Source organism: Dromiciops gliroides, chromosome 2, assembly GCF_019393635.1.
Source record: "Dromiciops gliroides isolate mDroGli1 chromosome 2, mDroGli1.pri, whole genome shotgun sequence".
Lineage (NCBI taxonomy): Eukaryota > Metazoa > Chordata > Mammalia > Microbiotheria > Microbiotheriidae > Dromiciops > Dromiciops gliroides.
Genome location: NC_057862.1, coordinates 658,999,555 through 659,143,733, shown reverse-complemented (window position 1 = coordinate 659,143,733; position 144,179 = coordinate 658,999,555). Strand labels below are relative to the sequence as shown.

The window sequence follows — 144,179 nt, the reverse complement described above, 5'->3', positions numbered from 1 at the left end:
ATGCATAATAATCTATTATATATAAAATAAATTATATTTTATACAATATATTATCTGAAATATATGTATAGCATAAAATTTATTGAATATAAATTATATGTGTATATAATATCTAAAGTATATCAATACATTTAATATTTATATGATGCATAATTTATAACATAATATATTATACATACTATATTACATTTATATAGTTATATAATATAATTTATATCACATATATAAAATCAGAAAAAAAATATGCCTTCTTCTCCCTTCTCATTTCCCCCAATTAAGAATGAAAGAAAAACATACCTCTGTTACAAACATGTATAGTCAAGCAAAACAAATATCATATATAACATACATAGTTTATTATGTACCATATGTATACATTATGCACACATATTTTAAATTTTTTAAAAGATGGTATAGCAAGGCTTTGTTGTTGCTCAATCATTTCAGACTCTTGATGACCCCATCTGGGGTTTTCTTGGCAAAGATACTGGAGTGGTTTGCCATTTCCTTTTCATTTTACAAATGAGGAAACTGAGGCAACCAGGTTGAAGTGACTTGCCCAAGGTCACACAGCTAGTAAGTTTCTGAGGCCAGATTTGAACTCAGTGAGTTGAATTTTCCTGACTCTAGGTCCAGCATTCAAGCCACTGTGCACCTAGTTGTCTCAATTGCCTTCAGCAAGGTACTAGTTGAGCCTTTAAGAGAACCATGTTTTCCAACTCCCAGGCTAATGTTCTTGCCACAACACCACACAGAGGAAGCACAAAACAGCAATAGCTGAAAGAGAAGTAAAATGAAGAGAGTAAAAGAGTACAGTATAACAAACCCTGATAACAAAATGTGAATGACAAAGTGAGCAGCTGTCCTGTTTCTTCTTCCAAAAAATATTTCCATCCCTTTCTCCCACCTCCCCCTGCCTCCTTGTGTTTCTGCCAGTATGACCACATGCAAATCTGCATCCCACTCCCACATGGGCAATATAGGAAATGTAGAGCAACAAGTGAGTCCATATCAAAAAAACGCATAGCAATGTAGGAACCTACAGGTAAATTTTCCTGCGGCTTCAATTACTTTAAAGGGCTAAGCACACTGAATATTAAACAAATCCTAGAATCCTGATGCTGACACTGAGAGAATAAGTCACTTTGCTTGTAGTCGCCATGATTTTTTTTAAGCCATGTATCTTTTTAAATTTAATTTTTAATTAAATGTAAAAAAAAGTTTTAACATTAAAAAGTTTGTCACAAATTCTCTCCTTGCCTCCTTCTGCTCCTCTGCCTCTTAAGAAGGGAAACAATTTGCTATAGTTGTGAAGTCAGGCAAAACATTTCCATGTTAGCCATGTTGCAAAAGAAAATACAGACAACAAGAAAGTTTGAAAAAAATATAAGCTTCAGTCTGCATTCAGACTCTATCAGTTCTTTTTCTAGAGGTGGATAGCATTTTTCATCATAAGTCCTTTCGAATTATCTTGGATCATTGTATTACTAAGAATAACTAAGTCATTCACAGTTGATTATTGTACCACGTTGCTGTTACTATGTTCTCCTGGTTCTGCTTACTTCGCTTTGTGTCAGTTCATGGAAGTCTTTCCAGGTTTTTCTGAAAACATTCTGCTCATCATTTCTTATAGCACAATTTTATTCCATCACAATCATATATCACAACTTGTTCAGCCATTTCTCAGTTGATGGGCATCCCCTCAATTTCCAATTCTTTGCTACTACAAAAAGAGCTGCTATAAGTTTTTTTTAACATATTTTCTTTGATCTCTTTGGGATAGAAACCTAATAGGGGTATTGCTGGGTCAAAAGGTATGCAGAGTTTTATAGTTAAGGTCATACATCTTTTATTGAGTATATGTTAAAGCTACCCCGGGGAGAGAACAGTGCTCAGGAAATATAAGTCCCTATTGGTATATGTAAGCAATCAGCAGGAAAGGGAAAATATTGTCTTTATACCTTATTACCATTGAGGAAATCTTTAAATTGATCTTTCTTCCCAATCTCTATAAGAAAAATGTGTTCTGATGACTTGGAAACTTCAGCCTCCATTTTTCCAATTTGCAAGTCTTCCCTCAAGGCCACTAACTTAAAAAAGGATTGTACCCTAGGTATATTAATCACATCAGAGTTTTGCTTCATCATCTCTTTCCACTCTGCTCACTACTGATTTTTTTTATAGGTGCCATAAATCTCACCATGCTGGAGCATGTAAAATGTATGGCATCTGTGTTTGTGAAAACAAAACTCGTAACAACATGAGTGTGCTATAAAGGGAAATTACTTTTGAGTCAATTTCTCAAATGGTAGGCTGGTAGGCTGATAGAGACACCTAAATCGCAGAGTGTAGTGTAAGAAAAATGTTTCTTTATCACTAGAATAAAACAATTTCCTGTATTCAACACTCACTTTGGCGCAGGTTCCCACAAAATAAGTTTTCTTGAACCAATGCCTGGATAGAATTGTTTGTAATTGGATGGCAAAAAAGTCTTATAAATTGTTCACAAAAATAGGAACAAAATATAAGTTGTTCCTATTTTTGTGTATCCCTTTAAAAAAAAAAAAGGAACAATCTTTCCTCTTAATCATATCACCAGATCTGTGGATTGATTTCAGGGGGTCAGAAAAGTTGGATGGGAAAAAAAATTACATCTTTCTATTCACTAACCTTTGGTTTCCTTTGCAATTCTGTGTATTTAATTTTGTGCATTTAAAAACAATATCCAAGGGCAGCTAGGTGGCACAGTGGATAGAGCACCGGCCCTGGAGTCAAGAGTACCTGAGTTCAAATCCGGTCTCAGACACTTAACACTTACTAGCTGTGTGACCCTGGGCAAGTCACTTAACCCCAATTGCCTCACTAAAACAAACAAACAAACAAAAAAACCAAACCCAATATCCCGGGTATCCAGGGGCAGCTAGGTGGCACAGTAGATAAAACACCAGCCTTGGATTCAAGAGGACCTGATTTCAAATCTGGCCTCAGACACTTGACACTTAGTAGTTGTGTGACCCTGGGCAAGTCACTTAACCCCAATTGCCTCACTAAAACAAACAAACAAAAAAAACCAAACCCAATATCCTGGGTATCCAGGGGAAGCTAGGTGGCACAGTAGATAAAGCACCAGCCTTGGATTCAAGAGGACCTGATTTCAAATCTGGCCTCAGACACTTGACACTTAGTAGTTGTGTGACCCTGGGCAAGTCACTTAACCCTCATTGCCCCACCCCCAAAAAACAATATCCTAAGAAGGGGCGTTGCCACCCTGAGAAAAGGGACCATTACACCCTGCCCCCCTTAACTCTAACAGCTAATCCTTCTTTTCAAAAGCATTATGTTAATCTTAAAATCAAATCATCTGGCCAAAATTAAAAAAAAAAAATAAAATAAAATTGTTCCACAGACAGACCCACCAGATTAGAATAATGCTCAAGGAAGTACCTCAGTATGCCCAATTCCAAAAAGCCTGCCATCTTCATGTTAAGCAAATTTCATTAAAATTTGAACCTGAGGAAGAACCAAACCACCCCTGTTGGAGGTTATTCTCATGCTGAACCCTGGTCCTTAGAATCATAGTTTTCATGTTAAACAGGACCTTAGAGGTCATTGAGTCCAATCCCCTCATAGATGAGGAAACTGAGGCTTAGGGAGTTTAAGTGACTTATCCTGGGTCACACAGCTAGTAAGGGTTAGAGGTGAGATTTGAACCCTGGATTCTAAAAGTAGCTTAAAGCCTGCAGCCACTATCTACTAAGGCACACTCTCTCTCCCTGGGTCAAGGTTGTACACTCTTCTAAGATTCCCACAAGCACAGAATTGGAGAGTTAAATGAGGTGGCAGTTTTGTAGTCCAATTCACACATCAAAAGCATCCCCTTGGGGGCGGCTAGGTGGCGCAGTGGATAAAGCACTGGCCCTGGATTCAGGAGTACCTGAGTTCAAATCCGGCCTCAGACACTTGACACTTACTAGCTGTGTGACCCTGGGCAAGTCACTTAACCCCCATTGCCCCGCAAAAAAAAAAAAAAAAGCATCCCCTTAATGACATACCTGCCAAATCATTGCCCAGCCTCTGCTCCAAGACCTCCAAGGAGGGGGGCCCCACCACTCCTCAAGGCAGCCCATTGTGCACCACTCTGATTGTTAGGAAGTCTTTCCTGGCATCCAGGCTATAGTGACCTCTTCATATTTTCCGTCCCTTACTTCTGGTTCTGTGCTCTGAGACCAAACTAAACAAGTGCCCACCCTCCTCCACATATGCGAAGATGCTCTCGTGCCCCCCCCTCCCCCAGCCTTCTAATGTTACACTGAAGGGAATTCTGAAATTCCTCAGTTTGGCAACAAAGTGTCACGGGATTCAAATGGGCATCCATCTCCCTTTCCCTCTCTGCTGGGAAAGTAAAGCCTGGGAACTGTGTCACATACCACTGACCTTCATTGCCCGTATCATTGGCATCCCCCTCCCCCTCCTCCTTCCCTTTACCTGTATTCGAGACAGTTCCAATGGTGTGACTGAGCTCCTCCTTTCACGATGATATCCATGCCCTTTCTGAGTGTAGAGGTGAAAGCCCCTGGCTTCCTCAGGGGCGCAGCTTCCTCCCCAGACCTTCTCATAATAAGCAGTCACTTTCTCCTGGGTGGTTTCCCTGGCATCAGCAGCCTCTCTGTTTCTTCCTCTGGCCAAGGCCAAACCATTCACGGTGAGGGTCACCAGGGAACCCACTGCATACATGGCAAGCCCAGCCCCGTGACTTATTCAGATAAGGTCTGGAGACCCAGAAAGTCATGTGGTCTCCCTTGCTTTAGGGTCATCTGTGCAGCCTTGGAGCCTGCAAAGGCAGCAGGACTCTTGCCTTTTGCACCAAATAGTGACTTACCACTGCAGTAGCTTCTGAAGTCTCACAAGTATGGGAAGCTCACCTCAAGCACCGAATGGGGGCTCAGGTTCTCCTCTTGGGGGAGACTGTGTTCAACTAGTGAACTCGATGTAACACTAGGGAACCTCCTGGGGTCCTGCCAATACTCTGAGTGTCACAGGATTCCCTTTTTTTTGGCGGGGTAATGAGGGTTAAGTGACTTGCCCAGGGTCACACAGCTAGTAGGTGTCAAGTGGCCGAGGTCAGATTTGAACTCAGGTCCTCCTGAATCCAGGGCCGGTGCTTTATCCACTGCTCCACCTAGCTGCCCCTAGGATTCCCTTTTGATGGATCTCTTTGCAAGGGAATCCAGCTACTCAGAGACTGGGAATCCAGAGCTTGAAACCATATGATAAAGGAACACTCAGCTACAAGTGAGTAGCTTCAATTGCTGCTTAACACCTTCTGTTAGGTCCTCCCACCTCATAGTCCATTCAGTTTCCACCAAGGTTTTCTCCTTAAATGAGAATGTCTTATCAGGTAGGTCACCAACAGCAATGCAATGTCCCAGTGCCCACTGAGTAATTATCTTCCCTTGCTTGGTGAACTCCAAGGTACATCTGATCTGCCACCACAACCACTGAGAATCAGGCTTCTATTCAATACTTTACTCCGTTCCCAAAGCCAGAGAAGCCCAGTCCAATGGTAGCTCTTCTGCAAGCTCTTCAAGGAATACTCCAATGATGTATCATGGCAGGATCTAGAACCCACACAGCATCCAAGCCCAAGTCCAGAGTGGCCAAGAGATGCAGCATGCCCATGGAGAGCTGAGTGGCACATACATTATAAGTTCCTACTGGAGAAGAAAATCAGCCCCCAGGTATGGCATTATTATCAAGCCAGAAACATTCCTAAACAATGACGGCTTCTCCCATTCCTACCTCGAATATGCAGTGGTGCTGATCTGTTGATTGGAGCAGTGAGTGGGCTACCCTCTCTCCCCTCTTCTCCTCCTTCTCCAAATGCCTGTGTCATCAAATAAAGAAAAGTAGATTGAAAATGTTTCAGACTAAACTGCATAACTACAGCCACTCGAGCAACATTCCAACAGGTACAGTTTCCTCCCTGTGCAAACAAACAAGTATTGGGTTTTGGGAAATTGTACTTAATGAATATAGTCCTTTTGATTTAGGTAAGGTATTTTTCTTTTGTCATTAGAACAAGAAAATGAGCCCAAAAGGGGGAGGGCATTTTCAGTTCCTTTTGTGATTGCAAATCCAATCTCTTACAATCCACTTATTCCATTCAAGACCTGTTTCAATATTTCACCTTGGAGCAAAGGTGTTCCTGAAGACCATGCCAATGGATAACCCTTAGCACAGGGTCTGGCACATAGTAGGTACTTATTAAATGTTTATTGACTGAATGAATGGCTGCTCCTTAAAGCTTCAAGTAGAACCGAAGATCGCCTATCTGTCTCTATGGCATTCAAGGACCAGACTAAGTTCAGCTCATCCCCAGAAGTCTGGCCACCTGGTGAAGATTTTTGTTGGTCATTTCCTCTGATGACCCATTCATGGAGAGGTTATGACTTAAATGAGAAGAAATTGCCTATCTCCAGAAGTGCTGAAGTCCAATCCATTGGGCCACCACACTGACTGAGAGGATGCCCAAATAATTTTATGTAGATGAAAAAAAAAACCAATTGAGTTGGCAATCATAATAGCAACACATAGATCTAGTGCTTACAGTTTACAAAAATGCTTTCCTCAAAACATCCCTGTAAGGTTAAGTAACATTAGGACAATCAACTCCCTGTTACAGATGAAGAAACTGAAATTGAAAGAGATAATTAAATATGACTTCCCCAAGGTCAGTCATTTCCCTTCCTGTACTTTACAATCCATTGGCTTTCTTATTGTTCCTTATACACACAACATGGCGTCTCCTAACTCCAGGTCTTTTCACTAGCTGTCTCTCATGTCCAGAATGTGCCCCCTCCTCCCCATCATCTCCTAGTTTCCTTGGGTTTCTTCCAGAATCAGCTCAGATCCCACCTTCTGAAAGAGGCCTTTCCTCATGTCTTCCAGCTGCTTCTGTCTTTCTTTTCAGATTACCTATTTACTATCAGTCAATCTATCATCTATCTATCTATCTACTGACACATATGTGCATGTGTATATGTGTGTATGTCTATATTGGGGAGAGAGAGAGAGAGATACAATTATCCAAAGTACAAAATATTTAGTACACATTTGAAGTTTGTACTTGTGCAAAAGTACACTTTTCCAAACCATGTAATACAAACATATGTAATATACATTATGACCCAGCTTCTTGTATGTTGTCTCTCCCATTATGAGCCAACATTATCCCATTATCCCATTATGAGTTACTTGAGGTCAGGGACTATGGTTTTGCTTTATTTGTAAACAGCTAGCTAGCACTTATGTATCTCTGTGAGGTTTACAAAGCAGTGTGTATAGGGGCAGCTATATGGTGCAGTGGATAAAGCACCAGCTCTGGATTCAGGAGGACCTGAGTTCAAATCCGGCCCCAGACCCTTGACACTAGCTGTGTGGCCCTGGGCAAGTCACTTAACCCCAATTGCCCCACCCCAAAACAAAACAAAACAAAAACAAAATGAAAACAAAGCAGTGTGTGTGTGTGTGTGTGTGTGTGTGTGTGTGTGCACGAGCGCACATAATTTCATTTTCTCCTCATAACAACCCTGGGAGGTAGGTGCTGCTATGGGTATTCCCATTTTACAGATGAACAAGTTAAGGTTAAGTGACTTGTCCAGGGTCACCCAGCTAGTATCTGAGGCTAAATTTGAACTCAAGTCATCCTGACTAAGCCAAGCATTCTGTCCATTTTTGTCATTTAAAAATGTTTTTATCTAAACCCCTAGCCACTGCACCACCCCCACTTAGCACAGTGCCTGGCACAAAGCAAGCAGTTAATAAGTGCTTGTTGACTGTCTTCCTAATTGAAAAGTCAGGTTGTGGATTTGAACCTTAGTCTGCTGGCTCCTGGCCCAGGGCTCTGTCCACCCTGCCGCACTATCTCTGGACAACTGAGAACAGGGATAGGCTTTTGCCTTTCTTTTCCACGAGTAGACAAAATTAATTCTTCAAATGGATATAATAATATTAGTCACTGACATTTTTATAGTGTGGTTAAGATTTGTTCAGGCCTTTATCTCATCTGATTCTCACAATAACCAAGGGAAGTCAGAAGCCTAAGTATTATTGTCCTCGTTTTACAGATGAGGACACTGAGGCTCAAAGAGATCCCAGGATTTGTCCAGGGCCATAAAGCTAGTAAGAGACAGACTTAGGGGGCAGATAGGTGGTGCAGTGGATAAAGCACCAACCCTGGATTCAGGAGGACCTGAATTCAAATCTGACTTTCAACACTTGACACTTACTAGCTGTGTGACCCTGGGCAAGTCACTTAACCCTCATTGCCCTGCCCCCCTCCCCCCAAAAAAGAGACAGACTTGGAACTCAAACTCAAGTCCTACAGGTCTCATTAGGCTCTAAGTTCACTACCCTTTCTCAAATACCATTGGGAGCTCTTCCTTTCAGATTGAAACCCAGGTCTCCAAAGACACTCTGTAAGCACATTCAATGGGGCTGAAGTCTTGGTGCTTTTGTTGAGGTTAAATAAAAACATTTCTCATGAAGAAACCAAATGCATGCTAGTCACTCGTATATTCTTTTATTGTCAATTATTTTATCACACCCTAAAATCTCTGTAGATTTTTGGAAAAGTTCCTGGAGATTTTTTATTTTATGCTGGTAAGGATTTCTTTGTTCATTTTCATAACACCCTCAGGACATAAGACTTGTAATGTTATTGTTATTATTTGCTTTTCTTAGCATAAAGCTAGGTAAAAGGAGAGCATGATTTTTCCATGACTAACTCTGCCCACCCACACAGAGTGACTCCATTTCAGAACCAGAATTAAGATACTTAAGAATCCATTTCTCATTGCTATGTGCAGACTCCTAAGCTGTCTCTATTGTTCCAACAGCCACGTTAAGAATGAATGTATTGCTTTTAATTAAAAGATTCACATCATGCCAAGAAGGTCCCTTCAGTCGGGGAGACAATGGAACTATAAAAGGTTTTCCTATTTTTATCAAGGTTGCCCAACATCTCTGAGTAAAAAAGTGAAGATTCTAATTTGCCTGAAAGTATTTACCTTAACATTCTGTTTTATTGGGGAAAGGAGAAAATATCCTCCTTACATGATTAAAAATGTGGGGCTGAGAATCTCTAGGGTAATTATAGATTCTACCAAGAGAATCAGAATTCTAGAATCTTTGAAACATTTGTTCCTTTAGCCTGGAGAAAAACAGTAACTTTTTTGGGGGGAGGGAGAGTTTCCAGCCTTCAGAGTGACCTGGGTTAATTAGGTGCTGCAGATCATTTATAATGGGGATAGTAATAAACTATGGAGATTTATACCTGCGGGCCCACTAATTAGCCTAATTCTGGGGCCAGTGAGTAAAAGCCTGTTATCCACTGACAGCTGTCTATTCCAAGAAATTGTCAAAACAATAACAACTAGCTTGTCCCTTCTGGATAATGGCAGGAGAAGGCACCAGTTTGGAACAACTATAGAGATGCGCTCTTCAATTTATTCCCTAGTGAAGCTGACGACTTTGAGCAGCTCTGCCTCACCTAAATCCAATTCACAGGCAAGTCAAGACATCACTCTGGTGATGACATTGGTCCTCTTCAAGAAGGAAGGATAAACAAATAACAATAGAAACGCGCACACCAGTTTAATGGAGCTAGACTAATTTATCTGTCTAAAAAAATCTGCTTTCCCATTATCTATTATATTATTATTTTAAACTGCTTGGAAGTATTATATTATTATTTTAAACTGCTTTTTAAGGGCTCATAGAGGAGACCGTTGCCACATATTTATAATTCATGACCTTTGCAAACTCTAGGTTCTATGGCTTTTGTGACCATGAATCCCAATTCTCAAATTTGAAAGGTTTCTAAGGTTTTCTGTAATAAGAAGGAAAACACAAAATAACTGGCTTTGGGAGAGGAAATACAGACACCCAAAATGCATAGAATGGTGTTACAATGTTAGATTTTTTTTATGATATGATTATAAGATTTAAAGGAGTTTTCTATTGTTTGTGGCAAGAAAAAAAATTTAAAGGGAAACTGATGGAATTTTTTTTTAAATTTCTGAGTTATGTTCCCTTCCCCCCCCACTCCCAACTCCCTACCTCTTCTGTACTCAATAAAGTACACATTGCAATTGCCAGACAGCACCTGAGGTTTCAAAGGATCTGAATGAATTAATAAAATTCTTCCTCCCACTCCCTCTTATGTTTTGAAGGACTGAAGCCTTTCAGTGATAGGATGCCAGACAACACTACCAAGGGATTCATCCACAGCTGTAGAATTCATGCACTGACAAATCTTGTATGTGCTTCTTATCTTATGTGGTTTTTCTGATCTTTGCAGTCTGTTCTGTAGGAAAACAGATGAAGAGAATTCATGAGAGTTGGCGTTTTCCTGGGCTAAAAAAGAGTGGTTTGCTAGCCCAGCAAAAAAAGAAACATGAATCCAAAAAAAAGACAGAGAATTAATGCATAATCATTCCTGTTTGTATAATTCCCTGAATTTGGAGTCAAGTATCTCAGTTATGATACTGATTTAACTATGGGACCACAGGCAAGTCTTCTATCTATGCCTCAGTTTCCTCATCAGCAAAATGGCCATGATAATATTTGCACCCCCTAACTCATAGAGTTGTTATTAGGAAAGCACTCTGTAAATAATAGAACATGTCGGTTCATAAGATTGTTGATTTTATAGCTAGAAGGGATCTTTGAAATCATCCAGTCCAAGGGATAGAGAGTGGGATAGGAACTGCACCTGTGCTTTCATTAATGTAGGAATCTCCCTCTACCAATACAGATCTGCAATTTATAATCTCAGCTGATTGGAATACTTGAGAGGGTAAATGACTTGCCCAGGGTCACACAATCAGTAGGCAGCAGAGGCAAAACTCAAACCCAGGTCTTCCTAGTTTCAAGGACAGTTCTTTATCAACTACCCACAGTGGTTCCCATTTAGTGATTCATGAGCCCTTTGGGGGGGGTTACCCACAATAGTCCAAGAGGTTTATGGCTAAAATTCTTTAACAGTTCCTTCAGTAGTAATAGTTACAGGGGCAGCTAGGTAGTATAGTGGCTAAAGCACTGGTCCTGGAGTCAGCAGAACCTTAGTTCAAATCTGGCCTCAGTCACTTATTAGCTGTGTGACCCTGGATAAGTCACTTACCCCTGTTTGCTTCCCCAACCCCCCGCCCCCTAATGGTTATAAAGATTATTACAACTAGTACATTAAATAATCTGGGAGTTCACAATAGATTTTTGTTTTTGAAAAGTCTGAGGAACAAAAAATATTGGGAAGCACTACACTACCCCACGCTGCCAATTCTCTCATTTTACATATGTGGAAGCTAAGAAGTTAAATGACTTGTTCAAGGTCACAAGATCATTCTATTTGTTTATTCTTTCTTTTATTATTAACATACCTCAAAGGACCATAAAAATGACACTATTTTAAGGAACTTTCCCCACAACTCTGTGAGACAGAGAGTGACCAATATTATCATTTCAAACAATATCAAATATCCCTTCATGCAAATGAAGGCTGAAGTTCAGAAATGTAAAGGAAATTGCCCGAGGTCACACAGCTTTTCAGAATCAGAGCCATGTCTCAGACCCAAGTCTCCCAACCCTAGATCCTCTTGTCTTTCCCTAGCACCACAGAGCCTCGCAGGGACTTTGGACCATCTAGTTTGGCTTCTAGACATTTAGTTCAAGACTTCTTTCTAAAATATGTGGGGAACTAAAATGAGCCCAATAGACAGACTTATTGAGATTAAAAATATGAGTCCAGGGGGCAGCTAGGTGGCACAGTGGTGTAACGATTGGAATAACGCCACCTGCTGGATACTTACTGTAGAGGAGTTCTGCCCATGAAGGGAAGGTCTTTGAGGGCAAGACCAGGAGTCAGGAAGTGACGCGGGCTAGTGGGAGGAGGAAGGAAGAGACTGGCGCTCAGTCTCGCTCTCTTTCCTGAGGACGCTGGCGGAGAAGGGAGCTAGAAATGTGCTCTCCCTTTAATAGATAGGAATCTAGGCCTTTTTCTTCTGAACTCTCTTTGCTCTTTAACAGTTGCTATCTTTAGGGTTTTTACCTCTTTAGCGTCTACCTCAGGTCTATCTGAAATCTCTTCACCTATGAATGGTGCAGGCTTTATATGAGAGCAATGAATCCATGAGTCTTTTTCACCAATTTTAATGGCAGTAGGAGTTGTCAATAATACCTGAAAAGGTCCTTCCCAGGCAGGTTGAGTTCCACTGGTTTTCTGAAAATTCTTTACATATATTTTATCTCCTGGGTTGAAGTTATGCAATGAAAAGTCTAATGGTCCTGCCTGGACCACAGCTCCTGCCTCATGGAGTTCACGTAGCCTGGTCTGTAATTCCTGTATATAGGAAGCAACAGAAGTATCACCTCCCACCAGTGATGTATAAACTGGGGAAAAAGTTTTAGCTTGGATAGGAGGGTGACCAAAAAGCATTTCATAAGGAGATATATGAAGTTCTCCTCTTGGTCTACTTCGTAGATAGAATAATGCCAATGGTAGAACATCAGGCCATTTCAAATGGGTTTCAGTACATAATTTGCCAATCATACTCTTAAGCTCTTTATTCATACGTTCGATTTGGCCTTGACACCTGTTACCAATTATATTAGATTTTTAAATTTCTCATAATGGCATGAGGATAATTAGGCAGATGATGCAAAAAATGATGAAACAAAGATAAAAATTATTTTAAAAAATTAATATCACAGCAATTGTCTTCTCAATTACCCTCCATAAGGGGGGACTATAGTAATATTATAATTTTAAAGAATGTTTCAATTTTTGTTTTATTATATGTTTCATGTGTAACAACTAAGATTCTGAATTCCCTTAGACATGTTTTTGAGAACTTTCATTGTTTGATTTGATTATTGACAAAGCTATTTTAAAGTTGTGTTAAGCTCAATTTTGTAGGAAATTTTCCTGGCTGATTACCAGCATCCACACATCAACCCCTGAAAAGACTTCCATTCCATGACTACACCTAGAGGACATCTGAGAAAAGACTTTCAGAGACTTTAAATGAACAGTTTTGATTTGTTGTTTTTGTTGTTTTTTTCTCTTTCTGTTATAATATACACCATCTGTAATATGTATTCTCTGCAGAGGCCCTCCCTTTGCAAGACCAATGTCAAAGCGTCGGTTCATGAGGACAAAAAAAATCGCCCCTCTGGACAAAACTTTCCTCTCTTCCTTTTCTATATTGTTGTTCACATATTATTAGTTAGCAATAGTTATCATATTGTTTTTACTGTTCCGTCAAGGAAACATTTTGTTTCTTGAGGAACAACAGGGGGGACTGTAACGATTGGAATAACGCCACCTGCTGGATACTTACTGTAGAGGAGTTCTGCCCATGAAGGGAAGGTCTTTGAGGGCAAGACCAGGAGTCAGGAAGTGACGCGGGCTAGTGGGAGGAGGAAGGAAGAGACTGGCGCTCAGTCTCGCTCTCTTTCCTGAGGACGCTGGCAGAGAAGGGAGCTAGAAATGTGCTCTCCCTTTAATAGATAGGAATCTAGGCCTTTTTCTCTCTCTTTACCAAATTCTTATTCTCCTTAATAAATGCTTAAAAGTCTAACTCTTGCTAAAGCTTATAATTTATTGGCGACCACTCATTAGATATTTTAGACAGTTTAGCTAGAATTTTAGCCCTTAACAGTGGATAAAGCACCAGCCCTGGATTCAATAGTACATGAGTTAAAATTCAGCCTCAGACACTTGACACTTAACTGTGTGACCCTGGGCAAGTCACTTAACCCTGGGGGGGGGGAGGATATCTGTCCCAATAAGGATATCGATTTCTCTAGGAAGGAAATTTCAATATATCAATACAACCAACATCAAGAAACCATGGCATCCACCTCTCTCCTTTGTTTCTTTTTTGCCCAACATTTGCCTCATATTCAATAAAGATCCGATCCTTGATGCCTCTTTTTTCTCAGATGATGGATTTGCCCAAATTTCAAAGAAAAGAAGAATCAACACAAACCCGTAAGATAACAGATAATAAGATAATAATGTAAAAATGTAATGTAAGGGAGGCTTCTAGGTGATGAAGTGGATAAAGCACTGGCCCTGGATTCAGGAGGACCTGAGTTCAAATCCGGCCTCAGACACTTGACACTTACTAGCTGTGTGACCTTGGGCAAGTCACTTAACCCTCATAGCCCAGCCCTGCCCCCCCAATGTAATGTAAGAATGGCCACCTCGGTCAACCTTTCCTTTAATGTAGCATAGGATAACAAAGAGGACATCTTGACAATTACTGCACTCCGTTCTCAAGTATTAAGTCACTTCGCTTCGTTCCCAGGTTTATAATTAAATACCATTTAGCTGGATTTTCTGCATACCGTGCAATTATTTTCTATCCCTGGGGATCTATTCCAGACACTTGTTCTTGCTAGCCTCCCCTCCTTTAAGTGTAATTTAAATAAAACACTCTAGTGGAAACCTCTAACTAATTTCAATGGTACATGTATCAAAGCAGTAAAGTGTTTACCCCCAACCGAGACACTATAAACTTATATTGGGTTTTTATGAAAATACAAACTGACAATACTCCTTTCCAAACATAGAACAAATTTGGTTTTCAGACCAAGGATATTAAGTAGGAAGGAAGAAAATGATTTTTAAAGCACTTGAAATGTGCTGTGCTAAGCACTTCACAAACAAGTCATTTAATCCTCACAATGGCCTTGGAAGTTAAGTGCTCTTATCATCCCCATTTTATAGTGGGGGAAACCGAGGCAGGAAGAGGTTAAATGGCATGTGCCCAGTATCACGAAGCTAGTGTCTGGATCAAATTTGAACTCAGGTCTTCCTAAGTCTAGGCCCAGAGCTCTATCCCCTTTGCTACCTAAACAAATATATTTTTATGTAAACACTTTATGGTCTTAGAATGGTCTTGAGAACAATGTTGATAGAATCTTAGAATAGCAGAGTTCATATGCTGAGAGGGCTATAAAACTATGCATTTCCTTTGTTTTTGTTTTTTATTTTTATTTTTGGTTGGGCAATGAGGGTTAAGTGACTTGCCCAAGGTCACACAGTTAGTAAGTGCCAAGTGTCTGAGGCCAAATTTGAACTCAGGTCCTCCTGAATCCAGGGCCAGTGCTCTATCCACTGCACCACCTCGCTGCCCCCTGTGCATTCCCTTCGACTCAGCAATACCACTACCACATCTGTATCCCAAAGAGATCAAAGAAAAGGGAAAAAGGACCTAAATGTACAAAAACATTTTTAGCAGCTCTTCTTTGTGGTGGCAAAGAATTGGAAATTGGGGGGATTCCCATCAGCTCGGGAATGGCTGAACAAGTTCTGTTATATGATTGTAACAGTATTATTGTGCTGTAAGAAATGATGAGGGGCAGCTAGGTGGCGCAGTGGATAGAGCACATGCCCTGGAGTCAGGAGTTCCTGAGTTCAAATCTGGCCTCAGACACTTGACACTTACTAGCTGTGTGACCCTGGGCAAGTCACTTAACCCCAACTGCCTCGAAGAAGAAGAAGAAGAAGAAGAAGAAGAAGAAGAAGAAGAAGAAGAAGAAGAAGAAGAAGAAGAAGAAGAAGAAGAAGAAGAAGAAGAAGAAGAAGAAGAAGAAGAAGAAAGAAATGATGAGCAGGTGAATTTCAGAAAAACCTGGAAAGACTTACGCAAACTGATGCAAAGTGAAGAGAGGAAGAGAACATGGAACATAGTAACAGCAATATTGTAAGATGGTCAACTATGAATGACTTAGTTATTCTCAGAAATACAGATTCAAGACAATACCAAAGGTCTCGTGATGAAAAATGCTGCCCACCTCCAGAGAAAGAACTGATGCCATCTGAATACAAATCAAAGCATACTATTTTTCACTTTCTGTATTTTTGTGTGTGGTTTTCCTCCTCTTTTGAGTCTGTGTCTTTTTTCACAACATGACCAATATGGTAATATGTTTTGCATGGTCGAACATGTATAGCCTAACAAATTGTTTACCATCTCAGAGAGGGGGGTGGTGAGGGAGGGTGAGAGAAAATTTGGAGCTCAAGTTTTTTTTTTTTAAATGAATGTTAAAAATGCCTTTAAATGTAACTGCAGAAAAATAAATTTAAAAAAAAAAAAGAATAGCAGAGCTCAAAAGGACCTCAGAAGTTCCCTTGTCCAACTGGAAAAAAAAAAAAGCATCTCAGTATGTGAACCCAAGCTAAAATAGCTCCAGGAAGATGTAACTCACCACCTCCTGCAGTTACCCATTCCAATTCACTTGCTACAAAGTTTTCTTTATATAAAACTAGAAGCATATTCTCTGAAATGTCCACCTCTTTGGTACAAGCTTTGTTCTCTGGGGCTAAAGTAAACAAAACGAATGCCTCTTTTCACTTTGAAATACCCCCCCCCCCAAAAAAAAATCTTGAACAGCCCTCAATGCCCACTAAGTCCTCTCTTCTTGAGGCTAAATATCTCTAGTTCTTGCAACTAATCATTGGCACGGACCATCCCAGTGTGAGGCTGATGACTTTGAGCAGCTCTGCCTCACTTAAATCTAATTCACTCACAAGTCAAGACATCCCCTGTGATATCATTGGTCCTCTTTGAAAATGAAGGATGATAAAAAAGATTTTTTAAAAAGTTGAATTTGAAATCGGGGTGATACCCATCGATTGGAGAAAGGCTGAACAAATTGTGGGATGAGATTAGGACAGAACACTATTGTGCTATAAGAAATGATGAGCAGGATGCTATCAGAAGGACTTACGAAAAATGCAATCCATCTACAGAGAAAAAACTGATGGTATGTGAATACAAGTTTAAGTATAATTTTTTTGTTCCTCTTTCTAAAGTTTTTTTTGTCTGTTTTCTTTCACAGCCTCACTAATGTGGAAATGTTTTGCATGACTGCACATGTATAATTTATATTGAATTGCTTGAGTTCTTAAGGCGGGGTGGGGAGGGAGGGAGGAAGAAAATTTGGAACACAGAGTTTTTAAAATCGATGTGAAAATTTCTTTATACAAGTAACTTGGGGAAAATTCTAAATAAACAAACGAATGAATGAATGAATGAATAAATAAATAAAAGAAAATGAAGGACAAACAACAACATCCCTCTTCTGTACACCTTCCATCTTGTCAACATCCTTTATAAAATGAGGTGCATTTATAAAAATTTATAAAATGAACTTAACCCAACTATCCACTCGATGTCAATCCAGAACATGATAAGGAATGGCTCTAGCCTCCCTCTTCTGGAAATGATGAGGGGAGTAGAAGACTTGAGGTTTTATTGCTATAAAGAACTCTCACATGAGAGAATTCCCTCTACTAAGAAAAGATTACACCTTCCCTGCAATTTATAGGCTTAGAATTATCTAGAATAGAGGTGTCAGACTCATGGACCATAAAACTCCCTAATAAGACCTGACCAGATGAAAATGTTTAACAAAATAAATCTAAAATACAACAAAACACAGATAATGTTAATTTGTGGTTTTCTAAGCCTAGACACAGCACACAGGGATCCTTATGTAAGGGTTAGTGCCCCTTTTTCTACATAAATTTGATTCCCCTGTTTTGGAGAGGAGAAGTTAAATGATCTGCCCAGGATCACACAGCCAGCACATGTCAAGAGTCAAAACTTGAACCCAGATCTTCCAGGTTCCAAGGGTGACTCTCTATATGAAGCTATTTATTATCATAATCTCTTTTTTCTTTTTTTTGCTGACGTGACAGACTGACTCATACTGAGTTTCCAGGCAACTAAAACCCCCGGGGGCCTTTTCTACACAGTTATCCAGCTGTGCCTTCCCCTAGTCTTTCCTTGTGTAGGATCCTTTGAAATCTGAGTGTCTGACTTCACATTTATCCCTATTAAACATTATCTTATTATATTCGACCCATCCTTCTAGCCTGTCAAGGCTGTTTGGGATTCTGCTTTTATCATCCCGCAAGTTAGATGAATTAGCTTTCTACCCCTCCCAGCTCTGAGTCACCCACAGATGTGAGGGGTGCATTTATTACATCTTTGCCCTATGACTTAAGGAAAGACTGAAATTGTTTTACATCAGAGAGCCCAATGACAAAGTTAGAATGCACTACCAATTTGAGGTTTTCTTACCTTTAATCAGTGGCAGAAAAGAGGGATCATAGTGGCAGTGAGGCAATAAAATGGACAGAGTTTTGGCATTGGAATCAGGAATAATAACAATTATTATTATTAATAATATGAGATAATATTGTGCTTGACACATAGTAGGTGCTATACAAATACTAAATACTGTTAGGTTTTCAAAGAGCTTTATCAATATTATCTCATTTGATCCTAACAACAACCCTGGGAGGTATTATTATTATTATTATTATTGTTGTTGTTGTTGTTATTATTATCATTGAGGCAATGAGGGTGAAGTGACTTGCCCAGGATCACACAGCTAATAAGTGTCTGAGTCTAGATTTGAACTCAGGTCCACCTGAATCCAGGGTCGGTGATTTATCCACTGCACCACCTAGCTGCCCTGGTAGGTATTTTTATTGTCCCCATTTTATATATGAGGAAACTGAGACAGAGAGAAGTTAAGTGACTTATCCAGGGTTAATAAGTATCTGAGGCTGAATTTGAACTCAGACTTTTCTGACTCTAAGTCCAGCACTCTGTGTACTAGAGAGCCATCTAGCTGTTCAAATCCTACCTCAGACTTTTGTGTGACCCTGGGCAAGTCATTTAACCTCCTCTAGCCTCAGCGTCCTCATCTGTAAAATGCAGATAAACAGTAGCATCTCATAAGGTTGTTGTAAGGATCAAATGAGCTAACACACGTAAATTGCTTTGTAAACCTTAGACGGGTGACTGTCAGCTATGGTGCAATGGAAAAGAGCATGGGGTCTAAAACCAAAAGACCTGGATTCAAATCCTGCTTTGCCATTTACTAACTTTGTGCCTTTGGACAAGGCCCTTAAACCTCTCTGTACATTCGTTTTCTCATCTGCAAAATAACAGGGTTTAGATGAACTCTAAGGTCCCTTTTAGCCAGCTGTAAATCTATGATCATGGGAGACCTATTATAAACGACACCAACAAAGCTTTTCCTGAAGAATCTCTGTTGAAGATATTTGTTTCATTAAAATTAGTAACATTTATTCACAATTTTTCCAACTTTAAATATTCCTTCCTTGTCTCCAATCCCAAAGGTGAGGAAATTATTCCTCTCCCTCCTCTTCACCTCGTTCCCAAAAGGCTATTTTGATAATGATCAATATGAATCTCCTGCAGCCGTGTAGGAAGCCCGAATGATAGCTTTCTGAGACTCACATAAAGCAAGCTTACAGAGCTATTAATGGAAGTTAACTATTTCAGAAGCTGGGGGATGTGGGAGATTATCCCCCTCACCCCAGATGGTAGTTGCTACAAACCCCAGGCTTACCTGGTCAGCAAGGACAGTATTTTGCTATTGGCCCACATGGTTCCAAAACAGGGACAATGATGCAGATTATATGGTAATCAATCAATCCACTAGTATTTATTAAGCACCTACTATGTGCTAGGCACCAAGTTAGGCGCTGGGCATACAAGTACAAAGAATGTAACAATCACTCAAGAAGCTCACATTCTAATGGGTGAGAAAAGAAATACATATAAGACATATAAACATAGCACAAATATGAAATTAATAAAAACAAAATAGTTAAATAACCATAGTTTGGGAGGGAAGACTAGCAGTTGGGGGCATCAGGAAAGACCATGGAGAATTTGGTGTTTGTGCTACATCTTTTGGGGGGGGTGTCTTTTTTTTGAGGGGGGGGGGGACAATGAGGGTTAAATGACTTGCCCAGAGTCATGTAGCTAGTGTCAAGTGTCTGAGGCCGAATTTGAACTCAGGTCCTCCTGAATCTAGGGCCAGGTGCTTTATCCACTGTACCACCTAGCTGCCCCCTTGAGCTACATCTTAAAGGAAGAGAAGAGGAGTCTATTTCAGGAATGAGAGAGAGCAAACACAAAGGCAAGGAGAGGGGCAATGGAGGGTCCGGTGTGTGAGGAATACGATGTTTGGTTTGGCTGGATAATGGAAGGGAAACAACGTCCAAAAAGATTGTACCAACGATATCCTTTAAAACCAATATCCAAAGTCCCTCCATTCATTGTTGGGAAATAGCTATAAAGCAGACCAAAGTTTGGAAAATTCGTCATCTAAATGGCATGTACATGGTAAATATAGCACTCTTCACCATTATTCTACTCCATTTTCACATCTTTCCTTCTGAATCTATTGTTTTTTGTTTTTTTTTGGTGAGGCTATTGGGGTTAAGTGACTTGCCCAGGGTCACACAGCTAGTAAGTGTCAAGTGTCTGAGGTCGGATTTGAACTCAGGTACTCCTGAATCCAGGGCCGGTGCTTTATCCACTGCGCCATCTAGCTGCCCCTGAATCTATTGTTATCCAACTCCAGACCACCATTTGTCAAGTACCATAAATGAGATGATATCGACCTGGGCAGATGATTAGATTGGGAAACTTCAAGGAAATGCTGAATGTCGTAGAAGAGAGATCAGCTATCATAGCTGCTGGTGCTTCTTCCACTGGTCTAGACTGAATTAATACTTGACACTTCACCAATGGGATCCTGTGTTGCTGGAGAAGTTTTTTCCTAAAAGTAAAATACTATAAAATTCAGGTGAGTCATAACAGAATTTTGAGGTTACTTGAAGAAATGTGAAACTTGAAACTGACCAAAAAAGATATTAGGGGATAATTATTCTCATTATGAACAAATTCTCCACTTTTGGAGAGGGTTCCTTCCAAGGTAGCTCTTAAAGGTACAGGACCACTTGAGTCCTCAAGGCAGAAACTGGGTGTTTACACCCATCCTGAGTGGGATTCAGGGATTCATGATATTGCCCACATTCCCCTCCTGCTGTCCTCTCAGTGACCTCAACATTGCTGCAACATGGCTTCTAGAGTGGGCATTGAGCCCCCATGTCTGCTCCTGCCACCTAGGAAACTTCCTGGCATGGAGTTAAGAACTGTATAATTAAGAGTATGGCAATGGGGTCAACAGCAGAATCTGGGAAGTGGTGCTAAGTCTTGGGTGGTTTCCTCAGCTTTCATCTAAAGTGGACATTGTGCTTAATAGAGAGTCAGAAAGATCCTTACTTAATTTCTGCTATCAGTCACGTAATCCTGGGCAAGTCACCTAGTCTCAGCCTGCTTCAGCTTTCCCATCTGTTAAATGAGAAGAACAATAGCACTTACCTCGAAGGGTTGTTGTGAGGATCAAATGAGATAGTATATGTAAAGTTCTTTGCAAACCTCAAAGTGCTAAATAAATCCTAGCTATTATTAAGAGTTCTAGAGCCAGGGTGGGGAAGATTCCATTGCTTACACACCTACTTATAAGATCATTCTCCAACTAGGGAAAGAGTGTTTAAAATTTAAAGGGTTGATATTATGAGATAATATACATTAAGTGCTTTGCCAATCTCAAGGTACTATATAAATAATAGAGGGCATTTATTTAGTGCATGGAGGTTGGCAAAGCGCTTTATAAACATTGTACATCTATGACATACACTAGCTCTTATGTCAAGGGCAAAAATGCAAGAGGAACAGAAGGAATGGGGCATCAAAGAGAGGAGGAGGAAGGCTACAGTCAAAACAGGATTCAAAAAAATTAAGTGGCTACCAGCACACCAATGGAAGCCAACAATGGCAGCTATGAGAAACTGACGCACCTCACTCAAGGCAGCCTGAAATCTCCTTTAAATTCATGGGATCTCTTTATAAAATAGTGTTGCACACCACAATTTAGGGATTCCCTAAGTTTGGAATGTGACATAGTAGAAAATACACTAGGCTGGAGAGTCATGGTCAATGGGCATGATTTCAGGCTCCTCCATGTACCCCTACTCAAGTCATTTCATTGCTACAGGCCTTGGTTTCATCTAAAAAAAAAACGAACATCAAATGAGATCGTGTGCATAAAGTGCTTTGCAAAACTTAAAGAGCTATATAATTAAATTTGAGCTATTATAAAATGAAGGGCCTGGACTAGATAATTGCCAAGGCTTTAAAATTCTAAGAATCTATGCCAACTTGACTCTAATTATGTGTTGGATAAAGTCATTGGTCTTTATACCCTTGGGTTGATTGGTGGCGCCATCTAGTGAAGAACAAGTATAATAGCAGGGAGAAAAAGATGGTGGAAACACAAGCTTAATTATGTTCTGCAAAACAGGTCTGATTTTGGTTGACTCTTAGCCTTTTATCCTCTTGATGAAATAACTAATCAACTGCAGTGCATGTAATGAATTAGCCAATTAAGAAGCTTGGGAGCACGCAAGTAACAAATAACCCACATGTACCATAGGCCTCTTGTTCTTGAATCAATTTACTTCTTGTTAATTTAATTAAATATTTTTCTTTGCGGTGAATCTGTTTCTAAAGAAGCTTTGACTGGTGACTCAATGAAACCATTGATTAAGCTAGTCATCAATGGTGGCTCTGTAACAAACCTCTCCTTCGCAAATTGATTCTTTGACTTGTGTCAGAATCTAATAAGAAAATTGTAAAATATTATGCTATGGGGGCAGCTAGGTGGCGCAGTGGATAGAGCACATGCCCTGGAGTCAGGAGGACCTGAGTTCAAATCCGGCCTCGGACACTTAACACTTATTGGCTGTGTGACCCTGGGCAAGTCCCTTAACCCCAATTGCCTCACCAAAATATATATAAAGCTACAATTGAAGGGAAGTGTCTGTGATTGGCAAAATCACAGGATTGCAGATTTGGTACCTGGCAGGGAACTCAGAGGAGGTCTCCTCTAATCCCCTCATTCTACAGGTAAGAAAACTGAGGTGTAGAGAATGACTTGCCCCGAGCCCACACAGACAGTAAATGTCAGAAGTGGAATTTGGGTCCTTAACTCACTTCTTTTTTTTTTTTTTTCCCAGGGCAATGGGGGTTAAGTGACTTGCCCAGGGTCACACAGCTAGTTAGTGTCAAGTGTCTGAGGCCGGATTTGAACTCAGGTACTCCTGAATCCAGGGCTGGTGCTTTAACCACTGCGCCACCTAGCCGCCCCCCTTAACTCACTTCTAAGGTGGGTTTTCTAAAGATCCTCATTGGTTAGTTTCATTAAAAATGACTAATTCTGCTAGAATTTGTACGAATTCTAGCATTCTAGCCTCCTGGAAAAATTAATGAAACAGAACGCAGGAACTCCGGAGCCTATTAATCTATCCTGTTGTTCTGAGTCCTTGGTATGGGACCACCTTAGAGGTGACAGATTATGAAAAAATACTTTTCAGTAAATCAGTCTTTTGTGTAGGGTCTGAAACTAATCTATGCCAAAGCCTGCTCTATAATGAGATTGCATGTAGTCTATAATTCTGCTTGATAATAATAACAACAACAACAACAATAATAATATATCCCATTTGTGTAATGCTTTCCAATTTTCTTTTTTTTTTTTACTGTGATTTTCTTTTCTTTTCAGTTCCAGAATGTCTCCCTCCCCCACCTACTGAGAAGGAAAGAATTACTGCTTTCCATTTTTCAAAGAGCTTTTATACATTCTCATTTCAGCCCCATAATGGAAGTGGAGGTGACTCTGGAGGCACTGAACAACTGAAGACGTGATTAAAACCACATACTACATCGCCACAATGCAATGTAATAATTATTGTATGGCCAAAAGCATATAAGCACAAAAATGAATCTATATCACATAACTTCCAATGGATTTATTTCATGCAAAATTTATAATCCAAATTATATGAAGGGAGATGAACTCAGAACAAAGAGCTGGCCAGAGTCACTACAACCCAAATCAATCTGAAATACAGCAGTTGGGTTTTAGGAATAGCTTCGAAAGAATGGTCTGAGGTTCAGTGTAAAGTTGGTTCAGAAATAAACAATGAAAAAGAATGTAAAGGACTATGGGTGATTGACTTTGGGCATCCATATTAAAACAGATGTCTCAACCCATATATTTTACCCATTGTGGTCCTGTAGGCTTAAGTGATGTAATTTTCTGCTTTGTATAAGCCATGTATGTTTTTTACAATGAATAAAAACACAAATATAGTTAAAACAATCACTTGAAATGATAAAAAGTTGCCAAGCCTATGAAAAAATACCCTAAAGTGCTTTGTCAGTCCTGCGGCTAAAACTACAAAGGGTAACCTGCACAATAGCTTTCACTGTATATAATTTTTTAAAAAGAAAATTATGATAGCGGAAGAAATGATTTTCCTGATTTGCACATTTAAATGACAATGTATTCATTGTTTTCCCCAGTTCTCTACTGTATTGGAAACTTTGATTTGGAAATTCTATTCACAGATCCCACTTACCATCACCTTTTTTTTTTTTAAGAGGGCTCTTGGAGGTTTCTGTAATGACTATTTTTTCCTTCAATGAGTATCCAGCTCTTCCAGCCTCTCTTTTTCAGTGTGCTATAGTCTAGTATCCCTTGATTAATAGGCCTGCCAATTCAATGAACTGATATGATCACAACAGTGGCTCAGCCCGAAGACAAGCAGTTTTTTATCCTTGTACCATTTCTTCTGTCTTATGTATTTCAGGTACCTCCTAGCTATGCCTAATAATCCCTTTTGCTTTTTGCCAATACAAAAAAAAATTCATTTTCATTTAGGCAATATTTTTGCTCAGAGAGCATAGTTTCATATAATAGAAATTTTAGAATTCTCTTCCTCTGACAGCTGGGGTGTTTTACAGCAGTCTAAGTAAACATATAGATCAATAAAAATATCATTAAATGTTTCTTGTTCTTGAATCTCAATCCCTGAATAGAGAAGATTGTTCAGGACTCAGAAGCACCTGCATTTAGGAAAATATTTGGGGTGGGGGGGAGAAGCCCAAGTAAGTATGTGACTATTACGGCACAATGTTATAATGATCAACCTTGCATATTTCCTTAATATGATTGGTTAATACAACTGATAGATTCCATTTCCATGGATGTATCAGTACTATCAGATTACAGATTAACAGAGCTCACGACTTTTTGCAAAGACAATATTTAAAATTTTTTTAATATTTTATTTTTCCCAATTACATATAAAACAATTTCGACCTTTGTTTTTTTTATAATTATGAGTTCCAAATTCTCTCCCTCCCCTCTATCTTTCCCTTCCCTTTCATTGAGAAGGCAAGCAATTTGATAAAGTTTATACATATGCAGTCACACAAAACACAATTCCATATTAACCATGTTGTGAAAGAAAACAGACAACCTTCCCCCAAGAAAAATAAAGTAAAAAATAATACCCAGTGGGGGTGGCTAGGTGGCGCAGTGGATAAAGCACTGGCCCTGGATTTAGGAGTACCTGAGTTCAAATGTGGCCTCAGACACTTGACACTTACTAGCTGTGTGACCCTGGGCAAGTCACTTAACCCCCATTGCCCCGCAAAAAAAAAAAATAATTAAATAAAAAAAAATAATACCCGGTATGCTTCAATCTGTATTCTTATTCCATCAGTCCTTTCTCCAGAGGTGAATAGCATTTTTTATTATAGTTCCTTTAGAATTGTCTTGGATCATTAGATTGCTGAGAAGAGCTAAGTCTATCACAGCTGACCATCATGTAATGTTGCTGTTCCTGTGTACAATGTTCTCCTGGTTCTGCTCACTTCACTCAGTTCACTTAAGTCTTTCTAGGTTTTTCTGAAATCATCCTGCTTGTCATTTCTTATGACACAATCTATTACAATCATATTACTACAACTTATTCAGGCATTCCTCAATTGATGAGAATCTCTTCAATGTCCAATTCTTTGCCACCACAAAAAGAGCTGCTATAAATATTTTTGTACATATAGGTGTTTTTTCTTTTCTTTTCTTAAAAATCTCTTTGGGATACAGACCCAATAGTAGTATTTATGGGTCAAAGGGTATACACAATTTAATAGCCCTTTGGGCATAGTTCCAAATTGCTTTCCAGAATGGTTAGATCAGTTCACACTCCACCAACAGTGCATTAGTGTCCCGGGTTTTGCACATCCCCTCCAACATTTGTCATTTCCCTTTTCTGTGAAGTGAAGTGGTACCTCAGAGTTGTTTTAATTTACATTTCTCTTATCAATAGTGATTTAGAGCATTTTTTTCATATAGCTATACATTGTTTTGATTTCTTTATCTGAAAACTACCTGTTCATATCTTTTTTTGTTTCTTTGTTTTTTGTTTTTTTTTGTGGGGCAGTGGGGGTTAAGTGACTTGCCCAGGGTCACACAGCTAGCAAGTGCCAAGTTTCTGAGGCCGTATTTGAATTCAGGTCCTCCTGAATCCAGGGCTGGTGCTTTATCCACTGCACCCCCCAGCTGCCCCCTTGTTCACATCTTTTTAAACCATTTATCAATTAGAGAATAACTCATATTATAGTAAATTCGACTCAGTTCTCAATATATTTGAGAGATGAGGGCTTTATCTGAGAAACTTGCTATAATTTTTTCCACCAATTTTCTGCTTTTCTTCTAATCTTGGCTGCATTGGCTTTATTTGTGCAAAACCTTTTTAATTTAATGTAATCAAAATTATCTATTCTATATCCTGTAATACCCCTTATGTATTATTTGGCAATAAATTCTTACCTTCTTTATAAATCTGACAGGCAAATTACTCCATGCTTCTCTAATTTGCCTAGGGTATCAACCTTTGCATCTAGCTTATGTACCCATTTTGATATTATCTTGGTATATGGTATATGGTGTAAGGTGTTGGTCTATATTTAGTTTCTGCCAAATTGCTTTCTAGTTTTCCCAGTGGTTTTTGTCAAATAGTGAGTTCTTGTCCCAAATGTCTAGATCTTTACCTTTATCAAACACAAGATTACTATAGTCATTTCCTACTGGGTATTGTGTACCTAATCTATTCCACTGATCCACTACTCTGTTTCTTAGTTAGTACCAGATGTTTTGATGATTTAATACAGCTTGAGATCTGATATGGCTAGGCCACCTTCCTTTACATTTTTTACCCTTAACTCTATATTCTTTGTTTGTTTGTTTTTGCACAGGGCAATGAGGGTTAAGTGACTTGTCCAGGGTCACGCAGCTAGTAAGCGTCAAGTGTCTAAGGCCGGATTTGAACTCAGGTCCTCCTGAATCCAAGGTCGGTGCTTTATCCACTGTGCCACCTAGCTGCCCCCTCTCTATATTCTTGAAAAGATTATATATATATGTATGTATATTTAATAAAAGTATTTTATTATTCTCCAGTTACATGTAGAGATAGCTTTCAGCATTTGTTTACATAAGATTTCCAATTTCAGATTTTTCTCCCTCCCTCCTCCCCTCCCCCAGACAGCAGGCAATCCGATATAGGTTATATATATATATATATATATATATATATATATATATATATATATATATATATATACACACACACATATATATATATACACATATATATACATATATACATATACATATATATGATAATATATATTTTTTAAAACAATAGAGCCTTTTGGAGAGGATAAACTTCCATGGAACTATGAAGATCAGTGATCCTGAAGATATGTTAGCATGGACCATGAAGAAAAATTTGCTTCCATGATGTGAATATTCCTTTGTACCCAATACAATTCTAGGGCCTCAATAAAAGGAATAAACACCACTCCTTTCCATGCCTGCAGGTAATACTCAACACAGGACTCAGAAGAAACCAAGAAGAGGTGTGGGTAAAGGCATACACAACTTCCATGAGTATAACACCTACAGAGGGTTTTATAAAGTAATCTCTTAAGTAATTATAAAATTTTAAGTAAGACATTTTATTATGAAGTAATAAGAAAGGGAACATACGATCAAAGCAAAGATAGCAAAACAAAGTATCCTATAAGGTGACATGAGCTCTTTCCATCCAAGGCAGAAGTTGGATCAGCCAAGTAATACCTAAGGATTTTTTTAGTTACAAATAAAGCAAAGACATATCTGTCACATACATAGCAAACTTGAATATCACCAAAGATAAAAGCCAAAACCCAAATGAGGAACTCATATATGGGGAATTACAAATATCAGTCATTCATTACTTGAGTCCTCTCTCCTTCTCCATCACCCATTCCCATTACTAGTGCCTTTCCTCTGAGATTGCCTTAAATTTAGAGTATATATCTAGTAGCTGCCTAGTTATTTGCATGTTATCTCCCCATTAGAATATAATCCCTTTGAGGGCTGGGACTGCATTTACCTTTCTTTCTATCCCCAGCACAATTAGCAAGGTGCTTGGCACATAGTAAGTGCTTAATAAATACATGCTGACTGTGACTTTCTGATGGCCACAAATGCAGCAGTTTTGTGATGACTACATACAGGACACTGTACTCAACTTCATTCAGTAGGACACGATAAAAGAAAGCTCATTGCAGATACTATACAAACTCATTTTACTGCTGCAAGAAATATGGAGTCATCTATCTAACTGCAGGAAAGTAGGAAGGGTAGGGAATGAGGAGGGAGGGGTGAAAGAAAGGAGGGCAAATTGGGGGAGAGGACAGTCAGAAGCAAAACACTTTTTAGGAGGGATAGGGTGAAAGAAGAAAGAAAATAGAGTAAATATCATGGGGAGGGAATAGGATGGAGGGAAACAGTTAACAATAGCAACTGTGAAAAAAATTTTAATCAGGAAAAAGTAATGTAAGATGATGATGGTGACTGATTGATGGATGGATGAATGGATTGATAATGATTGGATGAAGATGAGAATTGATTGAGGAGTAGGACTGATTGATGATGAGGAGGATTAATTAATGAAGATAGGGATTGATTGATGATGATTGATGATAATGATCATAAAACATATGGTACTTTGCTGGGCTATTGTGAAGAAAATTCTTTGTCAGGTATAAGGTACTATATAATTGTTATCTATTACTGTTGTTGCAAAACAACCTCATGGGTTTATTGTAAGGAAATCTCTCTTTAAAGTACTATATAAATGTAGTTTACTATGAAAAGAATGATGAGCAGGATGCTATCAGAAAAACCCAGAAAGACCTACATGAGTTGATGCAACATGAAATGTACTGTGTACAAAATAATGACAAAGCTGTAAGATGATCTTCTGTGAATTATTTTCAGCAATGCAATGATCCAAGACAACTCTGAAGGTCTTATGAAAAATGCAGTTCATCTATAGAGAGAGAACTGATGGTGTCTGAATACAAAATTAAGAATAATTTTTTTGTTAGTTCCTTTATCTGAAGTTTTGTTTTTGTCTGTGTTCTTTCACAACCTGGCTAATGTGGAAATGTTTTGCATGACTACTCATGTATAGCTTATATTGAATTGCTTGAGTTCTTGTGGGGGGGGGGGAAGAAGGGAATTTGGAACACAAAGTCTTTGATGTCAAAATTTGTATTTGCATGTAATTTGGGAAAAAAAATTCTAAAATGAAAAGCCAAAAAAAAAAAGAAAGAAAAAGAAAAGAAATATAAAAGGCTTAAAACAAGTCCCCAGGCAGAAACTAAACTTTATGGAGAAGCAAAAAAATAAGGAAGCAGAGAAGCCTGCTTTCTTGATCTGTCACACTGATGAAGAAGCTCACTTGTTTCCAGATAGCTCCACAGTTGAGTCTTCTGGTCTGTTCTCCATAGAAACCCACAAGAGATCAGCTGGTAGGTAAATTATGAATATGATTTCCACCATTCTGAAGTGTTTCTTCTGCTCTATTAGAAATGCTGTACAGCTATCTTTTAGGATTTTTATCACTAAGCCCATGTCCATCATTATTCTGTTGAAGAATCTGAAACATCCGGTGATTCAGCAGGGGCCAACCTTTGGTTGAATACAGAAGGTCTGTTATTGTCTTCAGCGGGAATAGCCTATGTACATTAGGCCAGGTGGGGCACTTACTTGAGAACAGGAGTTCTTAACCATTTCTGTGTATTGTGGAACCACTTGGACAGTCTGGCAAAGTTTACAATTATGTTTTTAAATCCATAAAATAAAATACATGGGATTGCAAGGGAAATCAATTGTGGTAAAATAAAGATATTTTCCCATCTGATCTCACGGACCCCCGAAATCCACCCATTGACTCCCAAGTTGAGAACCTCTACAAGAAGAATGGGAATCACACAAAGCTTCTGGTCCGCTCTTCCAGCCTTTGAAAATTCTTTTACCCCATGGCCAGAATGTGCTGCCCCAGAATCCTGGTTCTGAGAAAGAGTTCTAATAAATTTGTTCTGTTTTCTAAGAAAAGGCAGACAATGACAATAGATGCAAGACAATTATGGGAAGAAGCACTGTCTGGTCTGCAAGGCCATTTCTGTGGTCCTTGCTCCCTCCCAACAGCTACTTTCCCTAGAGGATGCTGTTCATCACCAATTTGCCATATATTGTCCAACCCTCCATCTTCCATCAGATTTCATTTAATATTCAAACCCTTTTATTTAATTTAAGCTTACGTGTAGACCTTTCCCAGTCAGTATTATCCAAAATATTCTGTATTTGCAATGTTTATTTTTGGTATAGTCACATTAACTCTTCCTATCCAAGGAAATTTCAAGGTCTTATCCTTTCTTGGAGGGGCAAAATATTGAGGGAAGAAGGTTGGGGGATTTTGAAACATGAAAGGTAAGCTATACAATCATTTTCATAGAGACTAGTAATCCTTAAGGGGGAGCTAGGTGGTGCAATGTATAAAATGCTAGGCCTGGGGCCAGGAAGATTCATCTTCCTGAGTTCAAATCCAGCCTCAGACACTTACGAGCTATGTGACCCTGGGTAAGTCCCTTCACCCTTTTTGTCTCACTTTCATCTGTCAAATGAGCTAGAGGAGGAAATGATAAACTACTCCAGTATCTCTGCCAAGAAAACCTGAGTTCAAATACTGCCTCAGATACTTTTTTTTTTTAAGTGAGGCAATTGGGGTTAAGTGACTTGCCCAGGGTCACACAGCTAGTAAGTGTTAAATGTCTGAGGCTGGATTTGAACTCAGGTACTCCTGATTCCAGGGTCGGTGTTCTATCCACTGTGCCACCTAGCTGCCCCTCAGATACTTATTAATGGTATAACCCTGGTCAAGTCATTTATCTAAGTCTCTGTTTCATCTGTAAAGTGAAAAGGGGGGAGGACTTAAGGGCCTCTAAGAAGCTCTCTTCTAACTCTAAATCTATGATCCCCTGGCTCTGGTCTAAACCCAAAGACTGCTGGACACCATATGAATACTTATATGGAAGGCTTTGGCCTTGGAACATAGTTAGAGAATGTGTCTTCCAATCCCAGGTCTGATTCCCCTGTGATGAGCCATGGGCACCTTTTCTCCATTTATAAAATGAGAGGGTAAAGCTAGTAAAGTCCCTTCCAGCTCTAGAATCCTATATTCCTCCTCACGAAGATGATGATTAAAAGGGAAAATCATCAAAACGCCATCCCAGCTCTTTTCCTCCTCTCCTTTCCCCCTTCTCCTCCCTCCCCTCCCCTTCTTCCCCTCTTCTCCCCCTCCCCTCTTCTCCCTTCCCCTCTCTGTCCCCTCCCCTCCCCTCCCCTCCTTCCCCTCTTCTCCCCCTCCCCTCTTCTCCCTTCCCCTCTCTGTCCCCTCCCCTCCCCTCCCCTCCTTCCCCTCTTCTCCCTTCCCCTCTCTGTTCCCTTCCCTCCCCTCTTCCATCCCCATCCCTCCCTTCCCAGCCTAGACGATACAGAGGTGGAGACTGCCCGAGGAGGCCACGGAGCTGAGGCGGACATCACGGGGTGGTGCCAGGACATGTTCTCCAAAATGCCCACATACCTCACAGGCGAGCTGACTGCTACCAGTGAAGACTATAAACTTCTGGAAAATATTGTCATGGGGTGCAGAGCACCCCAGAAATTCTCTGGGGCACATCAAGGAACCTTCTCCTGGAGAAACTAAACCAGAGGACAGATAACGCCTAGAAGAGATAAGCTGAACCAAATCGGACTGAGCTAGTTTGGGATTCCTACCCTTCATTCTGGTCTCCCTTACCCTGGGGAGATAAATTTGGGTGTGGCTTCGGCCTTTGTGTTCTGAAGAGGGATCCGTAGCCACTCCTCACCCTATTCCTCTAGTCACTACCAGTGGGGGATGGTCCTCCACTCCTCACCCAATTCCCCCAGCTACCACCAGTGGGGGATGGTCCTCTCTCACTAAAGGAACTTTCCACAGGCAGATGGTCCACCCCCATCAGTCCTCTATAAAAGTACCTTCCAGTCTCCTGTTGGAGGAGATTTGGTACCTCTGAGCCATGTGCTTTATGCCAATCTCCCCATGAAAAGTCCAAGGATTTCTTTCATGGTTTCCCTCCCCCCACCCTTTCCTTCCCTTGCTCCTAAATAAACTACCACCTTATTCTAACTACTTTTGTGTGCAAGAGGGTGTAATTCTTTAAAGAGAAATTCCCAAGAACCCCAACCCCTACCCCAACTCGTATCCTATTTCCCCCATATCAATATGAAGAAACTGACTAGCTTGAAGTACCTAGAAATGAAAGATATTGCGGTAAACATAAGTAGAAACCTAAAGGACTTAATCCAGAAATATGCAGCACTTCAGCTTTATCTGGATCAGATCACTTGAGGAGCAAGTAGCAGCTCTTGAGCACGCAGCCTATAAATTGGATGCATATTCAAAGAAACTAGAAGCAAAGTACAAGAAGTTAGGCAATGAAGGCTTCCCCAGCACAAAGACGGACTCCCGGAATGACTGAGGGGATATCGCGCTGGGATGCTTCGACTCCATAAAGGGAAGCTATCTGAACGATCCCCGGAGGGTCCCAGCCCCTCTTTGCTTGGAGGAGTGACTGGCTGCCCCCTGACGTTCCCCTAAAACTCTGCCCCGACCTTCGTCTGCCGTGTGCTTCGTTGTGTGCCCTGGACCAAGGCTCAGACATCAGGATCAACCCCGGCTGGAGCCGACTCCCGGCTCCCGGCTCCTCCCCGCCCCCCATAGGGCTCCTCTTTGACTGTTCTGAATGTGCCCCTCCCCATCCCCCCTTCGTGTTCTTGAACTTGGATAATAAATGCCGATTTCTTTAAAAAAAAAAAAAAAGCCATCCCATCTGGTGCTTAAGTGATTTGGTGATGATCCTGGAGGCAGGTGCGATTTGGCAGAAAGAGTCCTTGACCAGGAGTTAGGAAACCTGGGTTCTGGCCCCCAGCTCCGCCACTAATTAACTACTTAACCTTCGGCAAGTCCCCTAATCCAGTTCAAGAAGCTTGCTTTGGCTTCATTCTCCTTATTTGGAAAATGAGAGAGTTGGACTAAGAAGATCCCAGTATACAAGGGATCTTCTGATGGTGATAGGTCCTTAGCCCACAGTGAAAATAAATGTATAGACTTGTAAAGAGTCACCTCCTTTGTACATTTTCAGATTCCAGAAAATCCATTTTGAGAGAGAGAGAGAGAGAGAGAGAGAGAGAGAGAGAGAGAGAGAGAGAGAGAGAGAGAGAGAGAGAGAGAGAGAGAGATTTAAGTGTTTTCAGATATAAAGCTTAATATGACTGGATCCAAAATATGCAGAGTAATTCAAGTAGTGCTGACAGGAAAGGCTTGCATTTAGGCTCAAATTAAATAAAAGGCTTTTGAATCAAATCATCTCTTGGACCAGGAAAGCTGGTGGCATATTGGGGACTTTGGTGCCAACAGCTTCCTTTCTTCGGCAAAGACATTGCCACACACCTAGAAGCCAGTCTTGTATTTCTCCCATTATTCTGTGTCATTGTTGAGGGTAGGGAATGTCTTTGCCCTTCTCTGTATCACCACCACTTAGTACAGCCCCTGGGACATAGTGGGTGCTTAATAAATGCTTATTGACTAACTGATTTATTGATAATCTTGATCAAAAAGCCCATCATGGGGGCAGCTAGGTGGTGTAGTGGATAAAGCACCATCCCTGGATTCAGGAGGACCTGAGTTGAAATCCGCCTCAGACACCTGACACTTACTAGCTATGTGACCATGGGCAAGTCACTTAACCCTCATTGCCCCAGAAAAAAAGAAAGAAAGAAAGAAAGAAAAAAGCCCATCACCCATGTACCAGCTCTAAGGATTAGCTTGTCCAGTTTTTATTTTAAACACCCCCAAGATGCATGTACTGATTCAAAAATTGTTCCTCAAAACCTTCCAAGAATTCCAGTAAAGTCGGCAGATTGGGATCAGTAGTAGGTGCTCACAGGTGTTCTCTGAGCCTTCTTCAAAGGGGGAAGGCTTAATCTTTTTGAGTCCTGGAGCCCTTGGGCAGTCTTGTCAAGCCTCTGGACCCTACCAGCTCTAGAATACTACAATCTTCCTCAGGAGGCTGTACAACATTATACTGTATAATGTTTTTAAATGCATTGACATAAAATTTATAGAATTACAAAGGAAATCATTTATATCTTTAAAAATGCTATTTTCAAAAAAAATGGCTATTTCCCCATCCAAGTTCATAAATATACCTGAAATCTGTCTATATATCCCTTCAGGGAGGTGGTCTATGGACCCCAAAGTAAGACCCTTTGCTTTAAGGTCAGAACAAGGCTGGTCATCTAGTCATACCACCTAAATCCAAAGGAAACATGAATATTTACTAAGAGGTTTGGGGTTATTCATGTGGGTTTTTTTAAAATTTTGTTTAATTTTAATGAAAGAAAGGGATTTTTTTTGGGGGGGGGTGTTGTTGTTTGTTTTGTTTTTGCTTAATTCAATTGCTAATACTCTAAGCTGCCAAGAAGGAGCAGATCTGCTTTGACAGAGAGAATTTCTTCTTCTGTGAGCACCCTCCCCAGATGAGAGAAATCCCAGGTCCAGTCCCTGCCTCTCTATCCTTGACAAAAGAATGGGATGTTGACTCCAAAGTAGGGACTACTCTCCACCTGTTTTGTCTTCCCCACTCCCTGGCACCGTGCCTTCCTCGAACACATGATAGGTGTTTTCATGAACACTTGTCAGAATGAACAAAGTTCAAATTCAATACACTAGGGAAAGCTGCATGATTTGCCAAAGAAAAGGAAGCCTGTTTCAAATTTCAGCCAATGTTTATTGAGCACTTTCCATATATACTTTTTCCAGGATCAAAAGCAAAATAGATGACAGATTCCTTAAGGACATTATGGTCCACCTGTCACCAGGGAGCTAAGAATAAACATATGAATACAGTTTTCAAGGGAACATGTGAATGATCACCTGAGAAAGGACAGTGATTGAGCAATGGTGGGGAAGCTGTCTAAGTGGAAGTCAGTTTCAAATAGGTTTGAAAGAAGGGAAGGGAAGAGGTTAATGCAGAGAAAGGGCATAAAATTGATCATATTTTTGTTGTGATCTAGGATAGTAAACCCAGACAATACAGGTAAGAAAGAATGAAAAATGAGGTTTGTGATTTTGGAGGGACAATTTGGAGGGCAAGCTTGGATAGAAGGTTTAGGGGTTTGGATTTATTAAGAGACAATATGAAGTGCATTTTTTTTTTTTTGGTGAGGCAATTGGGGTTAAGTGACTTGCCTAGGGTCACAAAGCTAGTAAATGTAAAGTGTCTGAGGCCGGATTTGAACTCAGGTCCTCCTGAATCCAGGGCCAGTGTTCTATCCACTGCACCACCTAGCTGCCCCATCAACAAGCATTTATTAAGCACCTACTTATTGTGCTATGTATAAAGCATTCTCAATCTGATGGGGGAGACAGCATGCAAGCAACTATGTCTAAGCTATAGGCAGGATAAATTAGAGAGAATCAACAGAGTAAAAACATTAGAATTAAGGAGGCTTGGAAAAGGCTTCTTACAGAAGGGGCACTTCAGCTGAGACTTGAAGGAAGCCAGAGAAGACTGGAGGTAGAGATGCAGTGGAAGCGAGTTTCAGGCATGGGGAACAGTCATTGAAAATTACCCAAGTTGGAAGATGGAGAGTCTTGTAGGAGGAACCACAAGGAAATCAGTGTCACTAGATCAAAGAGTAAGTGGAGGCAGGGTGGGGGGTTGGGGGGGTAGGAGGACAAGAAAGGTGGGAAAAGGACAGGTTATGGAGGGTTTTGAAAACCAGAGGATTTTCTATTTGACCCTGCAGTTTATTGAGGAGGTGGGATAGGAGTAGGGAAGGGAGGAGCGAGAGGAGTGGAGAGAGACTTAAGGCAGGGAGTTCTTATGTATGGGAATAAAGAAAAGAGATGTTTGGAAAACTCCGAAGATGGTAGAGAGGAATCAGCAAGCTGCCTGAGCTCTCCTTCTGTTCCCTCAAAAAGAATATTAAATCAAGCCTCCGGACAGATTCTGGAACTACAGAACCTGAAAAGAGACAGAGAGACACAGTCTTCCAACCAGAGATAATTTAGAAGACTTCAGGAAAGGTCGGTCTGACTCAGGCAAAAGGGAGGCCCAGCACAGGGCAGCAGCCCAGCACCAAGGGGGTTGGGGCAAGTCAGCAGGAAGCTGCGGGCCACAGCTGAACAACTGAGGCCCCTGGATCCTGGCTCAAAAATCTGATGGCCCAGCAGGACAGTGGAAAAACCTACCTGCACCAGCTGAGAGGGCAAGTTGCCTGCCACGAACAGGATAGGCACGACTAGGCCCACTGATCCTAGCTCGCTCAGACAGGAAGTGTAGGGCGGACGAACTGCACACACCATAAAGGCCTCAGTGTAAAAAGCTGGTAACACAGCACCTATACCCCTGCACAAGAAGCCCCAAACAGGGACCCTGGTGCCCCCAGAGCAGCCCTCAACTTAAAAAATAAATAAATAAGCTGCAATAATGAGCAAGAAGCAAAAAAGAGCCCTCTCCATTGAGAGCTTCTGTATCAACAGGGAAGAGGCCAACACTAACTCAGATGAGGACAATACCCTCAAATTGCCTACATGTGAAGCCTCAAGAGGGAAGGTGAATTGGACTCAAGAACAAAAAGCCTTCCTGGAAGAGCTCAAAAAGGATTTTTAAAATCAATTGAGAGAGGTAGAAGAAAAAATGGGGAGAGAAATGAAAGCAAAACAAGAAAACTATGAAAAAAGAATCAGCAGCTTGGAAAAGGAAGCACAAAGATTGACTGGCCAAATGGAAAAAATGGTGCATAATCTCACTGAAGAAAACAATGCCTTAAAAATTAGAATTGGACAGTTGGAAGATAAGGAATCCATGAGACACCAGGAATCAGTCAAGCAGAATAAAAAGAATGAAATAATAGAAGAAAATGTGAAATACCTCATTGGAAAGACAACTGATCTGGAACAGATCCAGGAGAGACAATTTGAGAATCATTGGACTGCCTGAAAGTCATGATCGGAAAAAGAATATAGACACCATATTCCAGGAAATTATTAAGGAAAACTGCCCTGATATTATAGAATCAGTGGAAAACTCCAAGAGAAGTATATAGTAATACCAAACCAGCTTACAGAGACCAGCTATGATGGTCTCTAAGTATATGCTAACTATGACCACTAGGTGGCGCCATAGTGCATAGAGTGCTGGATCTGGAGTTGGGAAGCCATCCTCTGAGTTCAAACCCAGTCTCATTCACTTACTAAGCTGTGTGACCCTGGGTAAGTCACTTCATCCTGTTTGTCTCAGTTTCCTCATCAGTAAAACAAGCTAGAGAAGGAAATGGCAAGCCACTCCAGTACCTTTGCCAAGAAAACTACGAATAGGGTCATGAAGAGTCAGACACAACTGAAAAATGACTGAACAGAATATGCCAAGTAGATCACAGGGCTGGGATCTAAAAGGATAAGCACAAGCAGCAGTGCATCCCTGCGGTCCTTGCTGTTGTGAGGGGAAAGAAAAGAAAAGAGAAAGGAAAGAAAGGAGAAAGAAAGGGAGTTTAGGAGGGGAAAGGAAGAAAAAAGATAAAGAAAAAGGGAAAGAGGTAGAGGAAGAAAGAGGGAAGGAGAAAGAAAGAAAAAGGAAAGGAAGGAAGGAAAAAAGAAAGGAAGGAAGGAAGAAAAGAAAGAAGGCAGGAGAAAGAAAGAAAGAAAAAAAGGAAGGAAAAAGGAAGGAAAGACAAAGGAAGGAAGGTTGAATATATATTTTTTTAATAGGTCACAGTGAAAATATACTTAAAACTTGGTTTCCCATCATACAAAAAAACCAGCCATGAAAATTTCCCAAACATCTTTAATATGTTTCATACATCTACTATACATAATTTCTGAAATGAATCCACAAGCCAAGAATTGTTCTAAATACTTTGTTTAAAATGTATTTAGCTTTGGAAGCCATTGTAATCAGAGATCTTCACAGTCATTCATACCCATTAGTGAACCACCAAAATAGAAATTGTCAAGCCCATTTTCAGATTTAAACTTTGAACAGTTTTGTGGTTTTGTTTATTTTAAATATTTATATAGTAAAAAAGATAAGCTACTGCATACTTCTACCAAAATGCAGAAAATGCTTTTTAAAAACAGTTAATTGCAGCAGTCAGTAAAGACCCTGTTTTAGGCATGTGGTGTATAAAGCACAGTGATAACCTCACATTTATTTCTCTTACATCATATCTGCAGCACTTTAAATGGGTCAGGTATGGAAGGATACTTGAATAAAACAAGGATGCTGCTGATCTCATTTCAAAATGTATTCCCCCCCACCCCCCAGATAACTTTCTTGGGAGCTATAAGGGAGCCATCCTTTATATAAGAAGCCGCCCCAGGCTATTCACAGAGCCAGAATCTTAAAGGATAAGTGAAAGTTTCCATATAAAACAGCTCACAGTGAAGATGGATTTAAAACTTGGCTTGCCATCATAGAAGAGAATAATATATGTCTGTTAAAAGTACATTGTAAATACTTGCTAAATAATTGGGCCTTAACTAGGTTTGTCAGCCTCTGAATGTATTTTGTTCTGATTGTGAAGATATTTGGACGCAAGTAAAAGGTGGTGGTAAGAAAAATCTGTATATAGCCCAGATTTTCAGTATTTTAGAATAGTGTTTATCATCATTACATTTAAAATGATGAATACTTGCAGTGAAATGGAAAATGCCAAAAGGCATTTTATCCCTCTACCTTTGCATTTAAAGATGTTGATGCCAGTTTGAGATTATCTCTCCTGTTAATTGTATAAGGTAGATGGAGAGAATAAGGACATTAATATGTTGCCTTTGTCTGGATGAACAAACATTTCCATACCCAACTGGAAAAAAAAGCAAAAACCAAGATAAAGCCATCGGAAATTGCTTCCAAGATAGATCCCTACACTCCAACCTTGCATCTTGCTTGGCAGTCTTTTTGTCTTTTGTCAGCTCCCTACTACCTTCCTAAAGAAGCCGTTTCAACCCTTTTCCGTCTTCCTCACCTGTCCTAGCCCATCTGGCTCCCTTATTTACATAGCTGATCCTGCCTCCTACTTGATGAGAAGATTTAGCTTTGAAGCCTTCCTCTCCCTCATTTTCGACCCTCCTCTACCCCAGCTCTTTGGTCTCACCCCTTCTCTGAGCCCCCTCTGATCCTCACATCTTTCACTATTGCAAAGTATCTTTTACTTTCATCCTCTTTGCCCTATTATTATTATCACAGATAACTCTTTAGTCCAAGTCCCCATCACCTCCCCCTTGCATAAGAAGAGCCCCTCTCTCAGCTTCTAGTGCCTTCCCCACTCATCCTCAAGTCATTTGCATACACTGCCGCCAGGTTAATCTTCCATAGCACCTTGTGCAGTGCTTCTACCCACAGCAGAGGCTCCATGAATGTCTATTTTATCTTATTACATTGAACTCTGATTGTGTCACACACATCCTTTACTAAGAAACCTTCCATTGCTCCCCATTACCTACCAATTAACCTCTTTAATCTGATACCTGGTGCCTTCTATAATTTGGACCCAACCTACTTTGCTAACCTTATTCTGATTGGTTCTACTGCAGCCAAACTAGACTGCTTTCTCTTCTCTGAACGTGTGCTCTGCTTTCCCACCTCCGTGCACTGGCACAGACTGTTCCTTCCATCTGGCATGCCCTTCCCCATGGATCTACCTGTTTAATTCCTACCCTTTGCTTTAAGACCTAACTTAAATGAAATTTTCCTCAATTACCCCACAGGTGAATGTAATCTCTGTCTTCTCAGGACTGTTTATACTTCACTACATGCTCAAATTATGTTTTCTTTACTTACATGTATACATGTGTATGTACACGTGTGCACATGCCCATATTCTCTGAAAGGATGTCTTATTCTTTGCATCCCCCTCAGCACTCAACAGTGCCTTGCACTTAGTAGGTATTTTTAAACAAGTAAAAGCATGTTTTCAAATCACTTGCCTCCACTCCCCTAACTTCAATCTTTTCACAATGCTGTGTGATGAAGTATAGTATTTTTTTAAAAATTCTAAAATGGGATAGGAGGCACTTTGTTTTAATCAAATTAGTGGAAAACAAATAGTCCAATTCAGGGCTAGCTCCTCCCCTCTGAGAGCCTGACTTTCTCACATGAAACTCAAGGTGGATTATGGCATAATTCAAATGGAATGTTTGAGGGTAGATGCTGAATTGGGCACAGGAATTATGTTGAACCACAGGGCTTAGATAAATGAGACTAAGGCATATATGAAAAACCAGATATGATTACCATTTACTGCATGCAGTTCAAAACTACTGCTGGTAGCAGTAATTTCGCTCTCTCTCTCTCTCTCTCTCTCTCTCTCTCTCTCTCTCTCTCTCTCTCTCTCTCTCTCTCATCTCTGTCTCTGTCCCTTCTCTCTGTCTCTGTTTCTCTTTCTGCCCCCGTCTCCATCCTCTCTCTCTCTCTCTCTCCTCTTTCTTCCTTCCTTAAATTGAGAATGCATTATAAGCCCTATATTTGGGGGAATTCATGCAGACAGGAACTCTCTAATACAGACCATTTTTAGTAAACTCTTTATGCCGATTACAGCCAGTAGCTATCACCCTCTTCAGTTTTTTGCCTCATACTTGTGACACGACCTTCTCAAAAGAAATTTCAGTTTGATTTAAGTGGGTTATTTTCTCCCAAGCTGTAAGTCACAAGTGAGACTTTTCCAATCACACCTTACGAACGCTAGTGAGGCTGCATGATCCCGTGGAGGCAAAAAAAAAAACCCACTTGGAGTCGGATGATCTAAGTTTAAAGCTCAGTTCTACCGCTTGCCAGTCATGTGTTCCTAAACCAAGTGTTTAGCTTTGCACTATAAAAAGTGAGTAATAATCATAATACTTTTCTACCTCGCTCACAGACTGTTGTGAGGTAAGTGCTCTGTGGACATCAAAGCACTTTCTAAATGTGAGCTTTTAATATTTGAAGCAGTTCTTATCCCTAGAGCCAGGGGATCTACTGGAGCAAGCAACAGACCCAGCTGACAAGAAGCTTCAATCCTGCCCTTACTGTTTTCCCATAGTAGAGTCCTAAATGTTAGAACCTTTAACCCATCACTGTCACTGGCTCGATTTCAAATGATGTGAGTTAATGAGAGTAGACTCATTATATAATTAGGTGAGAAGACAAGTGTTAACCATACTTATGGAATTATTAAAGCAAAAGAAAGAAAAATATATTTTCTATTTCTAAAAATAATTTTCTAAAAAAGGTTCTCAACAGCACTGTGAGTCCACAGTTACTGAACAGGACCACATGTATCATCCTCCCATGAAACTCGGAGGAAATTACCTGAGGGTGAAATTGACACACTCATTTATTCTTAGCTTCCCTGTGTATATGGTTCTTCATTCTATTCCTATGGTTAGTTGGACCCTCTGTGTGTGTGTGTGTGTCTTTATACGTGAAAACACATGTGTGTTTCATTATTTAAAACATACCTAGAACTAATGTGTTAATATGGGTGTGGGATGCTCAAGACAGCATGCTTGGGATTGTTATTCACTCATTTCCAATCATGTCCTACTCTTTGTGACCCCATTTGGGGTTTTCCTGGCAAAGATACTGAGTGGCTTGCCATTCCCTTCTCCAGCTCATTTTACAGATAAGAAAACTGAGGCAAATGGGGTTAAGTGACTTGGCCAGGGTCAGATACTAATAGGCCAGATTTGAACTCACAAAGATGTCGTCCTGACTTCAGGCACAGTGCTCTCTGCTCACTGTGCTACCTAGCTGCCCTGTTATTGGGGATGGTTTCATTAAAATAGTCGCTGATGTATCACTGATGCTAGAAGATCAATGAGCATGATTCTGTGGTTCCCTTGATAAAAAACAAATGTTGGGGCAAGAGTGTTGACCAAGTATTTAATGGGAAAGGAAATAGCAGAGGAGATCAGTAGAATCCTTTCTGAGGTCCAAGAAGCTTTACAGGGTTGCATCTCTCTTAAAGAGGTTATGGTCTTCATTTCTAAGATACTAGCCCTGCAAGCCAAGGACAAAGAGAAGGCAAACCAAGTCCTATCAAGGATAGCTTTGTTAGTGAAGTTTGTGGCCACTAACTGGAAATTAGAAGCTGTTGAAATTTGTAAAAACATTTCTCTAGCTTAGATAGGTAAGTTCAGGTAGCCAGCTGGAACATCAGAGGACCAGACGTTGGGTGGTGGCCTTCTAGGAACTAGAGTGGGCGGAATTTCACTTGTCATCATCCTTCTTTTCTGGAATTTCTACAGAGAGAATCTGTTCATCACTCTCCGGGGCAGGGCTCATGCGAATCCGGACAGAGTGATCCGTAGATTCAGACACAACTTCCCCATCATCTCCTCCCTCTGACTTTTTGGGGGAGGATGAAGATGGAGGCTGGGCATCTGGTGGGTCTGGAGCAACTGTCTCTGGTCCAGCTGCTGGTTCTGGAGCTGCCGGCTCTACTTGATCTGGAGCCGCTGATTCTGGTTGATCTGGGGCTGCTGGAGCAGCAGAAGTCTTGGCCTGGAAATAACCAAATGAATGATGAAATATGTGTATTTTAGAGCTAGAGAAAAAAATCAAAGCCAATCATAAGAGATCTTAACTGAATAGGATATTCTTGTGAGTCAAGTTCTAATTCAGGATTATGCCCAAATTCCCTTGATTTCAGTAAATGTGAAAAGTCATCTTAAAGGTAATATTTTACCCTGGCAAATACTGCCAGGCTATGCTCTTGTTAAAGCAAAGCATTGATTTCTTCTCATCTTTTCACACCCGTCTTTTATCACCCTTTCATCTAATTTATCATTATTAATATCATCATTTATGATTATGATTAACCTGTCAAGCAGGTTGTTAAATACCCTGGCAATTTATTTTTAGGAGGTGGTCAAAGGACTTAGATTAAGATGCTTCCCTTCATGCCATAAAATACCCTAAAATGAAGGGGAAATAGGTTTCTATGATGCAGAAAAACACTCAATTACTGTACTCTTTAATTCCAATCAAATCTCAAAACTGACATGTTATTCCTGAGGCACAACAGACTCTACCTTCAAGGAAAGAATCTTGAAACTGTATCACATTCTGTTCAAAACACCCTTAAGTAGTGTTTGACCCTAAATCCGGGGCCATCACTAGCACAGTAACGCTAATTAGCATTCTGTCTTTTGGCCTCTTTTTGTATGCTCAGCTCTTAGCACTGTGCCTGACATATAGAAGGTACTTAATGTTGATTGACTGATTGATCTTGGTGTCAGTCACCAAAAGAAGGCCCAAGATTAGAAAGGAACACTTCTCAAACATGCTTCAGGTTGAGGGTGATGTGCAGGAGGGGTGCGACAGGAAGGGGAGCAGCGATCGATCAGTCTTATTGTTTCTGCAAACAGAGGCTTTATGTTCCGGAGATCTTACTTTTCATAAAAACTATATTAAAGATCAGACATGAAATCAGAATAGCCTTTTCTGTATCATAAGAGGGTTGCGTTAAACTAACAATTCTTTATAATTTAGTGGAAAGTATCGATACAAATGGCTAGATTCCTATGGACAGCTCCTAGACACCCCCCTCCCCAGTCAAGGTCATAGTCAAGGTCGCCCAGTGAGGTGCTCACCTCCTCCAGTTCTTGCTGCTGCTTCGCAGCTGCTTCTAAGGCAGCCAATTCTTTCAGCCTTGCTCGCAAATGGGCAAGTTTGCCGCCTCTCGCCGCTCCCTTCCCTCCCATCTTTCCAGCCACAGCTAAAGCAGCTGAGAAGAGTTTGGGAGTCCCAGCTCTTGGGGGAAGGATGAGCACGCTTTTCTGTTCTTTGGGCTTGTTGTTATTTCTTAGCATCCTCCTACAAAAGATAATAGCAATTCAGAGCATCACACTCACTTGGAGAAATATGAAGGTCAAATGATGTTACACATCCCAATGATCAGCAGGGAATCTGCAGATTACAACTATGGAGTAAATGTTTTGGCTGAAGACAAAATGAAACATGGGCTTTTATCATAAATACTATCTCATGGATGTTGACATTCCCACCACTGGTCTGGACCCTGAGTGAACCTTTGCCTTCTCATCTTATACAAGCCCTTCCACCCATGTCTCTCTGTTAATACTCCAGAGAGAACCCACCCAACACAATATTGAATATTGTGTGGTTGCCAAGGGAACACTCAGACTGCACATCTGTTATCCCTTACGCTCACTATAAGACCAGACTACAATGGAAAGTAACATTGAGAGTATTGGTAGCAACCTTTTACCAACAAAGACTTCCCTGAGTTGTATTGTAAAAGGCGTCATCCTGGACATGAGTCAGGGGAAATTTAGGCTGGCAATTAATAAGCAAGCACTCCCAATGAGCAAATTTGGTAACTAGGGTCCTATCAATATCTACTGTCAGCTAAACTGAAGGTCCTTCCTTTGTTATAGTCCCCAGTGCCTCTTAACAAGAGAAATTGTGCTTTGGTGACATAAGTTAGATGAGCCCTGGGTTCTTTTTCAGCTCTGACATTCTGTGGTCCAAAGGTCCCTTCCAACTCCAAGGCATCAATAGGAAACACACACAGATAATTTTTCTAAGAAGGATTTCCCCATCTGTCCCACAACCCTTCCTCCCGTTCAATATTTCACAATTCTCAGGAAGGCTCAAGGTCTTACTTAAGCTAATGAATTATTACTTTTCACAAAAGGACTATGTGCCTAGGACTCTGTTGCATCAAGGATCAAATGTAAACTCTTCTGTTTGGCATTTAAATCTATTCACAACCTGGTCCCTTCCTACCTTTCTAGATTCATTATACTTTAGCGGCCCCCTCCTTAAGTTCTGAATTCCAGCCATGCTCTATTTAATGTTTCATACTTACAAAATGCTACCTCCCATTCTTGTGCCTTTGCACAGGGTGTCCTCCATGCCTGGAATCTACTCCCTCTTCCTCCTAGAATCCCTGGTCTCCATCAGGATTCAGCTCAGGCACCAGCTTCTTTATGAGGTCTTTCTTGATCACTTTCCCCCAACCTCTTAGAGCACTCCTCCCAAAATCGCCTTGTATTCTGTATATGTCTATATGTATACACGTGGTCATGTGTACATTATATGCATCCATATGTGTCTGTCTCCCTGGAGTGCAATCTCCTTGAGAGCAGGGGCTCACTTTTGTATTTGTCTCCATGCTTAGGACAGTGCTTCATGCACATGGTGTTTTAATAAATGTTGGATTGATTGATTAATTGATAATGATTGATTGCCCCTTGTCATTCAGTCATCGAGTTGTGTCTGACTCTTGGTGACTCTGTGAACCATACTGTCCTTGGGATTTTCTTGGCAAAGATACTCTATTGTCTTCTCTATTGATATTTAGCATTATTTATCCACCCCAAAGTAAAGCTTCTAGGCTTCCTTTGATCCCCATTTTCTCCCAACAAAGCCAAAAATACCACCCAACCTTTTGTGGTTGTCCTTGGCTCCCCTTGTCAGCTTCAGCTCATTCTCACCATGAACATCCCTGACATTTGTCTATTACCTGCCCTGGTTTCCATTTTCTGTATGTTTAGTTAAAAAAACTAAGTTGGTTGGTGAGTACCCTGTGCATCCACATCAATCCTAGTGTAGATGATACACATTCTACTTTACTTCTTTATAATTGCCTCCTGTGACGCTGGGCAAGTCACTTAACCCCAATTGCCTCACCCCCCCAAAAAAAGCTATAATTGATTGCCTCCTGTAGTGTCTTCATAATTTAAATTTTGAGCATCTCCCTTCCCTCCTTAGCCAACTTCCTCTGGAGCCCCTCCTCTGGAGCATTTAACATATCATACTCTATTTGTCTTTTCTGTGAACTCTTCAAAATCTGCTTTCCCAAAATCTAGGGAACTAGGCCCAGGTTTCCAATCCTTTGCTATCAAAACTCTAGGATGGAATGATCACTTTCCTCACAAGATTCCCATCATTTCCACCATGGAAACCAGTTCCTCCATGTTAATGAGAATCAGATGCAGATTTGAGCTTGGTTCATCCATCTTTTGATAATTGAAATTATCTCAAAGGCAGGTCAAGAGGTCAAAAAGCTATTCTGCTTTTGCTGGGAGAGACTTCCCTCGGATGTCTGAATAATTGAAATTGTCTGGGACAGTTAAGTAGTGCAGTGAATATCTATGCCATGTCTGGAGTCAGGAGGACCTGAGTTCAAATCCAGCCTCAGACACTTACAAGCTGTGTCACCCTGGGCAAGTCATTTTACCCTCTTTGCCTTAGTTTCCTCAGGTATAAAATAAGCCAGAGAAGGAAATAGCAAATCATTCCAGAATCGTTGCCAAGAAAACCCCAAATGGGAATGACTGAAAATGACTAAACAACACAATTATCTTGTCTGCAGTTGCAGTAAAATACTGCCCAGATTCTCTGGGGGCTTCTTTGCTACCAATTCCAAAATAAGGGTACTTGTCCTCTCAACCCAAGCCTCTGGCACCTACATTTTTCTACATCAGACACCTGCCCATCCTGCACTTTCTCTGTGATATGTTGTTGGCATGATTCAAAAGACATCATCACCAGGTAGCCAGATAGAACTACTATCGATAATAGCTAGCAGCTATATACCATCTTAGGGTTTGCAAAGTGTTGTACACTTGTTGTCTTATTTGACACTATCCACTGAGAATAACCATAATTGTCTGAGGAAGCTCCCTCAGGCTCTATTGCTTGATGGCCCATCCCACTGGCTGGATCCATGCTTCTGTTGATTTCAGGTTGCCTGTCAGAGATCTATTCTCCAACAGGACTCTCACCCTTCCCCGTTACAAATCAATAATTCTGGACCAGCCCTCAAAATGTAATCTGTGTATCATTTTGACCCTAGAACCTGACATATTGAGCAAGATAAGAGTTTTCAGAGGTCTTTCACAAAACCTTCCTAGCTTATGTGCAGGATCAAGGAAACCCTGGGAACATCCACATAGGGCTTGTTTTGCTCTCCCCAAAGAGCCCCGAAAACCAGGGCAAATAAGAACTTGAATATAGGAAAAGTTTCATTTAATTTGACAAGAAATGTAGGCTGGGTTTATACTTGAAGCCCTTAAATAATAATAGCTAGCAGGGCAGCTAGGTGGTGCAGTGGATAGAGCACCAGCCCTGGAGTCAGGAGGACCTTCATTCAAATCTGGCCTCAGATGCTTAACACTTACTAGCTGTGTGACCCTGGGCAAGTCACTTAATTCCGATTGCCTCACACACAAAAAAACAAAAAAATAATAATAGCTAGCATTTATATAGTGCTTTAAGGTTTGCAAAGCACTTTACAAATATTTTCCCATTTGATCCTTATAACGTTCATGGGAGGTAGGTGCTATTATTATCCCCATTTTGAGAATTGAGTCATTTTTCAGTCATGTCCAACTCTTCATGACCCCATTTAGGGTTTTCTTGACAAACATACTGGTGTGGTTTGCCTTTTCCTTCTCCAGCTCATTGTACAGATGAGGAAACTGAGGCAAATAGGATTAAATGATTTGCCCAGGGTCACACAGCTAGTAAGTGCCTGAGGTCCAACACTTTATTCACTGTGCCACCTTGCTGCCTTCACCCCTTTTTTAAAGATAAGGAAACTGAGGCAAATGGGGGTTAATTGACTTGCTCAGGGTCATACAGCTAATAAATTTCTGAGGCTGTATTTGAGTTCAGATCTTCCTGACTGCAGGATCAATTCTATGCATTGTACCACCTTGCTGCTTCTGTCAGATGTCAGAAAACCTCTCCTCTACTTTCTGGTGAGCCATCAAGCAACCTTCCCTCCTGCCGGGTTCCACCTTCTCTCACAGTCTGTATATTCCATCTAACTTAGAGTGAGTAGGCAGGTCAGTGTGGCTCCCTGGAGCACCCAGTTCCTGTTGCACCAATCTCTACAGGACCAGCAAGAATAAGATCCATGGGTTTTGTTCCCTCCACTTGTGATCTCATTACTTCTCAGTGTATGTCCTTCCATGATGCACCAATCCCTCCAATAACAGCAAGAACAAGATTTCTTCCTTCCTTCTGTGGTTACCACCAATTCAGTGTCTCCATCTAGCAGCAAGTCCTCAGTCTCCCTGAAGGGACTGTAACTATCTCTAAGTTCCACATGAAGCTTACCATCCCCAGCTGTTCTACCAGTTCATGCATCATATTCCCAAACAGCCCCATACTTGCCCGTGTACTTCTGGCATCCTCAGTGCACAAAGGGAAAGGGACATACTTGCATACCTGCTACATTTTATGATTATAAATTGGACAAGTAGATGACCTAAGCACCTCACTAATACGGAGACGTATTGTTCCTATGATACAGAAAGAAGTTGTACAAGTATCAGTGAAATGATACAAAGCTGCTGTCACTTGTCTAATCAGAATCATTTTCCCCTAGATCAGCAGATAATATCAATTGTGCTTCATTATTTAGCAATTTTAAGATAACACCACCCTTCACCCTATTCTACATTTTGGTGATCTTTTGTCCTGACGTTTGTGGAAATGGCACAGAATTTAAATCTGCATTTTGGAGCTGAAAGATTAAGGTTAGTTTGAAATATTTTAGCTTTCCAACTTGACTCTTCTTCAGAAATGCCAAATTCTACATTAAACATTGTGTTTCTATCAGTCAGGTTTGCTTAACAGTATTCTTTAAAGTAACTGGACCACACAATTCCAATTATGCCTAGCATAGTAATGTCCTTAAGTCTTATGCTCCTTGAGGGAGAAAAGGATGAAGAATCATAGATCTGTAGAATGTTGAGGCTAAAAAGGACCTGAAGGAGGATAATTGAATCCAACTTCTTTATTCTGAGAATAAAGGGGATAGGAGCAACCTGTTCCAGGGTACTCCAAGTAGTAATGCCGGTAAGAAAAAGAATGACATGGAGCTAATTTTTATAGTCTCTCACCTTCCCTGAGGATTTAGGGAAAGAGAGCAGCTCTCTCTAGCTGGCTTATCTCTGTCCATTACACTGCCAGGAGCCATGCAGACTGGGTGTGGTGTGTTGGAATTAGCATTTGTGGGGCGTGTCCCATTAGAATAAGTGACATTAACAAGAAATTTATTGAAGATTGTAAAAGAAGGGCACAATAGACTTCCCTGATCTGCAACCAACAAAAATACCTTTAAATTTCCATTCCCTTCTCACAATCCCAAAGTTCTTTACAAAACATTCTTTATAGATGTAGACAGACCTGTGATTTCACCAGGGAGTCCTAGGAGAGGAAACTCCCTCCACTAATGTAGAATCATACTTTCTCTTCAACTTATGGCCTTCCAATAAGTGTCCAAATTACCGACCATTATTTTTCTAAGGAATTGCGTACCTGGCTTTCTTCCGAAGCAACTTCTGAGACTCTGGGTAGTGAACCAAAATTTCATTCAAGTCCTTCTTATCCAGAATGAAAAGGTTAGTAAACCCATGAGCCACTACGTTTGCTGTGCGACGATTTCCTCCACCAACAGCCAACAAGCTAATTAGTGGAGAGAATAAAGAGAGCAGGCAAAACTAATGAGGGTCTCGAAATCTTTAGTCTTACTTTGCTATCTCAACTGTCCAATGAGACAATATCTGTAAAGCGCTTAGCCTCGTGCTTGGCACAAGGTAAGTGCTTAATCAATGCTCTATCACCATAAAGCCACCAAAGCAGCTGAAAGAGTATGCACCCCAATCTGGGAATGCAGGGAAAGGGAAGTAAATTGTTAGCAATTGGCAGCTGTTTTCAGAACCCCATTGAAAGGAGGTTCAATGATACCTAGGAATGTTTCGACCCTGGTCTCACTGACCCTTGTTTCATTGATTATTCTCTCACTCTTTTATCTTGCCCCCCCCCCACCAAAAGTCTGACCTTCTTTCCCTCAATTTTCCACACACACCCCCGGTTTCTTTCTGACCTTATTTCTCCAAATACAGATCCTGCTTTCAGAGTCACGAGAACAGCTTTGCCATCTGGTCCACCTAAAACCTGGACCTGTCCAGCTTGGATAATGTACATTTCTCTTCCAATTTCTCCCTGAAACAAAGAGAAGAAAAGTGACTAATGTTCAAACACTGTACAGGAATATTTTAAATCACAAAAGCCACTGTTGAATCAGACCTATTCATGAGAGAGCTTTGGTTTCCATAAAGAGCCTTGGTGCCCAAACAGTTTTAAAGTCAATTTGCAATTATCTACATGGAGAACGCAAAACAATGAAAATGTATCTGGCTTTGGAACATAGCTAGAGAGCTGTAAGCACAGAGCTACACACACACACACACACACACACACACACACACACACACACACACACACACACACACACACACACCCCTCTTCATACCTGGCTCACTTTTCCTAATGCCTCAGTCCTACTTCTAGCTGTCTGACCCTGGGTGAAAAGAAGACTGTGGATAATCAATCCACTTATAAGTGACTGAGAGTTGCCTGGGTCATTCATTCATTCGTTCATTCATTCATTCATTCAACAAACACTTATTAGTCACTAAATGCAAAATTGTTTTTAAAGACTCCTCAATGTAAAGAAGCAAATTTTATTTTCTTATTCCTCTCTGACTTTTAAGTGGGATTTTTTGCCTTTGATCTTTATCTTTTTCATGAATGATAGCTGTTTCCTGAGAATATTTTCTCACTGCATACACATGGTTCAGTAGAGGATTTATTTATACACCAAAATCCAACAATTGTTTTAAATTCCAAATGTTAAATTCCTCTGGACAAAGCAATGGATTGTTTCTTTCTTAGTCTTTTTTTTTTGGGGGGGGGGAGCGGGGCAGGGCAATGAGTGTTAAGTGACTTGCCCAGGGTCAAGTGTCTGAGACTAAATTTGAACTCAGGTCCTCCTGACTCCAGGGCTGGTGCTCTATCCGCTGCGCCACCAAGCTGCCCCCTTCTTTCTTATTCTTAAGCAAATTCTCTATAACCCAAATAGTGGGGCCCAGAATTTTTCTTTACCTCATAGGGATCATTTTTAATTCCTTGCCTTTAACTGGTCCCAGAAATATCATTTTCATGCACCCTTCACCAAAGTAAAAGATTTTATGTTTGGGGGGAGGCTCTAAAATCCTCCAAGGGATATTCAGGATCTACTCATCTACTGACATCATTTGAGCACTGTCCTAATTTTATTACTTGATTTTAGTTATTTATTCATTTTAAGACTTGGACTCTCCCTAGCTTGCATAGATGGGTGCAGGGGGGCCATTCACAAGGCCTGATCCTATTCTCACTGGCACAGGTGTTTTGTCCTGCTCTGTTTCTGGCCCCTTCTTAGAGAACCTAATCCCCCCCTTCTCTGCACTCCCCCACCCCCATTCCTAGAAGCTCATCATATTCATGTAGAACTTAGTGCTTAATGCAAGCCCACAGCTTAATCCACTGCCGCTCAGACTTCCTGAGCTCAAGAGACCCACCGGCCTCAGCTTCCCAGGTAGCTCACTGCTCTTACAAGCATATGAGATGAGGCATGACTTTAGGTCACACCTCTTCTGACCAGACGGTTATTGATGCTTTCTAAGTCTCCATTTCTGCATCTATAAAATGGATAAAATAATAATGCTAAATGTGAGGGCCAAATGAGAACACATGTAAAGCATTTTGCAAACCTTCAAGCACTATATAAATGCTAACTGGGGGCAGCTAGGTGACGCAGTGGATAGAGCACTGGCCCTGGAGTCAGGAAGACCTGAGTTCATATCTAGCCTCAGACACTTGACACTTACTAGCTGTGTGACCCTGGGCAAGTCACTTAACCCCAACTGCCTCACCAAAAAACAAACAAATAAATAAATGTTAACTGTTGTAATTATTATTGTTGTTGTTGTTACTATACCTGCTCTGCTTAACCCACATGCTTGATCAAACAAGATGATAGATACCAGCATTTTTTGAAAAGTATAAAGACCTACATTAATATGAGATTAGTAGTAGTAATCAGCAGCAACAGCATTATTATTCATTTGCAAGTAGACAATTTATACATTCCAATAATTACTTTTCAAATCATTCTCCCTTTCACATAGTCACTATGATTTTTTCTGACTTCTTTGTCAATCACATAGATAGACAGACAGACAAATATGTAGATGGAGGAAAAAGGAAGGAAGGAAGGAAGGAAGGAAGGAAGGAAGGAAGGAAGGAAGGAAGGAAGGAAGGAAGGAAGGAAGGAAGGAAGAAAGAAAGAAAGAAAGAAAGAAAGAAAGAGAGAGAGAGAGAAAGAGAGAAAGAAAGAAAGAAATGGATAAAGTGGTCCATACCTTCTTGCATACATAGTCATTGGGCAGGTAAACCACAGACCTTAGCCTCTTCAGCATGTCAAAAATCATTTGTCTGTCACAGCCCTATTCCAAGAGAGGGAGAGAGGAAAGGACCCAGAATTTAAAGGCAAACGTATTGGAGTCCACATAAAGAATACAGTTTAACTTTGACTCAAATGGCAAATGTACCTGAAAAAGAGCCACCTTGCTGACAATGTCATAGTTGACATCAATAGCGAGATCCAGTCGCATCTTGTCCGGAAGCTGCACCATCAGCTCAGATTCATCTGATAAATGGGAAGAAGAAACACATCACTTACTCCTTATGGAAGTTCATTTATGCTGCATGACACACAAGTACATTGTCATGTCTGTAGCTGGATAAATGTGTGTGGGGTGGGGTACATCTAAGCTTTTCAATAAAACATATACTAGGGGCGGCTAGGTGGCACAGTGGATAAAGAACTGGCCCTGGATTCAGGAGTACTTGAGTTCAAATCCAGCCTCAGACACTTGACACTTACTAGCTATGTGACCCTGGGCAAGTCACTTAACCCCCATTGCCCCGCAAAAAAAACCAAAAAACAAAAAACAAAACCCATATACTAATTGTGGGGGAGCTTGAGAGTCTGTATGTGGGGGAGGGTATCTGTAATTTCCAAAGGATGGTATGGGGCAGGGTCAGAGACCATAACAGAACAGCATACTATTATACTACTGGAAGGAGGAGGGGACTGGAGAATAATGATAGTTTTCCTCTATATCCCAGAAGCAAAAAAGAAAAAAGTCTTCAGATTTGGAAGGATTCTGGGGAACTCACAAAATCTAACAGCATTAGTTTATTCAATTCCAGGAATTATAATCCTGGAGTTCATGGACTATTGTGAGAGATATGGCACAGGGCAGCTAGGTGGCTCAGTGGATAAAGCACTGGCCCTGGAATCAGGAGGACCTGAGTTCAAATCCAGCCTTACTAGCTGTGTGACCCTGGGCAAGTCACTGAGCCCTCATTGCCCCGCAAGAGAGAGAGAGAGAGAGAGAGAGAGAGAGAGAGAGAGAGAGAGAGAGAGGTGGTACTAAAGAAACTAAACTAAATGGGAATCCTGGTCCAACTTCTGATGGACTGAAGGCAGATTATTGGCCTTATAGATCATCTGTAACAAATTTGTTATCTCAGATCTACTATAACCCTGATGCCTGAAACACTGAGACATTTTTTTTCTAATTTCCCAAATGAACTTAAGTAGGATAGAATTATTCAGAGGGCAGAACAAGGCTCAAAAGCTGGGAAGGTCCAGGGAAGCCAACTTTGGCTTGATACTTGTATCAATGAGAGCTGTTTGAACATAGAATGGGATGCCCCATGAGGTTATGAGCTCACCAGCACTAAAAGTGCTTGAGTAGATGCTGGATGATCACTTGCCAGGAGTGCTTCAGAGAACATTCTTACAGGAGGTAGGGAGTCAGACTAGATAATCACCAAGGTCCCCATCAACACTAAGGTACTATGAGACTGAACTTTAAGTTATGCCAAACAAAACTAGGAAAGTAAGCCAAATAGTACAATCAGTACCTTGGCTAGCAATTCTGGTGCCTAGGGCCAATAGCATCCTCCTGTATAGCTGAAGTGAAAACAATAGGGATAGAGATTAGACCTGTGATTTCATTGGTATGAGGAACTGCCTCTGCAATTTATAGTCTCAGTTAAGTAGCCTAGAGCACTCAGAAATTAAGTGACTTGGGGCAGCTAGGTGTCAAAGTGGATAGAGCCCATGGACATTCAGCAAAGAGGTGTTAAAGGCAGGATTTATGATCTTCCTGGCTTTGAGGCCAATTCTTTCTATTAGACCACGCTACCTCCTTTGTGAGATTAGTACAAGAGGCAATTAAGCCAAATGCAGTTGAGTTGGTGGTAAGATCCTAGGACACAAAGCCCTGTGGGGATACACTTCCGAACAATGAAAGACCACTGATGAAGTGGATATCAACTGAGTTGTGAAGAAGCTTGGTCAGTTGTACTGCCTGAAAAGAGGAGAGGGGGAAAGAAATGTAGGTGCAGAGACAGGGAGAAATTGTTGTTATCTGATAGCCTCAGATTTCAACTAATTGTTTTTGAGATGTGCTAAATTCAGTTGTTTCTGTGCTGCTAAAGGAGTATAAGAACTAGCAAGATATAAATGTAACAAAGTTTTAAATCATACGATCTTTTAAAAATCATTTTAAATTTTGGCACTTACTAAATTTTGCTGCTGCGAGGCAAAAGTCTGATCACTCATACCTAGTTATAGCTCTACTTAAAATGCACTCTAAAGTCAGAATAAAATAATTTCTGTATTATCTGCTATTCGACAATTATCTCTGCTTCTGCTCCCTCATCTTATACATAAATTAGAGTTGACTATAAGTTTTTTGTAAGGCAATAGAAAACAAAATGAGAAAGTTAAATATGTAAATTATTAAATCAGAAAAAGCCATTTTCATTATTAAAGGCTGAAAGTATTTAAGCAGAAATATGTTTCTCATGGATGCACTCAAAAATCCAACTGAGGACATTTTAAAAGGATGAATAAATAAATAAAAAGGAAGGAAAACAGAGTTAGATCTTTGAGGCTAAGAAATGATTGTTATGCAAAGTAACTATAATTCATTTCCAGCACTTAGAAATGGCTTCTTTGGATTTCGTTGTTAATAATTCATTGTAATTATCTCTGGAGAAGGAAGCATAGATAAGAGACCACATGGTTCAGTGGGAAAGCCCTAAACTATATATAAGTCAGGAGCCAATCTTCTCATCCTTGCTCTATTTCTATCTGTGTGGCCTTGGCAAGTCAATCATAACTTTTATGAACCTTAATTTTCTCATATAAAATAATACTCCTTCATGGGTCTTGTTGGGATCAAAAGAGGTAATAGATGTGAGAATTTGAATAGTATAAAGTGTTATATTTTTCTTTTTTTTTAATTGTCAAGCATCTATTTTCTCTCCTTCCCATCTCTTCACTCACATTGAAAAGAAAAGAAAACTTATAACAAGCAAAACAAATTCCCATGATGGCCATGTCCAAAAACGTGTCTGTCTGCATCTTGAATCCATCAACTACATGCACCATCATTGGTTCTCCTGGAATTATGGGTGATCATGGCATTGATTAGCACTTAAATCTTTCCAACTTGTTTGTATTAACAATGTTGTTAAAATTGTAAAAAATTGTTCAACTGGCTTTTCTCACTAAAATAAAATGTTATGTAAACCAATACATGGGATGTATCTCTCTCATTCAACCTTACCACATTTGGGAAAGCAAAATACACTAAACAAATAAAGCTAACCTAAAGGAGACCTTGTGGAAGTAGAAACTTCAAATGGAACACAGCTCTTACCCAGCATGCCTTGAGAATGCCATGTATATTCGTACCAGGTCTTAACACGATTCTGAACCGATCTGGGGATTTTGTAGAAATTCATGTACTTGACAGTACTGTCCATGCAGCTCCTGTAATACGTTTGTCCTGCAGTTGCTGCTCCAACAACATCTCTCATCTGGAGAGGGCAGAATAGGAGTCCAAATAAATTCAGAGAAACTGCTTATTAACAATTTTCAATTAGATGTGTCAGATGCTTAAAGAGGATGGTTTACTTCCTATCTGTAATGGCTCTCATATTTCTTGCCTTCTCAATGGGCGGCGGGAGGTGGAGAGAGGGAGAGAATTTGGAAGTGAAAATAAAATTTAAATTAAAGTCTACAAAAATTCAAGAGAATGCCTTAAATTCTCAGCTAGACATTTTTATACTTTGTAGGAATTTGTTTTCTGAGGCTTCCCTTAGTCAAGCTCAATGCAGAAAATACTTTTACAAACCACAGAATCTCAGAGTTGGAAAGAAGCTCGGAGCTCACCTAGCCTAATTCAGAACTGAGATAGAATCCTTGTTGAATTAACCTTGATAGGGGCAGCTAGGTGGTTCAATAGATAAAGCACCAGCCCTGGATTTAGGAGGTCCTCAGTTCAAATCCGACCTCAGATACTTGACATTTAATAGCTGTGTGACCCTGGGCAAGTCACTTAACCCTCATTGCCCTGCAAAAAATAAAGAAAGAAAGAGAGAAAGAAAGAAAGAACCTTGCTAAGTCATCAGCCAGCATCTTCCTTAAGACCTCCAGTGGAGGCTAGGGCTGCCTCCTACCTCCTGAGGCAGCCCATTCCATTTTGGACATCTCCAATTGTTAGGATGTTTTCCAGAGACATTTGTCTTCAATTTCCACTCATGGTCCTCCCTCTGGGCTTAAACAAAATAAATCTACTTCCTCTCCCACATGAGAGCCCTTCACATACTTGAAGATGTCTTTCATCTTGTATCTGGATCTTTTCTCCATACTAAACATCCCAATTCCTGAAACTAATTTTCACACGACATTGCCTCCAGAACCTTCAGTATCCTGGTATTCTTGCTGTGGACACCTCGTGGCTTATCAATGTTCTTCTTAAAATCTGGTACCCAGGGGCAGCTAAGTGGCGCAGCGGATAGAGCACCAACCCTGGAGTCAGGAGGACCTGAGTTCAAATCTGGCCTCAGACTCTTAACACTTACTAGCTGTGTGACCCTAGGCAAGTCACTTAATTCCAATTGCCTTGCTCCCCGCCCCCCCCAACAAAAATCTGGTACCCAGAACTGAATACTATAATTTTTAAAAAAAATTTGTCTTCATAGTACTTTTTTCCAATTGCATCCAAAGACAATTTTTAATTTTCTTATTTTTTATAAAATTTTGAGTTCTTATTTTTGTCAATAGTATTTTGTTCTTTTCCAATTATATATAAAGACAATTTGAATATTCCTTTTAAATAAAATTTTGAGTTCCAAATTCCCCCCTCCCTACCTCCTCCCCGCCAAGATGGCAAGGAATTTGGTACTGGTTATATATGTGAGCACTATAATTTAGAGAGAGAGACAGGAGAACAGGACTATCACTGCTCACAATCTGAGTACCATGATTCTCTAAACCCAGCTTAGATCTCACAAGCTTTGGGGACTGCCATATCATACTCGACTCATGGGGACCTTCCAATATGGGAACACCTCCCCCCCAAAAAATGTTTTTTCAGACTTCTCTCTAGCCAAGCCTCCTGCATTGTACTTGTGATGTTTATCTTTTGAACCTAAGTCCAAGTCTTTACATTTATCATCACTAAAATTCACTCTATTCAATTTGGCCCAACATCTAAGCCTGTGGAAATCCTAATTCTATTGTCCAGTATATTTGCTGTTCTTCTTCTCTAAAGTGCCTTGTCTGGAAGTGAATATGATACTTTCAATGCAGTCTGACCAGGGCAGAGGACAATGAGACTGTATCTCCTTCCTTGCTCTAAACACTATTTCTATATAACTATAGCCTAAGTTCGCCATGGCTACCGGAGGCCTAATTCTGCTATTGCAACTTGTCTTCATAGTTCAATACTCTTTGGGTGGAAGGTCAGATTGGATGCCTTCTAAGGTCCTGTCTGACTCACAAACTCACAGGCTCATAAAATATAAAGCTGAAAAGGACCTGAGAGCTCATTTTGATGTTATTCTTCAATGCTGATCTGCTTCTCATTCAACAAACAGCCCTGAATTCCCAAAGTGAGTTGGGCCAAAATATGGAGGAGGTCAACTTGGTCCATTCACCCAATGCCGAGCTCAAAGGCCGCCACAAAATGCAGAAACATAATAGGGTCATAGATTCATAGTTGGAAGGGATCTTAGAAGTCATCAAATGTAAACCACTCATCTTACAAATAAGGAATGTATGTGACTTACCTAGGTTCACACAGCTAATTAGTGTCTAAGGGAAGATATGCACTCAGGTCTTCCTGACTCCAAACCCAACATTCTACCCATTTGTATCACCTATAAGTGGGGTGGGGGGTGTGGGACATTAATTCTGCTCCCATAATTCTGAAGAGATTTCTCCAGGGTCCCCTTTATGTCTTTTCCTGCCATTCTCTTATTTATTTATTTCCCCTTATTTTGCTCTCTCACCCACTCTGAAATCCTTGTTGTTGTTCAATCATTTCAGTCTGTCTGACTCTTCATGACCCCTTTGGGGGTTTTCTTGACAAAGATACTAGAGTATTTGCCATTTCCTTCTCCAGCTCACTTTACAGATGAGGAAATTGAGGCAGAGAGGGTTAAGTGACTTGTCCAGGGTTACACAGCTAAGTGTCTGAGGCCAGATTTGAACTCAGGAAGACCAGTCTTCTTGACTCCAGGCCCAATAAACTGAAACCCTTAAACCAATGCTAAACCTGAAGGGGAAAGAATTCATAGGATTTGTCCTTGGGTGAAGCATAGCATGAAGTTTTTCTTTGGTACCCTCAAAATCATGCTCATCTTCCATCACTTCTTCCCCTTAGTGGCACCTGCATCCCACCAGATCCTCCTTGTCCTCCACCTGCCCTGGTCCCTCCTGTCAAATGCACCTAAAAAATCCATTCCTCCTTGGGAATTGGGGATTGAGGAGACACCTTCTCAGCCGGAGTATTCTACATTTTTACAGAGGTCTGGAGAATGAGGGACTAGGGTTTGACCCACAGAACAAATGACTGAGAGTGAATTTAGGTTACTGAAGAAGATGAGAGTGTGAGAGGGATGTTTGATGTTTCCCAGGGTCCTTAAAATCCAGCCAGCAGAGAGCACTGTTGATCCCACCTTTACTCACCTGTCCAATCATCACAGAGAAAGCAAAGACCCCCGTGAAGTAGTTCAGAAGCTGGAAAATGATTTCAAAGAGAGTCTGAGGGTCGGGCAGTCCCCCGATGGTAATCAGGGTCTTCACAGCAAAGTAATAGCATCGAATGTAACTAGAAAAAGAAAGAGAGGGCTGTGACTCAAGCCAGGATTATTTGTTCATGAAAAACAAGGAAGAGAAGGAGACTTTTTTCTTCTTTCTTTTTTGCACGTCTTAGTTTGCTTAAGAGGCACGCACTCCCATGTGGAGGAATACTGTAGCTATATAAAAAACAACAACAGCTAATAATACTAGCTAACATTTGTTAGCACCTACTATGTGCCAGGCATTGTGCTAGGTGCTTTACAATTATTATCTCATTTGATCCTCACAACAACCCTGGAAGGTTCAGGTGCTGTTATGATTTCCATTTTACCAATGAGGAAACTGAGGCAAACAGGTTAAGTGACTTATCCAGGGTCATTCAGATGGTAAGGCCATATTTTAAGTCAGGTCTTCCTGACTCAAGAAATCAATTTTTGAAAAAAGAGATACCCATATGTTCATAGGGCAGCTAGGTGGTGCAGTGGATAGAGTGCCAACCCTAGAGTCAGGAAGACTCAGCTTCCTAAGTTCAAATCCAACCTCAGACACTTCCTAGCTGTGTGACCTTACACAAGTCACTTAACCCTATTTGCCTCAGTTTACTCATCTGTAAAATGAACTGGAAAAAGGAGATGGCAAACCACTCCAGTATCTTTGCCAAGAAACTCTGAGTGGGGTTACAAAAAGTTGGACACAACTGAAAAGACTGAACAACAACATATGTTCATAAGTGTACTTCTGGTATTAAAAACAGAAGATTCTCAAGAACAAAGGGCTCTTATAATTTTTGTGTCTTTGGCCCCTTTGACAGTCTGGTGATATCTATGGACCCCTTCTCAGAATCATGATTTTAAGTGCATAAAATTAACTACATGAGATTACAAAGAAAACTAATTGGGGCAGCTAGGTGGCACAGTCAATAAAGCACCAGCCCTGGATTCAGGAGGACCCTAGTTCAAATCCTGCCTCAGACACTTGACACTAACAAGCTGTGTGACCCTGGGCAAGTCACTTAATCCTCATTGCACTGCAAAAACCAAACAAAACCTCAACCTAATTGTATTCGAAATACAGTGGGGTTTTTTTAAGTTCTTGGATCCTAGGTTAATAATAATAATTAGCATTTATATAGTGATTTAAAGTTTTCAAAGTACTTTATAAATAAGCCTGGGAGCAAGGTGCTATTTTCATCCCCACTTTATAGTTAAGGAAACTGAGGCAAATGGGGTTAAGTGGCTTGCCCAGGGTCCCACAACTCACATGTGTCTGAGGCTGCATTTGAAGTCAGATCCTCCTAACTCCAGATTCCATGTTCCACTGTGCTAAGAACCCCTCCAGAATGTCTTCAGCATGCCTGGAAACAGGTCCTCCAAATTCTGTGAAACCATTTTAGGAAATAGACCATTTTCAACTATTAATTGCTCATGAGAAACAAGGAGCCAGAAGGACTTTTTCCTTGTTTATTTTTGTACATCTTGGCTCCCCCCAGAGCTCACTCTCTGTGATACTATCCCATACCTTGACTGTGTAAGGATCTTGGATTTAAAGTCAAGAAGAGATCATTTTGGCCATTCAGTCAAAAAGCATTTATTAGGCACCTACTGCGTGCCAGCTGCTAGGCACTATCTGGCTCCATTTTATAGATGACCCCCAAAGAAATGAAGCGGCTTTCCCAAGGTCATACAGATAGCAAGTGGCAGAACAAGGATTAGAACCCAAGCCCCGTGAGCGATCTTTCCATTACACTACAATGTCTCATTGGATTCCAGATCAGGGGTTCTTAACCTTGTTTTGTTTTGTTTTTTTCTGGATCCCTTTGGCAATCTGGTGGTCTGTGAACCCCTTCTCACAAGAATGTTCTTAAATAGTCAAAGGAAATCACAAATTTTAATTCCAGCTTAATGACAATAGGGATGTGCTTTATTTTCCCCTAGCCAAGTTCCTAGACAATTTATTCATGGAGCCCTTCCTGGGATTTGGGGGTTAAGAACCCCAATTCTAGCAGCTTCTTCCCGATAAGCGGCCATGTTGTATTCCATATGTGAATCTCCAGCCCTTAATATGGGGCCTGGAACACGGATGTGGTGTTCAAATTTTTTGTTTAATTAAATGAAATGGACTTGTAATGGTAAGAACCCAAAAGTTCACTGCTTATTTCATTGGTAGAATAATCGCTAACCACCAGAGGGAGCTGGTTCAACAGGAATACAGGAATCAGAAGACTATACTCAGCCTTTGGTGATCCCCCTCCTCATCTCTGCCTTGGGGCATCTTTGGCCCCCTCTGATACTCAGCTCAAGTCCCATCATCCAGAGAGGCACTTCCCAGCCCTTCCCCCCACCAGTGCCTTATCTCTGAGATGACCCTCCCTTTGCACTGTATATCTTATTTGTCCATAGCCCTTTGCACATTATCTCTCCTCCATTAGACTGTGAGCTACTTGAGGGCAGGGATGGATTTGTTGCTTGTCTTTGTATCTGCAGTACCTAATGAAGTATCTGGCATGTAGTAAGTGCCTGATTGCCTGCAACTTCAGAGTATGTCAGTAGATTTTATTGCTCATTTGTTCATTTTCTGGCATGTCTAACTCTATGACCTTATTTGGAAAATTACTTGATATTGGAGTGGTTTGCCATTTCCTCCTCCAGTTCATTTTGCAGATGAGGAAACTGGGACAAACAGGGTGAAGTGACTTGCCCAGGGTCGCACTGCTAATGTCTAAGGCCAGATTTGAACTCAGGTCTTCCTGATGCCAGCCTGAGCACTCTATCCACTGTACCACCTAACCACTGCTTGAAACACCTTTGCCATGATTATCTGGGGCAATAGTGCAAGAATTATGCTATAACTTAATGACATAAATTAATGAAGAATGTCCCCTCCCTCCACCCTTAAAAAACAATAAGTCCCACAAAGGCCCAAGGACCATGGCAGAAGGGAGTGGAGAATGTTTGTCATCCCCCCTTCTTGGCTCACCTTCCATTCCATCTTCTCTGAATTTGTGAAGTTCTAGAGGTCAGTATCCTATGGCCCTGATACTCAAGGGGTCAGGAAAGAGGATTTTTAGGGGCATGATGAGTCACAGCCATGGAGAAGGGGAAACATGGTGGAGGGAGAGGAGAATCCACTTCATAGCCTCCTCCCTGCTCCCAACTGGTCCTTCCAGGGGGAAGTCCCTCCAGGTCCCATCAAAGCTGGTGGCTCCAGGTGTGTCACCCTTTCGGTGATTTCTTGGAAGGCATGTGTATATGACCTCCCCCCTCCTCACTCACCAGAGAATGAAAGAATAATGATTTGGTATGCCCACTTGGGAAAGGCCTGTGGAACCAAACAATGTCAGGACTGGGGACCCAAAATGGGAAGGTACACATGGAATTAATGAGGGGAGTAAGCAAGAGAAGTATGGTGTAACAGACTAGATTTAGAGTCATAGAAGGGGGGGGTCAAATCCCATCTCTGCTATGTACTACCCATGTGACCTTGGATTTCACCACTCTGTGCCTCAGTTTCCCCAACTGTAAGATGAGAGGACTGGACTAGATGACTTCTGAGGTCCCTTCAAAGTCTACATTGATGACCCAATGATTCCATGTCTTGGGCTAAGTTGAGGCAAGGGTTAGGGAGTGGGTCCACTTCAGTACCAAGGGAGGTATTAGCTCTGGGGAATATATAACACATTTCATTGCATGGGAGATGCCAGGAATTCCAAACGTACACTGGCTACAGATGTAGGATGTGTGAAAGATACTGGCTCCGAAGGACATCAGCATTGCTATATAAAAGATTTACTAATACCAATTTCATAAGTTAATTTAAAAAACATACAAAACCACCAATTCCTTTCAGAACCACCCTTGAATAATTGGGATAATTTATGATTTTTGCATTGAAAATGTGGTCATTTTGAAAGAATATTTGTTCCCCAAAGAGTCACATGATGAGCTTTGTGGAAGTTCATACTGGAGGGAAAAAAATGGGATCCCTCTCAAATTTTGATGTCATTTACAAGAAAATGTCAGTCCATTGGTAAGGAAACTGTCAACAGTGGTTACACCAGTCTTCTTGTGCCTTTCTACCTCCCTAATGAGCAGAGACAGAAACCATCTAAGTCTGGGAGGGGCTGGTATTCTGGTAGGTCTCCTACTTCAGTAATCAACAAGTAATTGACTCCCTCCACCAGCCCAAGCATAGAATCACAGAGTTCAGAGCTGGGAGGGCCCCCAGGAGATCATTTTTTTAAACCATTTGTGTTTTGTCGGCTAAAGGGGTCATTAGAGCTTAAAAAGCCGATGAGCTGGCATAGAAGGTGGTTTACTGGAATGGAAGTCAGAGAACCCAGCTTCATTATTAGTTCTTCCACTTACTAGCTGGGTAACCTCCAGCAAAGAGTCTCATGAAGTTTTCTATCTGTAAAAAGAAGGGGGCTGGACTAGATGACTACAAAAGTCCCATCCCGAATCTTGGGAACAAAATGAAAGCAGATACATAGGTAAATTTATGTAATCATAGTAATTATTCACATCTCTATTACACGTTAACATTCATTTTCTCCATGACAATGCTGTAAAGGGAGGCAGGAAACGAGCATCCATTAAGTGCCTACTGTGTGCCAAGCACTTTACAATTGTCTCATAACAATCCTGTGAAATAGATGAAATGATTAACCCCATTTTGCAGCTGAGGAAACTGAGGAAGGTGAACATTAAATGACTTGTCCAGGGTCACATCACAGTAAGTGTCTGAGGCTGGATTTGAACTCAGGCCTCCCTGACTCTGGTTAAACACTCTATCCCCCAACTGCTTCTGAGGTAGGTAGGTGACAGATATTCTTAACTCTATTTTACAGATAAGGAAACTGAGTCTCAGAAAATCCAAGTCACTTGCCCATGATCACATGGCTAGTAAGTCTCAGAACAGAGATTTGAACTCAGGTCTCCTGATTTCGAGTCCCATGTGCCTTCTATTATATTATGTTGCTTCAAATCAGAATTTATCTGTCTCACTTGTATATTGCATGCTATGAAGAAAAGGAACTTTGATCCAAGGCAGAAGAGAGAAGATGAATAATGGCTTACCTGTTTCCCACTCCATCATATACCCAGTGAGTAGAGCCAAGTCCTTGGTAGGCTGATGCCCAATAATACAGACATGAATTCAAATGTAAACTATAAAGCAAATAGGCTGTGGTTCTTATAACTCTGTAAAAGGAAGGCAAGAACAGCTTTTTAAGAACAGGGAGGAAGAGGAAGATGACCCTTCTCCCTATGATAAGGGACTCAACAATGAGAAGAAGCTCAAATTGCATCTAAAATGAAGGTATGCAGCAATTTCCCTAAGGCCAGTGGGTCTGCTCCCTCTATGAGCGGAACATGCATTGTCACAATAAGAAAGCCAATTGGAAATTCTCAGCTCGGGGTACTGTGCACCAAACATCTCAGAAAATAACCTAGCAGGGCTAAAGAAATGACAGCTTTCCTTCCTAGGGGGATCTAGACCTGCCAGGTGTGTTTGCAAAGAGAAATTATTTGGACGCTAAAAGCCTTCAAACCCATTCCCTCTGCAAAATCCTCCCCCCTTGCGTATGACCCTTACCAGCCATTGCATCTCACCTGTAAACATATGCCTTGCTGAGGATAGCTTCAAGCCGGTTATTAAACTCAAAGAAAGCCATGTACTGTGAATGAGAAGGAGAGGGTGCAATGAATGCATATGATAAACTTAGCTTCCTCTCATGAGGCTCAGCTCAAGTACCACTTCCAAAGGCAAAAGGCCATTCCTCATTCCCCCAAGAGGTTGGTGCCCCCTCCCCATACCTCCTTTGCATTTCTTTTGTCTGTGTAAGAGGAGGAGTGTGCCCACAGCCCTCCACCCCAATCAATGTAATTAGCAAGATCAGGCAGAGAGAATGCCTCTTTGATTCCACTGTTAAATTAAGCACTAAACTAAAGATATAAACTTGGTGTGAACAAGTCCCTCTCAAATCAGATGATCCCTAGAAAGAACATGTATTAGGACTGATTGAAAGAATTAGACACATTTCTGCATCTATGTATATCAGAGGGGAGATCTGAGCAAAAAGATGGTCAACCTCTGGAAGTGACTTGAGAAGGCAGATTCCTTGTACTTTTACCAGAGGGCAGCAAGGTGGGAGGAAGGGGAGGAAAAGGAGCCCAGAAGCAATGTCACTCTCTTCTGGTATTGACCAGAGGATGATCTTTTGAACTTCCAAAGGTCAAAAGATCAGAAGATTTGTGCTTCCCACCAGGGCTGGAAGCTGTGGCTTAAGAACAAATTAGACTCTATATTGAGAAAATTCACCATCAGGGAGCGTGACTTTTTTGGGACAGAGTTAAAGTGCAGCTATGTACTTCACAAAGTCACCAGCCCTTAGAACTCAGCACAGAGCCATATACCTAAGGTGAACTTCAAGAGAATTTCACAGAAGGAGAAAAGGACTTCTATCCAACAAGGACCTGTGATTTACCCCCCTTAGCTCTCTACTAACCTAGGAAAGTACTTTGGGAGAATTTGTTTATAACTCTTAGGGTGATTTTGTACCAACTCTTCTTGTTTTACCCTTTTAGTAAATATCTCTTGCTAAAAGGTAATTAACTCTGATTAATAAACAGTAGAGAGCACACCAGATGGGGGCTCATGAGCAATAGTAATAGAAATATCCACCCTCTAACAGTTTCCACCAGAACCCTAAAAAGAAGAATAACTAGGCACCTCTAAGTCATCCTGATAATGTTAATGGGAGTTGGGATATCCCTAGAGGAGGTACATACATTTTTGCTATTTACTTGTCTGTGGATATATCATTTCCTTCAGTAAAATATAGCTTCCTTGAGAATAGGGAATGTTTTATTTTTGTCTGTGTATCCCTGGAACCTAGCACAGTTCCTGGCACATAACAGGATCTCAATAAATTTCTGATTAAATTGAATTAAAATGAATTTAGACATAGCTTCTCATCACTAAAGTGTCCTCTAAGTAGCCTAGGAGAAGTGGACATCCGAACATTATCTTTTATACTTGGTCAAAATTGTTGTTCAGTTGTGTCCAACTCTTCATGACCCTGTGGACCACAGCATATCAATACTGTCCATCGGGTTTTCTTATCAAAGAGACTGGAGGGGTTTTGCCATTTCCTTCTCCAGCTCATTTGTCAGATGAGGAAACTGAGGAAAACAAAGATTAAGTGTCATTTCCAGGGTCATACAGCTAGTAAGTATTTGAGGCTGCATTTGAACTCAGGTCTTCCTGACTCCAGGTCCAGCACTCTATCCATTGAGCCACCTAGTTGTCTCCACTGGTCAAAATAGGCAGCCAAAAAAACTTACATTGTGACTGACTCAACCAGATTAGCTGTCTACATTTGACCACTTTAAACTGATAAATGTCAACCCTCCATTTCACATCCTGCCATGAAGACACAGCTTCTACCATACATTCCTTTTCCCTTTCATTGGTTGTTTTATAAAATGGGCTGCAGAAAGAAGGTAGTTTCCCACAGGAGATATTGATGGAGGGGCCTATGCCAATAAACTTACCTTTAAGCAGCGGGGCAATCGTAAGAGGGAATTCACACCAACTTTCAAATAGAGCAGGTCCAGGGGCAGGAGACAAAGCATATCCATCTAAAATGCAAATTTTAAAAACAAAAATAAGAGGAAAGTCACAAACTGGAGACACCCATGAGCCATTGGGTCCCTGATGTACATGGAAAGATGGCACTAGAATCGTACCAGGGCAAAGAATTAGAAACAAAGCAGATGCCCATCAACTGGGGAATGGCAAAACCAAATTGTGGTACATGGATGTAAGGGAATATGACTGTGCTTTAAGAAATTATGTAAGTGATGAATACAGAGAAGCATGAAAAGATCTAAAAGATTAGATGCAGGGTGAAGTAAGAAAAGCCAAGAAAATAATATACACAGTAATAACTACAGTGATGTAAATGGAAAGAACAATAATACACCAATTTTTAAAAATGACTAACAAAAGGGGCAGCTAGGTGGCGCAGTGGATAGAGCACTGGCCCTGGAGTCAGGAGTACCTGAGTTCAAATCCGACCTCAGACACTTAACACTTACTAGCTGTGTGACCATGGGCAAGTCACTTGACCCCAATTGCCTCACTAAAAAAAAAAATGACTAACAAAAATAACAAGATAAAGAATAACTTGAATGAAGAGATAAAAGAGGACACCTCCCCCCCCCCCAACCAACCCTTTGTGGAAGTGAGAGCACTACAGGAATACATGTGTTTTCTGACTTTTTCCAATGTATTGATCAGTTGTGTTTATTTTTTCTTCTTTTTCTATCTTTTTTTTTTGGGGGGGTTACAAAATACTATTTGTTATATTGAATGACTCTCTGGGAGGGGGAAGAGGAAGGATACTTGGGGTAACTATGATGATATAAAAAACAGAAGGCATCGATAAAAACTTACTTTAAAAAAATAATATGGCAGGGCACTCACTTCAGCAGCATATACTAAAATTAGAAATGTATCACGAACTAAAGAGTATGTCCCATCAATAGTCATTTTTCTAGACCACATTCTTAAAAGTCTAACTCTTGCTAAAGCTTATAATTTATTGGCGACCACTCATTAGATATTTTAGACAGACTAGCTAGAATTTTAGCTCCTTACACCAGATCACAAAGTACACCTTGGTGTTTATACCCATCTGCTTCTGAATGGTATGGTTTTGAGTTGTTCAGACACATGAATTCAATGGCCCCAGAGTCCAATAAAGGCTTCATTTAACCAGGTCCTAGTTAACATAGACATCTAGCATCTAGCAAACTGTGTTCCATGTTGGGAATATGGATTAGATTGATTTCGTTAGTATAAGGAACTCCCAGAAGAGGAAATTCTCGCTACTGATACAAATGGCATCTTCTCTGCAATTTACAAAAATGCCTAGAGTAAGTATTCAGAGGGTAAAAGTGACTTGCCCCAGGGTCACACAGCCAGCAGGCTGGCCCAGAACCTAGGTCCTCTGGGGTCCAAGGCCAGATGCCTATGCATTAGGAGACAATGCTTTTCATGTTGCACACAGTGGGTACTTAATAAATGTTTCATGGAATGAATTAATGAATGAAGACAGGAATATATTTACATGAGTTCCCCAATTCCCACAGTATAATCTGACATATTTGAAATGATGTTCATGTTATAGACAGGAAACCTTATGGTCAGGTTCTGGGTCTGGAGCCAGGAAGACCTGAGTTCAAATCTAGCCTCAGATACTTATTAGTGTGACTCTGGGCAAGTCACTTAACCTGTCTGCCTCAGTTTCCTCAGCAGTAATATGGGGATCATAAAAGCATCCCCCTGTTGTTGTGAGGACCAAATGAGATAGTTGTAAAATGTTTAGAAGAGTGCCTGGCACACAGTAGGCACTTAATACATTCTTATTCCTTTCCCTCTTCTCCTGCATATCCCTGTGGTGCCTTGCACAGGACATTGAATGCAGCAAATGGTCCATCTATGTTTGTAGAGCAAATGAATGAATGACCCACTTAAGCCCATTCAGGATGTGCTTTAAATGGGGGTGCCCATAGAAATCAGCCTCTAGGAAACCCTGCATTTTACAGCTTATGTATAAAAGATGTACCTTAAAACGGTGAGACTTCAGGTAGTTGTTCCGCATCTCCTTTTTGTCTGTCTAAAAGAGAGTGGACAAATGATCATCACATCAGCATAGTAAGTGCTTAATAAATGTTTGTTGACCTTAGGGTATATTTCTCTCAATATGCTGGAAAATGCAGGTGAGAGGATGATGGGAGATGCTACTGTTACCTGAATTTTGTTTCTCAAATGGGAAAAAAAAGGTATCAGATTTAACTGCTGTGGCTCAGAGAGATAATCCCCTATCAGAATATGAACATGGTGGGGGTAGTGAGTGCTCACGATATCACTAATTTAAGAGCAACCTAAGCACTGAGGCAGGGAAGAGCCAGTCCTCTGCCAAGCATCCTGGGCCAGGTGAGTGCTCCTCTTTTCCTGTCCTAGGCAAAACCTCATCTCCAGATACCAGGATCATAGGCACTGTCTCTATATGGTCCAGTAGACGAAGCACCATAGCAAGTCCATACACCTCCTAGCTCCATCACTAAACTGTTTATGTGAACTTGATCATATCCCTTCCTTTCCCTGGCCCTCAGTTTCTTCATCTGTAGAACAGAGGGAAGGGAGAGCAAACTGGCTACAGAGATGCTTTCTGGCTTTCTTTTCTCCCCCTTGAAATCTGGTCTACAACTTCATCACTCAAACAGGACTCCTCTCTCTAAGGCTACCAGACATCTCTTAACTGCCAAATCTGATGATCTTTGCTCAGTCCTCATCCTTCTTGACCTTTCTGCAGTACCTTACACCATCAAGTACTCTCTGTCTCCTGGATACTCTCTACACTCTGGGCTGTTCATTCATTTGATTTGATGACTTTGGGGATACTGATCTCTCTTGGTCCTCCTCTTTCCTGTTGAACCTCTCCTTTGACAGTCATCATGAGCATCCCATCCTCCAACTGCAGTCTCCAGAGACCCAAACCTCTGTCCTGAGTCCTTTTCTCTTCTCTCTCTACAAATTCTTTCTTGGTGATCTCATTGACTTCCTTGGATTCAATTATAACTTCTATGCAGATGACCTTCGGGTGCATCCATCCAGCCCTAGTCTCTCCTAAACTCTAATCCTACATCACCATATAACTCTCGGACATATCCCACTCAACATCCCATTGAAATATTCTTTAGACTACAAGCTCCTTAAGAGGAGGTACTAGGGGCAGCTAGGTGGTGCAGTAGATAAAGCACTGGCTCTGGATTCAGGAGGACCTGAGTTCAAATCTGACCTCAGACACTTGACACTTATTAGCTGTGTGACCCTGGGCAAGTCACTTAACCCTCATTGCCCCGAAAAAACAAAACAAAAGAGGAGGGACTATCTTTTGCCTCCCTTTGTATCCCCAGCTCTTAGCACAGTGCCTTCTATATAGTAGGCACTTAAAAAATGTTTATTGACTTACTGATCTCAAACTTAGAATATATAAATAGAATTCACTATTATTTCCCCAAAACTTAAGTGCCCTGTTTTTTTTCAAGGACACCAGCATCCTGCCAGTCACCCAGATTCACATACTTAGTCATCCTTAACTTCAATATGCCTCACTCCCTATAATCAAACAGGTGCCAAGTCTCATTATTTCTCCCTCTATGCCATCACTTACATCTATCCCTTTCTTTCCACCCACCCCAGTTCATGACCTTCTCATCTCTCACCAGGGCTATTAGAATAGCCTTCTAATTGGTCTTCCTGACTCAAGTCTCTACCATCTCTAATCCATTTGCTCACACAGCTGCTAAAACACACATCTGATCATGTTATATTCCTGCTCAAATAATTCCCAATTAGTTCTAAGTTCAAATGCAAATCCCCCAGCTTGGTATTTAAAGTCCTTCACAATCTGGTTTTCGTCTACCTTTCATGGTTTATTACACATTATTTCCTTCATGCACTTTGCATTCCAATTGGTCAACTGGCTGTTCATTATGAATAACATCCCATTTCCCATCTCCAAGCCTTTGTACAGTCTTCCCCCACCCCCATGCCTGGAGTATACTCCTCCCCTCCTAACTTCTTTTTAGAATTCCCAGCATCCTCCCAATCTCAACTGGGCCCTATTCAAATGCCGTGTCCTCTTCCATGAGGTCTTTCCACTAAGTGCTCCTGTCTCCTGCCCCACTTTGCCAAATTACTTTGAATTTTTTTTATTTACTTATATGTGTACATGTTTTTCCCAGATAGTATGTAAACACCTTGAGGACAGATCATGCAAATCTAAGGTTCTTTCAGGAACCTCCCTCTAAAATGTAACCCTCTCTTTTTACAGAGGAAGAAACTGAAGCTAGGGAAGCCCAAGGTTAGGACTGAAACAGGTCAGTGCCCTGACTTCCATATCTTTGTGCCAAGCACAATTGAGAGTTAACTGTCAAGTGTTAAGCACCATGGAGAGCGAGCTAGTTCCATTATCATGGTTGGACCTCCCACTTGCCCGGCAACTTACAATAATGTCTCCTCCTTTGACAAACTGCAGGCGTATCTGAAACACGGTGATGTCTAAGAAATAGATGAAGTCACAGAGATAATCCATCATTAGCCAAAGGTGTATGTTTTCTGGGGTCTCGTACGGAAAAGCCCATCGGACAGGAATCAGCCAGCAATTCCAGTTCCAGGCCATGACCACGAAGAAAAGCCAAAGAATATACATCAGGTCTAAGAGGAAGAGAGAGGTGGTGGTCAGTCACACACAAGCTCTGGATCTTTTGGGGAGGAATTTTTTTTTTCTCATTCAGCATGGACAGTAACATGGTGACCATCAGGCAACAAAGTGATCCATTGGGCTGGGCTTGAAGTCAGAGAGAATTTGATTCAGATTCTACATTGGACACCTGCTGTAACCCTGGATGAGCCCACTCAGCCTCTCTGAGTGAGCCTCAGTTTCTTCATTTGTAAAATCTAAGGGGCTAAACTAGAAGGCCCCTAAGGACCCTTCTAGCTCTAAATATATGATTTTAGGACTGCAATGTGTTCCATCTTCCTACCAAGGACTGGGCAGGAGACAATGTGGATTTAAATTGGAGCAAAAGAAAAGAAAAAACAAAACAAAAACAAAAACAAAAAGGGGGGGCAGCTAGGTGGCACAGTGGATAAAGCACCAGTCCTGGATTCAGGAGGACCCGAGTTCAAATCCGGCCTCAGACACTTACTAGCTGTGTGACTCTGGGCAAGTCACTTAACCCTCTTTGCCCAGCAAACAACAACAACAACAAACCAATAAATTGGAGCAAAAGAAAAGTAAGACTGATATTAAGCAGAAGTTTTGTCTTTTTCTATTCTTGTAGATAAAAATTCCATGCAAAAGGAGGCAACCACAGGATGGAAAACTGAAAGAATTAAAATGAAATAATAGGATAGAAATTAAGGCAGGAAAAAACTTTAAAAAAGAAATTAAAATGGCAGAGTAGATAATTTAGAACAATGGCAAAGAAACTTTCTCCAATAAAGACTTTGAAAAAGACACTGGCAGATCCGGCAGCCCTCATACATATTGAAGAGTAAGAAAATTTGGCAGAATAGAATTTAAAGAGAGCACTGAAAGAACGCATACAAAGATAATTTAAGTATTATGGATCTCCTAGAAACAATCTGATGAATTTACTTCAAGAAATAATCCATAGATTGTAGACAGAGAAGAATCCCAAGTTTAACTCACAAAGACATTTGAATAATCAAATGTCAAAACTTCAATGTCAAATAAAAAACATATCAGGCAGCCAAGAAGAAGCCTTCATCTACCAAAAAAAATCAATTTAAATAACTCAGAACTATTCCTCATGTGTAAAGAATCAATCAAGACATTGAAATATGCTATTCAGAAAAGCAAAGGAGATGAGGTTATACCCTTCAAATACAAGTCTAATTACATAAGTTTAAAAAGATAGATTTTCAGCAAAAGAGCACAATTTGAATCATTCATTCAAAAGAAACCAAAAGTGAGCAGGGTTTTTACCCAGCCCTTAGCACAGTGCCTGGCAAATAGTAGACATTTAATAAATGTTTATTGACTGGTTGATATAAATTCTTCGAATAAGAGAAACACGAGAAAGGTAAATAAGTATAATTAACAAGAAAAACTTAACAATGAAACTAATATCTTCATATTCATTTTCTTGGACAAGACAAAGCTAGGATAAATGAAAATCCAAAGAGAGAGGACACGTAGGGTCAAAAGAACCTAAGAGAAATAAATGAATTTGCAGGGGGGGGGGGAGATTAAATGTCTAAAGAGAAAGTGAATTAACATTCTGTTCACTAAAATTCATTAATATGGTGTGAGGGTGGAATATACAGGGGGAAATCTCCGAGGTGAGAAGAGGAAAGAGAAGGTTTCTAATGAGCCAGAAATTCAAAGCTGTTACATTTTCTTAAATCTCTAACTCTGGAGTCTGAGAGCAGAGAAAGTCACAGTGGAAGGATCTAGAACAGAAGTTCTTAACTGCGAGTCTGTGAACATTTTAAAAAAATACTTTAGGGGCAGCTAGGTGGCACAGTGGATAGAACACTGGCCCTGGAGTCAGGAGGACCTGAGTTCAAATCCAGCCTCAGACACTTAACACTTACTAGCTGTGTGACCCTGGGCAAGTCACTTAACCCCAATTGCCTCACTAAATATATATATATATATATTTTAAATGAGCAGGGCAGCTAGATGGCACAGTGGATAAAGCACTGACCCTGGATTCAGGAAGATCTGAATTCAAACCCAATCTTAGACGCTTGATGCTTAGTAGCTGTGTGACCCTGGGCAAGTCACTTAACCCTCATTGCCCCGAAAAAAAACTTTAATAACTGTATTTTGCATGTATCCTTTTAAATCCCATGTATTTTATTTTATGCATTTAAAACTCTTATTCTGAGAAGAGGTCCATAGGCTTTACCACACTGCCAAAGAGGTCTATGACACAATTAAGGTTAAGAAACTCTAAAGTGAGTTAGAGTCCACTGGAACAGAAGGAATGCTCAGAGGTTCAAGGCACATTCCAATGGAGAGCTGAGGGAAGGGTGGAAAGGTTGGACATGGGCTCTGTTTGGAGGAAGTAAGCACCGTAGGACACCTTCTTCTCTGATTCTCTGGCTAGAGAAGGCAGGGTATGTCAAGAGGGACCCAAAGATGTACTGACCTCAGAATGGACAGATGGTGAAGATAAGGCTGTGGAAGAAGATTGAGCCCAGTGATGTGAGACCAGTCACAGAGTGACAGGTGCCACACCACCCCCCTCCTTCATATGAGTTAATGTTTTTAGGAGTAAAAGTACTTTGAAAAGTGGACTGGGATAATCATTGTTCCTGTGATTTCCATTCACATAAGGTTTCCTTATACAATTTCATTCATATACGGAACTCCCAGGTGGGGACATTTCTACCACCAATGTAGGTTGGCACCTCCTCTACAATGTGGAGTCTTGGAGAGTTTCTGAAAGCAGATTTGCTCAGGGTCCCATGACCAGCATGGGTCAAACACAAGTTTTCCTGGTTTTGAGATTGCTTCTCTAATCATTATGACGCGCTACCTCTCTTCTCCTTTGAAAAGCAGAGGACACAGTCTTTATCTCAGGCACGGGTTCTTAACCTGTTTTAGATAATGGGCTCTTTGGGCCATGAAGCTTCTGGACCCTTTCTCAGAATAAAGTTTTTAAATGCATAAAACAAGTACATAGGATTACAGAGGAAACCCATGATGTTGAAATATACTTAGCAAAGTTCCTAGACTCCAGATTAAGAACCCCTGATCAAAGGCAGTATCCTTAGCCCATCTTTATAGTTCATGCACACTCACCCATGGACCACCTGCCATTTACGACCTCCCTCTCCCTCTTCCCATCATCCCCCCATCACCCCTTTGCACATCCTTCTTTCCCCACCCGCTCCCCCTCCCTCCCCCTTCCTTCCCATGTATTCACATCAGAAGGATAACTTTCCATCTGTGACTTACTGGTGAGGGGGTCAATGCTTTGGGGAAACCGGTACATTTTCAAAGGGCGGCGTTTGAACTTGCAACACAACATCTCGCAGTAATGTTCCTCCTCTCCAGCTTTTTCAGCCTCAGCTGCTTTGGGAGCTGGTGTCGGTTCTGGGGCTTTCTTGGCAGGGGCTATGAGAGAAGATGGGAGAAATTCTTCTATCCATCCCAACCGTATCATTTATCTTAGCTCATTCAGCCTCATAGATCTAGCAATACACACACCCCTGCCCTTTTATCCTCCTAAGAACCAAGGAGAAAAGGATTGTGGGAATGTCTGCTCTAAATAGCAGGGCAATGTAAATTGAAGAAGCTAATCAATTAGCTGAGAAATTGCTCCTCCTCCTATACCAGCCACAGCCTAAGGAAAGCATATTGCAAGATCTGAGTAAAGTGGTCATTGTGGACTTCCTGCATCCCAAGCAACCACCGGAGCTTTCTCCTGGGGCAGATTATGCTGCTCCCTCCTCAGAGAGCTTAGGCAGCAGCCCAGAAATTCTTGCCAGGTAAGAGGTCGGATGCTCTCCTCTGGAGCCATTCACAACTTAGTGTCTGGGGAAGGGGCAATGAGGGAAGAAGACTGAGTGTCTCAGATGAGCATCTGCTTGTATCCACCCTGGGTACTTGTTCAAAGAGATCTTAGATCTTTTCTGAAGGGTCCTGGAGGTTTTTGCAGAGGCAGAACCTGAAGAGTAAGAAGAGATCTGGACCAGGAGTCAGAGAAGACCTGAATCTGAGTTCTGGACCTGATACTCAAGACTAAGGAAGACCCTTCATCTCTCTGTACCTGCACTCCCCTAGCTCCATCCTAGCATCATGAGGAAAATGTTATATAAACATTAACTAGTATTAGAAAGGCAGTGCAGTGTAGTGGAAAGAGCTCTGGCCTTGGGAGTCAGGAAAGGCTAAAGGTCAAATCCTATCTGAGCCTCCATTTTTTTATCTGTAAAAATAAACTCCATCATCTCTAGAAACTCATTCTCCTGCAAGATCAAATCAACTTCGAAATTCACATCTCCTCTCCCTTGGACCCCTCCTTCCCTCTGTTTGGAGGAGGTGAACATATATACCTCCTCTCAGATTCTTCATTTAAAAAGGGGGGCTCATAATTTCCCACTTGGCTGCAGGACTTCATCAGTGCTCCTGACTCAGGTGCTGTCCCTTTTCTCCCTTTCTACTCCCTCCCCCTCTCCAGTTTCTTTTTATGTGTTGTCTTTCCCATTAGATCGGGAGCTTCTTGAGAGCAGGGACTGTCTTTTGCCCATTTTTGTAACCCTAGCCCTTAGCACAATGCCTAGCACACAGTAGGAACTTAATAAATGTTGCTTGGTTTTGCCTTTCTTTGTATGCTCAGCCCTTAGCACATAGTAGGCACTTCATAAATGCTTATTGACTAACTGAAATAAGGGAGTTATGCTAGATGGTCCCTTCTAGTCCTGACATTTTATGAATCACTTCTCTGTGTTCCCCTACCCTGCCTCTCCACACACACTGTTAAAGTGCTTTACTTCTCATCTATCTGGGAACTGACTGCTCAGCCCTGCCTCACTTAAATCCAGTTCATGCACAGATATCACAAATATCACATGATATCACGATATCACCCCCATGATGTCATAAGTCCTCTTCCAGAACAAAGGACAGGCAATAATACCATTCTGAGAGCTGTGCCCAAGATGCCTCCCTCCCCGTCCCCCATTACCCATCTCCCTTCACTCACATGGCTTTGGGCTTTCTTCATCTGAGGTAACATCAGGATCGATGAGTTTCTCTTTCACTTTCTCAGTCCGTTCCTTGAATAGTTTCACCAGCTCCTGGAGTCGATCATTAATGATCGCACTATTCTGGCTGGCTGTGGACTCAGCACGTTCAGCAGCCCTGGGGGGAAACCAGAATCTACTGAGCACCTTCACTAATAATAACAGCAGCAATAACAACAGTAATCCATGTAGAACTAGCTACAGCAGAAAAGGTTCAGAATAAAGCCTCCATGTTCAGCCTTTTAATCCTGCCCTTATTCCAATTTTATGTTGGGAATAAAGAAAAAATATATAATTTTGCTTGAGGATGCATTGGTGGGATCATGATTCATTCAATTCTGGGAATACTGACATGCTCTGGCTTTGGTCCAGATCAAAAAATTGTGTGGAAGATATAGATCCAGTTGTAGTTTGAACTGTTTACTGAGGATGATTGGGTTTTTTCTCAAAAATTTTGGGATAGATGGATGGATGGATGGATAGATAGATGGATAGATAGATGGATGGATGGATGGATGGATAGATAGATGGATAGATAGATGGATGGATGGATGGGTATATGGATGGATAGATAGCTGGATAGACAGATGATGGACAGACAGATGGAGAGCTGAATTGTTGGATGGATAGTGTATTCATTTATTTATCTATCTATCTATCCATCCATTTATTTGTTTGTTTATTTTTTTGGTGGTGTAGATAGAGGAAGGAAGGAAGGGAAGGAGGGAGGGAGGGAAAAAGAGAGAAAAAGAGGAAAAAGGGAATATAATCTTTAACAATAAGAAAAACTAAATTGTGTGAGACACCCTGCTCACCTATGAGAGAGGAACGATAGCATCATAGATAGAGTTGGAAGAGGTGAGCTCTAGTCCAATCTCCTGGTTTTACAGATGAGGAAAATGAGGCCCAAAGAAATGCTGTGATTTGCCTAAGGTCATACAGACTGTAAGTATCTAGCACACAGCAAACACTTCATAAATACCTTTCAGTGATTCATTCAAGAAGCAGAACTAGGATTTGAACCCAAATGGTTACCTCTCACACTTAACCATTTAAGAGCCAAACATGTTGCTTAATCAACACAATTACAAAATGAACTAATCCCCCTTCCCCCAAAAAATATCCAAGACACACCATTGTTGATGGTCTACAGCCAAAGAGCCATCAAAATGCTGAGCTGGCTTGGGTTATTCATACTAGAGAAATTTCCTACTTACTCTTGCCCCTGGGGACTGGATGGGCCGGACCAGGCAACAACTGGAGACTGTGCCGGAGACAGAGCCTTGAGTTCCTCCACCTCCTCATCCTGTGATGGCAGCTTCTTCCTGGACAGAAAATTCAAGACATTCTCAGCCATACACAGAGGGTCCCATGGAGGCAGTGTCTATCCAAGTTCCACAAAGGAGAAATACACAAGCCAGAGTCATTTGTCATCTGTGTCATTAGGGACCAGCCTTCCAGGCAGCAAGTGGAGCCTCTTATTCCCCAAAGTGGTTGCCAAATACATGAAGCTTTTAAAGGGAACCATGCTTCTGCTACCATATTGATCTGTTCTCCAGCTGCAATGCATTCAATGCATGTATCCTTCCATATTGAGGGAAACAACCCACATGAAGAAGGAGTCCTCCATCCCTGCCACCACCAAGAGCCTTTGGAATAGCAGCATCCCCCTGCCCCCCATTTAACTATCCTCCCTAGGAAAATCCAGTGAGGCTTCTCTTTTTGACTCTAAATTAATTAATAGGTGAATGAAGTGCAAAATGGAGTGCTATATGAAAACTGTAACTGCAGATTTCTCCCCTGGGATGAATGACATGGGAATCTGTTCTGTATTTGGGCAGCTAGGTGGCACAGTGGATAGAGCACTGGGCTTGGAATCAGAAAGACTCATAATGAGTTCAAATCTGGCCTCAGACACCTCTTAGCTGTGTGACCCTGGACAAGTCACTTAACCTGGTTTACTTCAGTTTCCTCATCTGTAAAATGAGCTGGAGAAGGAAATGGCAAACCATTTTGGTAACTTTACCAAGAAAACCCCAAATGGGGTCAGGAAGTGTCAGAAACAACTGAAATGACTGAACAACAATAACAAAATCCCTGTGTGTACCTAGAGGAGATCTGCACGATTTCTTTGATGAGGTAGATGGGAACAGACCCTTACAAAGTTGTGACCTAATAACAACTTTTGCGGATGCTACAACCCCACCCCACCTCTCAGTAGCCACAACTATTGAAGACCCAGAAAAGTAGTTCTCACCACCCAAATCCTGAGCACTGTTAATACTATGCGATTTTATTATTGGAAATATACTAAATAAGATGAATTACCATTTGCTTTGTTGCCCTACCCCAAGGACAATGGGCCTTTCCATTTGACTAGTAGCTGAATCTGTCCTCTCCTCTTTGCTCCTCTTTGCTCTTCTTTTGTCTCCTCTTCCCTCCCCTCTGCTCCACCTCTCTCTCTCTCTCTCTCTCTCTCTCTTTGTCAACTGCTGTCTCCTCCTATTAGAAAGCAAGCTCTTTGAGAGTGGAAATGGTCTTTCTTCCGTATTTGTATTGCTGGTGCTTAGCAAAGTGCTTAGCATATAGTAAAGGCTTAATAAATGTTTTCATTAATCCATCCATTCATTAATTCTATATGACAGCCCTTCAAATATTTGAAGACAACCATTCATCTCCTAAATGTCATCTATATGCTATACATAAAGGCTACTCTGCTCAAGGCTAGACATTCCTGTTCCTTCATCTATTCTTCACCTGTCTTGAATATGTCAGTTCTACCTGAATGCCCTCCAGGTTATTTCCCCAAAAATGTAGTACATGGAAATGAATGTGAACTTCACATTTTCGATGCTTTGCTCTATTTGAAGCAGCAGTGGGAACACTGGGAACAAGACTTATTGATGCACATTTAATATCACAGTTGTGGCTATACTTGTAGATGTAAGAGAAATGCAGAATCCAAAGGTGAAGGTGAAGGTTGAAAGGGCTTAGATACCAGTTTATCCAGTATCCACTCAAGATTTGGGTAATGAGGGTCTTTTGAGGATAGGGATCACTAAACCATCTGAAAGAAGAATTCAGAAAATGGACAAAGTGCCTCTAGACACCCAAAAAAGATCAAAGAAAGAGGGAAAGGATCCATTCATTCAAAAAGAGATTTATAGCAGCTCCTATTATAGTGGCAAAGAACTGGGAACTAAAGGAGTGCCCATCAGTTGAGGAGTGGCTAAATAAATTATGATATAAGTATTGATGGAATACTATTGTGCTATAAGAAATAATGAAAGGTAGGGGCAGCTAGGTGGTGCAGTGGATAAATCACTGGCCCTGGATTCAGGAGGACCTGAGTTCAAATCTGACCTCAGATACTTAACACTTACTAGCTGTGTGACCCTGGGTAAGTCACTTAACCCTCATTGCCCCACCAAAAAAAAAAGGGATGGCATCAGAGAAACTTGGGAAGATACACAAACTGCTGCAGAGCGAGGTGAGCAGAAGCAGAATGATTTATCAACAATAACAATATTGTAAAGATAAACTACTTTGAAAGTCTTAAGAGCTCTTAAATCTTTCAAAGTAGTTTGTTTTTCTCTTTTTAGGGGGAAAATTGGAAGGAAGAGAAAAATGCTTAGCAACCGAAAAATTAAATAAAACTTAAATAAAATAAATAAATTTTTTAAAAAAGAAATGGAGGGGGGAAGCTAGGTGGCGCAGTGGATAAAGCACCGGCCTTGGATTCAGAAGGACCTGAATTCAAATCCAGCCTCAGACACTTGACATTTAACTAGCTGTGTGACTCTGGGCAAGTCACTTAACCCTCATTGCCCTGCCCAAAAAACAAACAAACAAAAAAGAAATGGAACAAAATGTTTAGTAATATTTTGGTTTTTAAAAATTATCCAATTGAATGAGCCAAGGCAGAAAAGTGGCACTACCATTTTTCCAGCCACCCATCTTTGATTCTTCTCTCCATCATTCTCTGCACCCAATCAAAACCTCTCAATGATACTTTCCAAATGTCTTTTCTAGCCATATCATCCTTTCGGCTCCTACCGAGGGCCACTGCCAGTTGCCCTGACCTAGTTCTTGCCACTGGACTCCATGATTCTGGAGGAGAGAATAAGGCTGATGATTTCACACAGCCCTTGTTCATTTAAATCCCAATCACTTGCAAGTCATCACCCTTCTGATGTCATTGGTCCTCAGAAGAAGGACAAACAACAATTCACTCCTATTAACATGACCCCAACCTGAATTCTTTATCATCTTCTTCTTGGCTATAATAATAGCCTACCAAGTGGAAAAATGCACTGGATTAAAAGTCTAGAAATTTGGTTTCTTGTACAAGCATTGACACTGATTGGCTGTGTGACCCTGGGCAAATCATTTCCTTTCACTAATCCTGTTTTCTCTTCTATAAGAGTTAGAATCGATCATAGATGAAGAGACATAAAGAAGTTTAGAAGTTGCCTAGTCCAATCTCTTCATTTTATAGATGAGTAAACTGAGGCTCAGAAAGTTTAAGTGACTTGCTCAAGGTCCTCCAAGTAGGAGGTGAGAGAGATGAGATGTGAACCAGGTTCATCTAACACATGAAATCTGCATTCTCCCCACCCTCACTGTATCATAATCTCTAAGGGTTTTTTCATATTGGGTAGTCTCTACAAAGAGAAAAATTTTGGCTTGATGTTAAGAAAAACTTTCTACTAATTAGAGCAATCCCAAAGAGGAATGTGCAGCTTCGGGAAACTGGTTTCCACTATACTGCAGAGGTCTTCGGGCAAAGGTTGTGTTGTAGTGGGGTTCTCTTGAGAGTATGAGTTGAGCAAGATGGCTGAGGATTTCCCTTGGCTGGGTTAGCTCTACACATCCATAAATCATCATTTTGGCAAACTAGAAAGAATCCGGATGAGAACTGGGTTTTCCAATGCTTCTTTTTCTTGCTGAAGCTCTCTGCCTTTACAGGATGTCCTCAAATTCATTTAAAAGGTTTCCTACTCTGAACTTCCGTTCTAGGATCAAAAACATGTAAGCGGCTGAAGGAAATTCCCTTGCTTAACTGGCATCCACAGCACCAACTGAGCCAGACCAGGAAATTCGAAGTTGAGTTACTTTTCAATTGTACCTAGAAGCTGTCTCTTAATGACACCAGGGAAGGAAAAGGGGACAGACATACAATAGAAGTAAGTTATCAGGAGAGTGCCATTGGTACCCCTGGATTTCCTGGCTTTCTCCTGAGGTGTCACAACCTCCAAGGTAAACCAGAAACTTACAATGAGTCCTGAAGGTACCAATTTATGACCTTAATCAACTTGGCTAAATGGAATTTCCGGTTTGGGGGGAAAGGGGAAAGTTGAAATAAAAGCCCTGGAGGTTTAAAAAAAAGGCATCTGTATCCTGCTGTTGTTAAGTCAATGTCTAGAATTTACCTCCGTGCATTTTACCTTAAATGGGCAGAGCCAGCAGAACAAGTTCCTCAGACACTGTATTATCCACTAGAGTTTCCAAGGGTTCAGGCTATAAAGTTGCTACCTCTGATCCATTGGGAAAGAAGCATCTTCTTGCAGGACCCCCCCCCCCCAGGCCTCCAGGAAGGAGCCAGATTGCTTCCCGGGGAAGTAATCTCTTTGATACTGATTCAAGTCCACAAGACTGACTCTGTACTATGCCAGAGAAGCTCTTCTCCCTGAAAGCTCTCTCCATCCCTGGTCTATTTCTGAACTTGTTCCTGGCCTCTCATGGGCTGGTTCCTCCTAGAACTTCCTTTTTAGGGAGAAAGCCCAGGCCAATCAAGTCTTCATTCTTCCGCCCCCTCCACCACCTGCATTGCTGATTCATCTCCCCCCCCCCCCCCCAGCAACTCCCTTTCTTGGACGGGACTGGCTTCCTTCTGGCTTATATTTGTATGCCCAGTGCTTAGCACAGTACCTGTTGTCCAGTCATTTCAGTCGTGTGTGACTGTGGGGTTTTTTTCCTAGCAAAGATACTAGAGTGCTTTGCCATTTCCTTCTCTAGCTCATTTTACAGATGAAGAAACTGAGGCAAACAGTGTCAAGTGACTTGCCCAGGGTCACAAAGCTAGTGAATGTCTGAGAACAGATTTGAACTCAGAAAAATGAATCCTCCTTACTCCAAGCCCAGCACTCTAACCACTGAGCCACCTAGCTGCCTAGCTGCCAACAACAACAATAACAATCGTAGACTTATTGACTTTCTCCTAAACACCACAGCCTCTTTCTGGCTCATCAGTTATAGAAGTCTATGATCCCACTAAAGAATAAAGTGACTCACACAAAGGTTAAAGGTAGGCAGAAAGACAACCCACCTGAGTCATACTGTGGGGATGGGCTCATTCATTCAACAAGAGAGACCCTCCAGAGCAATAGACAGGACATGCAGAGCTATTTGAGCCACTAATGCATTTGTTGACATCCATCATCCTCGTCCCCATAACTGAGATACACACACACATATGTACATATATATATATATATATATATATATATATATATATATAGAGAGAGAGAGAGAGAGAGAGAGAGAGAGAGAGAGAGAGAGAGAGAGAGAGAGAGAGAGAGAGAGAGAGAGAGAGAGAGAGAGAGAGAGAGAGAGAGAGAGAGAAGCAAGCGCATTTAACCAGCTTATCTCATTTGATCCTCATAGCAACCCTGGGAGGTAGGTAACTCAATTCAATTCACCAAGCAGTGCTTACTATATGCCAGACACTATGCTAGGCACCAGGAATACAAAGACAAAAGGAAAACAGTGCCTGGCTTCAGGGGGCTTACAGTCTACTAGAATGGAAATATTATTCCCATCTTACACAGGAAGAAACTGAGGCTTAGAAACTGAAGTGACTTGCCCAAGGTCACATAGAGGGTCAGGAAAAGTTTCAGAATCCAAGCCAGCTCTAGGGCTCTTTCCCACTCTGCCATAGCTCTCTACAATGCCTGCTTTAGCTAAATCCCCCATACCAGGAGTTGTTAATCTTTTCTGTATGTCATGGATGCTTGGAAACCCATGACTCTCTTCTCAGAATAATGCTTGGGGTTTTTTAATTGAAGGAAATTTACTAAATTTCCATTAGAGATAGAGAAAATAAAGATGTCGTTTTTCTATCCAGATTCATGGTTCTGTGAAATTTATCCCTTAGCTGGCCGTGGACTCTAGTTTAAGAGCCTCTGCTCTGGGCAATTAAGAAAGGATTCATGGGGGGGTGGGGAGGATGATCATTTATTTATTAAAGATATTGGGAGAGGAAAGTAGTTATTCTTTAACTCTGATCAGCAGGAATTAAGTAGAAAAGCAAAGCAGAAAGCAAAGCAGAGTCAAGACAAAGAAGACAGCTTCTGAACATCTTGCTCCATTTTCTATCTTTATAATATTTTTGTTGTTGAGTCATTTTAGTCATATCTGATTCTCCATGACCCCACTGGGGGTTTTCTTGGCAAAGATACAGGATTGGTTTGCCATTTCCTTCTCCAGTTCATTTTGTAGATGAAGAAATTGAGACCAACAAGGTTAGGCGACTTGCCCAGGGATACACAGCTAGTAAGTAAGCGAGGCTGGCTTGGCACTCCGGAAGATGAGTCTTCCTGACTCCACAGCTGGCACTCTATCCACTGTGCCATCTAGCTGCACTTTTATAACATTACTAATTCTAATGTTATAAAATATAATGTAGGGGGCGGCTAGGTGGCGCAGTGGATAAAGCACCGGCCCTGGATTCAGGAGTACCTGAGTTCAAATCCAGCCTCAGACGCTTGACACTTACTAGCTGTGTGACCCTGGGCAAGTCACTTAACCCCCATTGCCCCGCAAAAAAAAAAAATAATAATAATGTAATATGGCAAAAGTATTAATTGAATGATTGTGCCTATAAAAATAGAAGAAAGAGCTGTCAGGGACCAACTTTCTCTGATTACTACTGTTGCTACTAATATGTCACAATGACTAATTGTTATAACCATAATTATCATATTTTATTATACTATACATATATTAATATGATATATGTGCTATATTACACATATTATACATATAATACATAGATCACATCATATTATGCATTATATTATATCTAAGTATCTCCTACACTGTTGAAGAAGCTTGAGGGTCCCACATCTCCACCCACCTTTCTCACACCATGACATTCCCCAAATGAAAAATACTCTCAGGGGCAGCTAGGTGGCGCAGTGGATAAAGCACTGGCCCTGGATTCAGAAGGACCTGAGTTCAAATCCGGCCTCAGACACTTGAAATGTACTAGCTATGTGACCTTGGGCAAGTCACTTAACCCCAATTGCTTCACCAAAAAAAAAGAAAAATACTCTCATCCGCCCTACAGCTGATCTGCCTTTAGCCATTGCATGATTCAATGCTCCTGATAGGCAATGAGATACACATCGCCTTTGATCACTCCCAAGGTACCTCTTCAGCAGCCCCATAAGGACCCAGGAACTTGGGGGGAGGAGGGGGAAGGAGAGGAGTGATTAGCAGATATTCAGCCCACCTCTTTTTATTGGAAATCATCTGGCTGGGCATGTGGGTAAAATACAAAGCCATCCCTGGGACTATCTTAGCCACAAAGCAGCTGGGAGCATTACCTAATACACCTCCCGCTGAGCCTTCTTAACCCACCCAGAGAAGCACATCAGCTTTCCCTGAGTGCAATCACAACAACGAATTGCTAGAAAAAAAGAGGACTGACACAGGGGCCTTGGTAGACCAGAGGGGAGAGGAACGGCCATGTTTGAGCTGCATGAGACATTAAAATGAACCTGATCCACACTCATTTCACAGCTAAGGAAACCAAGGCCCAGAAAGAAGAAATGATTTGCCCAGAGTCATACAAATAATTCACATCCAAGTCTCCTGACTCTTAATCCAAGTGTTCTTTCCATTATAATCATGCTTTTGCTCATAATAATAATAATGATAGTAACAACAGCTCATATTTCTATAGTTCTGTGAAGTTAGAAAGGCCTTTTCTTAGGACAATTTCTAAAGGTGGGCAGAGTAAGTATCATTATAGGCATAACCCACATAATAATGCTCTGAGGATCAATGTCACTTCACCCAATAATATCATTAATTCAACTGATACATTCTAACTAAACTCTACCATCATATTGTGAAGCATTGTGCAATTTGTAAATTATAACAAATTGACCCCTGTATTGCCTAAGATCACATTTTTTTTTGTTTTTTGTTTTTAGTGAGGCAGTTGGGTTAAGTGACTTGCCCAGGGTCACACAGCTAGTAAGTGTTAAGTGTCTGAGGCTGAATTTGAACTCAGGTCCTCCTGACTCCAGGGCCAGTGCTCTATCCACTGCGCCACCTAGCTGCCCCTGATGGTAGGATTTTTGTGGTTACCTAACAGTGCTTTTAGGGTTTATCAGAGTCAACCAGTTGACTCCTGGTCAAACTGGCTGGGACAGGTCAGCATTCAGAACAAAGGAACTCAAAGTGTTTGGTGTTTCTTCTCTAGACTTTCCTGATCTTGAGCCAAGGGGTTTTGCCTAGTGATGATAGAGCTCTTAGCTCTGTTAATCACTTCCTTTAAGAATCACAAAAGCCTTGGGTGTTAGAGTGAGGAAGCTGGGGTAGCTTAAAAAGAGATGTCATTTATGATCCCCAAGAACAAAGACCACATTTTTAGAGAAGGATTGAAGGTCCCCACAATGGTCATTCCTTGCTAGGGGGAAGAACAATGAGTATATTCATGACTCGGGCCTATATTGGGAAAGTTAATCATTTATTTATTTATTTATTTTAAGTGAGGCAATTGGGGTTAAGTGACTTGCCCAGGGTCACACAGCTAGTAAGTGTTAAGTGTCTGAGGCTGAATTTGAACTCAGGTCCTCCTGACTCCAGGGCCAGTGCTCTATCCACTGCGCCACCTAGCTGCCCCAAGTTAATCATTTATAAATGAGACTTCATTTAATGAGACCTATAAATATGCCCTGGTGGAGAAAGCTTGCCAGCACATGAAAGCATTTGCTGAGCCAGGATACCTGATGTGGAATAAATGTAGGATGTAATTAGGAGAAGTCAACCCCGTTATCAATGATTCATGGGTACAGGCAGTTTTCATGTAGGAAAGACATCTTCCTTAAGGCAATCAAGCGAGCACGTAGTGTTACTCTTCAGTCCTGAGCCAGGATATGTATGAAAACCAAGTGACTGGAAGCACCGACACACCAAACAGGTCACACATCTCCAGCCCAATTCTCAGACCCACCTAATTTCTTCATTATATCATTTATTGTCCTCAAATCCATCATCTCCTGAATTCTAGTCCCAGGCATGAGTGTTCATTGACTATCTCCACCTGAATGTGTCCTAGGCATCTCAAACTCAACATTGTCCAAAATAGCACTTGTTATCTTCTCTCTTCTCCTCCTCCAAACATCCCTATTTCCGTTATGCACACCATCATACTTCCAAGCATGCAGGCTTACAATCTCCAAGTCATCTGTGATTCTTCACTCTTTCTCCTTACCCCCTAGCCCCCATACCTAGCTAGTTTGTCTTGATTTTACCTCTTTGACATCTCTTGAATTCATCTTCTTTCTATTCACATGACCACCACCCTAACTCTGTTCTCATTATATAAATGAGATAAAATGAGATTTTTTTTTTTTTTTTAGTGAGGCAATTGGGGTCAAGTGACTTGCCCAGGGTCACATAGCTAGTAAGTGTTAAGTGTCCGAGGCCGGATTTGAACTCAGGTACTCCTGACTCCAGGGCCGGTGTTCTATCCACTGTGCCACCTAGCAGCCCTGAAAATGAGATATTTGTAAAGAGCTTAGGAGGCACCTCAGTGGTGCAGTGGATAAAGCACCAGCTCTGGATTCAGGAAAACCTGAGTTCAAATCCAGCCACAGACACTTGACACTTATTAGCTGTGTGACCTTGGGCAAGTCACTTAACCCTCATTGCCCCGCCCCCCCCCACCAGCTCTTTTCACTATACCAGCCCCTCTGATCACCAGTGGTGGGAGGGAGAAGAAGAAACCATATTGGTTTTGTCAGGAGGCTCTGAAACCATTATCAAGGAACACTGGAACACCCAATTCACTTCCTTTGTTGTCTAACTGAAAAGGTGTTTACCCCAACTGACTCACTCATTTTTCTTTCTCACTTATCTTGAGGATCTAAGTTCCTCAAAGGTGGGGAATTATGTCTTGTCTTTGAATTTCACCCACTGTCACAGTATGGATGGATGGAAGGAAGGAAGGAAGGAAGGAAGGAAGGAAGGAAGGAAGGAAGGAAGGAAGGAAGGAAGGAAGGAAGGAAGGAAAGGAGGGAGGGAGGAAGAGAAAGAAGAGAAGGAAGAAAGGAAAGGAAAGGAAAGGAAAGGAAAGGAAAGGAAAGGAAAGGAAAGGAAAGGAAAGGAAAGGAAAGGAAAGGAAAGGAAAGGAAAGGAAAGGAAAGGAAAGGAAAGGAAAGGAAAGGAAAGGAAAGGAAAGGAAAGGAAAGGAAAGGAAAGGAAAGGAAAGGAAAGGAGGGAGGGAGAGAACTAGGAAAGTAGAGAAATAGGGAAGAAAGAAGAAGAGAGGGAGAGAGGAAAGAAGAGACAAAGAGTGGGGTAAAGGAAAAATGGGAGGGGAAATGACCCTTCAACACCCAAATGGCATTTGTGGCCCAATGAGAGCTGGTCTTTTTTCCTAGCTGCAGTCAATTAGCATTTACTAAACACTTACTATGTGCCAAGCACTGTGCTAAGTGCTGGAAATACAAAAAAGGGTAAAAGTTGTCTCTTACCCTCCAGGAGCTGTAACGATTGGAATGACGCCACCTGCTGGAGACTTACTGTAGAAGAGTTCCACCCATGAATTGAAGGTCTTTGAGGGCAAGACCAGGAGTATTTTCTTTGGGAAAAGGAAGTGACGCGGGCGAGTGGGAGGAGGAAGGAAGAGACTGGCGCTCAGTACTGGCTCTCTTTCCTGAGGACGCTGGCAGAGAAGGGAGCTAAAAATGTGCTCTCCCTTTAATAGATAGAAATCTAGGCCTTTCTCTCTCTTTACCAAATTCTTATTCTCCTTAATAAATGCTTAAAAGTCTAACTCTTGCTAAAGCTTATAATTTATTGGCGACCACTCATTAAATAGTTTAGACAGTTTAGCTAGAATTTTAGCCCTTAACAGAGCTCACCCATGAGTAGTGAACAAGAGCATCAGGAGCCTGTACAACTTAGAGCTGGGGGGGCAGCTGAGGGAAGGGTACAGTGGGCATGAGATGAAAGGGAGTGGCTATCTGTCACTACCACCTCATTCCATTCATCAGGGTTAGGAATTTCTGTGGCTTTTCTAACCCAGTTCTCCCCATTTTTCTTCCATCCCTGACATCATCTGCCCAATCTCTTGGAGAACAGAACTGAAAGCCAGAAGGAAACTTAGGGGGTCATTTAATCCAATCTCCTTATTTTACAGACTAGGAAACTGAGGCCTAGAGAGGATTAGTGAGTCACATAGGTGTCAAAGCCAGGAGCCAAACTGAGTCCTCAGTTTCCAAATCCAAGTTCTTTGCACTATAATAGACCTTGTCTCCTGCTTTCTTTCTTCAGAAGGCCCAGGTGGATCCCTTTTTTTTTTTTTTTTTTTTAGTGAGGCAATTGGGGTTAAGTGACTTGCCCAGGGTCACACAGCTGGTAAGTGGTAAGTGTCTGAGGCCAGATTTGAACTCAGGTACTCCTGACTCCAGGGCCAGTGCTCTATCCATTGCGCCACCTAGCTGCCCCCGGTGGATCCCCTTTTAAGGGCTATGTATCTGAAACCCAGAGAAATCCCGATGATGAGAATGCCTAGCATTTATTTGGAATTGTCCTCACACCCACCTTGTGAGGGACCAACCGTTCAGGATTCCTCTCATATCCCTGACTCAGGATGCTGAGAAACCATCTCTTTGGGGTTCACCCTGCTGCTGGCTCTGTGCCACTGGTCTTATTGTCTGTTCCCAGTTAGCATCCTGAGTCCCTAATCTCTGCTTGGGGGGGGGCTGGCATCCTCTGTCCTGCTCTTTGGCAGACAGAGCCCAGTTGGTCCTTTGGCCGAGCTTGCATTGTCACTGGAGAACCTTTGTTCAGGAGGGGCAAGGAAAGAGAAGCGGTGCTGTGCAAACCCGCCGACCCTCCCACAATGGTGGACCCCCCAATCTGCTGCTGGTTATTCAGGGTGGGGAGATTCCTATGAAGCTCTTAGGGCATATTTTTCACTTCTAATGAACTTCCCAGCAGGATGGGGGAGGGACATTTCTGCTTTTTCAGGATGGGTGGTCTCCAAGTCCTGAGAAGAAAGTAAAAAAATCTCCCATCCCCTTTTATCTGAAATAGTTCAAAGATGGTTTGAGGTTGATAAAGCAGTGCTGTGGTGAGACTTGCCCAGGCTGGGAGAGAAAATCGAGGGAGTATTTACAGAAGGACCACCAACATTCCTAAGACTCAACATTGTCTATTTGTTTTTATCTACCCCTCTCCCTCTCCCCCTCCCTCTCCTTCCCCCTCCTCTCTCCCTCTCCCCCTCCCCCTCCTCTCTCCCTTTCCCCCTCCCTCTCCCTCTCCACCCCCCTCTTCCTCCCTCTCTGTCCCTCCCTATCTCTCTCTGTCTCTTTTTCCCTCTCCATTTCCCTCTCTTTCTCTCCCTCTCCTTTTCCCTTTCCCTCTCTCCCCTTCTGTCTCTCTCCCTATCTCTCTCTCTGACTCTGTCTCTTTTTCCCTCTCTTTCTCTCTCTCCTTTTCCCTCTCCCTCTCTCCCTTTCTCACTGTCTCTCTGTCTCTCTGTCTCTGTCACTATCTGTGTGTGTCTCTCTCTTTCCTTCTCTCCCTCCCTCCTTCTCATCCTCTGCCCAGCCTGTTGCAAGTCCTCAAGCCACTACATGGAGCTCCTAGAAGTGAGGCTTTTTGAAAACTGGCAAGATCCTGTGTGATTTCCTGTAGGACTGGGGTAAGAAACACCTCAGAGGCTGACTTCTCGGCCAGGTTAGTGTTACTCTTTCCTCTGGAAAAGGGTGTTCTGGCTCTCAGATCATTGGGCAAATTCCCCACTATCCCAAGGGTTGAGGAGATGCAAAACATCATCCATCATAGGTTCACAGATTTCGAGCCAGAAAGACCTTTAGAGGTCATCTAGACTAACTCCTTATTTTATAGATGAGGAAGGTGTTAAGTGACTTGGCCAGGGTCACAAGTAGCAGAGACTGGATTTGAACCCAAGTCTTCCAATCCCAAATCCACAGCTTTTTCTACTCCACCATGCTGATTTATATATGAGACTGTCCTCTAGGTCAACATTTCACTTGAGCACCAAACTTTAACTGTGAAATCCTGGCCAAGTCACCAATCCTCTGTCTTCTCATCTATCAAATGGGAGTAATATTTCCTGCCTTCACAAGGATGGTAAGAGGCTCTCATGAGGCAAAGCAGCGGGAGGGAAATCAGAAAAGCCGGGTGGTATATTACCCGTTCATTACCTGGTGGTTCCCAAAACCTGGCCAGGCACCATGAGGGTTTCTGATTTGGCTGGGGATGGCGCCAGCAACACCGGGCTTGGGGGCTTTTCCTCCATCTGGAGGGGCCGGCTCTCGGCGTCAGCATCTTCAACTTTCACAGCTGGGTGTTCTCTCGTGGCAGGCACTTGGAGGAGGAGGAGAAGGATGAAAAAAAAAATTAACAGTCAGAGAAAATAGATCCCAATGGACGCACTTAGCAGGGCCCCCAGGGCCTCACTAATTATTGGTTGGGGAGAGGAGTCACTCCTGGAGAAAAATGTGGAAATCTTGTTTTTCTTTTGCTCTCTGGCAGAGTCACCTCCCTGCTCCCTAAACATTAGGTTTCTGGCCTGATAAACTCTGGTCCAGAAGTTGGCATCTGGATCACTCCAGAAATGCCCGAGCTCAAAGCCCTACCCAGCAAGGAGTTCTTGTTGCTATGGCCCAGGTTATCAGCCACACCGCTTTTAAACAAGTCATGCCCAAGCCTACCTCCACGAGCCCAAATTTTAGTTTTCTCCCTTGGATTTCATCTACAAATTTCCCTGATCTCAAAATGTTTCAAAGTGCTGGGTGCTATCAGTGGGAGAGCAGTGTGCCCAGGGCTGAATCCCTGCCCAGTTCTCTGGAACTCAGTGAACATCCCCCTGCCTAACACATTTGCCAGGTGGACCAGAGGCGGCAGCTGGGCTGAGCCTCGGTCAAATTCTAAAGTCCGGAAGTTTGGCGTTGGTGAAACCTGCTTGTCACTTCTGGCTCCTTTCTCTACTTTCAATACTTCTTCCTATTGCTACATGGGAAGATCCCTCATGTTACCCAGCCTCTCCTATTATGGAGAGTCATGTCATCATTTAGATGATTCATCTAAATCAGTCACACTATGGGATGTTAATTAATGTGTGATATTTTAGGCAACCAAGGGCAAGATTTTTTGGAGGGGTCTTTGAATAGAGTAAACTATCCCTTTTTGTCTATTGAAGTTCCTTCCTTCAAGGCCCAAATCGGGTGCTACTTCATCTGTGAAACCATCCTTGATGCCCCAAGTGAAAGATCTCCCTCCCCCTCCACCAATTTCTCCTAATACTCTTCCTAAATATTTCCTTTGTAGTTATCTTGTTCTCCCCGTGATCACAGATATATGTATATGTGTGTGTGTGTACATATATATGTCTATACATGTATATATTTGTGTATGTGCCCCCCATTTTAGATTTTAAGGTGCTTGAGGCCAAGGTCTGAGCTATATTATTTTTATAAACTGAGGACAAACAAGTAGGTGCTTAATAAATTTCTGTTGAAATCGTGGCAAAAGTTAACTGCCTGCTTCTTCTGCCAGCCCTAGCTGTGAGTTAAGAAAGACCAGTGAGGTTGGTACTGGCCAGAGTACAGCTAACAAAATCCAACAGAAGGTCCCATACTAAAGTGCCTACTCAAGGTCCTTGGCTCTAGCCAACTATCTGACTTACAGTTAGAAAATTCCTTTTAACATCTATTATACCACTGATAGAATATGTGTCCAAGACCCAATTCCTAGACTCCCCAGTAGAAAGGATATTGGACTTAGAGTCAAAGGACCTGGGTTCATGGTGTAATGGATGGAAGTCTGGGTTTAGACCCCACTTTTGGCACTTACTAGCTATGTGACCACAGGCTAATCATCTAACCTCTCTGAACTTCAGGTTCCTCATGTGTAAAATGAGAAGGTTGGAGTTAATGACCTCTAAGACTCCATTTTACCTTTAAATCTCTGATCCTATGACTTACTCTCTATGTGAATGGTCTGGATCTCAGTTCTCTCGTTTGCAAAATGAGAAAGTTAGACTGAATGACCTCTACAATCCCTTATAGCTTTAGATCTGTGATTAAATCAGATAATGAACATAAAGGGTTTTTTTTTTTTAATCCTCAAAGCACTAGGCAAATTGGAATTATTGTTGTTACAGTACTGTGAAAGTCCCTCAGAAGCTTTGAACTGGTGGAGGTGAAGGAATAATAAGGTTTCCCTCACTCCCATGATGCTTCCTGATTTGGGCATACTAATGAACCTAAGAACAAGAGCAAAAGTCTAGGTTGGGGCTCTTAACTTGGAGCCCATAACTTGTTTTTTCTTTAATATTTTGATAACCATATTTCCACATAATTTTTCTCTTTTGTAATCTTAGTTTATTTTATTCACTTAATTATTCACTTATTTCTATTCATTTATATTATTCACTTATTTTTCTTCTATTCACTTTATTATTCACTTATGTTACTTACATTCACTTATATGACTCACTTCATTATTCAAAGAAGGGGTTTATAAATTCTGCCCAAAGGGTCTCACAAAAAATGGTGAAGAACCCCTGGACCAGGTGAAGTCCAAAGGACCATTGACCTTCATTCCTGTTCCACATCCCTTCCCTATTTTATGTATATCTGCCAGAAACAAAATCCACCAACTTTTGCACCCTATTCAGGCTGACACAAACCTTACCAATCTTCCCACAGAAGCCACAGTCCAGCAAGATGAGATACAGAGAGCATGCCCACTGAAAGACCAGTTCAAGGACCTGCCACCACACTACAAAGTAAGACCCAACCGAGAACATGCAGACACCAAAGCTGGCATGCACTATCACCCCTATAAGCCTGCCATGCAATAGGAAGGGTCATACTACCTAAGCGGCGAACTGAGCTCTTTGCCTCCTTCACGAAACTGGGCTTCGACACCCCTGTCCTCCTGTTGACGAGGACAGGGATGCGGGTGGTGGGGTACCGGTAGCTCGGCACATTAGGGAGATGCTCGGCTATGTTTTGGGAAGCAGCATGGGGGGTCCTGTGGCTAAGCGGCTTGTCTTGGACCAGGCGATCTAACTCCACATCTCGACTTTGCTTAGACATGGCACAAGGGACCTCGGAGCCTCAAGCACAGGCCAGGACCCCAGAGACTGTAACAAGAAACACAGAATCATGTGAGATGTGACATGGTGGCAGCTGCTAATGCAAGCGTCATCCTTTGCATAGAAGGGCACCAATGACCCTACGGCTGGAGGGGAACTCTGGTTGGACTCATCTCCATGAAGACTTCCTAAATGACAAACTCCTTGGCCCCCACATACAGCACCCCTAGTACCCTTCATGCCTAGTTCCCCATGCCTGGAATTCTCTCCTTCTGCAAGAAGTCCTTTCTGGTCATCCTCAGTGACTTCCCTCTGAGACCACCCCCAATGTATCCCATATCTCTTGTGTATACGTAGTTATTTACTTGTCTCTTCCATCAGACTGTAAGCTCCTTGAGAGCAGGGACCATTTCCATTTGTACACAATCAATGTTTGTCAAATTGAATTAAATTGAATTGAATTCTCCTACCCAGGATTTATACGAAAAGGAGACATCTGGGCATTGATAACCAGCCATAGAACCCAAGAAGCCCTGAGCCACTTTCCTTTAGGCTACCCATGCTACTCAGACTCAAAGCCAAAAAAGCAATAAAATAATAATAATAATAATAATATAATCTCAGAATCAGAAAAGGCCTCATCCAACCCTCTACCCTATTTGGGAATACTCTTGACAACAAGTGGCTCTTCATTCTCTCTGCTAGAGCATTTGAGTAATAGGAAGACAGCTCTCTCACCGATCAATCAACACTTATTAAGCCTCTGTCTCTCGTGATGCAAATCATTGACCAGCCCCAGTTCTTACAAAGTTCATCCTGTTGCTTTTATATAGTCAATCGATTCACAGGTACTTATTAAGTGTTTATTATACTCTAGTCACTGTACTAGGAACCTGGGATACAAACACCGGAGTGGAACAATTCCCTATTGGAAGGGTTTTACATTCTAGTGCAGGTGAACCCTTTGCTGCCATCTTGTGTGGTTCTCCAAGTGAATCAAACATTGGGTGCTTTGTCATCCAAGCCAGATTGGAAGATCCCCAAAGGTGGAAAGCCTATCACTTGCTCCTCTGGTATCTCCCATAGGGTCTAGCAAAGGGTTAGCAGGGAACACAGACAACTTTCTTTCTTTCTTCCTTCCTTCCTTCCTTCCTTCCTTCCTTCCTTCCTTCCTTCCTTCCTTCCTTCCTTCCTTCCTTCCTTTCTTTCTTTCTTTCTTTCTTTCTTTCTTTCTTTCTTTCTTTCTTTCTTTCTTTCTTTCTTTCTTTCTTTCTTTCTTTCTTTCTTTCTTTCTTTCTAGTGAGGCAATTGGGGTTAAGTGACTTGCCCAGGGTCACACAGCTAGTAAGTGTTAAGTGTCTGAGGCCTGATTTGAACTCAGGTACTCCTGACTCCAGGGCCGGTGCTCTATCCATTGCGCCACCTAGCTGCCCCTACAGTCAACCTTCAACAAAGACTAAACTGAGCAGCAAAACCCTGTTATGAAGTAATTTTTGTGCCAAAGATTTGATGATTCTGAAATCTTATTATGCCCTTTTCCACCCCTTCACTGCTCCATCAATAGGTAGAGTACACCATTAATACACCAGTGAAGTGTAGAATTCCACAGTGCTCCACTAGGAGCAGCATTGAGTTGTTGAAAGGAGCAGGCTGGACTGGGATGTAGGTGTTAAGGTTCTAGGCATTGATGGACGATGAGAAAAAGAGGATGAGTCGTGTGTGTGTGTGTGTGTGTGTGTGTGTGTGTGTGTGTGTGTGTGTGTGTGTGTGTGTGAGTGAGTGACCTGATTTTCAGGCAAGAGTGGAATAAGAACAAGATGGAAGGGTGGCAGCTAGACAACATAAGAAAAAGATCTGGGGGTTTAAGTAGACCACAAACTTAGACATACAAAAGTGTTATATGACAGCCAAAAATGCTAATACTGACCTAGATGAAATTAGAAGGAACACTGCACACAGAATGGAGGAGGCAATAGTCCTACTATACTTTGCAATGATCAGGCTACAACTGGAACCCTGTATTTAGTTCTGTATGTTATATTTTAAGAAATTGGGGCAGCTAGGTGGCACAGTGGATAGAGCACTGGCCCTGGATTCAGGAGGACCTGAGTTCAAATCTGGCCTCAGACCCTTGACACTAGCTGTGTGACCCTGGGCAAGTCACTTAACCCTCACTGCCCCACAAAAAATTAATTAATAAGCTGGGCAGTAACTACAGAAGTGTGACAAGGAAGGTAAGGAATCTGAAGACTATGCCATACAAGAATCTCTGGAAAGGGAACTGTGGAAACTTAGCTTAGAGAAGAGAAGTCTTGAAGGGAGATGACAGTTATCTCCCAAGTATCTGTTAAACTGTCCTGTGAAATTTTTTTCTCACTTGAACTTCCCAGCAACTGTGTGGGGGTAAATGCTATTCTTATCCCATTTTATAGATGAGTAAATTGAGGCAGACAGAGGTTTAGTGATTTGCCAAAGATCAAACAGTTAGTGAGCATCTGGGGTCAGATTTGAACTTCCTAACTTCAAGTCTAGTACACTTATCACTGCACAACCCAGTGGCCTCATGTAGAAGAATGATACTTGCTCCACTTGGCCTTATGGGGCAGAAGTGAAAGGGAGTTGTAAAAAGGCAGATTTAGGCTTGGTACAGGGAAAATCTTCCTAACAATGAGAGGGTCCCAGAAGGCAGTGCACTCGCTCACTGGCCATTTGTGGGCAACATTGGACAGGAAATTCTCAGTATGGAAGGGGATGGACTGGAGAGCCTTTGATGCCTCCTCCAGCTCTAAAATTCTGGGATTGTTTCAGGGCCCCAGATGGTCACTTCTGTTTGTCTCAATGGCTGAGTCCAGCTGCTAGACTCACTACTGTTGAGGGAAAAACACCAAACAAGCAAGTAAAAGGGATGAGAAGCTCTAAGGAAGGAAATTCGGAAGGCATCAAGGCAAGAAATTCCTTTGTTTGTTTGGTTGGTTTTTGCAGCACAATGAGGGTTAAGTGACTTGCCCAGGGTCATACAGCTAGTGTCAAGTGTCTGAGGCCAGATTTGAGCTCAGGTCCTCCTGAATCCAGGGCCAGTGCTCTGGTACTCCTGAGTCCAGGGATAGTGCTTCATCCACTGTGTTACCTAGATGCCCCAAAAGCAAGCAATTCTGATGAAGAAGAAAAGGGCAGGGGAACTTACTTAAATGGATAATGTGAATGCATAAGGAACCTGAGACTAAGCTTAGGTTTTTAAAGACATATACTCCCATATATATGTGTATATATACATATTCATGGAGGAAAAGATGGAAGATGATGGAGAGAGAGAGAGAGAGATGAAAAGGAGGTAGATAATAGACTGAATACAAAAGTGTGGCATACTCTTGAGGAGAGTATTAACAGTTAGAATGTGCTGAGATTAACAAGGAAACCTAAGGAAGAGGAAAAGGATTTTTTTTAAAGCTATACTTGGGAAAAGGGGTGGATGAGAGAAGGGATCAGACCACTGCTTCTGAGGATGGGACAATACTAATGGATAATGGAGAGAAGTCAGAGATGTCCAGTTTTTATCTTTGTTGTTGCTTATTTTAGCAAGAAGAATGATCTTTTAAACTGGAAAGGACAGAACCAAAATGACTATGATTTGACGCCCATGATTGGTAGGGAGATGACAAGAGAGCACCTAGCAGTCTCTGACAAGCTCAAGTCACCCAGCTCAGATATCTACATGACAGGCTGCTAGAAAAACTATCAGATGTGATTCCTGAGCAATTGCCATTGAACTCTAAAAACTGTGAAGAAAAGGAGAGATGCCATGAGACCAGAGAAAATCAAATAGCACCTGAATGTTTTAAAAAGAGAGGAGAGTGGAACCTGTATAGACTGTAGCCCAGGGAACTTGGCTTGAAATCCTAGAAGAATTGCAAAATGTCTTATTAAAGGAATGGTTGGTGTAAATTGAGAGAAAGGAGCAGTGATCACAAAGAACCAGCATGGCTTCATCAAAAGCAACACATCCAACCTCATTGCCTTTTTTGATGACTAGACTGGTAGATCAGGGTAGTTCTATAGGGTTAGAGATGGGGACTGGACCTGTGATTTCCTGAGTGTAGGGAGTTACTGGTGGTGAAGTTCCTTCTAGCAATGCAGGTTGGCACCTATGAGAGCATCATCTAGAGCAGGGCTCCTTAAACTTTTTCTACTCTCGACCTCTTTTTGCCCAAGAAATTTTTACACAACCCTGGGTATATAGGTATTTAAGATAGGTATACGTGGGGGTGACTAGGTGGCGCAGTGGATAAAGCACCGGCCCTGGATTCAGGAGTACCTGAGTTCAAATCCGGCATCAGACACTTGACACTTACTAGCTGTGTGACCCTGGGCAAGTCACTTAACCCCCATTGCCCCGTAAAAAAAAAAATAATAAATTTTTTTTTAAAGATAGGTATATGTAACCTTTTACCATTGCCAAATTGTTCATGATCCCCACATTCAATTACACAAACCCATATGGAGGTTAATTTACTTGCCCAGAATCACTTGCCCAATATATGTCAAAAGTCTAGTCTTTCTGACTGCAAGGCCAGCTCTCTAACCATTACACAACACTGTCTCTCATACAGATATAGTTTACCTATATTTAGGAAAACATTTGACTATATATTTCATGATATTCATGTGGACAAGATGGAAAGATACAGAGTAGGTAATAATATGTCTAGGTGCATTTGGAACTGATTGAATAGATGGACATAATGAGTCATCATTAATTCCTTGGTGTCTGCTGTCTGGTGGCGTGCCCCAGGAATCCATGTCTGACCTTGTAGTGTTTGACATTGTATTGTTCACTTTGCTGTCCCACCAAGCTTTGTGCCATTTGCAAATGTGATAACTGACATCCGTGCTAAAAGCAATTATCAAATTTGCAAATGGCACAAAGCTTGGCGGGACAGCTAGCTTCCTAGATGGTCATCAGGATCCAAAGAGATCTCAAGAAACATTGGGTTGAATCTAACAAGATGAAACAAAGAATTAAATATGAGATCAAAAATCAGTTTCATAATTACAATATGGGAAGCATGGTTAGACATTGGTTTGCCTGAAAGAGATCTGGGGGTACAGGCAGGTTCTAAGCTATGAATGAACATTGGGATATAACGGTCAAGAAAGCTAATGTAATCTTGGACTACATTAGAGAGGTGAGGGTCCCCTGTACCATACCCCTATCAGACCACATCTGGGTACTGTGTTCAGTTCTGGGCACCCCATTTTAGGAAGGATAATGATGAGCTGGAGAAGAGCCAGAAAAGGGCAACTAGGATGATGAAGGACTCCAACTCTCTACCCATATGAGGGAGTAGTTGAAGGATCCTGGATGCTTAGACTAGAAGAAGGGGAGACTTCAGAGGGACATGATGAATTAAGCATTGATTCAGTGCCCACAGTGTGCCGTGTATGTTTGCTGGGCTCCAAGATCAGATTTGGAAAACTGGGTAGACACCACAATAAGGCATTCCCTCTAAGATCAAATATAAATTCCTCTATTTGCCAGTTAAAGCTCTTCCTACCCTCTGATCTACTTATTCATTATTCACCTTCACACAACCTACCATCCAGCATCAATGGCTTACAAGCCAGTGAAACAGCAAGTTCCACACACATGATTCTCCATCTTCCAACTCTACGACTTTGCACTGACTCTCCTCCAGGCCTCCTACTGGTTTTCCCGGCTTCTTTTAAGTCCCAATTAAAATCTCACCTTCTCCAGGGAGCTCTTCCCAACCCCTCTTCATTCTAGTGTCTTCCCTGTGTTAATTATTTCCCATTTATCTTCTCTATAGCTTATTTGTAGAAATGTGTTTGCTTGTTGTCTCCTCCATTAGACTGGAAGCCCCTTGAGGGCAGGGATTGTCTTTTGCCTCTTTCCAGGACTTCACCCAGTCCCTGACACATAGTAGGTGCTTAATAAATGTTTATTGATTGAATGATTATTTGGTTGTGGTTAGCTCCCACCAAGCCCCCCCTCCCCCAATTCACCCTATGATTTGCTACTAGGCCAACTTTCCTGAAGTGCCACTTGGGCCACGCTACTCGCTGGCTCAGAAATCTCCGCTGGACTTCCACTGACTGCAGGATTCAACCCAAGCTCCACAGCTTGCTGTACTAGTGGTCTTCCCAATTAGAAAGAGCAGTGGAGGGGCAGCTAGGTGGCGCAGTGGATAGAGCACCGGCCCTGGAGTCAGGAGGACCTGAGTTCAAATCCGGCCTCAGACACTTAACACTTACTAGCTGTGTGACCCTGGGCAAGTCACTTAACCCCAATTGCCTCACTAAAAAAAAAAAGAAAGAAAGAAAGAAAGAAAGAACAGTGGATTTTGGACCAAAGGACCTGGGTTCAAATCCTGGCTCTTTTCTTCACCAGATATATGACCCTTAGCAAGCTACTTCCCCAATCTGGGCCTCAGTTTCTCCCTCTGTCAAATGAGCCCGTTGGACTAGAGAATCTGAAAGGTCTTGTCTGGCTCAAGATCCTGTGATCCTGACTTAGAATCCTTGCCTTCCTTTAGGTTCAGTTCCTTCAAACTTTCCCTGATACTTCCGGACTATTAGAACTCTCTTTTCCTCAATTTATCTGATACACTTACTTTTATAAGTGTCATATCCCCGAACTGACTTGAACTTTATACAACCTTATCACTCAACTTTCTCTCCCCTCCCCCCTCCCCAGGGCGATGAGGGTTAAGTGATTTGCCCAGGGTTGCACAGCTACTAAGTATCAAGTGTCTGAGGTTGGATTTGAACTCAGGTCCTCCTGAATCCAGGGCTGGTGCTCTATCCACTGCACCACCTAGCTGCCCCACACTCCCTTTCTCACTTCCCAAATTTGGCAGTTATCTAACATGGGTGACCTTGACTAAGTCATTTTTGTTGTTTAGTCATTTCTAAGTTTTGTCTGACTCTTTCTGACCCCATTTGAGGGTTTTCTTGGCAGAGACACTGGAGTGGTTTCCCATTTCCTTCTCCAGCTCATTTTACAGACAAGGAAACTGAGGCAAACAGGGTAAAATGACTTGCCCAGGCTCAAACAGCTAGTAAGTGTCTGAGGCTACATTTGAACTTGGGAAGATGAGTCTTCCTGACTCCAAGCCCAGCGCTCTATCCACTGGACCACCCAGGTGACCCTGAGCAAGTCAAAGAAGACTGTGTTTTCTTGATCTGAAAAAAATGGGGTTGGAATAATTAACCCTTTGGGGTCCCTTGGAGATCTAAATCTATGGTCCCATGCTCTTGGAACCCTTCTTTTTATAGAGCAGAAAAGGCTCTCCAAACACAAGGAAGAATTGTGAGCTTCCCATCAGAGAAATAAGGGAGCTTCTTCAAGGGCTGTCTCAGGACTCTTCTAAGAGGCCAGCTTTGTGACCAGGAAATAATTCTCAGGCTGTGGCTATTCAGTGGGAATCCCAATGCAGCTTTTGGCCCTAAAGAGAGTGGCCTCCAACATGGAGCCTACTCAGCTTCTCTCATCTAGCTCTGTTTCCAATTTTCACCTAAAATTCATTGCATTATGCCCAGCTCCTCCCTGGGTGGCTCACCATTTAAGCAGTCCAATGGAGCAAAGATCCCCCATGTAGAGGGGAGGGTTGGCCAATTGAGGCTAGAGCAGCCCAGCCTTAGAAACAACATTTGGGTGGCTATTTTAATTTTTGATGCCTGCCACCGAAAGCGAGAATTCCCCAACCCCGCCCCAGGCTTGAGTTGAAGGAGGAGCCATTCCAAAGAGGAAAGCTTCTAGATTAGAACACTGGGTCAGAGGAGACCTGGGTTTGGATCTCACCTCAGTTTCCTCAACTGTAAAATGAAAGAATTCAACCAGCTCCTTGATTTTAAGCTGGAGGCGACCTTAAACATCATCTACTCCATTTTCATCTTGCAAATGGGGAAACTGAGGCAAGAGTAGTTAAGAGTCATGCCCAAGGTTGAATAATAGCAACCAACACCAGAATTTGCACCCAGGTCCTCTGGTGCCAAATTCAGGGCATTTTCCACTGCACCACACTGCTGTTAAGAGGGGTACTATTCGGGGCAGCTAGGTGGCGCAGTGGATAAAGCACCGGCCCTGGAGTCAGGAGTACCTGAGTTCAAATCTGGCCTCAGACACTTAACACTTACTAGCTGTGTGACCCTGGGCAAGTCACTTAACCCCAATTGCCTCACTAAAAAAAAAAGAGGGGTACTATTCTTCTTTGCAGCTTGGAATCATAGGAAAGGATAAAAGGGGGCAATCATTCCACCTGATGCCTCTTCGACCTGCCTATGCTTGGGTCTTTCTCTTTTGACCTGGGTTTAGGATTTTTGTAGGAAAACGGGAGGACACAAGCCCATGGGGAGCATTTTCACTGGGTCTTTATGGAAAAGCATCATTTAGGACAGTGACTCTTACCTCCAGTGCCAGCGACCTCAGCTTCCTCCTGTGGTGCCATTAATAAAACCGAAAGAAATAGATATTAAGACAGTGATTCTTAACCCTATTTTAGTGCCAGACCCCAAGGGGCAATCTGGTTAAAGTGTCATCTTTAAAGCCTATGGATCTCTTCTTGTAATCATGGTTTTAAATGCATAAAATAAAATGCCTAGGATTACAAAAGAAAGCAATCATATTAAAATGCTCCTATCAAATTTTTTTTTAAGTTCACAGATCCCAGAATAAGAACCCCTACAATAGGGAACTCACTTTTGCTGAGGGAGCCCAAAGTAGAGACTTATGCATTAGAGTGGATTCAGATGGAATATGGTTTGGGAAAGTTATCTTTGCTCAGAAGATTTTTTAAAAAGGGTTTTCATTTCAATTCTAAATCCTTGCTTTTCAGCATTCAGAACTCAGCCAGACATAGCTTTGGAAGAGAGCAGCCAGGCTAAAGATTAGGGTCCTGGACTAAACATCGATAGACCTGGGGGCCTGTCCTTGTTCTTCCACTAATTTATTGTGTGACCTTGGGCAAGGACCTTCTGTGTCTCTGGGGTCTCAGTCTTCCTATCTGTAAAATGAGCCTGTTGGAGTAGGTTGGAGGTGTCAGACATTCAGCCCTCTGGCCACATGCAGTCCATAATAATCCCAAGTGCCCCCAAACAAGATTAAAATGTATTTGGAGAAATAGTTAACAAAAATAAATGGGGGGGCAGCTAGGTGGCACAGTGGATAAACCACTGGCCCTGGATTCAGGAGGACCTGAGTTCAAATCTGACCTCAGACACTTGACATTTACTAGCTGTGTGACCCTGGGCAAGTCACTTAACCCCCATTGCCCCACCAAAAAATAAAATTAAAATAAATGAATATACAATAAAACAGCATTATATTTTATAACCAAGGCAATAGGTAGTCCCCAGGGATGCTCATGTATAGTTCTGTAGGCTCTATTTCTACTTGAGTTTGACCCCATTGTCCTAATTCACTTCTATAATCCCTTCCAGTTCTGACATTTTATGAGTCAAGGAGTCTAAATAAGAAATCACCCCCCAGTTAATGGTCTCCAGCTGCTTCATTCTCTGCACAGGTAGGGTGAATCAGCAATTTTAAAAAAACACAATCATTTTTATTGTCATCATCTCAGCTGTTAAAATCCTGACATTACATTCAGCAAATTCTCAAAACAGATTTCATCTGGGATCCCAGTGAGATGGTCTTAGGAAATGCTATGTACCTGGGGAGGCCTATGGCCATTTCTGAGAGCGGTTATAATGCTGGTGTCAGAAGCCAGCATCCCATGAACTGAAGGGATGGGAAGATGCAGGACATTCCATCACACCTGGAGGGGCCTCAATCTGGCCTCCAGCTGAGGCCAATCTGTGCGGTCAAACACTTGGCTAAACCCTTCAAGGACTGTGCCAAATTTATTCTCAGATACTTAATAAGTGAACATGGAAGTTCAAGCTTACAAGGGACTACAAACCCTTTTTCTCTCCACCACCAAGGAACAGGCAGTCTGGTTCTTGTTGGCCCCATTCTCTAGATAAGGATGCTGAGACTCAAAGGGAGGGAGGGAGTGATTCACCCAGTCAATATCAGAGCAGGGAGGAAGATAGAAATGCTGACTTAGTAGGAAACCAGTTTTTCTCTAGCAATGAGTGATGGTTGAAAACTTTAAAAGGGCAGGCAGGCCATGGTTGGCCAGGCCGTCCCATGCCCCCTTCCTTGGGCTAGACTTATTCCTCTTAAAGTAAAAACTGACCATAAACAAAAGGAAAATTGATTTAAGCGCTTCAGAGTCAAAACACCCAATGTCAAGGGCCTGCTTCTCCTCTCCAGCATTCATTTCAACTAATATAGCAGACAAGAATTTAACACTAATGGTTTTGAAATCAATGGTTTCAATTGTAAATATGCTAGAACGTGGAATTGTATATAGAGCTGGTTTAGTAACTCAGCACTTTTAAGTGAAAGATAAACTGAGACTGTGCTAGTCTTCTTTTTTTTTTTAATAGATAAAGCATTTATTAAGCACTTACTGTGTTCCAGTCACTGTGCTGTGTGCTTGAGATAGAGATCTTTGTGCTAGTCTTCTTAGCCTGGTGTCTTACTGATTTACAAACTGATAGTCTAACTGTCTTGGCCCAAGGGGCCCACTTCCTAAATACAAACTCAGAGGGACCTTGTACCTGTAGGGAAGACTCCTGGCTCTCGATCCCTCCTACTCCACTCCAGCTGGAGTCCACGACATCCGCCAAACAGCTATCCAGCAGAACACTGTGGAAACCCCAAGGAGAAAACAGAGCTGAGAAAATGTGCTCATTGAAGGCTTGAAAGGACTGCAGCATTCGATGCAACGATCAACTCAATTTAATTCACAACATTTTAATAAAAATACTGCCTAGAGGCAGCTAGGTGGTGCAGTGGAAAAAGCACTGGCCTTGGATTCAGGAGGACCTGAGTTCAAATCTGACCTCAGACACTTGACACTTACTAGCTGTGTGACCCTGAGCAAGTCACTTAACCCTCATTGCCCTGCAAAAAAAAAAAAACAAAACAAAACAAAACCCAAAACCAATAAATCAAGCCCTGATTTATAGCATTTGCTGATTTCTAACATGGAAATGATCACCCTGAAAATTTAACAACTGGCTCTCTTAGAAAGTTGACAATTTGTCTCCAACAGACCCCTGCCTAGAACCCATTTTTCTCCTTCAGTTACCTAAATTTTTCAAAAAGAATTTTTATCCTGAATAATCTATATTAGTGGTACCAAACACACATCCTGCAACACCCCTGAATGCAGTCCAAACCATCTTAAAATGTAACTTGGAAATACTTAACAAAATAAAGAAAAACACAGTAGAACATAGATGATGATGTTAATGTGTGAGTTTTTTAAGTCAATTGGAGGCCTCCAGGAATCCTTATGTATAGTTTAGCAGCCCCCTGTTTCTATTTGAATTTGACATCAGTGATCTAAATCTTTTAATGGCAAAAGCTGTGGACAAGGGCTCACTTGAGGAGACCAAAGTCCATTTTATTCCAGACCCCCTAGAAGCCCCTACATAAGTATCCCAATTCATGGCTGTATGCCATCTTTTCAATGAAGTAACATGGATCAACACACACATACACATACACACATACATGTATATATTTATACAATCTAAATGGAGTAGGCTAAGCAACTTAATAGACCAGGAGAAGGATCTTCTTCACCTATGGTGGTATAACCACACATATATTTCATGACGGAATGGACTTGCAGTGAATTAGACATGGAGTCAGGAAGATTTGGGTTCAAATTTCCCATCAGACTCTACCTAGTTGTGTGACCTTGTGCCAGTCATCAGTTCTCTAAGCTCCTGTTTCATCATGTGTAAAATGGAGATAATCATAGTGGTTTTACCTACTGCCAACAGAGTTATAGGGAAGCCCAAGGGTGGATTTTTAAAAGTGGTATATAAATGTGAGTTACTATTATTTCATGCTTTTACCTTTAATAAAAAATGTACTAAATCCCAACTCAAGGCATTAATTCCCTGGGTGATCTCAAAAAGTCTTTTTTGAATGTTTTGGTCTCAGGACCTCTTTTTTTTTCCCCCGGGGCAATGAGGGTTAAGTGACTTGCCCAGGGTCACACAGTTAGTAAGTGTTGAGTGTCTGAGGATGGATTTGAACTCAGGTCCTCCTGAATCTAGGGCCAGTGGTTTATCCACTACACCACCTAGCTGCCCCCTCAGGACCTCTTTTAACACCATTCAAAATAATTTGAGGACTCCCCAAAGGACTTTTGACAATGTGGGTTATATGTATTAATATTTACCTTATTAGAAATTTAAAAGCCTTAGTATTATTATAAAAATAGTTTTGGAATATTTTTGAAAAATAATAAATACTATTTTAAAATAATCCTATCATGATTTTTTTTAAAAAGAAAATATTGTCACGAACCCCCTGAAAAGATCTTGGGGGGTCTCCAACAGTCTACCTGGCTACCCTTTGAGAACTGCTGATCCAGAACAACCCACTTACCCTTTCTCTGGGCCTTATTTTCCTTATTTGTCAAATAGATGTGAGCCATCCCACATACCCCTCATGGTTATTGTGAGGATCAAGGAAGGTTAGAGAAAGACCTGGGCCCTCTCTGAGCCCCTGTTTCCTCACAAATGAGGACAATAATAATAGTCAACACTGATCTCATGTTTGAAGGTCTGCAGAGTGTTTTACACACATTTTCTGACTCATCACAACTCCTTTAAAACACTAAAGACAACAGGTCTGACATCTTTCTTTCCTTCTCTTAGTATCTGCCCAGCAGTCTTTATAGGATGTTCCAATGAGTGAATGTCTCAAAAAGCACTCTGAAGACTTCAAAGCATCAGAGGAATGTGATTTGTGGTGGCTGTTGCTAGGGGGAAATTATTTGAAAAGCCAAAAGTGTCATAAAAACATAATGCATCATTATGAATATTCTTCTTCCCCTGCCACCAAAGCACAGTCATCAGCTTTACTCAGCCATAAAATACCAAAGGAGACTGAAATAATTCTCATGATTATGCCCTCCTGGAGTTCAATAAGCCCCTGGTTCATAAGAATGAGAAAACTCCCAAGTCCCAGAGCAATTCTGAGCCCAGCAAGCTTTCCAAGTAGGACGTCACCCATGCCTTTCTAACTCCAACTGAAGGTTCAGGTAGGAACAAACCACAACCACCTGCGAATGTTTCAGAGCAGAATAGACCTCCCTCCAGAAAGGCCTGGCAGCTGCTTCAGGCAAAGCTCCTTCCCGCACCCCAGCTGGATACCAAGGGGGAGGGGGAGACCCACGATGAAAATAATCCACCTACTTGCATGAAGTGACATTTGCTGATAATGAAACACATGCTCCCGGGCTTCAGTTGGGCTCCGTAACATTCATGGCAAGCTTGAGCACGGTTCATATAAACATATAGTTTCAAAAGGCCCCGAGTCTGCCTCAAGCCTGAAGCTGCCTGTTCGGGATCGGCCCTGGGCTGGGAGTCTATAGATGAGTCGAGAATCCTGTCTCCTCCTAATCAGATTGAGTTGATGTTCAGGGAGCCTCTGGAGAAACTCCCATTGGGAGGCCAGGTTAGGGACCAAAAGGCTGCAGTTGCTAGGAAGAGCCTCGCTGTTGCCGGGAAGGAGACCCTGTCGCTAGGAGACATGTGGCCAGTTACCAGGGCTCTCACGTCAGCAGTAACCCCTTGAACAAACTGAGCCGGCAAAGAACATCGTTCCTTGTCCAGGGAACTGCCTATACTCGCTCTCTCTCTCTCTCTCTCTCTCTCTCTCTCTCTCTCTCTCTCTCTCTCTCTCTCTCTCCCTCCCTCCCCCCTCTCTCTCTCCCTCCCTCCCCCTCTCTCTCTCTCTCTTTCTCTCTCCCTCTCTCTCTCTCTGTCTCTCTCTCCCTCTCTCTCTTTCTCTCTCTGCCTCATATTTCTCTATCTTTATGTTTCAGTCTCTGTCTCTTTTTCCCTTTTTCATCCAATATCTCTCTCTGTCTTTATTTGTGTCTCTGTCTCTTGATTTCTATTCTTCTGTTTGATTTTCCATCTTATTTTTATCTTATATTTCTATCTTTCTGTTTCTCTCCATCTCTTGTCAGTCCGTCTCTCTCATCCATCAATCAATAAAAATTTAAGTACCTACTATGTACCAGGCTCTGTGCTAAGCACTGGGGAGATAAAAAGAGGCAAAAGACAGTCCCTGCCCTCAAGGAACAGATTGTATCTGATGAGTGAGGCAACATACAAACAATGTATATAAAGCAAACTATATACACATACATAGTCATGTCCCTTGGATGCCTTGGATCCAGCAGTACTTACCCTGTAGCCACATCTTCCATGCCACACAGGGCCTGCAATCTGGAAAAGAGAAAAGTTCTTGGGTTAAAAGTCAATGGGATAGGGGTAGCTAGGTGGAGCAGTGGATAAAGCACTGGCCCTGGATTCGGGAGGACCTGAGTTCAAATCCGGTCTCAGATACTTGACACTTACTAGTTGTGTGACCCTGGGCAAGTCACTTAACCCTCATTGCCCTACAAAAAAGTCAATGGGATACATGTACTGGACACAGGGTTGACTGGCACAGTGGCTGTTTTTACCTATGGGCAGAATAAGGGATGCATTTCGAGTGGCGCTCCCTCACACCCAAAATCCCTCTTCCACCAGCCTGGATGGTCTTTAGCTCTTAGATCTTTCTCTGGAAGTATATGTCTCTCCCATTAAAATGTGAGCTCCTTGATGGCAGGGCCAGCTTTTGACTTTTTTTGTATCCTCAGCCCTTAGCATAGTTGGTGGTACACAATAGATGCTTAATAAATATCTGTAAACTAACCAACTCAGAGGCCATCTGGTTCAGGTACCTCTTCTTATAGATGTGAAAACTGAGGCCCAGGAGAGAGTCAGCGACATAAGTGACATGCCCAGGTCACACAGGTAGAAAGCATTGCCCCTCTCATGTTTACTGATCCCTCTATTCTTCACTCATTGAGGTCACGGATTTCAATTCAGAGTTGGGAGGAGAGGGGGATGAGAGGAGAATCTTAGAGACCCTATAGGCCAGGAGTTCTTAAGCTGGGGTCCACACAGCCCTGATCCTTAGACAGATTTCAATGGCTTGGTGAACTTGAATGGAGGAAAAAATCTTTATTTCAATATAATTCGTTTTCTTCATCCTAGCATGTATCTTATTTTATGCATTTAAAAACCTGGGGATCCCCAGACTTCACTAAACCGGCCAGGGATCTAGGGCACAGAAAAGGTTAAGAGCCCAACAGTCTAGTCTAAAACCCCATTTTATAAATAAGGAAACTGAGGCCTTGATATGGAAAGGAATTTGCCCGAGGTAATACTGGCGATCATAAGAAGAGGCAAAGTGTGGTTCCAAACCCTCTGATCCCAGTCCCAGGGCTCTTTCCACTACTTTGGTAGGAATAGAGCTCTCTCCACCCTGAACCTGAAACCTCAGTCCCCAAGCCAAGACTCCCTTTACAGCTATTACTTTGGGGACTCCCTCCCCTTACTATCAACACTAGCTATGTCCCTGAATCACTGATCAGACCCTAGAGACACAAGACTTCATCCTACTCCCAGTGTGTGGGTCACCCAGGATTCATTCAAAACCCTCCTCACTCATTCTATCTGATCTGTCTCCCCAAGTTCTTAGGAGATAAAGGGCATGTTGTACATGGGAAAACTGAAGCACACAGATCATTTATTTAAGAATCCCTCCACCAGTTCTCCTGACTTCTAGGACCAAGCTCCCACCCATTCCTGCCTCCTTTCCTTCAAGGGTCTGTGATTTCATGATTAAATGTTTGCTATGTGAATGAAACAATTTGAATATTCCAGCCATGCTCACTGGTCACAACCCTGTCAAAGTGGTTTTCCTAAAGCTCAAATCTGACCAATCGTGACCCTTACTCAATAAACTCCTGTGGCTCCCTACTACCTCTAGGATCAATACAAAATCCCCCATTTGGCTTTTAAAGCCCTTTATAACCTCACCCCAAACCTCGATGTCCATTTTCATTATACATTCCTCCCCTCCACACATTCTATGATCCAGTCAAACTGGCCTCTCTCTCTCTCTCTTCTCATTTTTTCTCTCTCTCACCCCCCTACTCTCTCTGTCTCTGTCTTCTCTCCCTTCTTTCCTCCATTTCATTTCTCTCTCTTCTGTCTCTCCTCTCTCTCCTCTCTTCTCTCTCCTCTCTCTCTCTGTCTCTCTCCCTCTCTCTCCCTCTCTCTCTCTCTCTCACAAACACACACACACACACACACACACACACACACACAGCCCTCCACCTCCCAGAGTTTCTCTCTTCCTTTAAGATCCATCTCAGGCCCTATCTTCTTGCATGAAACCAAGTCTATAGCATGTCCGTCCATAGTTTTGTGCACGTTGTCTCCCTCATTAGATTGTAAGCTCATTGAAGGCAGGGACCCTTTGCCCCTTTTTTTTTTACCTCCAGCACTCAGTCTGGCACATAGTAGGCATTTAATACTTATTTGACTGATTGACTAAATACCTTGGGTTTTTTACATTTATTCTGTGAATACTTATTTATATACATATTGCTTCCTCCCATTAGGATAGAGGCTTCTTGAGGGTAGAGACTATTTCATTCTTTGTATTTGAATTCCCAGCCCCCAGCACAGTGCCCAGTACAGAGTAAGTAGTCAATAAATGCTTGTTGATTGATCACTTGTTTGATTGACCCCTCCCTGCCTTTATTGGATAGTCTGTATCTGAGTTGCTGTGACCAAAAATATCCATCGCCCAGGAGCCAGGTCAACCTGCTGGGGACGATTTTGTGGTGAATTGAACTAGGCTAGTCCTCAGCTGATGGACACACAGTCTGAGCCATGATGGAAGACTTTCCAACTCGTTGAAACCTAGTAAAGCTTGTGGGCTCCCAGCCTGGTCTTCAAGAAGCCAGGGTCACCCCATGCCCCAGTGAGACATTGGAGCCTTCCTGCCCCCCACCCCCACCCCATAAGGCGGAATCTTTCTTGAAGCCTCCCAGCTGCACTGGTTCCCTCATTGTGCCAGCTTTACTCTAGTTCATCCTCTTCCTCCTCTTCTTCCTCTTCTCCATTTCCTTCCTCAAGCACATCTTCCAGCTTCTCCTCTTGAATCCTGGGAAGCTCCCTAAAGGGGGAGAGATGATGGAAATGACCTTTGGGATAATATGATCAGACTATAACTTTTTAAAGAGCTGTGTTTTATTCATGGATGGGCATGTTTAAGAGGGTTTATATACATTCACAATTTTTTTCAACTGATGCCAGAGAAACTTAACATGAACCTCACCTGCCCCAATTCATACATTCTTGTCATGCTGTTTAATGTACAGAGGCAGTAAGGTATAGCACATAATGACAAGACCACCTAGGTTCTAACACCACATCTGGCATTTATTAGCTATGTGACTAGGATTTATCAACTAAGTCACAGTTGGAGAAAGCACTGGAGTCAAGAAGACCTGAGTTAAAATTTGGCCTCAGACACTTATTAGCTATGTGACCCTGGGCAAGTCACTTAACCTTGATTGCTTCCCCAAAACAAACAAACACTCACACTAAGTCATGGTGAGTTCTGCAACTCCTTTCCCAAATAGTCATTGGAAAGAAGGCTTAAGTCAGAGGACCCAGATTCGAATTTTGGCTCTTATTCCTGTGTGGGAACCAGGCAATATCACTTAGCTCTCTGGCCTTCAGTTTCCTCATCTGTAAAGTGAAGGCATTTCATGAGATTATTTCTAAGGCTCGTCTCTCATCTCTACAGTTATGATTGATTCTATAAGCTATACAAGGCAATTCAGTATAAGAGAAGGGGCACCTAGTGAGTGTTTATTGTCTCCAGCAGCATCTGTTCTACTGCTCCTGTATGGCTTGGGGCCAGAGGGGAGCCCCCACTCCCACCCTTTTGCTCCTTCTCCAATAACCTCATGAGCACAATGAAATTATCAGATTAGTTAACTGCTACCTTGGAATACAGGGAGAACCTGGCCCAGAAGGAATAAAGAATGGGGTGAGGGAGGGGGAAGCAACCATGGTAACAGCAAATTCTTGAGGGGAGGTAAGGAGAAAATGGAAAATGACCAAGAAGAAGGCCAGGGAGCAACTCTGAGCATGGGGGATGGGAGTGAGAGAGCATGAGAGCTCTAGGCTCCAAGAATAGTGATTCATTGCCCCTATGATAAAATACATCTAGGTCTTAATGGGATGAGTCAACACATGGGTAGAGAAAGGCTCATTCATTTATTTCAGCTAAATATTCATTTGTTTCAGCTAAAAGAGTCCCAGGTATGCACTTAGGAGCAGAGATTTTAGGTGACAAGGGACCTCAGAAGTCATTGCCTGCCAAACCCTTGGTTCTGAAACTGCAGCCAACTCTGAGTCTACCTCCCAAATGAGTGGGGATGGAATCCAGCTGCAGAATGAGACATGCATTTTCAGGCAATGTGGGGGTTTGCTTTGCTTAACTATGTATATCTGTTATCCAGGCTTTTCTTTTCTTTGTCTTCCTCCCTCCCCACCCAGCATGGTAGAGAAGGGAGGCAAGAATAGGGGAGAGAGAGAAAGGAAAGAAGGAAGGAAGGAAGGAAGGAAGGAAGGAAGGAAGGAAGGAAAAGAGAGAGAAAGAAAAAAGAGAAAGGGGGAGAAAGAAGGAAAAGAGAAAGGAAGTAAGGGAGTGAAGGAAAGAAAAAGAAAAAGGAGAAAGGGGGTGAAAGAAAGAGAAAGAAAGGAAGAAAAGAGAAAGGAAGGAAGGAAAAGAAAGAAAAAAGAATGAAAGGAAGGAAGGAAGGAAGAAGGGAGGGAGGAAGGAAGGAAGGAGAGACGGAGGGAGGGGAGAGAGAAGAAAAAAAGAGGGTCATTGAGGCATCCTTCTTCAAAATGAAGAAAACAGAGGGAAGGTCAGATAGAAGCCCAGCCAAGCAGGAAAGCTTTGAAAGCTACAAGCTGAACTTATTATTTACTTAAAAAGAAAAGCCAGTTGTACATAAGTGGGAGAACTTTAATTTCATGAACAATCTTCTCATTCTGTTTTATTGTACGTATGGAAGTTCTCATTTTCTTCTGGCATTTGTAAGTTCAGAATAAAATAAGAATTTTAGAAAGAGCTAAAGAAATAAAATGGGCCCAGAGAAGTTAGGTCAATTGTCCAAGGTCACATGGACAATATATAGCAGCCCGAGAATTCAAACCCATTTCCTTGGACTCCAGCCAGATCTGGTGCTTACTCCTCTGGATAATCCCATAAAGGCAACATGGGAGAATATAACAATTGTTAGAACTTATATAGCATTTTAAAATTTGCAAAGCACTTCATAAATATTATCTTATTCGATCCTCTTAACAGCCCTGGGAGGTAGCTATGATAATAGCTGGTAGGTATGATAATATCACTTGGTAGGTGCTATGATAATCAAGTCCATTTGTGCAAATGGGAAACTGAGGTACAGAGACATTATGTGACTTGCTCAAGGTCATGCAATTAGCAAGTTCCTGAGACAGAATTTGAACTCAAGTCTTCCTGTCCATACTTTAATGATGGTGGTGTTGGAGCTGTACTTATAAAAACCTGAGTTCAGGGGGCAGCTAGGTGGTGCAGAAGATAGAGCACTGGCCCTGGATTCAGGAGGGCCTGAGTTCAAATCCAGCCTCAGGCACTTGACACTTACTAGCTGTGTGACCCTGGGCAAGTCACCTAACCCCAATTGCCTCACCAAAAAAAAAAAAAGAAAGAAAGAAAGAAAGAAAAAAAGAAAACCTGAGTTCAAATCCTGCCTCTGGCACTTACTAGTTGTGTGACCCTGAACAAGGTACTTCACCTCTCTTGACCTTAATATTTTCATCTATAAAATGAGGAGGCTGGATTTGATGGACTTGCCAATCCCTTCCAACTTTGGATCTAGGGTCCTTTGAGGCACCTATGTGAGGCCACCAGTCACCACCCTTTAATTAGTTGATAGCTAAGATTCATTTGAGCTCTAGTATCTTCTGAGCTGATGAGTCTGTGAAAGTCCTGGGCTTGGAGAAGGTAGGTGGCGCAGTAGGTAGAGCAATGGCCTTGGATTCAGGAGTACCTGAGTTCAAATCCGACCTCAGACACTTAACACTTACTAGCTGTGTGACCCTGGGCAAGTCACTTAACCCCAATTGCCTCACCAAAAAAAGAAAGAAAGAAAGAAAGAAAGAAAGAAAGAAAGAAAGAAAGAAAGAAAGAAAGAAAGAAAGAAAGAAAGAAAGAAAGAAAGAAAGAAAGAAAGTCCTGGGCTCCCTACCTGAGTGTCTCCCCTCCAGCTTCCTCTCTGACTTCATTCACCAGGGGAGCCTCCTTGCTTGGTTGGTCCTCACAGCTGGAGGGCATGCCTTCTTGCTTTGCTTCTTCCTCTTCCCAATGAGGATCTATGTCTTCCACAATGAGGTCCGACTCTACCTGTGCCCTGGGAACGGCACTGACTGCAGTGGGAAAGAGGAGGGGGTACAGTGTAGGGAAAGTGAGGATGGAATGGGAAAATGTTGATACACTTGGGGTGTAGCACAAGCCTCTCATGGAGCAGGTCTGAATGTAAGATCTGAGGCACCAAGGTATATGCTTGTCCTAATTCTGACGGCCAAGACCCAAACTAATCACAGCTTTCTTTTTTTTTGGGGGGGGGGGGTAAGGCAATTGGGGTTAAGTGACTTGCCCAGGGTCAAGTGTCAAGTGTCTGAAGCCGGATTTGAACTCAGGTCCTCCTGACTCCAGGGCCCGTGCTCTATCCACTGCGCCACCTAGCTGCCCCTAATCACAGCTTTCTTACCATCAACTTTGTGTACCCTTTTAAGTAGACTCAAGTGAAGAGACACTCACTAAACAGCAAGACAACTTTGGTGAGAAAAGCAGTGGCTTTGGAATCAAATCCAAGGGCCTGGTTCAAATTCTGGCTCTGATGCTTAGTATCTCTGTGACCTTGAGAAAGGCACTTATCCCTCCCATGAGACTCAGTTTCTCTCATCTGTAAAATGAGGTAGGGGGGCAGCTAGGTGGCGCAGTGGATAAAGCACCGGCCCTAGATTCAGGAGGACCTGAGTTCAAATCTGGCCTCAGATATTTGGCATTTACTAGCTGTGTGATCCTGGGAAAGTCACTTAACCCTCATTGCCCTGCAAAAAAAAAAAAATGAGGGGGTGGGACAAGATGGCTTCTGAGGTCCGTTCCAGCTTTGGATCTATGAACTTTGTTGATTGTAAATTAAGTTTAAATGAACAATTATTCATTTTTTCCTTTTCAAACATTTTCCATGAGTTTTTATTTTCCCCTCTCAGGTAGAGATTGGGTTTTTAGCGAATACTGTTCATTGCAGGCACTCTCTCCTGTAGGTTTCTCCAGAAGCAAAAATCAATAGCACGAGAAATGAACTTGGATTTTTTTTTCTGCCAGCACTTAAATAAAGAGTACTCGTTTGGGGTACAGCTTGGAACACAGAGATGATTAGAACAGAGACTGATGACAACAAAACTGATTTAGGCTTTTGTCTTGCAGTAGCCAGCACTTTTCAGGGCTCAGCGGCCAATAGACAGAAGCCCTTATCAGTAGATGCTCTCTCAGACCCCACCCCCTGGGGATTCTGCTCAGCTGATTAGGTGGAATGTGTTTCACCCTGGGTTTCAGTCTTCCACATTATAATATTTTTATTTTCTAGTGGTTAAAGATAACTGAACCAAGAAGCCTAGGGTTCTGTAAACTCAACAGGTATAGATCCAAATTTTAAAAGGCAGAAATTAATCAATGAGAATTTATGAAGCCTCTATTCGCTGTGCTAGGCACAAGTACAAAGAATGAAACAATCCCTACTCACATGGTCCTTGATAGTCTAATAGGGAACAATGTAGTCAGACACAAATCTAGCAGAAAAAGATCTGGAAGTCCTTAAGGTTCACAGGCTAAACATGAATCATTAGTGGAACATCTTTATTGACCGGAATGTGACACCCTGAGAACACACACCTTTGTGCATTTTACTTCAGAAGCATTTGGCATCTGCCTAGACGGTCAATCTCCCTTTTGTGGCTCTTTCCTCAGATGTCCTAACTTGCCTTCCTATAATGCTTTAAGGTACACAGAGCATTTTTCTTATAACAACCCTATGTGATGGGCAATGCCCTGAAGTTTATCCCTATTTTCATGATAAAGAAACTGAGGTAGAGAAATGAAATGACTTGTTCAGGATCACATGGCTAAGACATATCAAAGACAGAATTTTAACCCAGGTAGAGTCAAAACGAGCACGGGGTAGCTAGAACTTTGGACCAGGGCACCATGAGCTGGGGGGATAGCCTTCCTCCCCTTGACAGAGTGCCAGCCCATCCCATTCATCCTGCTGTCTCCCCTAAATAGCCCTAAATAGATAGCCCCCAGGGTCTAATGACTGGGACAGACTCTCCCACCATGCTGTCTCTTCTGGAAACTTGCAAAATACAGGGGTCTCCCATTAGCAGTTGGGGGTGCTGTGAACAATGATACAACTACCCCCCTCCTCTCCCCTACAAATTGTAAACTAATTCAGGAATTTCTTTTGCATGACCATACATATTTTTAGTGGTTTTTGTTTTTCTTGCCTTCTTGTTGGGGGGGTGGGAGGAGGAGGAGGAAGAGAAAGGCAGAGAATTTGGAACTGACGATAAAATAAAATTGATTTTTTTAAAAAAGTATTTTTCACACCTCTCCCTTGTTTTCTCCAACACCTCCAAACCCAAGCATGATCTGCTGCACTGAGTAAGACCTCAATAAACTTTGATGGATGATTGTTAACAGCTGACATTTCCCATCAGTAGATCAACCAACCAACATTTATTAATGCTGGAGATAACAAGTACGAAGAATGAAAAAACATCCTTATTTTAAAGGACCTTAAATGTCAAATACCCACACACATCTTTTTTTTGGGGGGGGGGGTGAGGCAATTGGAGTTAAGTGACTTGCCCAGGGTCACACAGCTAGTATCACTCACACACACACACACACACACACACACGCATCTTAATACTTGATACTTTCCCCCATATCGTGGTTGGCAAATTCCTTCCTCCTGGTCCTTGAATCTCTCCCAGTCCTCTGGTGTAGGTGAAAACCCGCTTCCCCTGCTGCCTCTCTCCATTCTCTCAGTTTTATCCAGTTCAGCCCTAACCCTCCAAGTCCTTATCCTCCTCTGCCCTCCCTTTCCATAGGATCCTCTTGAACCCTCTTCTATGGGGAACAAACTCCCAGTATCCTAGCTCTCCTGTTTTCACATATTCCTCCCATCTTCTGGTGCTCGCTGAAGCCACGCTTTCTCCTCAAGACACCGCATCTCCTAGCCCTCTCTCTAAAACTGGCTGCTCCTTCTTTCACAAACCCTGACACACAGGGCTAGAAGGAAGAATCAACATTCTAATGAATAATAATAATAACTAGCATTTCTACGACTTTAAGATTTACAAAGATATAGATACGGATATACAGATATATTTCATTTGATCCTCACAACACCCCCATGGAGTAGGTGCTATTATTGTCACCCTTTAACAGATGAGGAAACTAGGGCAGCTAGGTGGCACAGTGCATAAAGCACTGGCCTTGGATTCAGGAGGACCTGAGTTCAAGTCCAGCCTCAGACACTTGACCCTTACTTAGCTGTGTGACCCTGGGCAAGTCACTTAACCCTCATTGCCCTCCAAAAACCAAAAACAAACAAACAAAAAAATGGGGGGGGGGGGCAGCTAGGTGGCATAGTGGATAAAGCACTAGCCCTGGATTCAGGAGGACCTGAGTTCAAGTCTAGCCTCAGACACTTGACACTAGCTGTGTGACCCTGGGCAAGTCACTTAACCCTCATTGCTCCACAAAAAAAAAATTTAAAAAACAGATGAGGGAACTGAGGCTGACAAAGCTTTAAGGGATTGCCAAGGGTCACACAGCTAGTAAGTGACTGAGCCAGAATTCAAATTCATCCTTATGTCTCCAAGTCCAACATTCTATTTATCTACTTATGCCCCCTGGCTGCCATTATTACCCAATAACCACTTCTCCTTTAAAGTTTACTCAGCCCTGGGCAGATGCTTTTTTCAGTCATCCACTCTCCCATCTCCCTAGTAGGTTCAGCTGTACAGTCTCCATCCCAGACCTGTCTCCTTCAAATACCCTCAGCTCCCAGTTCTTCCACCTTCACTGTGCACTTACACTGCTTACATAGAAGGTGCTTTTAAAATGCTTGTTTAAAAAATGCTTGTTTCCTTCCCTCTCCCTCCCTACCCCGAGTTCTCACAAGCTCTGTCCCCAGACTACCTTAAGAGCACACAGAAGTCCTCAGACCTTGGACAGAACACACACCTTCCACTTGAATTTGATGGAATACATCTCTTTCTAAGCACAGTTCTGATTTCAAGCCCAGAATTCTATCCTCTAGCCATAATACTAGGTGAACATGGGTTAGTCAGAGTTGAATTGGAGGGACCTTCCCCAGAAACCCAGCCCCTTGTGCTTAACACCCCAAACAAAGGGGCTTCCCCTGCTCCGGTGGAACATCTCAGCAAAAGATGCAAATGAGCCCTGTAGGGCTGGTCCAATGGGAAATGCTTTCTCTTGGGTAGCATCACTGTTATTCATACTGCGGCAGGATTTCTGGTATTTGTTAATTTGTTATTGTACATTATCTTTTTTTGGTTTGGGGTTTTTGCGGGGCAATGAGGGTTAAGTGACTTGCCCAGGGTCACACAGCTAGTAAGTGTCAAGTGTCTGAGGCCGGGTTTGAAATCAGGTCCTCCTGAATCCAGGACCCGTGCTTTATCCACTGTACTACCTAGCTGCCCCTGCACATTATCCTTAATGCCACGCAGAAGTATAAACATCACCATCATGGTGAATAGTAGCAATAGAACGTGCCATTATGAGGGTACCTTCTTCAAAAGTAATAAACATGCCCTATTAGCTCATTATTATTAATAACCAAAGCACAATGTTATGTCACATCAATAGAGCCCTTTAAATTCACCAAGCATGAAGCTGTTCAGATGATCCACTTTACTGTTTTTATTAGTCAGTTCACTACAACAAACCAGGGGAGGGAGCTGGAGGGAGGAGAGATTTCTTGCCAAGGCAGTGGATCCACTCTTCAAAGTCTGAGAGTCATTCAGAAAGCAGTTAGCCCCTGTCGGAGCCCTTCCATGGAAGTTGGCTGGTGATGTCTCATAACCCCCTGCAAGGTGGTATAGTACACTTCCCCCTATTTTACAGATGAGGGTATCCAGGCACCAAGAAGTAAGGAGACTTGCCCAGGGGTCATGTGGTAAATCATGTTCTAACTGAGATCTGACCTCTGATCGGGGAATCAGATTATCCACATGAGTCTTGGAAAGCCCGGAGCTGGCAAGCCAGGGCCATCCAGACGAGAAGCCTTTCAACATAAGAATCAAGGTTCGGTGGTTTCCCCAAGAGAAAAATCTCAGTCTTCTAGTAAATGAGCCCTGGTGTTAGCCAACTTTCCTTAGATGTCTTGGCTGTGGGAGTTTTGATTTTCAAATACAAAAGAAAATTTGAATTTACTTCTGTTTTCACCACCTCCCCTAGGATCATGCCTCAGTGCATATTTTTCTCCAGACTTGGGTTTATTCCTTCAGCCCAGTAAGAGTCCTACCAGGCTCCCCTTCTCTGTTTGTTTCAGAGGCTTCCAACTGACTCCACCCCTGAAACAAAAGGAGAAGATGGGATCAATCAGCAGAGGTGTTGGCTGATTTGGAAGAAAGAATGGAGAATATCTGTAATCCTATCTTCCTCCCTCACCCCAACCTATTGGCTTCTTTCCAATTTAAGCTCCATCCTATTAGTTTCTTTCAAATATCACCAATGCTCATATATCCACCACCCTAGTTCAGAAGTTCATGCCCTCTCACTTGGATTCTAAATGGTCTTCTTGCTTCAACTCTCTCCCCACTCCAACATAATCTCCACACAGTTCCCAAAGTTCAGATCTGACTATGTTATTCCCCTACTCAATAAACTCCTGTGGCTCCCTATTACCTACAGGATCAAATAGGAACTCCTCAGTTTGATATTTAAGGCCCTTTACATCATGACCCTAACCTACCTTTCTAGTCTTATTAAACACTGCCACATTCTACAGCCTTGACAAAGTGGCTTTTCTACTGTCTCTTACACACAACATTCCATCTCTTTTGTCATGCCCTTTGCTCAGGCTAATCCTCCATGCCTACCATGCACTCTTTCCTCATCCATGTCTCTCAGAATATTTAGTCTTCAAGACTCTTCTCAACTCATCTCATGAAAATAGACTTTTTAACTACTGTTGGGAGCTGATCTGATTGGAGAAAAGCTCTACTGTTTGAAAGAGCTGATGAGAGGAGAGAAGAATCCTTAACAGTCTGAAGACTTGCGTGGAGAAAGGAAAGATTAGACTGAAGTGACCTTTACTGATACCTACACAGCTCAAAAGGCAGAAACCCTTGGGAAGAGACTTGTCTGAATTGTTCTTTATTGCCATATATGGATTGAAAGGGGGGAAACACCTTAGAAATCAATGAGCAGACCTGAATGTTTCTGTGGATTTCTTACTTAGGGGAACTTTTGCTGAAAGAGTTAACGCTGTGGGGCAGCTAGATGGCACAGTGGATAGAGCACTGGCTCTGGAGTCAGGAGGACCTGAGTTCAAATCTGGCTTCAGACACTTAACACTAACTAGCTATGTGACCCTGGGCAAGTCACTTAACCCCAATTGCCTCACCAAAAAAAAAAAAAAAAAAAGAAAAGAGTTAATGCTGCCTTATAGACAGGCCAAAAGAAGGGACTTAAATAGCTCTGCAGACCCTAGTCTTAGGGTCTCTGCTTTCATTAACAGAGCCTGACATTGCTTCAATGGCCCTAGAGTAGCAACCAGCAATACAAGCAGATTCAGCTAATAGGAGGGTAGAGAAGACCAGAAAAGGAGAGCCCTGCCTCAAGTCAAGTCAACAAATGTTTATTAAGTGTCTATTAGTTGCCAGGCACTGTGCTAAGCATTATTTAGCAAATAGTATATAGTGCAGGTCACTTCTTGAAGAAACCAAGGATGCAAGGACATCAAGACCAGAAGTCCAGAGTTGTGAGTTGCTCTGGTCACATGAGTTTCCCTATTCAAGTGCTTCCCTCTCAGATATTCTATGAGTTTGTACCCATGTCCTCCATGGAGACTGTGTGTATTGATGGGACAATGTGACCCAGGTTTATGAGTTATGTTACAATCGTTATGTTATGATTTCTAGATTTTGCCTATTTCTGTTGAAGGTACCATGCTCTTTGCAGATACCTACACTCCTAATTCCAACTATCCTTGATTCTGCCTTCCATACTTCATAGACACTATCTATATCTAATCAATTGTAAAGTCTTGTAAATTCTACCCTTATAACATATCTCACATCAGAGGGGATTCTCTTCTCCACTTGAAGTCACCACATTAACTCCAAGCCTTCCTCATACGTACACTTAAGTATTATAATAGCCTTATAATTTGTCTTCTGGTCTATCGCCCCTTCAATTCACTCTCCACACATCTGACAAAATAACCTTCCTAAGGCCCAGGTCTGATTATATCTCTGCCCAGTTCAAAAGTTCTCAATAGCTCTGTATTGCATATTGGCTAAGAGACAGACTCTTTAGCCTACCATTTAAAGTCTTCCACAATTTGGTTTCCATCTAACCTTCTAGTCTTATTTCATATTATTTCATTTCACAAACAATATCCCAACCAAACCAAACTATTAACTGTCCTTCCCATTTGAGACTCCATCCCAACTTTGTGCATTCACACACACACACACACACACACACACACACTATACCCCATGCCTTCCTAATCTCTATATCCCCAAATCTTTGACTTCTTTCAAGGTCCAGCTCAGATCCCACTCCCTATGAGAAACACATAATCTCCCAGTGTGGTGCCATCTCCAGCCTCGATTTTCCTCTTACTATAGTTAATCTTTCTAAGACCTTCAGGGAACTTCCTAAGGCCTATCTACAAAGTTATAGAGAAGGTACTATGCGTGTTAGCGGAGGATCTCTGGTCATTGACGTTACAGGAAGAATGGAAAGAAAGGTTAAGGGGTTGAGAGAGCATGAATGAGAGGGCATTTCAGAGTGGGACGAGACCTCAAAAGCCCTGTAGCCCAACCTGTGCTTAAACAAGGAAATCCTCTTCAACATTCCCAAGTGGTCATCCAGCTCTTGATGGAAGACCTCTGGTGAGAAAGGAATAGAACTCCTGCCCGTCTGGCTTTCCCACGGCTCTAATTACTTGGAAGTTTGTTTTGCTTCGTGCCTAAATTGCTTCTTTGCAAGTTTAGAGGCTGCTTGATGGCACAATGGATAGAGCACGGAACCTGGAGTCAGGAAAATCTGAGTTCATATGTGAATTCAGACATTTACTAGCTGTGTGACCCTAGGCAAGTCACTTCACCCATATGTGCTTCAATTTCCTCAACTGTTGTGAGGACTAAATGAGATAATATCTATAAAGTACTTAGCACAGTGTCTGGGGACAGAGTAGTAGTTGTTGTTATTTGTCCATTTTTAAAAGGACAAATGATACCACAGGGCAATGTCTTTAGTCACTTGTGAATTGGATTTAAGTGAGGCAGAGTTACACAGTCAGCAGCCTCACTCTCTTCCAGAGTCATCAAAGTCCAGTGGCAAGGGGCAGCTAGGTGTCACAGTGGATAAAGCACAGGCCCTAGATTCAGGAGGACATGAGTTCAAATCCAGCCTCGGACACTTAACACTTACTAGCTGCATGACCCTGGGCAAGTCACTGAACCCCAACTGCCTCACCAAAAAAACAAAAAGTCCAGTGGCAAGACATAGTTCAAGATGACTGCAGTGAATGGCTTTGGCGTCTTCCATATCTGACCAAGCTCTAAGCACTCCACAGAGCCTACTTCAGCTGCCTTCATGGCTGTTGGAATAAATTATTCTCATCCACCTATTCAACCAGAGGGAGTCTTCACATGCTTAGGATAGACATCCCCCTAACTACCTTACAGGGTCGTCGTGAGGATAAAATGAGATTCTGACTGTAAGCCTTCAAGCTCTAGGTGAGTGTTAGCTTTTATTATGATACCATGAATCAGGGAGAGAGAACTCATGAGCGCTGCTGAAGTTGGAAACACTTTTAGTCTGGGTGAATATATGAATTATGAAAATTGCCTCAAAGGAAACACTATCAATGTGGAGAAAGTAATGATAACACCTCTCCCACACTCACCCCTACATTTCACCCCCACCTCTGGAAAAAAAACAAGAGATAGAGGAGGCCCCCAGAGGAGATACATATGGGGTCCTGGGATGCCCCCAGAAACAGGAAGAATAGCCTTGTGCTGAGGCAACAAGGGGGCTAAAGTGCTCACAACTGCCCCCAACCTGCTAGTGATTCAACCAGGGTTTGAGACATGCAGGTGCTACCTCAAGACTGGTGTTAGATCTTTATCAAATTGCTTGCCTTCTCAGTGATGGGGGAGGAGAGAGAAAATGGGAAAGAATTTGGGATTCAAAATTGTTTTAAAAAAGCACAAAGGCTAAAATTGTTTTTATGGGTAGTTGGAAAAAATATAATAAAATGTTTTTTAAAAGATTGATGTTAGAGAAACTAGCTAGCCCTGTGTTTGTATGTGGAGTGTTTGTGAGAGGGGATCGAGTAGGGGTGAAACTATGTGAGTGTCCCTGACACCTTCAGATAGTGTCCCCAAGGATGTCAAAGGCTACTATGAAAAGCAGAGGGAAAATATCACCTGCAAAGGGCTGCAAACACCTCGCTCTGCCCTCCTTACCTCCAAGGCCTTTGTCCCTGGGTTTCTACCACCTAAGTCAATGGACAGAGCACCTTATTCTGACCTTTCATGATAATCAGAAGGGGAACAACGGTAAAAAATTTCTATCTGAACCAATTAGCAGAAATTGCAGAAAAGACTTCATCATGCTTTGTTAATTGCAAAATAAATAACTTTCTAATAGAGAGAGACATTGGACTAGGAGACCTAGCTTAGTGGGGAAATCATTGGAGTTAAAGACAAAAGGCCTGGGTTCAAATTCTGGCTCTGCCAATAAAAATCTGTGTGACCGTTCCAGCTGAAAATCCTGTGCTTCTATGACCCAGGTTCAGGTCTTTGCTCTGTCATTCATTTCATTTCTCTGGGTCTCAGTTTTCTCATTTGTCAAATTGTAATAAAAATGCCCAGCCCTCCTGCCTCAAAGTATGGTGAGAATGAAATGAGATAATGCACGGCAATGTATTTTGCAAAGTAAAAGAGGTAGACCTAAACTAATATTGCTATTTTAATGATCAATCCTTGGGTTATATGCCCAGCCTGGAATGCACTCACTCCCATCAACCTCTACCTCTTAGAATCCTTTTCGTCCTTCAAAATTCTGGCCAAGCACCATCTCAGCTACTAAATCCCTCTTCCCCCCAATTTTATTTGTATCTCTATTGTGTCTATCCTTATACACATTGTCTCCCCTAGCTCAACTGTAAGCCCCTCCAGGGCAGGAACTCCTTTATATTTACAATGCTGTACACAGTACTGCACACAAATGATTGGTTGATTGAGTGAGGCAGGGTAATAGGTAGAGATCTACCCTTGGAGTCAAGACCACCTGGTTTCAAGTCCCATCTCTGACACATACTAAGCTGTGTGATTGTGTCTTTGGTGTGCCCGAGCAACTCTAAAACCATAAATTACAAATGAATTTTTGATCAGTTTCAGTGAAGGGAAAATTCCATTAGAGATGAATTCCCAGACCTGGACTCCCCAGCTGTATCATTAATCCTTGAGCAAGACTGAAGCTTATTGGGCAGGGGATACTCCGGAGTTCACTGGAGAAGGAGAGTGGGCAAAGCCATGACTCTTCACTATAGGGATTCCCCAAACCTAAATTTACCCCTGCTTATCCTAGAGGCAGCTAGGTGGCAGTGTCATAAAGAGCCTGGCCTGAAGTCAAGAAGATCCAAGTTCAATTTCAGCCCCAGACACACTTCCTAGCTGGGTGACCCTAGGCAAGTCACTTAACCTCTGTCTGCCTCGGTTTTCTTATAAAATGTGAACAATAATAGCAGATTTCCCCCCACCCCCACTCCTCCATATTGTTATAAGGATCAAATGAGATAATATGTGTAAGGTGCTCAGTATAATATCTGGCGAATAGTAGACAGTAAGTGCTTTTACCCTTCCTTCCTCTTCCCCCAACCAATATCACCTGAGGAGAACCATAGAATGCCCTGGACATCTCACATTCCATTTACCAGTCCGTGTCTCCCTATTCTATAAGGGGTGAAGAGAGTAAAAGAAATCCCATGCCTCCTATAGGATTACCATTTATTTCCTTTTTAATTTCCCAGACCTTTACCTTTCAACTTCTAATTTTCTGAACTCTTGGCATTTTAACATTCTCTTTTAAATAAAGATAAATGATTTGCCAAGGTGCATCTCACCCACAGGAGGAATAAGTTAACCAGATCCTCATTCTTAACTACTTGCTTTGAGCTGGCCTCTATTAATAAGGATGGTTTTAAAACAACTCCATCATCAGACTATCTCATATCAACACCAGCCTGAAATGATCCAGCATGGGTCCTCCCAAGAATCACAGACGTCATTTCATGACATAGGGCATCAAGCTGGATCAGGTATAGCCCCCTTGCTTACATGGGCCCACACCACAGGGCACAAATAAACCCAACTCAAAGAGCCCCTCCCAATCAAAGGGCCCCCAAATCACTTACTGTTCTGTGTGGTGCTTTCAGTGGGTGCTTCCAGCTGCTACAATATCAGAAAGAAACAAAATTAATCATTGCTAAAGGCTCCTCTCTCACCATTAGGTTCCATCACCTCCATTGACCTGCACAGACCAATCTTCTTAAAACACAGTTCAATATAATGTAACTCCTGTGCTCAAGAACCCTCACTAGCTTCCTATTCTGAATCATCTCCTTCCTTCTACCCCCACCCACAATAGAATATAAGTTCCTTGGGGTAGAAACTATTTCATTTTTGGTTTTACATCTTTTTTTTTTTAATCAGGGCAAAGAGGGTTAAGTGACTTGCCCAGAGTCACACAGCTAATAAGTGTCAAGTGTCTGAGGCCGGATTTGAACTCAGGTCCTCCTGAATCTGGGGCCAGTGCTTTATCCACTGTGACACTTAGCTGCCACCTAGCTGCCCCCTGGGGTTTTTTTTTAGGACAATGAGGGTTAAGTGACTTGCCCAGGGTCATACAGCTAGAAAGTGTCAAGTGTCTGAGGCTGGAATTGAGCTCAGGTCCTTCTGAATCCAAGGCCAGTGCTTTATCCACTGCGCCACCTAGCTACCCCAGCCCCCTGGTTTTATATCTTTAGCAGAAGGCCTGACACATAGTAGGTACTTAATTTTTCCCTGTTATAGCAATCAACAAGCATTTATTAAGCACTTACTACATATACATACATATATGTATGTACATAAATGTATATATAAATATATGTGTGTGCACAGATGTATATATGTGTCTGTATAATCACATATAAGGTACTTTGAGAAGGGAGGGACTGGTAGCTAAGGGATCAGGGAAGACTTCAAGTAGAAGTTAGCATTTCAGCTGAACTTTGGAGGAAAAAAGAGAATTTAAGAGACAGAAGTGAGGAGGGAGGGCATCCCAAGAAGGGGGAATGGCCAATGCAAAGGCTTATAGACAGGAAGGGGATGGAGTATTGTGTGTGAATAGCAAGGTAGCCAGTTTGGCCCAACCACAGAGAGAGTAAGGTATGTGAGGGGAGTGGCGCATGAGGCTGAAAAGTAAGGTTTGAACTAAGCTATAAAGGGTTGTTTTTTAGGGGGGTTGGGGGGGTTTGTTTGTGTGTGTGTGTGGCAATTGGGGTTAAGTGACTTGCCCAGGGTCACACAGCTAGTAAGTGTCAAGGGTCTGAGGCCACATTTGAACTCAGGTCCTCCTGACTCCAGGGCCGGTGCTCTTTCCACTGCCACCTAGCTGCCTTTATGAAGGGTTTTAAATGCCAGACAGAAGATTGTGTATTGGATTGTTGAATGGAATTGGATGGAGGTCAAAGAATCACAGAACTTCAGAGTTGGAGGAGAAAGACTCAGGGTTGAAAACCTTAAGGGGAAAACCACCCGGAGTGAAGACTTCAGGTTATAAAAAACAGTCATGGAATTATTTAGTGAATGAAGTAAGTAAAATGGGAGAGAAGAGAAAGGAGAGAAGAAGTTATGACTGTGTACAACAGGCAAGTAGAAAATACTAGGGAGTGAGTGGGAGGGAGGGAGGATGGAGAGCTGACTTCCTGGGAGTTGTGGTACATGGACTGGTTTAAGAGGCTGTGCAGCTCTGGGTCCTAGTGCCAGTCCCCACAGAAAAATTCCAGCTATTGGACCAGGGTGACAAGCCTTGACAGATGCTGATATCTGCGTGGCTCCCTTCTGAGGGCCCAGCAATAGCCCCATGAGAAAGAGAGTACTTACAACACTCCCCAGAACCGAAATAAATACAAATGCAATAGAACATAGATAATGTTAATAAGTGTTTTTTTTCCTAAGTGCACTAGCAGGGATCTTTATGTGTGGTCCTGATTTCTGTTTAAGTGACTCCACTGGTCTGGCCAACCCTCTAAGACACTCAATCATAGAGCAGGTGCTACCTGCATTGGTAGAAGGAGGTTTCTCTTTATAGCAATGACACACCCACCGGCATTCTTCCTATTCCAACTCAGTAGCTGCTGGAATGGAATGCTGGCACTCAGGATCTGGGTCTTTCCTCCCTTCATCTACCCCAGGAGCCATACATTATCACTGTGGAAGCCACTTGCTGTCAGAAGCCTCTCCACTCACCTGCATCACCTTCCCCCGAGGAACAGGCTGAGGAATCACCATCTCCAGTCTCCTCTTGACCCATCCCATCAGCCTGGTGGACAGAAAAGTCCCGTTGGAAACAATGCTGGTGACTGTGATCCCTGCTCATCTGCTTCTTGCTTGCTCTGGTTCATTCTAGGTCCCCTGGGATTTGGTCTAGAGTCTGATCTAGGGGCTCTGGTCAATAGCCCTCTTTCCCCAACTTCTACCTCCATGGCCCTGTATCTGCACTCCCCAAAACTCATCTTCCTTCTGAGCTTAAAGGTGTGAGAAGAAAAAAGAGCAGGGCAGAGCTCTTGAAGGACAGGGGAAGCCAGCTCACGGGTGCCATCAAACAGCTAATAAAAGTAATAGCTAACACTTCTATGCAATGATAATAGCTAGCACATAATGATTTACAGTTTGCAAAGCACTTTACAAATATGATCTCATTTGACTCTCACAACCACCCTAAGAGATAGGTCTCCATTTTATTACTGTCCCCATTTTACGGATGAGGAAACTGAGGCAAATGGAGGTTAAGGGATTTGCCCAGGATCACACAGCCAGTAAGAGGCAGGATTTGAACACAGGGTCTTCCTTAGCCCTCTAGTCACTATCCCACTTATCTAATCAGTGTCATGTTTCAGTTGGACCTGGATGGGGAAAGAGGGAAGTTGCTATCCCCAACCTTCCCTGTCTTATTTCACTTGGTTGGATCTTACCCACCCATACCCTACTTTTCTTTCTCCTCCTCTTCCTCCTGCTTTGGAATGAGTGGGAAACCTCTAGGAACTTGGAAAATTTGAGCCCTTCACCAAGTCACCTGGCACGATCCCCTGCAGGAGGAAGGCAGGAGGCAGACAGGGTATCTGGAAGGCTCTCCTGTTTTGTGAATGGTGCCTCAGGCTTTGGGGGAGCTGGCATCGGGGTAGGATTCTCTGGTGGGGGCCTTGTTTCCTCCGCCTGAGGCTCTGGTTGGGCTTGTGGGGGAACTGATACTGGAAGAAAGAGAAGGACCAATGACAATACTGATGGGGTCAGGATTTCAAGTTGCCCAAGTCCCTCCCAGGAAGGGTGCTGAAAAAATACCATAAAGCCCCTCTCCCCCCACCCCCCCCCACCCAAGAAAAGCTTAGTTTGATTTTGTCTGCTCAGCACTCCCTTCTCCCAGGTCTAGTCCAGGCTGACTGAGTTCTAGAATAAGTGTCCCCCCTTTTCAGCTGTCCAGGCCAGTTACCCCCCTTCCCCCAAACTCCCTTGATGCTTTCATTGCTAAATCCACACCCCAACAGGAGCTGTTAGCCCATCCATCATCAACCTTACCTGACTCGGCAGCTGCTTCTCCAAGCCCAGTACAAGCTGCCTGTATCAACATCAAGAACATGCATTACTGGGAAACCTCCATCCAATCCAACCACACAGGACTAGGTCAAAGGGTGGAGCCCCCACCCACTGGGCACCTAATGATCCTCCCAGACCCTCACACAAAACATATCCATGGGGGGTAGCTAGGTGGCGCAGTGGATAGAGCACTGGCCCTGGATTCAGGAGGACCTGAGTTCAAATCCAGCCTCAGACACTTAACACTTACTAGTTGTATGACCCTGGGCAAGTCACTTAACCCCCATTGACTCTCAAAAAAAAAAATATCCATGACAAGAAACTTCGCAGACTTCGGTGAAATGACCATAAAGCTCAGGTTGGTTGTGGAAAGGTCAGCCCCCCACTGGGGGCTTTTAAAATGCCTCTAACCAAGGCCTTGTGAATTTTAATTACAGCTTCAACCCAGCCTAACTACATGAAAACTCCCCACTTCCAGAGAACATAGTCACCATGTAATTCTGAGGGCCCTCAATTCCCATAAGGTCTGCTGGAATAATGCTCACACCCAAACTTCCAGACCTCATGAGAGATTAAGAGTTGGGAAAAATGGAGGGCTAAATGAGGATCCCAGGAGTAGGGTCTTGCCATCCACTCATTGGTCATAAATTGTCAGGGCCAGAAGGGACACCTGGTGCTCAGAGGTCCACAGAGTGGAGGAGACTTGCCCAAGGGCACACAGACCATTGGACTTGGACCCATTTGGGTCAAAGGCAAAAGCTTTGTTCTTACCAGATCCGCCATCATTATATACGCCCATGCCCACAAATAAGCAAACTGGATGGGGACATAGACACACAGCATGGATGGAAGAACTTAAGCCTCTCAAGACACATGTTGTCTCCTTCAGGTCAGGGACTGTCTTTTCACCTTTCTTTGTAACCTGAGCATTTGGCACGGTGCCTGGCACATAGTAGGTGCTTTATAATTGCTTGTTGACAACTCAAAAAGCGTGAGGCTACCAGAAAACTAATATCTGCTTGATCCTCCCCTGATCCCTTCCTTCTTTCCCTATACCCACCAAGAGAGGGACGTGTGGGATCATGGAAAGAGGCCTGAATCTGGTCAGAAGATAAAGGGGTTCAAACCCCAGTTCTTACTGGTATGACTGGTTGGACCCAGTTCTTCCACCTACCACCCACCGTGACTACTTAACCCCTCTGGGCTTCATCTTCTCATCTCTAAAATGGCAGGGAGGGAAGGGGGAACACAGCTTCTAAGGTCCCTTCAAGCTCTAAATACTAATATACTGAAGAAAAAAAGCCCTTCATTGTATTTTGCATGGAACGACCTTTCTCTGCTCTCTTTTTCTTCTTCTTTTTTTTTTGGGGGGGGGAGAAGGGCAATGAGGGTTAAGTGACTTGCCCAAGGTCACACAGCTAGTAAGTGTCAAGTGTCAGAGGCCAGATTTGAACTCAGGTGCTTTATCCACTGTGCCACCTAGCTACCCCTGTTTTCTTCTTAATATTTAAATCACACCCATCCTTTAAAGCTTGTCCCGGGTCCCCACCTCCTCCCAGAAGTTTCCTTGATTCCTTCAGTTACACATTGATCTCTCCCTTCTCTGAACTCCTTTGCCACTATTTGCTTCATTATTCTGGATATGACCCTATCTTGTGCTGTCTTCAAATTGCCATGTGTGTAGATGAGGAGCAACCTTCTGTCTCTTCCATGTGTCTTACTTCCCCCCTGTCTATTCCCCTACAGTGTGCCTTGACTAAGCATAGGGCTGAGCACATAGTAGGCATTCAACAAAGATTTGCTGATTGAGGCAAGGCCAGTTAGTGGAAAGAAAACGAGACTAGGATTTGGGAAACCTGGGTTTGAACCCTATTTCCAACATTTATTTTTATTTATTTGTGTGTGTGTGTGTGTGTGTGTGTGTGTGTGTGTGTTTTTAGTGAGGCAATTGGGGTTAAGTGACTTGCCCGGGGTCACACAGCTAGTAAATATTAAGCATCTGAGGCTGGATTTGAACTCAGGTACTCCTGACTCCAGGGCCGGTGCTCTATCCACTGCACCATCTAGCTGCCCCTCTGACATTTATTAATAAGCTTCAAGACCTTGGGCAAGTCGCTCAACCTCTGGGAGCCTCAGTTTCCATATCTGTAAAGGATCTCTGAGGTCCCTTCTCAACCACCCACAAATCTATAGCATGTGAGGTTTTAGACTATAGGATTTTTAGGCCCCTTCCATGTTCTAGTTTTTTTAGTTGTATGTCCCATTCATTGATCTGCTTTTTCTCTATTTTATTGATGTAAGCAGTTAGGGATACAAATTTCCCCCTAAGAACCACTTTGGCTGCATCCCCTAAATTTTGACATGTCATCTCATCATTGCCATTTTCTTTAATGAAATCATCGATTGTTTCTATGATTTGTTCTTTGACCCACTTGGTTTTTGTTTTGTTTTGTTTTGTTTTTCTTTCTTTGCGGGGCAATGGGGGTTAAGTGACTTGCCCAGGGTCACACAGCCAGTAAGTGTCAAGTGTCTGAGGCTGGATTTGAACTCAGGAACTCCTGAATCCAGGGCCAGTGCTTTATCCATTGTGCTACCTGGCTGCCCAACCCACTTGTTTTTTAGGCTCAAATTATTTAATTTCCAATTGATTTGTAATCTTTCTTTCAATTGTCCATTATTGAATGTCATTTTTTTTTAAGTGAGGCAATTGGGGTTAAGTGACTTGCCCAGGGTCACACAGCTAGTAAGTGTTAAGTGTCTGAGGCCGGATTTGAACTCAGGTACTCCTGACTCCAGGGCCGGTGCTCTATCCACTGCGCCACCTAGCTGCCCCTATTGAATGTCATTTTTGTTGCATTATGATCTGAAGATGATGTGTTTACTATTTCTGCTTTTCTGCATCTGGTTATAAGGTTTTTATGCCCTAATACATGGTCCATTTCCGTGTAGGCCCCATGTACTGCTGAGTTGAGATCACTTCTCAACCTCCTGGTGCCTCGGTTTCCACATTTGTAAAATGTGGGGGTTGGATGAAAGGACCTCCAAGGTTCCCTCTAACTCTAAATCTATGATCCTACAAGCACTTTGATTCAATGAGTTTTCTGCTTCTTGATGGTCAGGCAGAGGGTAAATACTATTGCCCTGTTGGTCTAGGTGTCCCTTCTTCAATGCCTCTTGACAAACACCAGCAGCCCAGCCACTTTCCCCTCTATGGATCTCAGAGATCCTCTAGTCTAACCCTCATCATTTTACAGATGTAGAAACTGAGGCATCAGCAGCAGCACCCAAGAAGCCAGAATGAAGAAGTCTTGTAAGATTCTCTTGCTCCTTTGACAACCCACCAAGCCTTCCCTCTGATGCCAGTCTGCTTGAAAGTATTGACAAAGCTATGGGTGATGGGATCAGAACTATAACTAGGAATCTTTTGCACATGGGCTGAACACTGCAAATTATACCTTAGGGCAAGTGGCCAAAAGGTGCCCTCAGATAGAGGGGAGGAAAGATGAATCAAGACCCACAGCAGGGAGATAGAAAAGCTGGGAAACCACAGGGCAGCTAGGTGGTGCAGTGGATAGAGCACCGGCCCTGGATTCAGGAGGACCTGAGTTCAAATCCAGACTCAGACCCTTGACACTTACTAGCTGTGTGACCCTGGGCAAGTCACTTAACCCCAATTGCCTCACCAAAAATAAATAAATAAATAAAAGCCGGGAAACTGGCTTGTTGCCCCTTCTGGGGGTGAGGGGCAGAAGGGTAAGCTGAAGGAAAAGGTCACTCCAACATCATGCCACCTGGAAAGCTTCCTTTTGTCAGCTGATTATGATCTCTAACCAGGTGCTGACTTGTTTCTATGCTGCCAAACCTTGTTGCTGTTTGTCCTTTGATCTTGAAGAGGACCATGACATGGGGGTGATGTCATGATCTGCAGTGAATTGGATTTAAGTGAGGGAGGGCTGTGCAAGGTCACCAACCTCACTCTCCCCTCCAGAGCCATCTGGGTCCAGTGACAAGATAGAAGGCAGGATGACTGGAGATGGCCCTGGATGTCTTAAGGGAATTGGGATGAAATGACTTGCCCAGGGTCACACTGCTAGTGTCTGAGGTGAGATTTGAACTCAGGTTCTCTTGACTTCAGGGCCTGCACTCTATCCACTGTGACACCTAGCTGCCAAAGCTTAGAAACTCTCTAAAAGAAGCACTTTCTAAACTTGGTAGCCTAAGACAAAGCCCAGATCACCCCACCCTAGTTATGCCTTGTGAAGTGGTGAAGGGGCACAGCTTGTCTGCTCCCACTAGTTCTCTTCTGTTGCCCCAGGGAAGGATCTTCCTCTCACTCACCTCAGAAATTTTCAGGAGCTGGGGTGGAGGCTGCGGCAGCACTTTCTCCAAACCCCGCACCAGCCACTTGATAACTCTTTTTCCAGCCCTGTAAAAAAAGAGGGGAGGGAGGGCGCAAGCATTTATTAAGCACTTACTCTGTGCTTAATATTCTCTCATTTGATCCTAACAACAACCCTTGAAGGCAGGCGCTATTATCTTCATTTTATAATTGAGGAAACTGAGGCAGACAGAGTGACTCAATCCCCTTCCTGCTTTCCTCCCAGCCAGTGTTGGGGTCCATCTTGACTCCTATCTTTCTTCTATACCCCTGCTGCTGTCATTTGTCCTTTGTTTTAGAAGAGGAGCAACAATATCATGGGGTGGTGTCTTGACTGGTGGGTGAATAGGATTGAAGTGAGGCAGAGTCGCACAAAGTCCTCAGCCTCACTCTCTCCTCCAGAGTCGCTGAAGTCCAGTGGCAGGACAAAAGTCAGGACACCCAGCAATGGCCTGGGAGGCAGTGAATGACCTTGGAGTCTTCCATGTCTGGCCAATAAGCGCTCCACAGAGTCGGCTCAATGAGCGCTCCACAGAGTCGGCTTCAGCCACCTTCTCGGCCATTGGAATAAATTGTTCTCATCTGCCCATTCCGCCAGGGAAACTCTTCATGTACTTGGAGGAAGACTTCCCACTAACTCACTCACTGACAGATTTGAGGTCTGTGGGTTACCCTCATCCTGGTTTAGCCCATTTGCTGAGAAAGTTTTATGGGGGTGTGGCCTCTGCACGTGCTATGGCTTCTTGGAGCCACAGGTGAGAGCTGAGTGACAGGTGGACATCAAAGGCGGATGATGAATAGTCTTGAAAAGGGCTCAGTAAGCCCTCATACCAGAAGCGCTGCTCCTCCCTGAACACCCCATACACCCTGATACATTCTAGTGATACTAATAAGCCCCCTATACCGGAAGTGTGAAAGATAGAGGCAGCATGTTATAATGAAAACATCTCTGGTCTTAAAGTTCAGAGATGTAGGTTCAAGTCTCAACTCCGCCCGCTTACTAACTACCTTTACTTCGCCTCCTCCATCTCTTGACTCCCAGTCCCGGGTTTCTATTAGACATCATGCTGACCAAGAGCCAGGGAGTAGACTCTCAGAGCAAGGTCCAACTAGAAGATACTCCAAAGCCCCCATCTCCCTTTAGCACACTCAACCTGTCTAACCCATCAGAATATGCAGCCATCTCTGACGGCAATCCATGAGTCACATGGATGGACACAGAGAAGGCACTCATGCCTCTGAAGACACCACTTTCCCCACAACTGAGGTCCAGGTCTCTGGGGTCATGGGTTTGGAGACTTACCCTTTATCCTGGCTGTCAGTGTTGTCATTTGGCACCAGCCCTACAAGGATAATAAACCAAAAGGGATCAGAAGGTAGGTTCGGCACCTCTTCAGGTACCTGGGGACTGTGGTCTGCACACCTATCAGAGAAAGCTAAAGAGATATAGTCCCTTTGCCTTGGAGGGCTTACGCTCAAGTCTCAGAAGCCCAGATGCCTTAGCAGCGTTGGGAAAGAACAAGTGATCGGCTCTTAATTATCCATATGTACTAAGGATTAGGACTAAACCTGAGAAAAACTACCAGGTAAAGAAATTCCCTCTCCCAGTGCAGCTCAGTATCTTCTCAACAACTTGAAAGTCTCAAGGAGTTGATTAGAGTACTGAGGGGCTGAGTGACTTGCCCATAGTCACACAGCCAGCACGTCAGAGGTGTCAGAAGAGATTTGCCTCCAGGTCTGCCTGGCTGCCAAACTAACTCTCATTCCACCACACCCCTGGTGCCTCACCATGTATATTATCCACTTCAGAGGTGAAATGAAGGCTGGCTCCCTCTCTCCATCAACACACTGATTAGTGTATGCCTGAGGAACACATGAACTGGTACCAGCCACTCAAACTAGCCTCATTCAGAAAGTGAGGAACCCCACCCTCTCTCGCTCTTACTCTAGCTCTCGCTCTCGCTCTCTCTTGCTCTCACTCTCACTCTCTCTCTCCCTCCCTCTCTCTGTCTGTCTGTCTGTCTCTGTGTCTCCCCAACAAAATGAGTGTATATACTTACATGCATACATATTTACATGTATCTATATTATCTGGATAGATATAGAGAGATATATCTCTCTTATGGGCCCTTCACTCAGAATCGTGCCAGGTTACTATAGTAAATCAGATAAGGGGGAGGAAAAGAAGGAAGGATGGAAGGAAGAAAGGAAGGAAGAAAGGAAGGAAGGAAGGAAAGAAGGGAGGAGAAAGGAAAGGAAAGGAAAGGAAAGGAAAGGAAAGGAAAGGAAAGGAAAGGGAAGGGAAGGGAAGGGAAGGGAAGGGAAGGGAAGGGAAGGGAAGGGAAGGGAAGGGAAGGGAAGGGAAGGGAAGGGAAGGGAAGGGAAGGGAAGGGAAGGGAAGGGAAGGGAAGGGAAGGGAAGGGAAGGGAAGGGAAGGGAAGGGAAGGGAAGGGAAGGGAAGGGAAGGGAAGGGAAGGGAAGGGAAGGGAAGGGAAGGGAAGGGAAGGGAAGGGAAGGGAAGGGAAGGGAAGGGAAGGGAAGGGAAGGGAAGGAAAGGAAAGGAAAGGAAAGGAAAGGAAAGGAAAGGAAAGGAAAGGAAAGGAAAGGAAAGGAAAGGAAAGGAAAGGAAAGGAAAGGAAAGGAAAGGAAAGGAAAGGAAAGGAAAGGAAAGGAAAGGAAAGGAAAAAGAGGGGACAGAAGGAAGGAAGGGAGGAAAAGAGAAGGGAAGGAGGGAATAGTGAGAATTGTGTGAACCAAACTGAATCCATCTTGTGACTCAATTCTGGAGCTTAGCCTTCAGTGCCCTTTCTATCCAATTATGAGTCTAGTCCAATTTCTGTCATGAGAAAATTGTATTCAATTGTGGGAATTGTGAGAAAACTTTATTGCATTATTTGAACCTATCTCTGTGTGGCTGGGAAGCTGGGCCACATCTACCTACTGCTTAGAGACCCCTAACTAAGGACAAAGGTTATGCTGACCAGAATCCCAGTCAGATCCAAAGACTGATGCAAAGAGTTTTCTCCCAATTGTGCATCTCAAGCAGTCCATGTGTCTTATCTGAAAACTGGCCCCATATTGGTCAATCAGTTATTGTTTCCTTATTTTGTTTTTTATTAAATATAGACACTTGGAAGGAGTGGGACACATCTATTTTTCTGATTTAGGGAATTGCACCTGTTCAGTTTCCCCCCTCCAACTTGGAAAATCTATGATCTTTCCTCTGATTAGAAATCAGATTACCTAACCCTTTATCACATCCCATTAACTGGTTTTTAAATGCATAAAAATCTGTTTCCCAGGGACAGCTAGGTGGCACAGTAGATAATGCATTGGCCCTGGATTCAGGAGGACCTGAGTTCAAATCTGACCTCAAACACTTGACACTTACTAGCTGTGTGACCCTGGGCAACTCACTTAACCCTAATTGCCTCAACAAAACAAAACAAAAAATCTGTTTCCCCTTATATTCAGGTTCCAATACCAAGCTGAGGAGGTCTGGTCCCTTGCTTAACAAATTAATATGCTTGGAAGCTCGAATCTTTGTTTCCTCAGTTATTTCAGACTTCACCCATCAATGAAGGAGGGAGGGAGGGGAAAAAAGAAGAAAGTAGGGGGATAAAAGGAAATAAAGTAGGAAGACAACAGTTCAATAGGTCCTTACCTGGACCTGATGTTTCTTCATTCCCAAGGGCCTGTGCTCCAGCCTGCAGGGGGACAGATAACTGAGAAAGGCTCAAGACTACTTGCCTTAAAATCATCTTCCATTTCAAAAATCACTGAGGCAGGAACCTCAGCACCTCATACCCCACATTGGGTTCCCCTTAGGTACCTCATCAGGAACATTGGCGTTGCCTTCCAAGTTCTGGACTATCAGGGTTTGGGGAGGCTGTGGGACCACCCTCTGCAGCCCCTTTGTCATTAAGCTCAGGACCCATCCACTGGCCCTGTTGGAAGGACAAAAGCCATAAGAACAGATAGATCAGAAGCCACCAATCCTCCCCACTCCATCACTCCCCCCTCCCATCACTGCATCTTCTAGGCCACGAGTTCTTAAGCAGGGGTAGATTTCAGGGATTCTGTGAACTTGGATGGGGAAAAAATTCATCTTTCTTTCAATATATTTGGTTTCCTTTGTAATTTCTGCTGTATTGAATGTACTTAAAACCATTATTCTGGGGGCAGCTAGGTGGCGCAGTGGATAAAGCACCAGCCTTAGATTCAGGAGGACCTGAGTTCAAATCCAACCTCAGACACTTGACACTTACTAGATGTGTGACCCTGGGCAAGTCACTTACCCCTCATTGACCCGCTAAATAAATAAATAAATGAATGAATGAATGAATAAGTAAATAAATAAATGGATGAATGGATGAATGAATGAATGAATGAATGAATAAATAAAAATAAAAACATTATTCTGGGGAAATCCATAAGCTTCACCAGACTGTAAAAGGGGGCATGACACAATAAAGGTTAAGAACCCGTGTTCTCATTTCCCCCTCCTCCCATACTCATCAATGATAGGCCATGGCCCTTCTTCCCCTGGGAATTCTGCTCTTGGCTCCCAGCCATTCCACACCCTCCAACAACTGACCTGCCCTCCCTTTCCAACTTCATCTTCCACAGCCTCCTACTTGGATACGCTCTGTCTCAAGGCAGACTAGTCTCTTCATTCAGCACATGCCTCTCTAGTCAATGAAGCCCTCCACCCCCAGCCAGGACCTCTCCCCCCAACCCTCTAAGAACTAGAACAAGTACTGTCTACTCCAGAAAGTCCTCCCTGAGGGTGGGAGATGGAGACACGGTACCTGAGTTCCTATTCTGACTCCTACTCTTTATGTGACTCAGCCTCTCTGAGACTGTAAAATGAGACAGTGGGACTTAATGACCTCTGAGGACTCTTCCAGTTCTAGATTCAGGACTTCATTCCAGCCCATGAAAACCTCATGCTGTAAGGAGCACAGCACCCGGGATTTACAGCTGGAAGAGACCTTAGAAATCTGTCTAAAAGGTGCACCCAGTGATTGCTGGATTTGGAGGCAAAAGAACCAGGTTCAAATCCTGCATCTAGTACAACTCACAGGCTTGTTTTGAGAATCAAATGAGGGGACATACATAAAGTGCTTTGTAAAACATAAAGCACTATATAAATACTAGCAAGCATGTACTAAGGACTGACTGTATGCTAGATGCTCTGAATGCAAAAACAAGAGACCCTGACCTCAAGAAATATTCAGTGTGGGGATAGGGGAGGGGGAGGTGACACGTACACATATGAAACCTAATTCTATCAGGAGAGTAGCAATTGGAGTGGGTGGAGAATCAGAATAGGGTTTCTGTAAGGCATAGCTCTTGAGATAAGCTTTGAAGGAAGCAAGAACTCTACGTGGAAGCTAGGAAGGAGTACATTCTGAGCTTGGGAAGACAGATTGTTAATGGCTTTAAATACTAAGCAGAGTGATTTGCATTTTATATTAGAAGCCATAGGGAAACACTGAAGATTCTTGAGGAGAGAAGTGGCATGGGAAGACCTATTCTTTGTTCATCTCCACTTGGCTGTTGTATGGAGATAGATCAGAGAGGTTACTTATTTTGTGGAACCAGTCTATTTTTGGTGTTCAGCCCTAAGAAACATTATCACTCCACCTATTGGGGAATAGCAGCCATTTTAAAAAAATCTTTGAGGTCTTTGCCCGTAAATAGCTGCATGCCTTGGTTCCGATCCAACCCCGCCCCCCAACACACACACACACACACACACACACACACACACACACACATCCCATGCTCTAAGAAAGCATCTATTTCCTTTCAGCCCCGGCCCTTGATAGTACATGAATCCCCTGAGAGCGAAGGTACCTGTTCACAGGAACCAGAGGACCATGGGCTGAATCTGATGTAGGCAGCGACTCCACAGTCTCCTGGGGGACTAGGAAAAGCACAAGCATGACATTGATGTACGGCCTTCCCAGGCCATTGAACTGCTCTCTTGGGTAGGGTTTGAAGTCAAAAGAAGGAGCCCCCGGGGATACTTCAAGTGTTGGAGAACCAGGACAAGGGGATGGCCCAGATCTATTGGCTCTAAAAGGTTAGTGGGAGGGGCTGTCACCATTTTGCTTCTATCCCCCCTCATCTGTCCCTCAAGGCATTGACTCAGAGGCCCCTGGGGGACTTCATGGACTCACCCTCTGGGCTCTGGCACTGGGGAGGCATTTCTGCACCTCTGGGTGGTTCCCTTGGAGCCTGGGGAGAGTCCAAGAGAAAGGGATCAGAATCCCCAGCTCCCCTTCCACGGCTCCGTGTCAAGGTAGGGGTTCACTGACTCACGTCTCTCATCTGTTAAATGGGAATAATCACGCCACTACTGGTGACATCACAGGGCTATTGTGAGCAAACATTAAGGCAACATAGAAAGAACTGTTCTTAGTCTGGGGAATCTGGCCTTCTGTGCTGGGTTTTAGCAGCTTCCTTCCACCACCTAGCTGTTCTGAGACAGCTCGGAAGTCCAATAGGTAGAGCACCAGACTCGAAGTAAGGAAGACTTGGGTGTGAATCCTACCTCAGACACTCAGCGGCATGACGTGACATTTGACCTCCCTGGCTTGTTTCCTTCCAGTGCTCTCTAAAACTGTGAGCCTGGGGTGTGGGGCACCCCCGAAAACCCCCCAACTTTACCTCCTCCGGCTCCTCTTCCCTCACCGGCTGGGCCTCCTCCAACTGTAGCTCTGCAGGTGCTGCTTCCAGCTCGAGTTTTGCCCCCTCCTCTGCCCCGATCTTCTGGGGGGTCCCCGGGGGCTGAGGCAACACTCTCTCGATCCAGCTGAACATCCCTTCACCTCGAAAGAGGAAGAATTTAGACTTCAGTTTCCCCCCAGGCAATTTGTTGCCCATACCACCTGCCACAGAGGCCTGAACTTGGAAATGGTGGCCTCCCGCCTTTGGGGGCTGGCGGGAGCCACAGCGGGTCACACTCCCATTCTGGGAGAGAGCAAAGGATCGCTCTTATCCCAATCAGGGGAGACGGAGCTGAAGCACTCCCTGCTTGCCCTAGTAGGCCCCGTATTGTGTTTATCCTATTCACTCCCTTCCTCCCCAGACTCCATTCCCCGTATGACTATTTCTGTGATTATGACTCAATGAATAGAGGTAGTTATACAATGGAAAGAATACTGAAGCTGGAGTCAAGGAGACCTGGGTTCAAATCCTACTTAGCCACTTACTAGCTGTATGACTTCAGGTAAGTCACCTCTAGGTGTCTAGATCCCCAACTTTTGGGGGCCTTGGTCTCCTTATCTGTATAATGAGACAGTTGGTCTAGATGCCAGCTCTAGAACCCAGAACCTCAAACCCAATACCGGACTTATCTGCATAATAGTGGGAAATAGTGTCCCTTGAACCGTCTGGATCTGTCTTTGGGAGGCCTGGCTACAGAAGCCTACACTATATAAAGTTTTCCCCAGACCCCCTGGTCATACACTCTCCCTTCTCACTCACTCACTCACTCACTCACTCACTCACTCACTCACTCACTCACTCACTCACTCACTCATTCACTCACTCATTCATTCATTCATTCACTCACTCACTCACTCCCTCATTCACTCATTCATTCACTCACTCACTCACTCATTCATTCACTCACTCACTCACTCACTCACTCATTCATTCATTCAAGAAACATTTGGAAGCATCTGTTGTTCAGCACCCTACTAGGAGTAATTCAAAGCTTGGATGAGGCAAGATAGCTGCTCTCACGAAGCTTACATTCTAGTAGAGGGGCAGGCACCACCATGTCTTGAAGCATAAGACACAATGTGACATAGAAACACACCAGAGAGGTACAAGACTAAGTATGAGTCCCCTCCCTTCCAAATCTCTCTTTCTATATTCCCTGAAGCTCACTCTCTGGATTCTGGATCCTTCCCACTCTGCCTGCTCCTCTCTAGATGTCTAGAAGCCCAATTAATGAAGAACCTGATAAATTAATTACCCTATTTTACCCTTCTATAGCTCCCAAAAGTGGCCATTATGGTTATTGAACATTGTCATAAACTTTCCCCTGTCTCTGCTACCTTATTAACTGTGTGACTTTGGACAAGTCATTACATGAGCTAACTGATTTTTGTGGCAGTATGGTGCAATGAGTAGAGCACTGGGCTTGGAGTTATGAGGACCCGAGTTCAAATACCACCTCAGATGCTTATTAGGTGTGTCATCCTGGACAAGTCACTTTAAACTCCCTGTGCCTCAGTTTCCTCAAATGTAAAGAAGAGGGAAAAATAAAGAAATAGAGGAGAAAAAGAAAAAAAATATAAATAAGAGGGTTGAACTAAATGGCTTCTAAGGTCCCTTCTGGATCTAAATCTGTGATGCTATAATTCTAAATGCCCCTCTCCAGAACTTTCCTAAAAGTACTGGCACATAAAACACTGGCTGCCTGGAAATCAACTTTTTAAAGAGAAATTCAGTTGGGGGGAGGTAAAAGAAGACAAGAGGCAGAGCCAGAGAGACAGAGACACCAAGCACCTCAGGACGCAGGATCCCATTATAGGCTGAGGCACTGAGGACACCAGCCTCTGAGGAGAGAGATCCAGAGACACTCAGTGCTCTTTCTGCAGGGGCTGCCCAGGGGAAGATGCAGGGAGTGACAGGACCAGGGAGAATACCTGAGGATAATGCAGTAGGGGAGAGAAGAGGTTGAAGTGCCCACCTGGGAGCTTTCCTATTTGTGCTAAACCTGGTTGTTTCTACTTGCTGAAGTCATACAAGTGCCCTCTAAATTTGGAGCTCTGGGCCAAAGGCCAAGATGCCCCACCCTTGTTACAGTTCTGACCCAATCTAAGCTCTGCTTCAGGCTATGGAAAATTACCTTGCCCCAAAACATCTCTTCCTCTGGTGTCTAAAATTATAGCATTAGGGTGTTGCTCCCTTGGAGGGAACCTCTAGAGTCCTTTCCCACCAACCTCCTTTAAACTATATGTTTTAAAAGTTATTCATGGGGGTGGCTAGGTGGCGCAGTGGATAAAGCACTGGCCCTGGATTCAGGAGGACCTGAGTTCAAATCTGGCCTCAGACACTTGACACTTACTGGCTGTGTGACCCTGGGCAAGTCACTTAACCCTCATTGCCCCACCCAAAAAATTTTTTTAAGTTCTAACCACTTGAAGTGAATTAGATAAAGTTTAAAAAAAAAAGTTATTCATGGTATTGCGAAATAGTTTATCGGATACTTTCCTCAACAGAAGAGACAGGGACAGGATGAAGAGACTGAGGACCATAGTGGGGAGAGTTATGTTGCATTTATGTAGTGAATCTCAAGAATAAACTTAACTGAACTCACAATCTCATCTCTTCTCTTTGGTTTGTCTCCCTCCTAATCTGAAGGAGACAATTTACTCATTCATTTGTTCACTCATTAAATAGCTATTATTGATGTTGATTTGTTTGCAGTCATGTCTGACTCTTTGTGACCGCATTTGGAGTTTTCTTTTTTCTTTCTTTTTTTTTTTTTGTTTTTGCAGGGCAATGGCCGTTAAGTGACTTGCCCAGGTTCACACAGCTAGTAAGTGTCAAGTGTCTGAGGCTGGATTTGAATTCAGGTACTCCTGACTCCAGGGCCGGTGCTCTATCTACTACGCCACTTAGCTGCCCCTGGAGTTTTCATGGCAGAGATGCTGGAGGGGTTTGACATTTCCTTCTCCAGCTCATTTTACAGATGAGGAAACTGAGGCAAACAGGATGAGGTGACTTGCCTATTGGGTAGCTCCTATTTGGGCAATGGACTACTACTGTCAATGCGCTTGTTTGTTCTTTGTTCTTGATGAGGACCATGACATCAGGGGTGATGTTAGGACTTGCAGTGAATTGAATTTAAGGGACGGAGAGTTTGTTGCAAGGTCACCAACTTCACTCTCCGCTCCAGAGCCATAAGGTACCGATATAGAGATAGATTAGATATAGATATAGATATAGATATAGATATAGATATAGATATAGATATAGATATAGATATAGATATAGATATAGATATAGATATAGATATAGATATAGATTGGATACATATATAGATTAGATATAGATATCAGGACAACTGAAGATGGCCCCAGATGTTTAAGGTAATTAGGGTTAAGTGACTTGCCCAGGGTCATGTAGTTAGTGTCTGAGGTCAGATTTAAACTCAGGTCCTTCCAACTTCAGGGCCAGTGCTCTATCCACTATACTACCTAGCTGCCCCTGTCAATTCTGTAGATTCAATTCAGCTCTTTCATTGAACTAGTTGCCCTACCTCCAGACTTTCCCCTCTCTCTCCATCCTCTGTGCTACCACCAAATTGTTATTTCCAAAATCCAGATCTGATCACGTCACCTCATCCTCTCCCTCCACTCAAAAATCTTCAATAGTTCCCTCTGGCGCCTACGAATAAAACAGAACATTTAAAGCCCTCTACAACCTGATGCTCACCTACTTTAATCTGCTTTCACGTCCCATTCTCTAGCTCAATCAAATTCAGCTAGC

General features: G+C 42.4%; 1 protein-coding gene and 1 pseudogene across 1 annotated transcript; one reads left to right on the top strand and one right to left on the bottom strand.

Moving 5' to 3' along the window:
* Window positions 1–31,765: 31,765 nt before the first annotated feature.
* LOC122739507 lies at window positions 31,766–32,726 on the top strand (annotated as a pseudogene).
* Window positions 32,727–42,024: 9,298 nt separating this feature from the next.
* Window positions 42,025–141,691, bottom strand: CNGB1 (cyclic nucleotide gated channel subunit beta 1). Its single transcript, XM_043981231.1, has 34 exons — window positions 141,665–141,691; window positions 140,340–140,642; window positions 139,850–139,907; window positions 139,524–139,593; window positions 137,494–137,608; window positions 137,326–137,368; window positions 134,965–135,004; window positions 133,622–133,709; window positions 129,266–129,305; window positions 128,766–128,940; window positions 127,940–128,012; window positions 119,707–119,755; window positions 114,334–114,511; window positions 111,102–111,194; window positions 108,365–108,403; window positions 104,695–104,789; window positions 93,839–94,081; window positions 91,161–91,323; window positions 77,904–78,011; window positions 76,647–76,804; window positions 74,900–75,058; window positions 71,411–71,619; window positions 68,963–69,013; window positions 66,885–66,971; window positions 64,941–65,005; window positions 64,407–64,529; window positions 59,218–59,359; window positions 55,901–56,060; window positions 52,709–52,806; window positions 52,520–52,603; window positions 50,158–50,276; window positions 49,590–49,736; window positions 43,883–44,105; window positions 42,025–42,791 (listed from the first exon to the last, which is right to left on the bottom strand). Exons 1-34 carry the CDS (start codon window positions 141,689–141,691, stop codon window positions 42,498–42,500), a joined length of 4,119 nt encoding a protein of 1,372 aa, XP_043837166.1. The 3' UTR covers window positions 42,025–42,497.
* Window positions 141,692–144,179: the final 2,488 nt, after the last annotated feature.

Bases quoted from the DNA above. Each gene is read 5' to 3' on its own strand.
- CNGB1 (XM_043981231.1), bottom strand. From the start codon at position 141,691: ATGGCCACTTTTGGGAGCTATAGAAGG. The intron at 128,941-129,265 runs GTAAGGTTGATG...TCTTTCTTCCAG, and splicing joins AGAAGCAGCTGCCGAGTCAG to TATCAGTTCCCCCACAAGCC. The intron at 76,805-77,903 runs GTAAGTAGGAAA...GTTTCCCCCCAG, and splicing joins TCCAGTCCCCAGGGGCAAGA to GGCTGCTGAACGTGCTGAGT.